This window comes from Scomber scombrus, chromosome 20 (assembly GCF_963691925.1).
Source record: "Scomber scombrus chromosome 20, fScoSco1.1, whole genome shotgun sequence".
Classification (NCBI taxonomy): Eukaryota; Metazoa; Chordata; class Actinopteri; order Scombriformes; family Scombridae; genus Scomber; species Scomber scombrus.
In genome coordinates, this window is record NC_084989.1 from 4,911,788 (window position 1) to 5,021,377 (window position 109,590).

Here is a 109,590-nt window from a genome sequence, read left to right on the forward strand (position 1 = left end):
TGCAGCATTATGAAAGAATCCCGCCTTCACTGCTGTGCCTCCCCCCCCCCCCCCCCTTAAGCAGGGTTTCCTTTAGCATTTCCCATCACACAGGGGTGTTGGTTACTTGGTGTGAGACATAATACCTCCTATCACTTTCAATGTTCTTGTTAACCTAAGGAAATGACTCATTGTTTCTGGCTTAGCATTAGCAGCAATGCTCTGCTGCTGAATGACACAAAGCAAAGCACAATTAGATGGTAGATAGCTGCGACTTTATTGCTTCCTATGGAAATGATAATAAATGAATGAGTGGACAGACAAGCACAAACACTATCTGACAGTCTTGAAACATATTGGTTGTATTTTTTAGCCTGTGATCACATTTTCCCAGCCATTACTGCTTTCTGTTGTCAACACAGCGCCTCATATTTCCTAAGTTGCTCTTTAGAGATAAAAGCATGAGGTCCACACTTTTATTGATTCACTCTGAGCTCCACATCCCCATTTCTCTCTAAGTATTTTCACAGTGCACTGATAATGAGCTGTACATACAATGCAGAGCTTCAACTTGCATACCCCCTCTATATAGTATGTGTGTGTGTGTGTGTGTGTGTGTGTGTGTGTGTGTGTGTGTGTGTGTGTGTGTGTGTGTGTGTGTGTGTGTGTGTGTGTGTGTGTGTGTGTGTGTGTGTGTGTGTGTGTGTGTGTGTGTGGGTGGGGGGCCAGTATGTCTTTTAAAATCAGCCCTGCCTTCTTCTGACTGTGCACATGGAGTCAAATAACACTGGATAGGAAATGAGGAAATGTATATGTGTGTGAGTGTGTGTGTGTGAAAACTTTCCTTAGTGGAGCAGCTCTGGACTTCCTCCTCTCTTTGAACAAAGGCTGACATTGCCGGCTTTTGTTTTTTTGTTTTTTTTTTGTGAGCTGGAGCCACATTTGTGTCCAGAGAATCTTCCCTCAGACACAGAAAGCACTGTGTGCATGCTCTCACACACTTATGAGCACACATGCATGTCATGTTTTGCTGCAAGTGTATGTGAGGGGGGTACTGCCCCTATTTGGGCGGGGCAGTCCCGCTCTTCCTTATTTGGATAGTTGGGAGGGGGGTAGGGGGGGGGACACAGGGGTGGGGTTGAAGGTCACATGGGTGTAGAGCAGTCTCCTAGCGATAGGAACAAAACCTCCAGTAAGTAAGACCCGACGTCTTGCCCAGGAAGAAAAAAGTACGCCGGGGCAACAAATCAACGAAAAAAACAAACAGCCAAAAGGACGAGAGCAACAGAGAAGATAAGAGAGAGTCAGCTGCTGGACGGAGAAAAAGAGAGAAGAGCCAGTAGAGCACACAGCGAGAGAGTGAGAGAGAGAGAGAGAGAGAGAGATAGAGAGAGAGAGGGAGGAGAGAGGAGAGAGCAGAGAGCGAGATAAGAGTTTTACAAACAGGAGACATTGAGAGGAAGCACATGGTGTAAAAATGCCCACCAACTTCACTGTGGTCCCCGTAAAGGACGGCACAAGAAAGGCAAAAGAGGGGGACGAGGAAGATGATGTGGATGACAACAACGCGCTGAAAGAGGAGGAGGAAGACGCCACAGGTGAGATCAGACGTTGTGGGGCTCTTTTAGCTACGTCAGGTGGGCGATTAGCACCATTGAGATATGCCAAGTTTTATTTTTCTTTACTTATTCTTTTCCTTTATGACACCAGAGAAACCTTTACACCTTTTTAACCTTTGAAACACATATTTACTTTTCTATTGAGACACTAGTTTCAGACTTTACTTACAGCATCTAGGACAAGCTGATCATTTGGCAGTTTTCATCAGTTACTGTTGCCATTTTTGAAAGCAAACCTGTTTATGGGCTGTGCGTGGGTGCATAATGTGTAAGGAAGAGGAAGACAGTGAATTTCAGGGAAGGCTCGCTCCTGTTCCAGCCTAACTTGCGTGAGATGAGAGTTTCCCTCACACGCCGCTCAAGGGAGTTTGAAATGCCATGCCAGAGTTTTTCCCCTACTTAACCTCCTCCACACACACGCACACACACACACACCACCAGTTACCTGCTTTTTTCCCCTATTTTTTATTGTCTCCATATAGCACCAGGTTTCCTAGCGGTGCACTAACAAACACTGGATCCACACATAGGCTCTAATTGGGACACCAATGAGTTTCATATCTCCTAACATCTGTCTGTGTTGATTACCATTTACATGCCACCCCTTTTAATATGACTCAGCCACCGAGGACCTTGTGGTGAACCTCAAGGGTGTAACAAACAACAGGATATCAGAAGTTTTCACTCAATGCCTCGGCTCAGAAATAACCACATGTACCAAGACGAATATACATATATGAACACAAATACTTCAAGGTGTATTATATGTGAAGTTCTGCAAATATTTCCCAGGTACAAATGAGAAAAGTAGGATTGTGGTTAGTAAAGGCTGAATTTATTGAGCTGACGTTTGCCCTATTAATCTGAATATTTTATTTCTGGTCCCCATGAAATATTTAGCAGGCTGTCCATCTTGCAAGATTCATTCTAAATGGACATGCATATGGATTTGACATGATGGATAAATGTTGCAACAAAGCGTTCTTCCTCTGGCTCCTGCTATCAGTATCAATCTGGTACCAGCCTGTGTGAAGGCGTAATGTCAGGGCAATATTTTGAAACCTCTGTTTTTGTTAGAATATCCAGCATAGTGGGGGGGTGAGGGTTGGGGGTTACGGAGTGCATGTTTAACAAACTCCTCTCTAACACTCCTGTGTTTTTCCAGACCGTTGTTAGTTGAAGTTGCTGCTTTTACAGCGCTTCACGTGGCGCTGAGCGAATCAAATAATTCCTGCCGCGGAGCTACAATTACGGCTGCACGCTGGGTAAGATTTTACAGACTACGGGAGAGAGAAAGAGAGAATGGCATTTTATTATGATGCTGGTGAAGGATACGATACGGCGGTGCGCTTCGGTTTCCGCTGTGTGTGTTTGCCTGCGTGCAAGCGTCGCTCTCTGACAAAGAATGTAGCGACAACAATAACGTGGGAGCAGGGAGGGGACGGATCAGAAGCCACAAAATGATGTGCTGTAACATCAGGACCACACACTTTATTTTGTTTGCACTGACGCTGTTTTAAAGATGACAGCTCTATTGTCTGCATGAATCCAGATAATAACTGGACTTCAGGCCTTCTGCTGTGGATCCAAGCTTATGCCCAGACCAGAGGACTCAATGTGTAATCTTTGTCTAAAGTGTCTGTTTGAGAGGATCTGCTCTGTATGATTTATGACGGAGGGGTCCGTTATAGCTTAAATGCTCGTTGGCTCATGAGCATGTTGTGCAGAGAGGACTGAGTCAAATAGCAGTCACTGTTATTGATTATCCTGCTGGCTCGCTTCCCGTTGGCTGAGTGGGGGGAGGTGAGATCCCACCCCCATGCTGTAATGTAATGGACTCCAGTTCCTCTCATTCGCAATGAGTTCCCTCTTTGTCCCACTCTCCCTCTCTCCGCTTCTAGGTTCTGTTTCTTTTGCCATCGCTTGTTTTCTTCGAAAAAACAGATAACATCTATTCTCTTTTGTGTGTTTTCTGTGAGTCATTACTTTCTATTTCACACAGGTAGCTATTTTTTTAAAAGTAGATATATGATAGTGAAGCTACTTTACTCGTCATGTCATCCAAACAAATGCAAATCTAACCAAATGTCAGCAGCTCAAGCTTCCTGGCTTGAACCCTGCCTTTTTTTTCATTAGCCGTGACCTACTCTTTCTCTTTCCTCACCTCTTTTTATAGACAAGCCACAACATTTTTAGGAAACTACTGGTCGCTTCGGTGTGTTGACATGTAATGAAACTGTTTGTGGCGAGCCCATCCCCTTTTTTTGTCCTTTTCAAACAGCACAGAATTAATTAAACAAATAAATGATTCATGTAGCTGTGGTGTGAAAAGGAAGTAACAGCACAAAAGCAATACTGAACAGACAGCATGATGTCTCAGAGAATTCCGCACTGTTTGTTTTCATTTTCTATGTGTATCTACATTGAAACACATTGAAACAAATGGGAAGAGCTTCAGAGTTTCATCGTGATTTTTGACCCCTGCTGCACTAAAACATTTGAAACCCTGTTCAGTGTTACAGCACACTGTAGGTTTCACTGTTTGCAACCACATCATGTACTGCTGAGTGCTGTAACGAATCTGTTACAATTAATTTTTTTCCCCTATTTACACTTCCAAAATGTTAAAGCAAAAAAAAAAAAGAGTGTGAAAATGTCAAGTAACATACATTTGAAATATGGTTTATACTCTAGAGTAGGCAGCATCATACATTTTAGAAATAAAGTTTAAAAAAAAATGTAAATACAGCAAACTTGTGTGTAACTCTCAGTGGACTTTACCTCTCTGTCACCCTACTTAAAAAGCTAGCTGAGCCTATGTGCCCCCACCCTCCCCTCAACATTAGAAATGTCCATCCCTAATCTAATCTGATCTAATCTTTCAGCAGTAACAGCAGCATCCCCGCTTCTCTGAAGTCTGACATTCCAGCATCTGTTGTTGCCATGGGAAATGACATAACCTCCCATATTGGAGAAAATAATTTAATAAGAAGTACTTACAGTTCATCAGTAGCTGCATTAGCAGTTTGGTTCAGATCAAATGAAAGGAGCCACATGTGTCTTATTTTCCCTGCTGGATCGGGTGGATGCATTTTTTTAACAGAAAGCTGTGTTTGCTGGAGGGTGTGATGTGCATCTACACAGGAGTGGGAAGAGTGGGATGGTTTAAATCTAACTTTGACCATGCTAGTGCACTATTAGAACTTTTCTAACCCACTGAACTAACACAGAGCTCGGACTATGACTTCATGACATGATTAAAGTTTACCAATATTTTTTTTTACATGCTATGGCAAACATCGACCTTATTTCAGTAAGCAAAAACTAAGCAGGTGATCATGCCAACTGCCTCAGTCTGTCTGTGCGTGTGCGTGTGCATGCGTGTGCGTGCGTGCGTGCATGCGTGTGTGTGTGCGTTGGCCCATCTGTCCTAGGCATGTGTTTCCTGTTTATTTCCCAGGCAGGTCTGGTTCTGTTTAAAGCTGTTATGTGTCTTGTCTGTCTGTTTCTCTTTCTCTCTCTCATATGTTGTTAACCTCTGAGCCCCCTTTGCATTCTCTTAATGTCTTTTATTTTTGCTTTGTTTTGCAAGTAGCATATATCACACAAACACAAACACAAAAACTAGTATAAAACACAAAAACTAGTATAAAAATTTTTATACCAGTTTTCCCACCATGTAGCTATAATAACACGTGTCACTTTTCACTTGCACCAATCAAAACACAAAGTCAGCTTCTCCAGAAGGTTGCAGTGAGACTTTTCTTTTTAAAACTTGTGCTAAATCCTTGTACAAATATAACTCATATACAGTGCATTAGCCCACCAAGCCACCTTCAGTAATGGATGAAATGAAGCAAACATCTGCCAAAGGGGAGCTTTCTTTTGAAAAGCCCCAGTGATTCAGGAGCAGCTCGTTCAGTGTGGGAACATTACGACACGTGATCAGGCCTCCACATAATTCAGCTTTTGAACTGTAAACTTCAACCGGAGAATAAGTTGTGAGTTTAGCAACCGCCTTCATCAATTTTTCAATCTTTTTATTGAACTTTTTCTACTTATAGATTTACTCACATCACACAACTCAAACTAAAACACCATAGCTTCAATAAAAATACTATAACATAGACTAAATGCACACAAAAATAAGATATAAAGCCGATAAATACACAGAGGTTGGTGGTGATTCAGTGTATTCAGATTTATTGTTTAAATTAGGATAGGAAAGGCCTTTAGACAAAAAAAAACCATTTCCTCTTATGGGGTACTTCATATTTTTTTTAACTTGAGGTGTGCCATAACATAGGAACATGGAACACATTCCACCCTAATACAGTTTATTATGAGATATACGGTAAGAGGAAGACTTACTGGCTGTTGTAATCTACTCGTGCCTTATTCTGTATGTGTCTTACATTTATTATTGTCTTTGAAAATGGAATGCCTAAATTACAACATTGGTTTCAGTCAAGTTGGTTCTTTAATTTGTTGGTATGATTGTGTCCAGTCCATACCTGCGTCTCGGCTTCTGTTGTCAGTTTTCTGCTCTCACAGATGTGTATTGTACAGGGCCTTGACAAAGGAGTGGTTTGGAAACTGTAGTTTAGGTTATTTATACTGCGGTGAGCGTCCAGCCTGACCCTGCAGTGTTGCTTCACTCTCAACAGTGTGTTTGTGTTGGCCACATTACTTAGTTCTACTTATTCTACTTGATCCAGCTATTATTCAATGTCAGTCGGTGCTTGCACCATGAACTTGGGTCATGAAAGAACATACATACAATACATCCCCCCATACAAAGTAGTATTCTAAATTATTGCTGTGCCTGTGCCCACGGTTGCTTGAAAGTATAGTCACTGATATTATGATATGCTGATGTGTGTGAAGAATGGATGTAGGGAATAGAAAAGGGAGTGACTGAATGAATGGGACATGACATAATATCAAAGTTTATCGGGGCAAGCACTAGGAAATGTATATTTGTATGTGATTGATAGAAAAAACACACACACATTTTATAGACATTTGTAGCCATTATAGTCCCATGTCTCTTTTCAGATCTTCACATGTGTGTAGAATAGAGCTGAAAAGTAGTTGACAGTTTTGACCAATTGAGCTCAATTGGACATTTTTATTGCAGTTGATTGGATGGTTTAGTCAGTAATACCTTCTGTGACTGCTGCTTCCTGTTTCCTGTACAGCTATGTCCTCCTCCCCACATGTCCCTCAATGTGTTGTGTCTGATAAGCTCTCAGCCACTAAACTCACGCACATTTTTGTAGCTTTTTCTCTTTTCCCTCTATCTTTTTCTGTCTCGAGTCAGTTGTAGTTTAAGGCCCTCAAGCTCACATGTCTTCTTTTTCTTTTTAAATAGTACAAAATAGAATGGTACAAACATAGTACACTGCTCCACTTCATTTTCTTTTGGCCATGTATGCAAGCATAAGAATTCAAATATTTCTCACAGAGATGTTAAACAAAAAAAAAATCCAGTCCAGTCCAGCGTTGACTGGTGTTTTGGTCTTATTTATCCAGTAATTCACTTTGGGGCTTGTTGACTGTTTAAGCATATTTTAGCAGTTAAATTCTGCTCATTGTGGGCGTGACATTGCTGATGGATTTCAGACATGGTGTGCCTCTTTCTGTTGCAATCATAAGCAAAACCAGTAAACATCATTAAAGTAGCCCTTTGGTAAAAGTCTGGTTTTTATTGCTATGAAATGTCCCCACCCTTGGATGTGGATCACCACCAATAGCTATTAGCAGTCTAACTCTCCACCACTAATTGTTTGATCAATGCTATTGATGTGCCTACATTTCCATTATCTGATGCAACACACACACGCACACACATGTACATAGTGGTGGGTTTGGACATTAAACAGCTGTGTATGTATTCTTGGCATTTATGTTCAAAGTGTATCTGTTTAGAGTAAAACAGTATTTTCTTTATTCTTTATTAGGATCCCCATTAGATTCTGCAAAGTGGCAGCTAGTCTTCCTGGAGTTCACTCAAAAACAACAACAATAAACAGTAAATAAAATCAGTGTTAGTTAAATAGAAAGGTGAAAGAAGCCAAATAAAAAGATCAAAGAAACTTACAAATAAAAATAAAAAAATTCAATAACAAAAAGAGAAAGAGGAACTTTCAAATTACTTGTAAATAATAGTTTGTTTTCTTCTTGTTTACCAGCTCCATTACTGCTGAGCAGTAAAGAAATACAGTATGTAATGTGGGAAGTGCACATTATTATTATTTCAACATTATTCAAATTATAGTGGAGCCGAAAAGTATAGATATAAAATCTAAATTGAAATGAGTGAGTGTGACATTGACTTAGTAACTTAGAGGTGCTATCACATAGGGCTGACCTCAGAGGACTGTGCTGGTTGTTGTAGTCCTCAGAATGTTTTGGCTGCGTAAAGAAAATGATTTGGGACATGTTACGTTTATAACATCAGTAAGTGGTTGGATATTCCATCTCCACCATCACTTCCATTAAGTGCAGCTAATGTCTGTTCTCTGGAGTCAATCACAAACATCCTCTAAATACATCCATCCAAATAGTCTTGGCTGCATTCAAAGTGGACTGAGCGTTATTATAAAGGGCTAAAGATCTCGATGTGATTCAGGATGAAATCCCGGAATAGGCTCACCAACAACAGCTGCATTTCCAAGTAAATTTGGGGGGGGGGGGGGTGTACATTTATGTGCACTCTGTTTCCTTCAAATAGTGAAACGGTGACACCATCTGGAGAAGTCCGGACCTCTGTGTGCGTGTGTGTGTGTGTGTGAGAGAGAGAGAGAGAGACAGACAGAGAGAGATTTCTGCCCCAGCTCATAAAAAAATGACATTGTTTCACTTTGGGTGGAGACTGCTCAGTTTTAGGGAAGAGGGTTTGGTCACCACTGCACTGCCTGCGGCGAGTCATGTGCGTTCTTTGTTATCCTCACATGACCATGATTCATCTTCACTTGTAGTCAGAACAAATGTGAAGGACTAATGTAGTGTCACTGTGTTTGCCTGATGGCATCTGGCTGGCTTTCTGCTCAATGGTCCCTGGATTGCCCGAATGGTACATCCGGCCATGCCTGTTGAGTCCTGAATTACTAAGGAAATGATTTATTATTTTAAATTACTTAAGAAGTGTAGAACATGATTCCTCTTGTGCAAAGTATTAGTTTGGTGGTGGCAGTTGATAAAAGCACTATTGTTTTCTCACGCATTTCATGCTTAATGTTTACACATGGCAGCAAGGATTTAGGTGTAAGCAGCAGTAAGTAACATTGATCCCACTAGCCTTGGCTGACCCCTGTTCTCTCTTTTCTCTCTCTCTCGCTGAAACACTCCCACACCTTCTCCTCCACCCATTCCACATGCATTACCATTTTTTATTTTTTATATACTTTAAATACAGATCTGCAATTACATTTTTTTTTTTAATTCATTATGCAAATTGATGCATATTTAAACCTTGATGTTCCTCATGTCGTCATAGTGTGCAAGTTTTAATAAAGCCTCAAACCTTAGACACTAGTGCACACTGTCAGCAGCCCTCATCCCTCTGTCCTTTCTCTCCCGCCCATGCTGTGTGTTGCATAATAGACAGTGTTGTTTACCTGAAGGGTTTAAAGGCTTAGGACATCATTAAGTGCAACACACAGACACTTATATATACACACACACACTCACAGAGACACACACACAAAATAACTAACAGCAGCCATCTGACATCAAACCAAGTAGAGCTTGATACTAGTAAATCCTTCTTACTGTGTGATTTGATAGCCCCTCTTTAAGCTCTGCCTTGGCACATCTGTCAGTTTAATGATGGCTGCAGCGGATGTTCAGTTTATCTTCACACTGGCTGCTGATGCCTCAGTGGACAACATTTGTTCATTCAAGTCAGCAACAAGTTTTTATTAAAGCATTAAAAATTGCTCCTACGACATCCTAGGTTATTGTGAATGCTTTTGAGTCCCTGTTGAGTCTGTGATAGGTGACGCTGGGGGTGTGGCTTAACATGTCTGAATAACCAACAGCTGATTTGTCGCAGCCTGCTGAAGGACACTCACTTGACTGATAGGCGTCCAGCAACCAGAAGACAGCAGCAGAAATTGAGCCGCTGTGTGTGTGTGCGTGTGTGCGTGTGCGCCTCTAAAGCCGTATCTTCCTCAAGCCCAGAGCCTCAACGTGTCTTCAGGGTTTTATAAAAAGTTCAGGATTAGCCTAATCTGGTTAAGTGATTAGTGCCCACTTCATATGTTCTTAGACAGACAGATTAATGGGCAAGACAAGACAAAGGTAGGCTCAGACAGCAGAGTGGTGGGTTCACTGATGCAGTGGGGTAATAGCTGGGGAAGAGCTCAGTCTGCCAGTGTCTGTGTTTGTTTGTGGGGCTTTGGCACATCTCTGTCTGACTGCCATGAGTTCAGATTCGCAGTGTATGAAGCAGACAGAGAGAGATGATGATTTGATAGCACTGATATACTGAAACTGATACTCAGTGGAATTTTTGGTACAAGATCACAATAGCAGGAACATAAAATGAAATAAACATATTTTTCTTAAACCCAATTTCCCAACACTCATCAGCCATGTGCACATATGTAAAAGAAACATGGTATCTGTTAAATGTTGAGTAATCTGTTACTTCAAGAGGGTTGCATTCTGGGTAAGGGGGTAGCCATGTTGGCTCAAATAATGAGTCAATCAATCATTGAACTTCATTTTTGATAATCAGTTCACATTTGAAGTCATTTATGAAGCAAAAATGTCAAGTATAGTCAGATTTCAGCTTCACAAATGTGAGGATTTGGGGGTTTTCTCAGGTTTAGCAGAATGCTGTAATAGCCTGTTCACATTAAAACAGTTTATATTCATGTTGCCTGTTTCCTGGAATCCTGTAAAATCCAGTACGTTGTTGTTGTAGCTCCCTGCTGTATTGTCCTGTGTCCTCACTGTGCTTTGCTGATCGATTGACCATCTCCACCTTGGAGGTCAGTGAAGAGGTCAGAGAGTAAATGAAACTGCTCACTCAGGCATCACCTGCACTTTAAAATAGTAAAAGACTATTGATTCTAAATAATATACTGCACTGCTTTTAATGTGTATAGCAAGCCACAAACTCACTGTGCTCTATGTGGAAAAGAAGCCAGTTGTTGCATTGACTTTTGTTATTTCAGCTTCTTCCTGCTGTCTCATCTCTGCCGTTTGTCGCGTGTGTATGTGTGTGTGCGTGTACATCCATCCATCCCTCTCCCTCTCCCTCCTGCCACTCTCCCCTAAGCTGTCCATCTTTGTTTTACTACTGCTTTCTGCTTCCCTCGCTTTCTTTGCTCCACCCACTTTGTGTGTGTGTGTGTGTGTGTGTGCGTGTTTGTGTGTGTGTGTGTGTGTGTGTGTGTGTGTGTGTGCGTGTGTGTGTAGCAGGGATCAGAAGATCAGGGAGGTTGAGGCAAGTGTGTGTGTGTGTTTGTTTGTGTGTGTGTGTGTGCGCATGCAGGTCTGTCAGCGGGAGGGTGAGGGCGCTTTGTGATGCATGGCTGATGTCGCTAGCATCGTCGTCACAGGCCACTTTACACACACACACACACACACACACACACACACACACACACACACACACAAGAGCGCTGTCACAGAAATAGCTGATCCTCACATTATCCACACAGCACAGGCAGCATTCATGACTTCTGCACCTCACTAGCAATATCTCTATACTTTGGACTCCCTTTTACTGGAGTTCCCTAGGGAGCACTGCTAGGACCCCCTCCCTCCCACCCCCCTCTTCAGCCCTGCTCCTCACAATGGAGCAAAAGGGAGGCTCTCGACGGAAGGGTAAGTTTTTCTGAACTAAAGTACTCCTTGAGCTGCCCTTCACTAGCACCATTATATTTGAGCTTAGCCGTGTAATGTGCACGCTCTCCTCTACAGCTTTTTCTTTTTTATATGATTGCTTTGTAGGGACAGTTGTTTTATTGATGGAGTTTTTATAGCACACCTGGATTACAGTTAGTTGTCTATGAATTCTCATTTAGATCAATTATTCCACTAAAATCAAATGTTGCTTTTAAAGGAGATGTGTTGTTTCTCTGTAGTAGATTTGAAATGAATAGTGGAAGTGATGGAGGAGTTTTAATCAGTAAAGTGCTTCTGTAGTTAATGACACACAGTCAGAAGTCATGGTATTTGAGTGAATCATGGTGTTGTGGACATTGGGAATACAGGGATAGATCCCTGTGGACAGGTTGAGCGTCAAAAAATGTCATCAAGTTTTTAGCGGCCCTCTCATTCTGTGTGCCCATCATTCAGGGTGTGTATGAGGGAGTGCCGCGTGTGTGTTTTGGGACCGGGCTCACCAGCCAATCACAAGCAAGTTATACACTGCATATGTAATCAAGTCTTACCCACCCAGCCCGGCTAAAATGTTATACTAGAGTGTATAAGTGCATATCATTTTTTGTTTCTGCTGTTTCTTAATCTTGAAGCTGGTAATCGTATTTTCTTATTTTATTTTATTTTTTTAATGTTAAACTTGACTTTTAGAAATTGATTTTTGACTCGCACTGCTGGAAGTGTCTACAGTCTTTTCCCCTTCCTCTCTCCCTTTTTTTCCCCTTTTTTTTTCTCTAGGTACAATGAGCCATGGGCTAACTCTGGCAGCGTTAGGCAGCTTACAGCGTCGTCCCAGTGTGCAGCTTAGCAGTTATAAATAGCATGCATGGTCATTTATTACCATAGTGACCAGAGAGGCTGAGCCTAACAATTAGCACAAACTTTAATGTACCTGTACCAATCATTAAATAATAAGATAATAAGATGATCAATTCTTACTTTAGCTCAAGCGTCTTCAGCCAGGGAAGTGACCACCACACACAAAACTGAGAGGATTATACATAGAGATTCACAGCTGACACTATATGACAGTCACTCTCTCCCACTGGTGACATACTGCTGACTGACAGCTGTCTGGACTAATAAGCACACTGTACTGTGCAGTGCTGTGGCAAGGTCAGGGAATCCCACTCCCTTATGTAACCCCACCGACTGTGATGTCAAAGAATGCTCTTTAAGTCTCAGATGTTGGGGCAGTCTAGCATGAACATGCTCACAGCTGCTTTATCCTGTGTCGGTACCCTGACTGTGACTCAAAACCAAACCGTACTGTAACCTAGTACATTATACTTTGTAAAATCATTAACCGTACTGTAAAATGTAGGTGAATTGTTTAAATGTAGCCAGTATAGTACAATAATAGTCATTTAAAATAACACAAGTATAATAAACTATGTCTTATACATTCAAGAAATTGTTTGATATAGTGCTGCAAAGCTTTTATTGTATTTAGTTTTAAAGCTAACAAGTATCTAAAATGTCTCCACGTGCACCGACTTACCAAAATAGCCATGTGCACTATTTGTGTTCATTTCCTCACAATGCTCAGAGCATAACAGTGTCTCTGCCAAACACTTAAGCTGTCTTTGGCAGCAGGCCCTTTTAATTAAGTAACTATTAAGAGTCCAGTCAATTATAGGTGGAGTCCTCAGATAGAAGAACATAATGAGTTTAATGAAATGCCACATTGTTAGTTCCTGTCATGCAGTCACACTGCTCATTGTTTCTCATGTTTCTGTCTCTGAAGGATGCTTTGGTGTTTTAGTTAAATGATGTTTTAATGCAAGGAATACATAACATAACTTATATTGGATTTTCTGTAGTGACATGATCTTATTTTGAAGTTGGTTTGTTTTATTTGTATTATTGTATGAAGGTGTTCTATGACTCTAGCTTCCAGAATGATGGGAGAACAGCGTGTTGATGTTCTAACCAGAGAGGTCATGTCTGAGGTTTTATTGGTGTCAGCTTACATGATGTCTCTTCTGTACACATTTTAGCAATGTCACATTTTTAGGGGTCACCTAATGCGCTATAGCACAAGGAGACTCTCCACACCACCTGCAGAAATGTAACATGCGCACACACACACACACACACACACACACACACACACACACACACACACACACACATGCACCTCTCACTATCAAATACACCTGCATTCATTCATCAACAATAACACAATAGGTTTCACCCTTTTCCTTTTTTTATTATATACAATCCAAGGCAAGGTTCTTGGATTGTGTATTTAGTCTGGCAAGCAATTTATGACAGAGCTGCACAAATAATCTCAAAGCAAACTTCATTAGCGGTTAGCTTTTGGCTTTCTTCAACAGCTGGTTGTTATCTTTGTTTGCAGTTTGGTGCCGGGCAGGTAGTATACATTTGCTTTATCAAAGCTTGTTGTGTTGGAAACAGCTGCCTGCTGCAGCTGGAAACAGGTTTGATGTGAGGGTAAACACTGCAGTAAATTAGCAGGCCATAAAACAAAACAAAACAGAGCTGAAAGAGCCTTAGAAGTTCTGTAGAGATGTAGACACACCAATGGAAAAAACACAGGAACAGGAATTCAGTGACTGAAATATTCAGCTGCAGAGTTACACTATCAAGTTTACTTTTTACAATGGAGGGATCAGGATCCTGTGTGCTCCTTATTGTAATATATTATTATACATTAGTTTCTTCTTCTTCGTATTTGTATTCTTTGAACTCGTATTCTTCATATTCTTTGGATTCGTATTATTTGTATTAATATCTTCATATTTGCATTTTTTGCATTCTTCCTATTTGTATTTTTCGTATTTTTGATATTCTCCGTATTCGTATACTTGATATTCTCCGTATTTGTATTCTTATTCATATTCTTTGTATTCGTATTCTTTCTTCGTATTCTTCATGTTGTTGTTGTTATTATTATTAGTAGTAGTGGGAGTAAATAGGTAGTAACCACTGTCAAAATATGATCTATTGCTATTTAAAAGAGAACTGAGTTTACTGTTTTAGGCTGTATTGTATTTAGAATAGGCCACTTGTTTTGGTTGGTGCATTGGCTTGAATACAGGCAAGTCTTTAAACCACAAAATGTTGCTAACTGGTTGCTAAAAAGTCCCATTTTGTTGCAGGATAATAGGGAAATGTATGAGGCAAAGTGCACACCTTCATCAACTGATAAAACAACACAATATAAATGTTTGTTGGGTGACTTTTATGGACCACAGTGATATCATGTGTGGCTGCATGTTTGCTGTTCAGGCACCATTCTGTTTACATACATGCAAATTAAGAAGGGGAAAGGTTGAGGAGAGGCTAGCGTAACCCAGGTACGCACTCCAGCTGCGAGAAAGGATTCAGTTTTTAAAAAGAAGGAGATCGTGGTTTTATGTAAGGTGATTCTGAGTAGAAATAAAACACTGTCCACCAACAATCAGCTTCACTGTGTACGTGTAGTTTTGGGTGTGGTGCAGTGTAATATTTGTAGCTGTTGACATTGTGATGGAGTCTTATTTACAATGTAGCTCCACTTATTTATGTGTCTGTGTCATAAATAGATTCAGTATAGATTCAGTATGTACACTATGGTGTAACTATAATAGAAACAAGCACAGCATAGGTTTGATGAGATGGAGATCACTTTAGTTGGAGACATTGTTGGGTTTCAAGGGTTTTACTAATGTCAATAGATCTGGCATTTGTTTACATCGTAACACACACTCTCTGCAGCTTCTATCTTCAGCTGTGCTTTCCTCCTTCTTTCATCATTTTCTCCCTCACGTTTATATGTGCAGTGCATCCTCAGCATTCCAGAACTGATATGAGAACAGCTGATGTTACGACTTCGCGCAATCCAGGATGGGTAGTAATGTCAACAGAGCAGGCTGACATCTTTACAGTTTGCACCTGGTCAGTCATCATAACGGAGCTAGGTTACCCTGCCCCCCTCCCCAAAAAATTCAAACCCAATCCAAACTTTTTGTTTTTTGTCAGTTTACAACAAACTACAGTTGATTCAGATATGTTTTGGTAATGCTCAACAACCCAGCTTGCTCATTTTAAGGTCATTTTGTAGAGATGCGCGGACACTGATATTGGATATTAGTCCAATACTGACTCAAGTAGCTTATCATATATCATCATTTTAATTCTTAACAATATAGTAAATTTGTTACATTTAGTTTTACAAAGTTAGGAAAGCCACATTTAAGTCCAGCCTAATAATTGCCTTACACGTAAAAGAATGATCCCAGTCTCTTCCACACAGTGAGGCATACAGCTTAGTAAACACGGCTATCAGATCAGTACTGGGATACTCTGCATTACTTGAGGTCCATTTAGTGAGAAACTGCAGTCCAGGTGCAGCTGATCATGTTTTTACATAACCATGAAACATTCCAGTAAGCTGATATAATTATTCAAGGTAAATGGCAACATGTGTAATGTGCACAGAGGCCAACATCTCTTAACTAGGCCAGCATCTTGTCAAAGCTACTGTACATGAAACTGGACCATGTCCCCCAGGACCATTCACTACAGCACACCAAAGCACTCATACACATGCATGTTGACATTTACACACCAATAGTCATGATTATATATGATTATAGAGACATACAGAGATACAGTAAGCTTTTCATCTTCCATAGCTGTCCACTGTGTTAATTGTTCTTGTGCTTTTTCTTTAGTTCATAATCTACAACAACTACTTATAACTGTAGTAACTGCTGTATTTGTCATCTACTGTCGGAGGATTTGTGACAGATGGCAGCTTTGAGTTGTTGGTGATATGTAAGTGCAACTTGAGGTCAGTGGAAGATTTAATGAAAGTGGTGGGACAAATGTGTTGCCACATGTCATTTTAGGTATCTCTAACTTAAAGGGACAAAAGGTCACAGCTACTATGAAGAACACTACTATGGGACAGATGAACATTTTTATTCCATAATTGGTAAATAATTAAGATCCAAATAATGAAGCAGAGGAAAATATAAAAACATAGCACCAGTGTATTATTTTAAAGGCCATTAATTCCTATGAGAAGTCTGTTTCCTATAAGTGGCATGCTCCCAATCTGAAAAGTGATTATTTTTAATGGCCAATAGGGGGCCAACAAGAAGTCTGATTGCATAGAAGTCTATGAAAAAATAACCCTACTTCTCACTTGATGTATTACCTCAGTAAACATGTACTTGATGTCTTTATGGGTTTTATAGGTAGTTTTAAGTCTTCATCAATACAGCATGATGTTCATTTAATAAATGATGTTTCCATTTACAATAAAATAGATGATAGAGCAGGGTAGGTTTTGAGGGGAGGCTACGTTGTGATTGACAAGTCCCTTCTATGTAATGTATCGTAACACCAGATTAGATTAGCAGTATAGGAAAGCTGTAGCTATTTTAGTGTTACCAGTTCATTAAAGTTAATTGTAACATTTTGGTCACCTAAAAACGTCTTGTTTAAAAGTCTCATACCCTCTAATGAGTTTGCTGTACTGTTTTTCCAGTAAGAACATTTTATTTTAAGCCTGCTTCTTGTCAGCTAAAATTAGCAATAGCATTAGCATTATCACAGTTAATCATAGAACTTAAATGCACCGTACTAACCTAGCTTGGAGTAAGTGTTCAGCTCCACCCTCTCGATTTTTATTTTTTACAGTGTATGGTTTGCTACTGTAATTGCAACAGTCAGAAACTACTACTATTTTCTATTGCTTGTATGACATATGTGTTGTTTTATTTTATTGTGGCTAAAAAAATGTGTAGCCCCCCCATGTAGAAGTAGCCTCCCATCCTGTCTGTTATTCCATAGCACACTCTAAACATAACAACACAAACAGTGGGTGCTTTTGAGGTCAGGAGACAGACCTCTGCTACACTGAAATATGTCATTTAATTAATATTTCACAAATAGTTTTGAAAGTTGAACAGTGTGAAGTTGATTCTAGACCTTGGGAAATAGTTGTTTGACAAAATATCATTAAGTCAAGCTCCATTGAGACTGTAAAATGTGGTTGAAAGCTCCAGGAAAGGCTAGTTAGTGGGCCGTGACCTTATTTTTAATATCCTAATTATGTATGTGGGTCAATGACGTATAAGGATTTACAACAACTCAATTTTAGAATAATAAAAACAAGCATATCTAATTTAGTAGTTCAAACATTCAGAATGTTGTGTACCTGAAAATCCATATTACAAATTTGAAATTAAGTGATTTTAGTGGGTTTTTCAAGATTAATTGGCACTGGCCTTAAAAAAAGTCATGTGGTGCGACCATGATTCATCTTGAAATAAATTAATTTACTTAAAACGCTTCACATCTTTTTTACAAGTTTTCAGTAATATAAAGTGTTTGGAAACAAAGTATTTGCATTTTTTTTTATTTTTGTAAATGATGATCTTTTATTTATATGAGATATTTCAAGATGAATCATGGTCGCACCACATTACTTTTTTTTCAGGCCAGTGCCAATTAATCTTGAAAAACCCACTAAAATCACTTTCACATTGTAATATGAATTGTCAGGTACACAACATTCTGAATGTTTGAACTACTGCATTAGATATGCTTGTTTTTATTATTCTAAAATTGAGTTGTTGAAAATCCTTATACGTCATTGACCCATGTACTGCAGTAGTAGTAAATGTTCTGTACACTCTCTCCTGGTTGATGTCTAAAGCACCTCCCACGTGGCCATGTTATAAAAGCAGAAACCTCACCTGAATTGGAAACAGAACTGCCAGTTTTAGCCTGCCTCCAGGCCTCAAAGAGGATTTGCTAGTTTCATTTAAGATAATGATTACCTACCGCGTAGTGGAGCATCCTACCAGGCTAAGCAGTGGCTGACAGGTTGCTTCACCCTTGGCTGAATCCTTGCAATACAATTCGGAAAGTCATTATGGTAAATTTATTCCCTGTTATCCTAGCTTATTGATACAATGTGTTCCTCACCTAATGTGTTACACTATCCCACTCAGACTGTGTTTTAAAGAGCTGCACAGTACAAGGACATAGTGACATTCCCTGTGATTACCACCAAGCTAAGCCACGCTGCAAGCCTCTTATTCCCCCTGCAGCTGGATCAAGCAGTAAAAGTTACCCATGAAATCCTCACTGCAGCCAGAGAACACCAAAGGCAGCTCCACTGATGAATGAATAGCCGGCAGAGAGCTGTGGTTGAGAGTGGCTTAACATCACAGTATTTTATTTATTAGAAGTGTAGAAGTCCAACATGAACACACAAGTTCTACCACAGCTGAAACTTCACTCAGAGATTATCGTCTCGGCTCCATTCAGGGGTTTGAACTAGGCGGTATTTCACATACCTCATTACACCAATCAGGATTTAGTGATATTTGCATTCAGCTATATGTGACGACAGCTGTGGGTTTGCTTGCTCATGTTGTCAGACTGCTGTCAATCAAATTTGATGAAATCACACCCATCAAACCAGTTCTGAAGAAGCAGATCATATAAATAATAACTAATGATGAAGTTTCCAGTGACTTTATATCAATCAATTGATAGTTTATTGACCAAAAGCTGTTTGATAATCAGTTAATCATTGGAGCCATTTTCCAAGCAGTAAAGCCACATAATTATTAGTTCCAGCTTCTCAAATATGACAATTTACTGCTTTTCATTTGGTTCTATGTTAGTAAACTTAATATCTTTTCATTTTGATGTTAAACAAAACAAACTATTTGAATATGTCTTGTTGGACCCTGGGAGATTGTGAATTAAATATATATATAATATTGCTATGTATATATTTCCATGCATCTAGAGCTTGCAGACCACTGGAATTGGACCTTTTATGTAGCTTTCCTGCCAGCTCTGTAAGGTTTGGTTTCAGTAAAAGTAGTGAATGCTGTTTCAAATTCAGGGAGCATGTCTGTAATGAATGGAATGTCTGCCTTTGCTGTGTGTGGATGATACTGATGTGTTGTTGTCAATTTGATTTGATCCGATCTGATGATTCTCAACCAGCATCATATCATTACAGCGTGGGTATCATATGCAAATGATTGATGTTTAATTTCCCTCCATGTTGCCTGCATCCAGAGCTCCTTGCTCTTTTACTGGCAGAAGTTTTTTGGAGATCTGCTTCAGATTATAAACTAAATCTCCACATTTTCTACAGTGGTACCTTCAAGGATGTTACAAAAACTCTCCCACCTTTTTATTTTTTAAGAGCTTTATAGTCAATACTTCCAGTTTGTTAGTGTATTTTTCCACTTGGATTCCTTTTGCGCTTCATGTTTATAGTTCTATTGTTTGTCTTATTGGCTTTTATTTCTAGTGTTTTATTGTCTATAAAGCACAATGTAACAATTCTTTTTTTTGTAAAGGCTCACGCCAGCACAGTTTTATTATTACTCTTGTTGCGTGGCAGATCTGGGATCTACATAAACTGCTGACACTTCACCTCCCTCTCCTCCCTCCTCTTAGCCTGCCTCCTGTGCTATTTCTTTTTTTCTTCCCTTAAACAAACCTAATAAATTAGCATCATGCTTATTATGTGGTTATGTTTAGCAACAGCACAGTTTTTCCTTTGATGTAAAAGCAGATGATTAGATATGAATCAAACCAAGCTCACATGTTCAAAGAGATATTTGTGTGGAAATCAGATGCCTGGCTGTTTACACTTGGTGTTGACTGCAGCATGTTGGGTATGTTAGCAGCAACGCTCTAAGCTGTCTGTCCATTCAGGACATTTGCTCAGTGCGTTGTTGTGCAGGTCGTCGGCCCCGGCAGCAAAGACACAGCGCGGTCCACAGTTTGGTGCTAGAATGTTCTCTGTGAAGACGGCTGTGTGACTGTCTGACGGCAGATTGTTTACATCTTAAAGTGACTATTTGCTCATGCTGTTGGTGTGGCGGTGTTCTGTTCAAGCTATTAATCATGCTTTTTCAAACGTAGTAGTATAAATCCATAAAAAAAGTGATAAACACAGGATTCAGAATAAACTCAACCACAGTCAGATCTCACATCTTAAAATACTAGTTTATATTCCTCAAATTTATGTATGTATGTATTTGGAAGTTAGAGCTTCCAAATACATTAAATCATCTTTATTATGTGAAAGTGTTTGGGTTCTTAATTGGAGAGAGAGAATCTCTTCAAGTGGTTATTCACACAGTGTCTTTCACAGCATACACTGGAAATATGGCATCCACACACCGCTATAATAATGATCATTTACATTATTTGTGTTTAGTGTTATAATGTGTTGAATCCACTTCAGTTTAGTATGTTGTTGCTTTCTTCTGCTCAAATGTTGCTTTCTCAATTGCTTCTTTTGCTTTGTGACTGTCTCTCATTGAGAATATTCATTGTATCCATCAGACTGCTCACTTATCCTCAATATTTGTTTGGTTCTTTTGTATTTTTGTTACTACCCCACTTGTAGGTTTGACATTATTGCTTTTAGCACACTAACTCAATGCGTTAGTTTAATTGTACATTTCATAGTTGTTGTGTTTCTATCTAAATGTGCCTTGTAAAAATTAAAAAGATTAAAAAGACACTAAAATGCACACACATACTCCACAGACAAGAAAATACTGTCACATTATCACAGTTTGTTATTGTTGGCAGCAATTTCTTGCTTTTTTTGTTCTCTGTGCAAAAATCTTGTGGGTAACAAATACTAACCGGGTACTTTGTGAGCCAAACCAGACATTTTCTAAAGACTTCAGTGGCTATAAAGTGTGATCCACTTTAGATCAATTGTTGTTTGTTTGTACTGTGGCCGAAGAGAGGCTGTCAAAATCCTGTCCAAACTTTAGCCTGAGCAAATCCACACTGACATTTCTCTCAGCCTCAGACTCCACAACACTTGAGAACATTTGGTGTAGGTAATGATCAACTGAAAATATCACTTCAAAATGATTTGATAAGACCTGGTTCATCGGTAGTGTGTGGACCCGGGACAGTTTTGTAACAGTTGAGCCACAACCCATATTTTGCTTTGGTTGCCATGGGTGACATGTTAAAGTGATTTCCTCTGTTTTGTGTTTCCACAGGTGATGGCGTCCCAAAGGAAAACAGTCCATTCATCAACAACACAGACAACGACAAGGGAAACAGCTACGATGGCACTAACATGGCACTTTTTGAGGTAACACAAGGCAACATATAGAGCATGAAAGACCATTCCTAAAGCTCCCTAGAACAGCACATAACATCAATATCCTCTTTAATTAAACATCAACTGCCAGAACTATGTCCACAACTTAAATTTGAACTCGCCCATGAAGCTCAAACCCAGCCCATCTCCAACCATTCATTAATGCGCCGAATGCTGAGGCATCAACATAAAGCTCGCGGGCGAACTAAATAAATAGCACGCGAGGAGGTGAAAGTACCAATTTCCTCTTAGTTCAACAATGTGTCAATCAAAGCGCTTATTTGCCATAAAAGCCGGTGCGCTCTCTTCAAGTTTATTCAGCTGAATCTTGGCCAGGTGCTTCGCCCCGCCAAGTTGGCAGACTTCGCCTTTCCCTGTGGTCACCGGCCCTTTATATAGAATCAATTAGGCAGCGCGGCCTCTGCTTTCACCACTGATCCAGCTAAGCTATTCTAAGATGTTTTGAACAGTTAAAAACTAAAATTTGCACCATTCATTTTGACTTCGGAAGAGTTTGTCCTTCTAAACATACACTGGCCGACCACACAAAAGCCTTATGAAAATTCAAATAAAAGCAGTATTTAAAAAAGGAGCTTTATTTGATTTGATTTAAAGGAATATTCCAACCAAATCTAATAATTAATTTAAAACATTTGTAGACGTCTGCATTACATGATTGTAATTTAGGGATAGGGAGAAGATTAAACCAAGCAAACCGTGACTGTTAAAGAAAAGCTTGTTCAAACATGTGTATTTGTCTCGTATTACAGGAGGAGATGGACAGCAACCCCATGGTGTCATCTCTCCTCAATAAACTGGCAAACTACACCAATCTCACCCAGGGAGCCCAGGAGCACGAGGAGGCCGACGATGATGAAGGACCCAAGAAGAAAGCTGTCAAGGTACAGCAGGGATACTTTACAGTTGCATATTAACTGTTGTTCTTTAAAACCTGCTGAGCTGTCATTACATAACAGGACTGATGTGGCCCTGCTGTTTGTTTTTTTGTTCGAAAATCCTCCTGATAGCACGTACACCCCAGCACCTTATTTTCCTCTCTGCTACATTGTGTATCTTTCCTCACCTCATCCAGGGACTCAGCAGGATACAACAGAATAATGTGTATAAGCCTTCAGGGCATCAGTCTTAATTTACAGACTGTATCGTGTAAAGATTGTAGTGTTTATTTAATTCTACAGACCTGTAAGAGCTGTGACTCTGTTTCCTGGGTCAAAGGAAAGAGGTAAAAGTCTGTCACACAGATGAAATAAGACCTCAAATCCTGTCTCCTCCTCATGAGTCAGCACAAGCCTCAGTCTCTTCCAGCTTATTCCCCCTCAGGATCCTTCAATGCTTTTGCTTCTTGGAGAATAAAAATATTAGAAGTAGCCGCAGTGCTGCCATGCGGCACATGGATGCTTTTGTAACCACAGCTCCAGTCCCATGCCAGTTGCCCCATCCTGTCCCCTGCATGGAAATAGGCCCCGGGCCCCTCCCCATTGGCTCGCAGGGACATCTTGGTAAAAGAATTGAGCGGATGAAGCCGACACCATTGTCGCCCCTCTTTGTCCGGATCACTGGGACAAGTAACGCACATTGGGAAATAAATGGCTAAAAAGGTAGCTGCTTGTCAGTTTGAGTTGATCGATTTTTCTTTTTGTCAGAACAGTTTTATTCTTGTTGCCTTTTTTTTTTTTTTTTTTTTTTTACTACACGCTGTTGCGAAACTATAGCTTCTCACAGTGAATTCTGTCAGTTCTGTTGGAATGGAAGCATTTTCTTCAGCGTTTCCAACTTATGTTTCTGCATGATGTCTGTATATATCATTTCTGCCTGTGTCACTGAGATGTAAGTCTTGAATTCCTTTCAAATATGCATCAACCATCTTATGCTTTGAAGAGATTTTACACAGTCCTCGCATTGCTAACAGTCGGAAATGCTGCTCTATTGGAGAAATGATCTGAAGAAGATTTTTGTGGGAGAAACCACTACTAGTAAGCCATTATTAACTGGAGGAAAGAGGATACTGTATATTAAGATCAGATGTAGTGTTGATGTAAGTTATTAACTGAGTTGTGTTTAGTGATATTTTGATTGCCAGTGTATTAATTTAACTGTATAGGCATGCTTTGCACAGATGTCTGATTTCATGAGTTTGTATGAAGAGATTTGACTAAGTTGACTCATAAGATAAAACACTGTGTACACATTGTTTTTCTTCCTTTCACTTCCTCTTTAAGTGTACCTCCATGTCCACACCCTTCTTTGCCCTCTCCCATGGTTTACATCTGAATTTCTTTTCGTTGTTGCTCAGAGTTCATTGCTGTAATTCTTACCATGTGTTCCACTTACTGTCCATAATCACCCCTCTCTCACACAAACACTCACATTTTAACTCTGTCTTTTCTTTCTCACCCCTCCTCCTCCTCCACCTCTTCACCCTACTACAGAGCCCTCAGATGGGGACCTTCATGGGTGTCTACCTCCCCTGCCTGCAGAACATTCTGGGGGTCATCCTGTTTCTTCGTCTTACCTGGATCGTCGGCACCGCCGGCATCTTGGAGTCCCTGGCTATCGTCGGCTTGTGCTGCTCTTGTGTGAGTACTGAACTCTAATCACCTACATGACTTCCTTTTTCTCTTTAACTGCCTATTTCAAATGAAAACTGTGTTCATGTTGTGTTCAATGACAGAAAAGTACAAACCGAGAGAAGCTGCTTACTCTTGGCATGATGTTATCTTTTATCAAGGGATTTAGAATCATTAAAGCATTGATGTGCAAGGTTATGTAAGAATTAATGCAATGTACATATCGAGCCCTTTAATGTGTTGTGAATGCATTATCACATGAGAGATAATACATGTGCGTGTGCTTGAGTGTTTTGATGACACCGTGGGATGATGCGGCTATAACTTTTAACAGCAGGCAGGGTGTAAATGTTGTATCGACACCAGTGCTGAATGACCAGCAAGTTTAGTCGCTGGCCACTGATCCCTCCTATATTTAGCCACGGTGACGCTCCATTTCCCATACGGACCCAGCTTCTAATGGTACCTGGCAGCTCCAAGTGTAATCCCTCCATCTGCAAAGTGTCAGAAACATAGCGACATGCACACCCACACAGTGGCTATATTTGCCAATCCCACCAGCAGACAATGGATTACTTTAGTTTAATCACGGAAAGTACAAATAAATAAAAAAACCTCAAGATGCTTTTTGCCTCATAATGGAATACTATAATGGCCTAACATTATCAGTTGTACTTATATTGGCCAAGAGAGGGTGATCACATTCATACTGAAAGAAGCAAGCAAAGCCATGACTGTTAGACATTTACTTATATTTAAAATTCTTGAAATTCCTCAATTTTATATACATACTGTGATCAGAAAATATAAAATGATGTCTGTGATGCTGTGAATGAGTATCAGATTTTAATAACTGTTTGCAGAGAAAGGTGCGAACTCCCATTTCATATATTACAATCTAGTTTAAGTGCATGGGGAAGGTTTACCCGCCACTGCATCACTGCTGTTACATAACAAGAGAAGACCAGCTTAGTCAAACAGATTAATGTTCATTTTCACTGCTTAGACTTCGTCTGACTTTGCACTGATTGTTCCACATCAGCCACCTGCTCATAGGTCACATTTTGTGTGCGCTAGTCAAACCTGACCCCACAAATATCTAAAAATAACCTGAAGGGAGTTCAGGCAACTTCAGTTTAGGACAGTTAGAATTTACTCCGTTCAGTTCTAACAGATAAATGCATTTGTCTTCATTCTACTGCTCTCATGATTTATCACTTTCCTTCTTTTGCTCTTTATAAAATGGAGAGTTTCTGTTTTATTGCTTCCTAAAGAGCTGCAAATGGAGTGACACAGATTTGTTTTTTTAAGATAAAAAACAAAGAGGCTCAGTGAGTCAGAGTGGATCAGATGAAACCTGGTCTCACAAAAACATAGTGAGAGTACAAACGGACTTGCAAACACACACACACACACACACTTATAAACACATGCATTTTGTGAGTCACTAGCTCTTTCATTAGCCCCATACACAGCACAGCACGCAGAATATTTTCCATCATGTCATGATTTGTGCGTTCTTTGGGTCGAGTTTTGCTCAACAGCATATATTCACTGGGTGCATTGTGTTTATAGGTCACTGCAGCACCTGCTTTTCTTAAATCAGTGCTATAGTCACTGTGTAACACACAAATAAGAAATGCTTTAAATTACTACAGGTAGGGATCAGATTATTTGTTTGTTTGATTATCAAGATCATGATTTAATTCAAAATTGATAATCAATTCTCAATCAGTGCTGCTAGTTTTATCCCTGCAAGTGTTTTATGTTTTGTATAAAGAAATGTCATTCACATTATTGAAGAAGTTACATGTTACAAGTGCAGTTGCTGTACTATCCGTTTTTTTCTATATCACTTTACTGAAATGTTTATACTGTAAAGACTAGAAACTGTGAGGGATTCTAGTCTCAAAGCTGCATTATTTCTTTTAAAAATACTAACAAAAAAACAACAACACTTTTTTGCCCTACATAAGATATTGAAGTAGGTCTATTCAAATGTGACTCTTAACTTTGACATTGACTCTTGAATTTGACTCTTAACATGCTCCATTAAAAACCCAATGTAATGAAATACATTACATTTTCCCAGTTTTATTCTAGTATCTTTGTGTTAATTGTTCATTTATCTCTTGTTATAAGCCACATATATGTAAAAAAAAAAAAAAAAAAAATCATTACCAGAGTATGTTTACATCAAAATCTGTCTTTTCTCTTTCTCTTCTTGTTAAATGTTTTCACATGTTTGATGACTCATCCTGCACTCAGGGGTGTTTACAAAAGTTCATCCAATCACATGTGACTTTGGGCGAGTTGCCACAGTAACCACATCAGTCATATAAAACCACATTTCATAGTTTGTGGATGGCAGTAGCTAAAAGAGTAATATGGAGAGACAGAGAAGAGATGTGTGCTTGGTTATCACAGTTTTAGACATCCTGATCTAACAACAGATGAGGGAGGTGAGTGTAGAGCCAACAGTTCTCTGTAGCTCTGTGTCTCTCTGCAGCTCCATAGCACACTCAACTCTAAGACCTGCTCACTTTTAACAGTCCAATCACATGCTAAGGATTTTATTTAAATCCCTCCTGACAGTACTTAACAGTACACCACTCAAATATTGTGTTTGTACAGTACAGACTAAAGACACTCTGAACATCCATTTGACTGGGATCATTTGACATTAACACTGGGATCATCAATCATTTAACACCAAAGGCAAAATAAATGTTGTGTTTTGATGATGTTATACTGTCAGTGAGGTAATACTTTGTAGTTAATGCAGATCTTTAGCAAATGTTACAGCCTGTTAGTTCCTAACTGGATCTTCAGGACTTCTTGGAATTGTGAGGTTCATACAGTAGTTGAGGACATGTCTCAACTACTTTCTTGTGCTGTAAAGTCCTTCATTCATTAGTGGTGAAGACCAAGCCAGTGTGTAGCTGCTTAGGGTTTCAGTAGAAGTTGGAGGTAAAATTGTCAGCTAATTGGCTTTACTCCAGCTTGTCTGTCACTTTAAAACTGGACACCCAGCAAAGGGCAGAAGGTTTATCTTTGTCATAAACCTTGTTCACACCTAGTATTAACACGCTGATCACAAGTACGTCAGTACACACTTGGCTTTAGAATGCGTCTCTACATGTGATCAGATCTCACTTCCCCACTCTGTATGTAAATAAACACTTTTTCTCAAATTGAAATGGTTTGGGCCTCACTCAGAAGAGACTCGGCACAAGACGTGTATCCGTTATCTGATTATTTGAGGCTGAGATCGTTGCTAAATGAGAATATCCGGTCTACCTTAAAGGTCAGTTCACTTAAAGGTGGGAGCGAGCATGTGTGTGACAGTGAAGCTGGTGACCTTAAGGTGGATTGACCTTTAGGTTTGGACCAGCTTTTCTCATTTAATGACAGTCTCAGAGAGAAGAAATGTTGACCTCTGAGTCTCTCTCAAGATTTGCTCAACTTCCAATCATATGAGGCCCAGACCACCTGAGTAATCAGATCTCAATGCATCCTCAATGCATCCCTGTTGCATTCACACCTTTACTTGGAGCTGTCCACTTGTGATCACATCACCCAAGACATGTTTTAATATCAGGTGTAAACCGTTCCTAGAAAGTCACGGTCGGTCCCTGCTCTGCTCCTCCCTACTTCCTCCTCTTTCCTTTGTCCTCTATTCTCTCACCTTCACGCTTCCACCTCTCCCTTCTTCAGTCGCCCTTCAAGTTTTAACTTTCACGTCTCTCTCCGCTCTTTTCTTTGCCCCCTTATCTCGTGTCTTTCTGCCCTTCTCCCCGCTCTGTCCTTCCTTTCATCCGGAAGCTGTTAGGTAACAGCTGATGTAAATATCCTCAGCTACAATGACTGATTTCACGGATAAGCTCCTATCCATTACCAATCCGAAAGATTTAGAGCATTAAGCCCGTAAGAACTCTTTTAAAAGGCTAAACGCTAGATTAACCCTTTCAAGGAAATACAGAATTGTTTTATGTCAAGGTTTGTGTTAAATGTTGTACTTGACTTGATTTTGAATGGTTATAACTACATCAGAAGTTCCACTATTACAGTACAGAAGTCTTCTATCTGTGTTTGATAAGTTGTTCAAGATGGATGGATGTTCTTTATCGTCCTCTCTCCACAGACCATGCTCACAGCCATATCCATGAGTGCAATCGCTACTAATGGAGTTGTGCCAGGTAAGACACTTTAGTACTCAGACATAAACATTAACATTAACAGGGGATCTATTATTAATGGGGAAGAAATTATGCCAGTTTTCCATTTTTCTTATGGTGATAACATGAAATAATCCAACTTCATTAGCTGATGTGCCCTAGCTCTTACTGTTTGTTTCTTGATTCTATGGTAATGGATCACACATATTATTATATGAGAATTTCCAGCATGTGTATAATATTGTGGGCTCCATAGATAAACCAAAATTATAAAAAATTTTCTTGTTGAGTATATTCATGAGTGGTCCTCAGTTCCTTTTTATAAACATTTTTTAAAAAGAGAGAGAAGTTTCTGATAAGCTCAGTCCTGCTGTGTTTTGCTCTGCAGCTGGAGGTTCCTACTACATGATTTCCAGATCTTTGGGTCCAGAGTTTGGTGGAGCTGTCGGTCTCTGTTTCTACCTGGGCACAACCTTCGCTGGCTCCATGTACATCCTGGGTACTATAGAGATTCTACTGGTGAGAGAACACTCCTTCCGTTCTGTGTAGCAATTAAACTTGAAATGTTAAAAGAGATCAACTTTATATAACATGTGTTGTCTTTCCCTTCTCCCTTTCAGACCTACATCGTGCCTAAGGCAGCCATCTTCATAGCAGAGAAAAAAGAGGATGAGGTGGACGCCCTGCTGAATAACATGCGTGTTTACGGCACATGCTGCCTAGCACTGATGTCCATCGTTGTCTTTGTTGGCGTCAAATACGTCAACAAGCTAGCTCTAGTCTTCCTGGCCTGTGTCATTCTCTCCATCCTCTCCATCTACGCTGGGGTCATCAAGACCATCTTTGAGCCTCCTGACTTTCCGTGAGTCCAGTGCACAATCACCTCCAATTTCTGAGCTGCAATACATTATAAAGTAACGAGTGTGTCATTTTAAGATGCCTAACTGTCAGTCTCTCCTCTTTTATTCTGCTTAGTGTTTGCATGTTGGGGAATCGCACTCTGCAGAACAATAACTTTGACACGTGTTCTAAGTTGGAGGTGATAGGAAACCTGACAGTCACTTCCAAGCTGTGGCAGCTGTTCTGTGATGGACCTGAGCTCAACGCCACCTGCAACGAGTATTTTGTAAACAACAATGTGACCGAGGTGCAGGGCATCCCCGGACTGACCAGTGGAGTCATTTCAGGTTGGAACACACTGTTTTTTTTTCTGGAGGTTTTGGTAGCAGTGTGCAAATGTCCTGCTTAATATACAACACACTTAATGCTTAAAATATCTATAATTTGTTTTTGTTTGACTTAACCTCCACTCAGTATACTGAACCTGCCAAAATACACTTAGAAAAGACCACAAAAACATACATTTCTCTAAAAGGAATTTACACAGTCATGAACTGCGCTTTTTTACTGAATACTGTACAAACTCCCAACATTCCTCATGTTATGCAACCGCTGGCCATGACAAACTGGAACCTCAGTGCTTGTTAAGCATCTGGGGCAGGGGTGTGCAGGTGCTGAGGGTTTTTATATGTGATTGTTTTACACTCCTTTTTTTTTCCTATTTTCTCTTTCATTCCTCACCAGTCCTCCTCAAATTTCTTCACTTTGACCGTATCTTCTTTGTCATAAATATGATTCCCCCCTTTCATAAGTCTCTAGATTTCTGCTGTTTAGTAGTGAAAACATCAGCTTTAATCAGTTTTCCTCTCTGTTCCATCGTTCCTACAGTTATATGCAGTGTTTACTCAGCCCCAGCCATTTATTTGCAGGATCTCTTTGCTCCAGTGCTATGGACACAAGGATTATGATGGTGACTTGTGACTTATAAAAGGGATTTACTTTCATTTTATACAGTGTTTTAGTCATGCTGGTCTACTCGAATCACTTCTATGTTTATATAAATATTATACAATACAGGTATCCTTTGCTACAGGAATAGTGCCATGTTAGCTTTTTCTTCTCTTTATTTCTCTCTATTATGACAAGCCTGTATGCGGGTTGTCACTTAGTTTCTACCATCCTGTGTTACTACATTAAAGGAAAAAAACAGGCACAAACATACTATTGACTACGAATCCATAGTCAGATTAACAGCCAGTGACTAGGCATTAAGGGAAGTTATTGCAATGCTGTAGAGAGGGAGCAACCCACTTATTTATCTCTTTCTGTGAGTTTGTCTCACAGTACATCTTCATATACATGTGTAGCTTTGATCCTTTCTAAACACAGCAGACGATTGATTGATTGATTGATTGATTGAGTGATTGATTGATTGATTGAATTACATACTGCTTTGTACAGTGTATGACCTTAGTTGCTTACAGTTAAGAATGACTCTGCTCCTGTCTTTCCTATGTTCTTGTAGAGAATATGTGGTCAGAATACGGCCCTCTGGCTATGTTGGTAGAAAACAAGAAGTTGTCATCTGTTGGAGGAAGTGACCCAGCCACGGATATCTACTTGCCCTATGTTGTGAACGATATCACTACGTTTTTCACACTGCTGGTCGGCATCTACTTCCCCTCTGTCACTGGTGAGACTATGAAACAAGCCCCACACACACACACACACACTATAAAGTGTTGTTTTGTGTACTTGTGAGTAGTAGTGTAGCTTGGTTTCATTTCTAAAGATTTAATGTTTGATTAATCTGTTGTGTCATCAGGTATCATGGCTGGTTCAAACCGGTCAGGTGACTTGAGGGATGCCCAGAAGTCCATCCCCGTCGGGACCATCCTGGCTATCGCAACCACCTCCTTCATCTGTATCCTTTAACGTTTCACTGTGACCCTGATGTAGTCACATGGAAAAAGCTGCTGCTTTAAAAATGTTCCCCATAGGTTGATCAGCTAGACCTTCTTAGTGCTGAGTTTAGAAAAACTAACATTGCCAGATGCTACTGCAAGGTCGTCTCTCAGTTGTCAACTTTATAGGTTGTTGGCAGGAGTACTCGGTTTTTGGAGCCCTTGGAACAAGAATTAGAGCAAAGGGAAGGCTCAGGACAACAGAGCTGCTTTGTTGTGTCTAAAAACTTTGTCTGCAGATTCATTTTATTCTCCTGAACAGATCTTTTCAGACGTTACCTGCGTGGTGCTGTTTGGTGGCTGCATTGAGGGCGTTTTACTTCGAGACAAGTAAGAGTTTGACACAGACACAGTACTTTAATATACTGTCCACATGTGGCAGAAAATATGCTGAATATGAAGTTTTTATGAGAGGAACCGAAAGAGAAACAGTGCACCTTTTGTATCTTTAAGGTTTTGGCCTTCAAGAACTCTCTTTTATGTTTTTAGTATCATCCCTTGAGGGTAGATGGATAAAACCCTTCATCACAAGAAGCTCAGATTCAGTGTTTTTCACATTTGGTCTCGTGTTCATGTGATACGAATGAGTCTAATTATATGACTTATTTTTTTTTTGCATTACAGGTTTGGTGACTCAGTGAAAGGGAACCTTGTTATTGGCACGCTGTCTTGGCCCTCACCCTGGGTTATTGTGATCGGTTCTTTCTTCTCCTGCTGCGGGGCCGGGCTGCAAAGTTTAACCGGGGCCCCGCGCCTCCTGCAGGCCATCGCACGAGACGGCATCGTACCTTTCCTACAGGTTAGACACATGCTCACCACAAACACAATAAAAAGCCGCCTTCATCCTCGTACACCGATCTTCGATTTCACACTCGACTGTGCGTGTTTAGGTGTTTGGTCATGGGAAAGCTAACGGGGAACCTACCTGGGCTCTACTGCTCACTGCTGGGATCTGCGAGATCGGCATCCTCATCGCCTCGCTGGACGCCGTGGCTCCTATCCTCTCCATGTCAGTATCTATTTGCGTAGTAATATTACATGCTTTCTCTCCATAAAAAGAGATCAGCAGATAAAACCTTTGATCCCTCAAGTATTTGGCTTCTTAAAACCACTTACAGTAGTTTATTAAGTGGGGATTTAGATAAGTTGATAAGATACCTTATTGTCTTCCTCTCTCAGGTTTTTCCTCATGTGCTACCTGTTCGTCAACCTGGCCTGTGCGCTTCAGACCCTGCTGCGAACACCCAACTGGAGACCACGCTTCAAATACTACCACTGGTGCGTGATGTGATGGACCTGAGGGTCTTGAAGCACTGCAGGTTTAACAGTTTGTCAGGCTTATTTAACCTATCAGAGATACTTCTATTCAAATGATGATGCTGTACTTTACTTAAGGACACAACGCACCCTCACAACCACAGGCACACCTATTTAGTCTGGTGTGTGCAATGATGGCCTTCACTCAGATTAATTCCACGACAGAAGCTGAGAACAATACAGCACAGCACTATTGTTAGCAGTGGATTTCATAATGTGACTTCTGTCTAAGCCTCTCAGCTATCCATTCTGCACTGGTTTCATTTCATTAAGACATTTTCATGAATATGCAGAAAACCTGAAACAGCTGCTCTGTAAATATCTAGTCAATGAACTGGAGTTGTAAAGTGTGTGTTCTCTCCTGCAGGGCCCTATCCTTCCTGGGAATGAGCTTGTGTCTCGCTCTCATGTTCATCTGCTCCTGGTATTATGCTATCGTGGCCATGGCCATCGCCACCTGCATCTACAAATACATTGAATACAGAGGGTAGGCATGAATTTGTGTGCAGTAATGTCTTTGGTTTAAATGTGTTCAGCTATACAGTAAATCTTTGATGTGTAAAAATCTAAACATGCAGAAAATAAGTGAGAAAAGAATTGGAAAGGAACATTGACTCAAAAGGGAATAAAGGGAAATGTATAAATGACTACTAGATACTTGCATTTTAGTCTGGCATCTTGACATTTAATGCTATACCTGGAAAATGTAAACTCATGAAAGCCAAAAAAAACTGTTTAAATGCAGAAAGTGCAAAAATGGAATATCTGAGCCATGGATTCAAGAAAAAAACCTTTTATTATTAACCAGAAGAAAGGATTTTATGAGCTAGTGTTTGTGTCAAAGTGTTAAAATCTGTCCACCACTATTGTTTTTATCATTCTGTGTTTTCTCTTCAATTTATTTTCATTCACTCATGTGCATTACCAGGGCAGAGAAGGAGTGGGGCGACGGCATCCGCGGCCTGTCTCTTAATGCAGCTCGCTACGCTCTCATTCGCCTTGAGGAGGCTCCACCACACACCAAAAACTGGAGGTACAGTGCAGTGTGTGTGTGTGTGTGTGTCATATAGATGTGGTTAGAGTTGACACAATGCCACCTGTCACTGTCGAGGTGGACGCAAGCGAGAGACAGCGGGAGTGAATTTGATTAATCTCATTGTCCTCTACCTAATCTGACGGAAGGGGTTGATAAGCCTTCATACAGTACAGAGGACCGCTCTGGCTGACCTTGCAGACCGCCTGTCCAAAAAAAACAAACCACTAGTTCAGCTTCACTCACTACCTTCATGAAACTCTTTTAAGGGATGTGCTGTTTCTAATTATGCAGACATTAAACTCCACTTATGTTTCACTTCATAGTTGAGTGAGAAACAATAGGACTGAAATAATGACTCAGAGTATAACATGTGACATTACTTTTGTTTTAATTTGACAACAGGATAACCTTGCCACATTTCTTTGAATCTGCAATGAACCATTACTCTCCTCTGCTGCTTCTCTTGATATATACAGGCCTCAGTTGTTGGTGCTCCTGAACCTGGACTCGGATCAAGTAGTCAAACACTCTCGCCTGCTGTCCTTCACCACTCAGCTGAAGGCAGGGAAAGGCCTGACAATAGTGGGAAATGTTTTGGAAGGAACCTACCTCACCAAAGACGCAGAGGCAAAGAGGGCTGAGCAGGTAAAGTGGAAATGCACACACTTGGAAGCACGTACACACAAAATGTCAGAGGTGATGATTTTACCAACAACTCTTTGCACTCTATTCTACCAAAACTGTGCTTTAAAGGTCTTTTTACTACGACTACTACTGCTACATAATTTACTGTCTATTCTTGGCTCCAAAATCAACTAAATAATGTCTTTCTTTCCAAGCATTGTTTAAAGCAGATCTGTCAGCCAGGATACAGAGTTAGGACAAACTGGACAAACTCTGCCATCTAATGGCAAACTAGAGTTCATTTGTTACTTCTGTGCAACCTGATTTGACTTTGTTCTCAAAAGCATTTTTAATCAGTGGATTACTTTTTTATGACAGTAATCATGTGCTGAAGCTGAACTGCAGATTACACAGGCTGCTGTGTTCATGGGCATTGTTTAGACCCATCATTATGAACTGTCCTGGATCAATACTAATGAGAGTACAGTATGTTGATGGATGATCATATTTATACAGTGGGTCACTGAGGAGTCAGTTTCCTTCTTTCTTTTTTTGTCTTGAAAGATCAATAATGTATCACTTTTCTTCCCTTCTTCCTTAATTGCTCATTTTAAATCTCTCTGTTTCTCTCCAGAACATCAAGTCTGTGATGACAGCAGAGCGTACCAAAGGTTTCTGCCATGTTGTCGTGTCTTCCAATCTCCGAGATGGCTTCTCCCATCTCATCCAGTCTGCGGGGCTGGGAGGCATGAAGCACAACAGCGTCCTAATGGCCTGGCCTGGAAACTGGAAGCAGTCCAATGACCCACAGTCATGGAAGAATTTCATAGGTACGGAGCAGATAGAGACAGGTCAAAATAAACAGGAATGAATAAGAGAGTACAGAAATACAAAATAAGAAGAAAGAGTTAACAGACTACATTGGAATTGATCTAAAGATACAAAGAAAGAAATGATAATATCTTACTTTGCATTTTTTGCACATCTGCTTATAAATGAATTCCATCAAAGTGGCAATGATGTAATAACTCACAGAGAACACACTATAGAACATGTCTCTAACAAACCCTCTCTCTCCTTCTGTCCATCCAGAGACGGTAAGGGAGACCACAGCTGCCCATCAGGCCTTGCTCGTGGCTAAGAATGTGGACAGCTTCCCTACAAACCAGGACCGCCTCGGGGAGGGCACCATTGACGTGTGGTGGGTGGTTCATGACGGAGGCATGCTGATGCTGCTGCCCTTCCTGCTGAGACAGCACAAGGTTGGTTGATTGATGTGCGTGTTTATCTCTGAGACATCACGCACACATGTGGGGCCACAGGACCGATGGAACACACTGAAGGATGATTAACTAGTAATCATATATATGGCAGTATGTTAAGTCTCCATCTGTTTCTTGGTGAGGAGATGAAACATTTGAAAAAACTTGCATCTCATTATATCCTTATCTCTCATGCTGTATCCATCTTTCCATAGATGTCTTTCTTTTACCTCTCCCCTCCTTTTGGTCCTTCTCCCACTCACAAATCTATCTATCTACCCGTTTAACAGATGTAACAGTCTCCATAATATTGTTGTTCCCTCTTCCAGGTGTGGAGGAAATGCAAGATGCGCATCTTCACCGTGGCCCAGATGGACGACAACAGCATCCAAATGAAGAAAGATCTCCAGATGTTCCTTTACCACCTGCGACTGGATGCAGAAGTAGAAGTAGTGGAGATGGTGAGACTCTTAGTAACAGGCTGACAGTCCTTTAAAGCAATGGTTTGTCATGATTCTTGTTTCAAAATAAAAGCAACATAATTAGAGTGTCATATTAAAGCTGAGGAAACTTCATACTTTAAATATTTTCTAACCATCAACTCTAACCTGCCAGAACGTGTCATAAATCAGAGGTTCAATGAAATTCTTTGTATAGAACTCTACTGATTCAGATACTTATGTCCTTATTTGTCCTGTGCAGCATGATAATGACATCTCAGCTTTCACCTATGAGAAGACTCTGGTGATGGAGCAGAGGTCTCAGATGCTGAAACAGATGCAACTCTCCCGGACTGAGAGGGAGAGAGAGGTAAAGTTCACATGATTCACCTGAACACAGTCCTGCACTCAGCCCTTTTATTCTAGTAGTATTTCAATTCAACACAAGTTAGTTCTGTATTTTTATGATTGTATCTTTGATTAGCTCAGAAACATCCTCCAGAAGACAGAATTTATTGTAACTGAGTGTTGTTTGCAATTAAAATAGCTTTAATATCATACAGATAAGGTAATATAGAGTATAAAGCAAACCTCAATAAATGGTAGTCATGTAACAACTAGCCACCCGTTGCGCTAAATGACAATTGGCCCCTTTCCCTGTTCATCTGCTGCCGCCTATCTGGGCCACACCACACCACTCAGATTCAGAGTATCACTGACGAATCGCGTAGCTCAATCCGGAGGAAGAACCCGGGCGCCGGTCAGAGCTCGGGCCTAAGCCGGCAGTCCTCTCAGACGGAGGACACTCTGGAGGACGAGGTAGTCAATTTTGTCAAACCGTGCTGTCCCTCACTGTTAGACAACACAGGCCCGTCTTCACAAAGCTGGATCTTTGGCTACAGTGGTCACTTGATATTGAACACATTTTTAAAGACTTGATTTAAAGATCTGGACCCAAAAATTCTGATTGCACTCCCAGTCTTACTAGATGTACACACTGTCTGATCAATGCACAGATGGGAAGACAGGATGTAGAAGTAATAAGTAACATCATAGCAGATGCATTTTCAGTCTAAATATGGTCACTAGTATGAGTGAGAAGTGTAACATATCTAGAGACGAGGCGCTCATCAACAATCAGTTATGTTTTTATGATCATATTGTTGTCCTTATGTTTGTTGTTTATTTAAAATGATAATTTATTAGAATGATGAAAAGGTCTAATTTCAATTATGATCAAGTGTTATTGGCATGAGTGTAGCACTTTCTCTAAACAAGTCTGAAGAAGTGTTAGACATGAATATTCTTCAAACCAATGTCCGGAATATGCCTTTAGTGTTCTGTAGCAGTGTTATACATTCTACAGTCAGTGTGTAAATATAGGATAATGTTTTGTCCTCCAGATAATCCATTATACCGACTCACTGTGTGCATTTCCTTAGAATTAGCACAAGGCTGACTTACCATGTCTGTACTGTAGAACGCAGTGGTCTGTCAGAGGTCGACCCTGTTACATCAGAGCTTATACTGCGTAAGAGCAGATCAAGCTAGTCACATCCAGCTGATCTACTGTAGAATGCAGCAATGTAAAGCTTCCAGAGCACTTATTGTAGTTATTGTAGGGTTTGTATCTTTTAGCTTTTAGACAAACAGACCAGTGAGACTAAGCTGGCTCACGGTTCTTGATCGCATCCATCTTGTACATCTGACATTCAAGCCAAGTCCAGATTGGTCCAGTTGTGCTGCTACTTACTGTATAGTCACTGAGATCAGCTTTGTGAACACCAGCCCATCATACCCTGATACTGCAGCCCGACCCGCCATGACCTCCATCCCACTTCATCCACACTCCCCCACATACATCTGAGGTGAACGAGTGGACAGTGTTACTTCAAATTGAACACTATGAATAATTTTTACACAGTAGCGGTGTCACAATATTTTAAAGTTCCAGCATGTCATCTGAGACTTTATTTTCCTGCTATGTAATACACCTGACAGCCTCATAGGGTCGCTATTGTGTCTAGAAACAGCAAAAATGATTTGAAATGTACAATACTGTCCTCTCTTTCATTTCATTTCATCTTAACCATAGTCACCATATCCTACATGCACTTCTAATCATTGTGCATACAAATGGTCACAGCTAGTGGCCAACAAGCACAGACTGTGCATGTTATCAGCATCCACCCTGTTACTTACATAATTCAGTGTTTTTATCAGGATGTCATAAATATGTTAGATTGTTAGCCTGTTGACTCATGAGCACAGCTGTTTTATATTTCCTTTATTATGAAAATACTTGAAGCGTTAATCAAATATGAGCCGGCACCCATGACTAGAGAGACTATTATCTTTATCTTTATGATGACAAATGATTATAAACCCATAAATTACTCTTATCCCGTGTGAGTGACAGTGGTTATGTAACTGTGGACGTTGTACTCTGGAGCACGGACATAGACACAAGTGAAATAAACTGTTATCAAATGTGATGAAGTAAAATGAGTCCTACTCTGCTCTGCTCTGCTGTATTATTCCTGCACTTTCCTTGCTTTCTAAGCTCATAGACTCATAGCTCATGTTTAGTTTGCTTCATGCAGCATGTGTTAGAATATATAGTAGCTCTGTTTCCATTTTGAACTTCCTTCCCACTTTGGTTCATTTCACCGTCACTGCTGTTCTAATTTGTGTTTCAACCCCCTGCTGAGACCTGCAGCCTGACCAGATAACCTTTATCTATACTATAATGGTCCATGTGTGATGTTATGATTGTTGTGGTTGCTGAGCAGGTTTGTGTCACTCTTATTGTTCTATAGCGATGTTTCACCTGAGAACTTCCCTCCTCTGTCCTGTCTTTTAACTGTTCGTCTTTGTCATTGGTTGGAATTGATTCCTTACACACCTTCCACCTTCCTGTTTCTCTCCTTTTGTCACTCTCTCTTGCATTATCTTAGACTGATGTCTCATTTTGTCTCCTTTTCTTCATTCCTGAACATCCTCACTCTACTTTAAAACACCATCTCTTCTTCATTTCTGTCTTTCCTCTGTCCGACCCCAAATTTTACTTCATCTATTTTAAAACATCTCATGGCTCGTCCTCATCCCCTCTACCAACCCCATCTGGATTTCCTCACCCGTCTCTCTCTCCCTCGTTTTCAGGCCCAGCTCATCCACGACAGAAACACAGCGTCTCACGCCGCGATCAACGACAAGGCCGAAACCGGACCCGATCGGGTTCACATGACCTGGACCAAGGAAAAGCTTTTCACGGAGCGTAACCGCAACCGCGAGGCCAACGCCAACGTTGCCGTACGCGACCTGTTTAACATGAAACCGTAAGTTTCACTAATCCAAAGACTACCTAAACAACACCTGCACATTCATAGCTAATAAGGGTTCAAATCTAGTTAGAGTAACATCAGTCATCGTGTCTATAAGCAGCCAATCATTTAATGATATAACAGTGTGACTGCATGTGCCTTATAAGAGACGTTTGCACCATTTTGAATCGATTTGAATCAAACAGAAGAAGAATGAGAAGAGTTAATAGTGGACAAAAGTTCAGGATGGTGCCAAAGCCTCAGTGCAGGAGGACAGCATGTGTAGATGTAGCAGCAGCAGTAGGTGGTGTGTGTGTGTGTGCACTCAAGGCTGCATTTGGTGTGTGTGCGCGCGCATGTGTGTGTGTACACTTCCAGCCATTTAAGTATTAGTGCATGGCCAGACCACGAAGACCACACGCACACCTTTTTTTTTTTTTTTTTGGTGCCGTTTAGACTAACACCTACTCATCCTCATACTGTCCATCCAATCAGAGCATAGAGTTTATCAGGTGTGTCCCACGATGAGGCAGCACAGGTAACATTGGAGTTTAAAGTTCGCGATTCGAATCAGTCACCGAAAGTGTCACAGGACACCACCAAACACACACACACACACATCAAACGGCTCCGTCTCCTTAAGGTGTCACGCTGAGCCGTTTGGGACAGTTGGAAGCATTCTGTGTGGTGGAGAGAGCTGGAGTAGCGGGTGTAGAAGCATCTAAGCCTGTTTCTGTTGTTCTGTCCCATTTTCCTCCTTCTAGAGAGTGGGAGACTCTGTAAGTTGCATTCTCTTTGCTCTAGGCCGTATATGTGTACTGCTGTGGTTGACCGTAGCTTCTTGTTCAGTGTCCTCCAGCTCATGTGCTCGTACATCTATATGTGTGTGTGTGTGTGTGTGTGTTTGTGTGCGTGTGTGTGTGTCCTTGTTTGCTTGTATTATAATGTGCATGAACGTCCTGTTCCAGCATCATACAGCATGTCGGTGGATTATCCTCCATTTATTTAATCTGCATGGAATATGTATGATATTGTTTGTATCCCTGAGCAAATTTGTGCTTCCCATTCATTCTTTATGGAAATGTTTAATAGATACAAAAAATGGACTTTGACATTCAAATTTGGCCATTACATAAAATATCTATCTATCTTATCTTATTCATCAGAATGGAAAGCACAATTATTGTTTTTCTTATCTTAATGTAATTTGGCTTTTGGCAGTTCCAGCTTCATCGCCTTGTGATGTAACATTATATAAAAGTGATAAAGAAGAGGCAACATTTTAAGAAACAGCACACACAAACATGCCACACAGTTAATGGTACAGTCAGTGTGAAAGGCTACCGCATGTAGAATTGGCCAAAACAAACTAAACAGTAACACAGTGACATCATGTTTGAGCTGTGATACCGCATGTCTTACAATGCTGCCTCTTTTATTTTGAAATCCAAACGCTTCAGTCCGCTAACCCCGCTTCTGTTTTCTTATTTGTGTTTGAGGCTAACATACAGCACGCTAACTTATTGTAATGTGAAATGTCATTGATATATAATGTGTTGTACTGATAAAGGTGTATTAGTGATTTCATAAGCAAGTTAGTGAATGAGTTATGTTACATTAGTTTTTTCAGTGTATGTTTTTAATATTATTTTGAAATGTCACAGTAGCTCAGGTGTAAATTATAAATGAATGATGGTTGAATTCCATTTAGCTGCTTCAGGTTCAGTGTCATGACCTACTGGGATGCTTTAATAGAACAGCACCTTATTGTGTTAGTGTTAATGATTGGTTGATTAGTAACACCAGTGTTTTTCCTGCTATCACAAGTCCAATGATCTGTGACAAAGGCCTGTTGTAGTTTAAGAACAGGCTGGAATCTAGTTTAACATGTGATGAACATATAAAGCTACAGTTCACACAATGTAGGTCAAAGAATATGAGGACTCTTGTCCCTCTTACTGCTACTGTGCTGTAGGGTTTAGTTTAGTTAAGTTTAGTTTAGTGTGCTTCATGTTGTCTTTGGTGTGGTCCTTCTTCACTGTGAGCTTCCTGTCAAACTAGGAACCAGTCTAATGTCCGTCGGATGCACACAGCCATCAAGCTGAACGAGGTGGTGGTCAACAAGTCGCAGGGCGCCCACCTGGTGCTGCTCAACATGCCCGGACCACCGAAGAACAGAGGAGGAGATGAAAACTGTATCCTAATAATAATAATAACAAATCCTCACTGTGATTGGTGGGAGGGTGTCATGTGTTTTTTTGTGTGTGTGTGTGTGTGTGTCTATTTGCCTCCTTGACCGCCCTCTCCTCAGATATGGAGTTCCTGGAGGTTCTCCTCGAGGGTTTGAACCGGGTGTTGCTGGTCCGAGGCGGCGGCCGTGAAGTCATCACCATCTACTCTTAAAAAAAAAACTCTCACGCCCCACCCTGCACACATGGGCTATCGCCATGGATACCGGTCACCGGGCATTTTCGGGGAAGAAGCCTAATTGGGTTTTTTTATTTTAAATTGAGGGCGGGGGCTGTTGGAAGGCAGGACCACTTGTGATTGACAGATGGTCTGGGAAGGGGGGGGCCTCCAGAAGAAGGAGGCAGTTATATGTGGCTCAGTGAGTGAAAGAGAGAGAGAGAGAGAGAGAGAGAGAGAGAGAGAGTGAACACAGTGTGAGTCCATGCTGGGCCACAGTACCCCTGCAAACAGAAGATAGAGCATAGAGACACTTTATATTTTTCATTTAACTCTAAAAACGTTGTTATGTTACATTTTCATATTCTTTTCCTCTTGTGTCGATGTTGTCATTTGTTGACACTGTGTACAGATAAGCAAAGAAGTGAATGTGTGTTGATATGAACCTCGTAGTCTTTCATGTTGTCTGGTGTACTCTACTCTGGGAGGCGCAAAGACGTTTGCTGGACCTGAGAACAACATGCAGGGAGTTACTGAACGGATTACAACTCAAATACAGCCAACAATAGATCATCACCTTTGAAAAGCTCAACTGCACAACTTACCTAATATTACAAATACAGTTAGGTGATCTGTATGTTCTGCATCACCCTTTATTTTATGTCACTTTTCAGAATCTTGTTTTCAGTCTGAGCTGCACATGGGGCTCACAGTGTGTTTAGAAGCTGCTCAAAACATCCCGTATCCTCCTGTATGAGGTTTGCTGGGCTCGTGTGTGCAGCAGCAGCGTATGTAGTTGTAGTGTTGTCGCTCTCTGGTTGTTTGCCTTGTCAATGATTTAGTTGAAGGACTCGGCCGGGAGGTTGTTGAACGTGCACCAGGTGTCGGATCACCTTCTGTTAGGTTAGGTGGGAGCCTTTCAGATATCGGGTACTGATACTTAATCATCAGTCAATATTTCCCACATTCAATGAATGCTATTGTTTATTAGAGGAAAAATAGCCATAGTTCATATTCTAGAACCCTTTGTGAGCTTTATATTAAATGCACATGTGAACATATTTATGGTGTCTGAAGTATTGCTCAGTTGACTGTAGATTTTTTTTAATCAGTGTGCTGTTTGACAGCGTACAGTAGGTTCATACCTTTCTAGATGGGCTAGTTGGTTTACATATTAAATCTATAATCTGCCTTCAGAACTGTAGGCATTTAAAAAAGATTTACTTTCAAAACAAAAGCACAAATTGACTCGTGTGAATTAGCGTTTTTCTCTGATGTGGTTTCACATGTGTGTTGACGTAGCTCCAGCACTGTTGACTTTGCACTACGGAGCTCCTGCAGCACTTCAGACATCGTGTACTCACGCTCGGACACTTCCTGCGGGTCAACACGCTGTTTTTACGTAAGAGGAGCGGAGACACCGATACACGAGCGTGCTCTGGTCAGACGCTTATGAGGGGAAAAGAGACCCATTCTATGTTAATACTCATGTTTCAATGTTTTTATAATATTTTACCCAACAAAAAAAAGATGTAGGCTTTGAGTCCCAGACTGAGTAGATGAATTGTTCTGAGCATGTGTAGGAGGAAAAAGTGCCAAAATGACTACAAAAGAAACTGTGGAAGTATTATTAACACATCATAAAACATGTTACTGTTACACTGACAATCTTTACAAACCTTTTTTTTTTTTTAAAGAAAAAAGAAAAGCACAGAGATAAAACCCTGCCAGAACCCTTATTTTGAAAATTCTAATTCTAAATAATGAGAGGAAATGCAGCTATTTAGTGAAATTTCCAGGGCATTTCAATCTGGGCTAAAATGCTGCAAAGTAAAGAATGACTTTGAGGTCAGAGTAAAAGAAGGAGAAGCATTGAGCCCCGTCCTTGTGTGTACCTCCACAGTTTCTTTTCTAATTTAGCTGTGCAGTATTTTTTAAAGCAGTGAGTCGTGTCTCCCTGCAGCTCTGCAGAGAAACATGGACTCATGAGTCTTGATTGTCAGTTATGCAACATTTGTGTTTTATTGTCTGTGTTTCGTTCAGTCTGACGTATGCTTGTGTAACTCTATAGTCACGGTCTCTGTAGTGTTTGTTACATTATTACTATTGATCTTCTGTTACTTTAAGTGTTCATTTTCAGTGTGATTTTTCAGGCAGAGAGAGGCTGTGTGTGTGTGTGTGTGTGTGTGTGTGTGTGTGTGTGTGTGTGTGTGTGTGTGTGTGTGTGTGTGTGTGTGTGTGTGTGTGTGTGTGTGTGTGTGTGTGTGTGTGTGTGTGTGTGTGTGTGTGTGTGTGTGTGTGTGTGTGTAGACAGCAGCAGTTGTCCGATTCCTTTTTCTTTTTTTTTTTTTAGTTTCTGTTTTGTCTCAAATCCAGCAGAAAGGCAACATGCACAACACACAGGACTGAAGAGCCCTCACGATACACCCCTGGACTGAGAGGAAACCTGAGTGAAGCAACCAGGGAACAAACCAATAGTTCAAATAACCGTCACTCGATAAATGAAGTTCAAACTATTTCGCTTTTTCTTGTTCAGTGTTATATTTTAGCCACCAAACATGGCTCAGAATGAAATAAATCTAAAATTGTTTAGTTTTTAACAAGTTTAAAACATTGAAAGTTGTAAATTATTAAAGTTGTTTTTGTTTTTAATTTGGTTACTGAGCTCAATAGCAATAGCTGTGCATTAAAAGAAAATACAGAAGAACCTTGAACAACATGTTAAATAAATAAAAAAAATGTTTGTGAAGGTAAAATAGGATTGTCAGCAATGTGTGTGTTCACAGCTGTGTTTGTTTGAGGTGACTGGAGAATGTTATCTACCTCAAGGTGTCACTGAGGCTTGGCTGAAGAAATAAAAACTCGTTCAATCCCATCTCTTTTTCAGAACTGATGTTACATGTGGAATAATGAAGGAAGGAGGGGGAAAAAAGCCTCTTCTGTGGGAGCGGACCAGCAGAATTGTGTGTGTGTATGTGTATGTGTTTTCAAGGTACATCTTTGTGTGCACCATTGAGAGGTGAGGGTGTGTGTGTGTGTGTGTGCGTGTGTTTCTGCTGTTGTCTGGCTCAGCTAGCAGGCCTCACAGGCTGTAACAGGAAGTCATTTGTGGGAGCACATTTAGTGGAAGGTAGCCCTGTAAATTGTATTTGTGCCTCTCTGAGTAATTATTAAAAGTGCTGAAATACAACAAGCTGTCTGTGTGGTGATTCTGATCAGCTGTGAGATCTTTTACTTACAGTATAACAATAGAATAGATACTTTATTGTCATTGCACTGATAAAACAATACAACAAAACTAAGTTCAGCAGCATTCCATATAGCAGCTAAGTGTCCTGAAATAAATAATTACCTTTTATAATAAATAATAATTGTCATAAGTATGAAAATAAGTAAAAGTACACATGTATTATCAGCTAAATTTCCTCAAACTATTAAAAGTACTCATTGTGGAAAATGTTGCATTTTTAGAATGTTCTTTTTATCAAATATAATAGTGGAATATAGTTTGTGACACATTTACATATAAGCAGCAGTTAAATGTAATGTTGGAGTTAATTTAAATGACTACAGTTTGGGTTTTTGTATTGTTAGGTATAATTACAATACATCAGATTTCATAAACTGATTCATATGTTTACATGTAAAATCTGAAAGTTACTAGAGTTGAAGTTTTCCCTCTGAAATGTAGCGGAGTAGAAGTTGAAAAGACAAAAAATACTTCAAACCTTTTCCTAACTGCAGTATTTAAGAAAGTAGTTTACTTTAAATCCCGTTATATGCAACATTATGTGTTTATTAATCAATAATTACAACTGCCTAACTACTATAAGCACACATAGAAGTTACATCTATTGACAAATCCTGTACATGAATAATCTCTTAAACTGTTTATAACTACATTATATTGTGTTATAAAGCATGTATTAACTATTAGGTGTGTCAGAATTAGTTTTAAGTGGTAGCACACATTACCGTGTTTCTCACCATGAATAAAAAAGGAAGTGTCCAACTTGTCATATTGTCACAGGTTCTTATTCCTGTCACTACATTTAAAGCCTGAGTGGGTTCTGTGGTTTCTTGATGGTGTTGCTCCACCAACAGACACTTTTTGTTTGTATGTTTCATTTTCTGTAAATGTGTTGAAAGGGCCCAGAAGCTCAGAAACACCTCTTTTTAGTCAGATTAGACCCAAACAGCTGCAGACATACACTGGATTATTATAATGATTCTGCTGCTTTATAGGCTGAAATTCATGTTGAAGAAAACTGACTACAAATGTTTCACAAACACAGTTAGAACATGTGACATATTTTTGCACAGTGGAGAATGTGTAATCATATTGCAGTAACATCTCTCCTCCACTAGAGGGCAGCCTTGCTTTGAAATAAATGACAAATGGAGAAAAGAAAGAATCACTGAGCCAAATCAGGCATGTCCACATATTTGTATCAGATGACTTGCAGAGATATAGTTCCAATATATCATCATTATTATTATTAATAATAATAATGATAATGTCATGTGCTCACTGACCTTTGCTTATCCACCCACATTTCTCTCATGGCAGTCAGAGGACGTCGTGTCATCCTCCTCCTCTTCCTCCTGCCAGATCTACACCTCCCCTTCCAACTGGACGCTGACAGGCCTGACCCCGACTGGTCACATGATCCCTGTCTCACACAAACAAACCATACCAACATCTGATTCAATTAGAGCGTGACCATGACAGAGAAACAGAGAGGAAGAGCATACCAGAGACGCTGGTAGATCATGACTACGTGTTTACACGCTTTACAGTTGTTCCTTTATAAATCAGAGCAGCTGTTGGACATTCATTTGATTTACTAGTTATATTCTTGAATTTACACTCAGTATATATTGACTTGTTCCTCCTGATCTTCTTCGTTACATCAATTTAAAGAGGAAGTTATGTACAGCTAGTTGCAACAAAGGCCTGGATGTGAATCCTGTTAGCACACAATGCGGTGCTCTTTGATTTCAGTGAGGAACTAAGCTTTTTATACAGTTTAAATTCATGTGAAAAAGATTGTCTGGTAAGAAAACCCACTGAGCTTCGGCCTTGACTGACCTTTGACCTTTTACCACCAGTGTTTGCCTTTCACCACTTTCTCAACACACTCTTCTAGTCCAAAGTACTGTCTCTCTCTCTCTCTCTCTCTCTATCTTTCTCTCTTCTGTTTGCTCCAAATCGATAGGAGAGATGTTGACAGCGTGACCGGACGTTTGTGTTGAAACTGTGCAAATGTGTGTGAGAGAGAGAGAGAGGTTAAGATTGAAATGGAGAAAGAAATCGTCTCATTGGCTTCTCATTGCCGGTAGCAACACCACTTTGAACACGGATAGTAGTTCTGTGAATGGTGAATGGTTAACTCCACTCCAGTGTATTACAGTAAGCTCGGCCCGTATTGATTCAAACTATGACGTACGAAGCTTTTTCCATCCATTGAAATGTTGCTGATGAATGGCATCAGTGGCAGGTCAGCAGAGATACTGCTGGGTAAGAGGCTGTCAGCGGTGGATGATGAATGTTGCTGAGATTTCAGAAAAGTGGCTTTTACTTACTCAAAAGTGAAGACATACAAAACAAGAGTCAAAATGAACTCAAATCAACACAAAAAACATAAAAACTGAACTGAGACTAAACTGAACAACTGATATAGAATATATCTATATCTATAGAATATATACAGTAGAACTATTATGACACCTGAGGACAAAACACAATAACTACAACACTGTAAGTCACTCTGCTGGTTTAGGAATATAAGAGCTAAACCTGAATAATCAATTCAAACTCAGCTACTGTTCACTAACAAACACCATCCCAGCTTAGATATGAGTTTAAAGATTTGTTGCAACAAATGTAGAAGGGTTAGGGATAGAGAGATAAAAGGATGGGGGTGTAGGGCAAGGGATGAAGAGATGAGGTGAAAATCAGGGTGCCAGGTGGATGGGCACAGGTGTGGGATGCTGTACCAATCTCATGATGGGTATAGGGAGGGTAAGACTCTGGGGGGGGGGGGGGGGGGGGGGGGGCACAAAGTCAGGAACAAAAAAAAGAGAATGTTAGAAAGGATTTTGGAGAGAGGGATGTGAAAAGTGAGAGAAAAAGGGGAGAGGAGCAGATACGGTGTGACTTAACTTGTGTGGAAATAAAAGAAGGTATGAGGGTATGAGGCGTGAGCTTTGTTCCCCAACTTACATATAAAAATTCATTAATGCAAAACTAACTGAGGAAAGTTGAACTTGAGAAAACAGGTTAAAAAATGATAATAAAGGTGCAATGTGGAGTTTACAAGTAAACACAGATGTTAAGTATATGTGATTTAAAATATCTAAAAGTATGTTTTGAGGAAGGAAAATCATTCAACATGTTTGTTAGACCTCAAATATTCACAGCATGTATTTTGTACCATGTATACACACATGGGCATGTGCAATACTGCAATCATACTGTTACTGCTAGAATACTATTATGATTTATTACTGTAACATACCTATTGATTGACTAGGATTTTATAGATTGACTTTATTTACTTATGATTTTATTGATTGATTGTATTGACTTTGACTTTGGTTATACTGATTGATTGACTTGGCACTGCATTCATAGTTATTTATTTATTTCTATTGAGCTGCTGCTAATGGGTTAGGGTTAGGGTTCTTATGCAATGACAATAAACGTATCGATCTTATCTTGGTGCATTTTGGTGCATTTGGTGCATTTTTGATAAAACATCATAGTTTGGGTTTAAACTGTTTGGCTCAGGTGAGATCTTTGTTGTCATGGTTACAATAACAACCATGTAGGGGAGCAATGGTAGTCATGGCTAAAAGAAACATTGACTGTTGTTTGGATGTTTTTCAGCTGACTAGTTATCGCTGCAGCTGCAAAAAGGCGTTATGTCTTTAACATATGATGTTGCTGTTGGAATTGCTTTTAATATTTTCCTTATGGCTGCACCACTTTGTTTCTATATTAGTGAGGACAACACTGAGGGCTGATTTCAGTCACTTTGTTAAAGGTGTAAAGGGACCTCAGTTCTAACCTTCATCATGGTTATAATTGTAGTTTTCATCCTGCATGTCCTAACTACAAAAAAGAAGGCCTTTGGAGTGTTTTACCTCTTAAAAATGCATTAAGTTAATGAGAAAAGATGATACTCCTGTATGATGTATTACAATAAAAAAAAGCTGAACTTGCTTTAATATACAAAAATATAATATACAATAATATACAAAAGTGTTCTCTTCAGAAACCCCCCTGTGCAGGTGTTTGGTACAGTCCAAGCTGGAGCCATATAACACTTATCATGTCATCAGTGACATTTGTTGGCTGTAAAATGAAAGGAAAGTTACCTTTAATTTAAGCATCAATGAGACAGAAGGTGATATTAAATCACAATGTAAGGGTTGGAGGAATATGATATTACCAGTTTGTAGTTTTTGACAGTGTCTGACAGCTGCTCAGGTAGAAGGTCAGTACTTACATCACCTGCTTTGAAAGGATCCTGAGTGATTCCACAGTGTGTGAGGCGTCTGCTCTGATAAACTCTACAGAAGCAGATGATGTGTGGAGCAGTGCGGCACACAGCGGACTCACAGATGATGAAATTCAAATCCTTTCTTCACTTCAAAGGCTCCTTATCCCCGCTGCACAATCCACAGCAGCTGAACTCTATCATATCTTAAACCCGGCAAATGAAGTCTTCCCCTGTCTTGTTGGATCCTATCAGATTGTGTTACGTGACTCTATGAAGCATGCAGGGTGCAGTATGAGGTTGTGGGGGTTCACTTCTCTGTGCAGCAGAGTGAGTGAAGCTGGACAGGTTTGTAGGCTGTAGTGAAAGTGGATTCTTAATGAGCCGCGTCTGCTGGAAATACAGGCAACATTCTATACCCAGAAGAGAGGAGAGAACCGCACGTATCACAGCTGCTCAGAAGGTGACTGAATAACTGCATGAGAAGTAGGAGAATAGCAGAGTGCAATATTTTTGATCATTCACAAGTATGTAGAAATATCACCTCTGAAAACAGCTCAGAAACAGCACATAATATAGAGCAGCAGTCATATGTTTAGACATGCTTTCTCATTCAAGGTAATGGGAATATGTGTTGAACCTGTATAATATAATGATAATGAACACACACTATGAGTCCCTAATAGGAATATTACAGGGATTTGTAATAGTGTTGTTTATTTCTGCCTATCAGCTGTGTGCATTGTTATTTATGTTGTTTTTTGTGTGCTTTAAACATTTGACTTGACACTTTCTTTGTTGCCCATGAATATTCAGACATTAGTTGGAATGTGTTGTTGTTGTTTTTGTTGTTGTTGTTGTTGTTGTTGCAGTAGTATCATCCCCTCACTGCTCAGTGGGCCAGTCTGCTTTATTCTGTCCAGAACCTGAAGGGTTAAACATGGGAGGAGAGAGGAGTGAGAAGCTGCGTCAAGTGACAGGAAAAGACAGGAAGTTGCCCAAGATTTCCATTAAAATAAAAGTAGATGGTTTTTTCCTCTTCCAACTCCTCCTCCTCCTCCTCCTCCTACTACTACTACTACTACTACTAATAATAATAATCATGATATCAATTAGAAAAAATAACACACGTACACATACAAATAAGTATAACTGGATCTAAGCACCACAATACATTTCACAAGTGAAAACCCACCAACACAGTGTTCAGAGAGTACATCGCTGATTAGTATGAAGGACAAAAAAGTAGCTTACTCATCAATAAATAAATAGTGAAGTACATCATAATGAAACTAACATGACATACTGGGGCCCCTGGGGTCCAAAAAGAACAAACTAGTGAGAGGAACATCATAGCAGAGATACATGAAATGAAAACTTTTTCATCTCAAAAATATTAGTTATAGTTAAAGGCGCTTATTTAAACAGAAACATGACGTCATCAGGAATAAATGAATTTAAAAATTGCAACCTAAGGGATTTCTATAGTAACATCAGATAATGATATCCGGTGTCAATGCAGCTTTTATTTTGAAAACTATATGCATTTGTCACTTCCGGTGAGTGATTCTAACTTACCAGCAGGTCTGAGCTGTAACATCAATAGCAGCCTTCTTCAGCATAATAGCGCTGCAGCCGCTGCGGGATCCTCCGGGGAGCAGACAGTAAGGTGACGGCTGAGTCTCTATCAACCTGCCGTCACATGCAGCTCATCTCTGCCTCTCTTTTATTCCTCCTCGCTTTATTTGGAAGAGAAGGGCCTGTTTTAAAAGAGGAGAGAAAACCAAACCCTGCAGGAGGTGACATGCCCTTCACTGGTTTGCGCAGTCAGTGCGCTGATCGCTGTCAGACGGTGGACGAGGTAAAGATCGGAATGGTGTATTTGAATTTGTCTTAACACACAGGAAGCTTGGTTGTGTTTTATATCTGTGTTTTTGGATTATTCACCGGGAGGAAATAACGATTTTAAAAGCGGGATCGCAGAGCCGGATGACGGGGGGAATGCAGCACAGCGGGTGTTTGGCTGCAGGTGGATGGCCAACCTGACGGGCAGCGCTGGCTTCATCCGGACCTCTGAAAACAAACTGAAAACCAAACAATAACAACATTAACAATAAGAGACCAAATTAAACTAATCAACCCGAGCCATGCTTCCAGGGGTCGGTGTGTTCGGCACCAGCCTGACCGCCAGGGTGATCATCCCTCTGCTGAAGAATGAGGGCTTCGCTGTCAAAGCTCTGTGGGGCCGGACGCAGGAGGAGGCGGAGGAGTTGGCCAAGGAGATGAATGTACCGTTTTACACCAACCGGATCGACGATGTGCTGCTGCATCAGGACGTAGATCTAGTGTGCATCAACCTGCCTCCGCCTCTAACGCGGCAGATAGCAGTCAAAACACTGGGTGAGTCCTGCTGCTGCTGCTGCTGATGATGATGGGTGGGTGGGATGGATGGATGCTGCGGCCCTGGTATATGTGTGTGTGTGTGTGTGTGTGTGTGTGTGTGTGTGTGTGTGTGTGTGTGTGTGTGTGTGCGTGCGTGCGTGCGTGCGTGCGTGCGTGTGTGTGTGTGGCTGCTGCTGCTGACAGACAAGCCACTGACACCTTTACTTGTTAACTTTGTGGGTTTGTTGCAGCAGCAGTGGAGCACACAGGAGTTTAGTGTATAGGTGAGGTTAGGGAGAAGGGTTTATTCATGCCATGAGCAGCTCCATTCAGCTCTCCTTTATGAATCTGACCTCTTGTCTGACCTCTGTGAGGCCGCTGCTGTCGGACCTTTCTTTCTTCTCTGTGCAGTAGTTGTGAAGCTCATTGTATAATCTTTCAAATCTTACAGGATGTCTGGGTGTGTGGTAAACCTAAGCGAGGGGACTCCCCACCTTTAACAAAGCACCTGGTCAAATACTAAACTGAACCTGCGTTAGTGAAAGTGACAGACTCAGGAGCCCAGAGAGAGGTAACACAAAGAGAGGCTGTTCTAGTTTTGAAATCTGGAGCAATGCAGCTTATTTTAGAGATCACATTCAGGAGGTTGCGGAGCGGCTGTGAAAGAATGGCGGAGAGGGTGCTGAGCTGTACCCCACACTGGCTTTATTTACCCCCGGTGTTTGGCAGCAGGGCTCAGCTCAGCTGGCAGGAAGCTCTAATAGGTCAGGTTTGTGAGTGAGAAACTAATGGATCCAAAGATGCTTAACAGCCAGGGAGGAGCTGCATCTCAGCTTCAAAACTAGACAATACAGTAAGGCTGCAATTATCATATCAGTCTTTTAGTGTTATTAGTCTATAAAACACAACACGCAGAGGCTAAGATGATGTCTTGATGTTTGATTATCTGCCAGAACAGCCGGAAACTGAACTATTAGATTGACAGATCTAACCTCAGGGTCCATTCAGTAGCTGTCATCACATGGCAGGTGGAGTTTGGCCCGTTGCCATGGAAATTGTAGGTGTTCAAATTTCCATCTTTTAAAGGACGTGTCGGCTGTTGACAATGCAACGTCACCACAAGGTCCACGCGGTAGCTGTTCCGAAGCTTTTGAACACATTACATGATCTTCATCAGTGCTGAAGAAGATCATCGTCAGTCCACTTGTGAAAATTTGAGGGGGGGGTGGGGGGCTGTTTCTCTAATGTCAATGTCAATCACCTTCACGTCACTCGTCACGCTGCCGGGGAGCTGAGCGACCTGACAGCAACAGGAGCGACTGCATTATCACTGGCTCTGAGTGTGTGTGTGTGTGTGTGTGTGTGTGTGTGTGTGTGTGTGTGTGTGTGTGTGTGTGTGTGTGTCATACAGAGATGAAGGGATGGAGGGAAGAGCAGTTTGAGATGAGGGGGGCGTGGGATTGGTAGGGGGGAGGACATGGAATACGTCCTGTGATTGGACTGGACTGCTGAGCTGCTTTTGACTTTGGCTGAATGTCATGGTATGTTTTTTGATCTTAGGTGTCACCTTCATGTTGGAGGGTTAAAGGGATGGAGAGTCAAGCCTCTAAGAGCATGTGATCTTTAATTGACACCAGTTCCTCATAATTAGCCAGTTAAGTTTGAATTGGAAGGGTCAGATATGGCGTCGGGCCGTGACCTGCAGGATTCAGGTGTGAGTCTCAGGGGGCCCACCCTCACATCGCCGTGGTCGAGAGCGTCCATAAAGCAACGTGACTCCCAGTGTAAACATGTAACTTCTGCCTCGGCATCCCAGCGCGGAGAGATAAGGCCACTGTGGCTCCATTCATTCCCACACTGCTGCCTTGTTTGCTCGCTCGCTGGCTTCAGTGAATTCTGTGGAGTGGCAGCGTGAGCTAACAAGAGGGATAGGCCAGACGTACAGTGGACAGTGTTTGTTTATACCGTGTCTACACTAATGTAAATACATACTGTACATGCACATGCTTTAAATCATGGATTAACATGTGCATACCTTCTCTGTTGGTTAGTGGATTAACTCAAATGTATGGAACTTCCCTTTCCACATGTTACAGTGTTACAGTATGAAGTTTGCACAAGACTGCTGATCCCGAGCCATAATCTCTAATCGTGTCCCAGTGAACTTGACTCAACGTGCTTACACACAGCCAGCGCGTCTTGTCAATGGCCATTCTTTCTCTTTTCCTCTGGGCTCATTTCCTTGCAGCCGGATCCTTTCCACCCACTTCTCTCTCTCTCTCTCTCTCTCTCTCTCTCTCTCTCTTCTCAAGCCTGCCTTCACCCAGCCAAGTCTGGGCCCGATCCTATTAGCATGTTTGTTGGATAACAAACAGAAAACGGTGTTTGCAAATGGTGCGAAACCCACGGCTTGGATGATCAAACCGTGTCAGGATACAGTATGTGCTTACGAGAACTGCACCTAGAGTAGTGAGGGATATACAGTAGCACTTAGGTCATTTAAATGGAGGTAAATCTATATGTTAATGTATCCATGACTATATCAGTATCATGTACTCTGTTGTTCTGATAGTTCATCTTCTCCATTGGTGAATTTGCTAATTATTTAGTCATTAAATGATTCATGATTTAGTCCAAAAAATGTCATAAAATGCCCACTTAAGACCTAAAAGTGACATCTTCTAATTGCTTGTTTTGTCCGAACCATTAATCCAAACCCCCAAAGATAAACTCCACATGTAGACAGTAGACACAGGGTTGTGTTGCTGTGAATTTTTAAAAATATATCTGTGTGATTATCTGAAGTTACTTGTAATTTCAGCGTCTTGCATCATTACAATGCATGACATCTCTAAGGAAATTCTTGCGCAGCCCTCATGGCCCGCTCTGTGTGTGTGTGTGTGTGTGTGTCTGTGTGTGTGTGTGTGTGTGTGTAAGGCAGCAAACTAACTTCCTCTTCTGCCCGGGTGTGTGAGCTGATAGTGATCTCCCTGTCACCCTGCGGCTGGCTTATTGCTTACCTCACGAGCTAAGTTCATAAGTGTGATCAGACTCCTTCAATGTGTGAAGACCATTGTTTTTTTTGTCTTTACATATTTATATATACAGTTTTAGTCCATTTTAATTTGAGATTGACCTTTTCTCTTCCAAAGAACACCAAGAAAAAAAAAGTCGTTGGACGAAGAGAATTTAACGCTAACCATAGGAACAATGGAAAATGGAAAAACACTGGTACAACATGCTCCACGTGTGGTTCAGGTTTAACCCGAGTAGGTTTGTCCCCTCAATCCAGTAAAGTCACTGTCATTACAGCAAACCAGTCCATCTTGTTTAGCAGCATCTCTCCTTCCACAGGGATTTCTTTCACTGTTTTTTTCCTCTCTTTTCTCTCTTTCTCTCACTACTATGGCATTCCTGAGGCGTCTGATGTCACTCAGGCTCCTTCGGTGTGTATTGGGAAGCTGCAGGAGAGGGAACGTCACAACTTTTCCTTTCTACGCGCACACAAACACCGGCCCGCTTTTCTAAGATGGACAGGCGCGCGAGCTTCAAGCATTTCTCGGCCATCGGCTTGTGAAAGTGCGATTACTTAAGCAGCAAGGAGCGGCTGAATCCGTCTGTTTATTCAGATCCATTGGAATACATTAGCATTTTTCAGCAGGAGGAATTCAGACAGGCTGCTGTGTATATCAAAACCTCATATAAGATGCATTTTAGTGTGGTAGATGGCAAGTTTCTCAGTAATTAAGTTCTGTTGTAGAATTAGTCATGATGTTTTTTTAGAGTGGCTTTAAACAGCATCTCTTTAATGTTTTAACAGCTGTAGGCTTATCTTAGGATCAAGGCTTGTGGAAATATGCAAAAAATATGGAAGATGGACATTCAGATGTATGTGGAATAATTTGATTTCTCAAGCATCCCCTTATAAATATTAAAACATGTATCCAGCTTCAGTGAGGATGAGAGTGACACATTTCCCTCAGTAGAAAATATGCTTAATGCTGCTTTAATCAATATTTTTATATTAACAATGGATCAAATGACTGTGTGTAATGTGATAGGTCGCTCACAGTGATGAATCCGCATCAGATTATCACACAGTTCTGCCCTGTGTCTTTAAACTCATTGTTTTGGTTTTACAGCTTGCAAATGTACTGTTTTAATAGTTGGTGGAAACCAAAACAGAGCTAAAAGGAGAGTAAGAGTTGGACTTACATTCTCCATATGGCCAGATATTTGACTCTAAATGAATGCTAATGTTTCATACTTGTCTGCTGTATGTGTAAATAGGCTGTTAGTTAACACATCCGCCATGTTAACTTGTTTACAGTTCCTCGTCTTGCCTTCAAATGACCACAGGCTAAATTAATGCAGGTTTAAGAATAGCTTAAATGTTTATTCCTGGCCTTTGAAAGAGTAGCTTGAAAAAACATATTACCTCAAGGTCCACTTACTAGCTTTTTCTGGAGCTTCCAACTTTACACAGTCTTCCTTATTAGATGGAGTTTGCTCAGTTGTCATGGAGATAGTACAGTTGTCATCAAGGGATTCAACTATGGAAGTTACTAACTCAGTTATCATGAGCAGTCTCCATGACAACTGGGCTGAGGAACATTGAGATGTGGTTGAAAGCTCCGGAATAATCTATGATGTGAACGTCGGTAAAGAATATATTAGAATGTAAAGTGTATTTTTGGATGTCCAAAAATGATGTTGGATGCTCTTACTCATTGCAATTTCCTAAAAGCCCTAGATTATGTCATCAAACAACACTCCCAAACCAAAAGTTCAATTTAGTATCATAAAAAGACAATGAAAAGTAGTCAATTCTAACCCTTACTGTGGATCTGTAACTCATATAATATCATACATCAACTTACAGGTCATTTTTGTGCTGCTGTGTTGTGTGCATGTGTGCAGATGCTGAGAGGGAATCTGAGAGCTGTAACACGAGCAAGAGTTTCAGGTGCTTTCTGTCCCTTTGTGTAGTTCTGGTTTGAGGGTGGGAGGAGGAAGTGGTGAGATACTGTAGAAGGCCTTCAGCTCAACTCTGTACCAACCGTTATAGTAGTAGCAGCGGTGAATGTAGCGGTGAATGTAGCAGTGAATGTAGCAGTGAATGGCCCTTTATGACGTCTGTGTAAAATCCCCTTTTCTTGTTGCTTATGTATATATTTGTGAAATTCAACAAATTCTGTCACAACATTGAGTAAAAGTGGAATCTTCATCAAAGCCACAAGGAAGTTAAAAAGGTCAAGCAGGACTGCATACTGCAATAACGACTACTGAAGAGGAAACTGACTACATCTTAGTGTTTAGTCTACAAAACAATAGCAGTCTGATTACTCATAATGAAAGTACGTCAGGATCAGTTCATACTGTTTAAACCAGATGCATTTCTCAGTGTGTGTCATACAGAAATCAAACAGCAGCTGAAAGGCTTCCTCAAACTTTTTATAAACTATATCCAGAATGAGTCTGATCTCTCTCATGCTGGTGATAGAAGCTATCAGGTATCAGGTCAGCGTGTGCAGAGCCGCACACCAGACGCTTGCTCATCCCTGCTGACTGGACCAGACTGCGCGATCTAAGAATAGCATCTAACGCTCATCATACTCCAACAATATTTTGAAGCACAGTAGCCGTTTGGGTAATTACCCATCCCCCCATCGACTCATAGACTTTTGTAACCCTCAAGCTGCACTAAGCAACCTACTTACATGAACAAAGAGTCAAATGACTATGTTTAATGTGAAAGGGGTTGGCTATGTGTGAAAACGCCCTAGGGCTTTATCACCACCTCTGCTCTTCTTTTCAGCGTTTTTTATCCTTTTTTTTGCCTTGGCTTTACTGTTTTGATTGAGTCTCACTGCTCTCATCACTTATCAACCTAATATCTCGACCCGCCAGACAGCTGTTTTCATCAAAACGTTTTGATAAACTGACATGCACATTATTTGTCTAGTACCAAACTGCAAAAACAATTAGTGGTTAGCCGGTGAACATAGTGGAGCATTTAGCAGCCAAGGAGCCAGTTATTTCCTTCAGTGGTTGGTGGAGACCAAAGGAGGAGAGTTAATGTTGGACTTCTGGCTACATTCACCAGGTGATCAGAAACATGACTTATATATGAATTGCTGTATGTGTAAATAAACAAGACTCTCACCATAATAACTTAATAAGGTAGTTGTATGTTGTTTTCTGCTTGTTGTGCTGCCCCCAAGTGACCAAAAAGGCTTAAAGATACTTGCGCGTCAGATGGTTTGTTACACAGTCGTCCTTGGAAACTGTTAAGACAAGGGCAGGCAAAAAATACTTATACGGTGGATGAATCATCTGTCTATCATCGTCTGTTCTCGCTGTCGTTAAACATAAACCACGCTCAAAGCTGCCAGTAGTTCCTCACAAGATTTTGATTGGTCTGAACCACTGTTGGTGCGGCCACGAGCACGTAACTTTAAGTTAGACAAGATGGATTCTGGCGTGATCTTGTGATTTCACGAATCCAGCTGCCTTCCAAGGTAAAAAAGATACTACCTAATTTTTATTACAGTGTAATGCCCCAGAATTCCTAACCAGCTCCCTTTTGGTGTTTTGAAACTCAGCTTGAACACTGTTGGGAGCTGTAACAAAATCAGAAAGGGTGTCTTTAATTTGCCTCAGGCCTGACTATGATGTTGCCTGGCCTAACGAAATTAAATGGCACTTTTAATTAGCTCGGCTAGGTTGGCATACGAGGCTGGCTTCCTTGAGATGAGTGTATCTTGACAGCCTGGCCGTCGTGGAATCTTTAAATTAGGTTATGAAACTCTGTATTTTAACCTCTACCCTAATGAGAAACCTCCTGTGATTAGCTGTCATGTGTTCACATAGGAAAGCAGCCCTGGAACACTGATTCAAGACCTGTCGGCAGTCATTAAATAAATATTTTTATTATTAAGTGCAGAAGGTTCACAGTAGAGTCTAATGCTGTTAATGTGTTATTTATATGTCTTTTACATGTCCTTCAACAGCAACTGTGTATACATGACTAACTGAGAGAAAGCTGACAGGTTGTAATACCCAGCAGTGAGCAGAATAAGATGTTTTCAGTGACTTCATAACCTGATTAAAATACCACGTTTATGATTTATTTCAGTGTCTTATAATCAAGATGAGAGCTTGTCTGGGACAGAGTGAACAGCACATGACGTCTGCATGAGTTGTTCTTTTTATGTTGACGTGTATTATAGTAAAAGTACACGAGCACACTGATGAGCTCTCAGACACCTGCTCTGAAGGGTCACCCAAAGGCATAGGGCTATTTATAACCTGACTGCAAAGGGCAAGCAGGCGTCGTCATAAATGCACGTTCTCACCACTGATGCTGTTACGCAACTGCACTTCCGACCAGTGATGAGTTTTTTGGCAGCCCACTGAACTTTTTTTTAAAGAGGTAGTGACCCCAAAATGTACAAACTGTTTTACAGTGACCCTAGAAGGTTCAGAAAGTTATAATTAATCTCTTGCTAATGTTTTCACTGATTCCCACGAGACGTTACTTTTTGTTAACGTTCTTCTGACCTCTGTTTGTTTGTCCTGCATTATAGAAAAGAGGGAGTAGCTAGTGTTAGCTGTCTCTATTTCATGGGTCCAGTTGTAGTGATATTGTGACTGTCAAACTCACAGTTCTGTAACCTGAGCACTTCAAATCACAACACGGAGCAACGTAGGGACCGTCCAAATCACTGATTCAACAAAGCAGTGGCTAAAATCGTCAGTCCCCAAGATCTTAAGTGCCAGTATACTGCCACACATATATTACACCAATAGAAGTTAAAGGTGTAGTGTGTACGATTTAGTGGCATCTAGTGATTAGGTTGCATATTACAATCAACTGAATAACCATCCCCTCACACTCCCCTTCCAAGCACGTAGGAGAACCTAGGATGGCCGTGAAAGTCACGAAAAAAGTGATAGTCCCTCTCTAGAGCCAGTGTTTGGTCTGTTCATTGTAAGGTAACAAAAACACAATGATTCTTTAGATGATTTTTAGGTGATTATACACTAATTGAAACATACTTATGAATATTATACTCCATTTCTTCCAAGTCCGTTAAGCTAGATGCCACTCAATTCTACACAGTGCACCTTTTTAACTCCAGTTCAACTTTAATAAGGAATACATACATAGCAACATTTCACTATGACATTACATTAGCGAGATGAGGCAAGAAACTGCAAGGCTATCTATGCTCTTTAAACCTTTAATTTAACGATGACTCACCCAACTTAAAGTAAACAAGCTTAACAAGACTTTTCAAGCAGCCTGAAAAGCCGCATCACCTTTCTTTCAGTGTGACTTCTCTTGCATTCATCAGTTTGATGGATTTGGGCCTTTGGGTTGAGTGGCTTTGGTCCAGCCGAATGAACAAACCTCTTAGACGGAGTCAACCAGGAGAATGTCACAGATAGAGAGGTACGCTGCCATTCCCAGGCTTTCTTTCTCGGTGTCAGAGCTTGTTTTTCTTTTTCACCATGAGTTTCCCACTGGTTCACGTTCATGTTCTCCTGGACGTTCCATTAACATGCTAATGACGGCCTGAGAGTGTGTGTGTGTGTGTGTGAATGAGTGTACGAGAGAGAGGAAGAGACGACGAGGAGCGCCGATGAAGAATAGGGCAGAGAAAGCTCGTCTTCCTGTGAAATTGCCTTTGTGTGTCAGATGAATGGCTGAACGGGGGAGGCTCTTTCAGGCCGCCGCCACGCTGCGCTGACAAGTGAGCATTCCTGAAGAAAACAGGGAAAGTAGAAGATCTCGCCATCCCCGCCCCCTCAAAGTCCAGATTTTCTTCTTCTGCATGGACCTATAAGGAACTGTTGTGTGGTAACCTTTGGGTGCAGGCTTTGGTTGAGGAATCACATTGTATTAATAAATCCAAGGGTGAGAGAGAGGGCGAGCTTTTGATATGGAATTATTTCCATTACATTTAAAGGATGGGATTGGAGGCAGGCTTTGAATGTTGAATAATTCTGCATTATTTAACTGGAGTCTTCTTTTTTAGCAGTGGAATGGAAGGAAGGCTTTCAGCAGTTATCTGCTCTGTGTGAAGTGCTTAAAGCCGACAAGAATTACAACATTTCCACAACTTCTGAACCTCATGACAAAAAACTGCTTGGAAATGATGACTGTGAAGTTTCACCAACTGAGATTAGAGTTATGACCAGATAATAGAGCAGGCTTATATGGTTGAGATCAGAATCATAATATCAATGTGGATATATTCCGATGTCGATATAAAGATGGGTGGAAAATGAAGAGAAAAATCAACTTTTGCCTGAGGCGTTGGGTGAACGAGTCTTCAGAATATTCATCTGGTGTTTGGATGGTTGTGCACAGAGATAATGCTGAATTCAAGCGACACAATAACAGCCCATTAAAGGCCTAAATTGTGTCAGAAAATTAGTTCTTTCATAGAAAAAGACAACCAACACAGAATTTGTGATGTGTACAGACAAAAAGGACCAATAGAAGCCCAGAGCACCACATGGTGAATAATGGAATTCTTTTCCAGTTGATTACAGTGAACCTGTAATCATTTGACCATCACCTTTGATCAGGACTATTTCACTAAATTGATCCCATCTGTGAATGTGACTTCAAACTCTACACACATATGTATGCTGCCTACCTCACCCTGTTTCTAGCATCTGGGACATCTCAAAAGGCAGAAATATCACGTAGTTAGATCCGGTTGTAACAAATCCCATACTGTTGGTGTTCAGTTGGGTTTGAGATCTGGTGACTGTGAAGGTTGTAGAATATGACCGACATTCATCAAATTCATCAAGCCACTCAATGAGTATCTGTACTATATATCTCCAGTCAATCCAATCACTTATTTGGTTTGCTCCCTTTATTTGTCACCCATCCTATCATCTTGACAAGTTCAATGTATAACGGTATGTCAAAAGTGATGTTTAAAGCGATGGCCTGTGCTCATCTGTTGTGTTTTACATGAGACCAACTCTTCATACTGTACATCTGTGTGACAATAGCATGAAATCACATGATAGTAACACGACTCAGCTGTAATTCATTCAAGTTAAAAATTTGTTTTAGCATATAAGGAAGTTTTCCAGGGTTTTCAGCCACATCAGAAGTTGGAATTTGTTGTTGTCATGGTGATGATTTAGTTATCATGTGACCTATCTGGTAGTGTAACTTTTAGCGATAGATGACTGCTGTGTTATCGCATGACTTAAATTCCATACTTAGATCACATGATGAAGAAGTATCACCATGGTAACTTGTGGCTGAAAGCTAGAGGAAATTTTCCAGGAAGTTGACCTTGTGGTTTTTTTTGTTTGTTTTTTTGTCAAACAGCTATTTCCAAAATAAATGATGAATGGAATATTAAAATAATGCCAAACCCTACCAGTACCAATAACTTACTCTCATAGTTTTGCTTGTATTTTTGCTGTTCTTCATCAGTGTAGTTATTACAGAGCATCATGTTACAGCACGCAGAGTATTAACTCACATACTTGATGATTTTCCACCCTAAAATATTTCACTGTTGAGACCATTGAAACACACCCATTTACTGAGCTACCATGAAAAACAGCTGGCATTGAAACAGAGGAGAGATACCTGCATGATCAGCTGTGGTGCAATATTTTCATCCTGCACAAACACATCAAGTAGTGTGCTTCTACTGACATGTTGTGTATTTTCCATTGCTGTCAGGCTCCTCTCATCATTTTATACATTGTGTTGATGACCGGTGTGTCACGAACCTTAACTGGCTCTTTATATTCTGTCCTCTGCGTATACTGTGTATTCCCAAGATGAAGCTGTTCCATAATAGGGTTGCTCAGATGTCCTTTATGTGCCAGTGTTCACGAATAGGCCTGTCTGTGTTGCTTAATTGGTCATAAGGGACTGAGGACAAGAGGCAGCAGCACATATGAGAGCAGGGAAGCGGACGTACTGTCAGTCAGAGCTTCTGATGGAGAGGCGCGTGGCTTTGTACTTCCTCTGGGACCGACAGTGTTACTACAGTGTGTTCTGAGCGTAGGTTTCAGGTATTGGGGCTTTTTCAGGTTAGATTTCAATGATCTGAGAGGTAATCTAACATTCATTGACAAAGTTTTAAACAGCAGAGTGAAGGGTTATATAGCTTTAAAAGCAGCTGCGACAGGAAGTGATATTTTGGTGAACCGCAGTGAAGTGTGTCTCGCTTCCTGTTGTGTGTGTGTGCAGAGGAGGAAAATAGCATGTGTTTGTGTGCAATTGAGGAGTCTTCTCAATCACGTCCTGCTAAGGAGATGCAGAAATATAACCCTCTACCGTTACCCTCATGTGCGAGCGAATATAATCTACTCTCCAAGAGGGAGATGAATGAAATGCTGAGCAGGTTTTGCCTCTAAAGAAAGATGCAGCCACCCTTCTCGCTATCTCTCCATTTCTAGAATTTCCACTTGGTTTCATGTTACTAAACAGTTTATATCTCTTTCCGTCCTTCTTATTTTGGACACAAAGAGCTTCCAGCCTGTTCTCATTCATGACTCAGTCATACTGGAGTATAGGGATAAGAATATTCCCTCCACTGACTCAACGCACCAGTCAGTTAGTCAGCCACAGGGATATGATGAGGCACAGGCCTATCCCCCAGTAGAAATGAATAATGCTTGTTTGAAATAGAACCAATATCCTGGAAAAGAAAAAAAAGGACATTTCTGCAGGTACATGTTTCAATACTTTTGGAAATACTTTCAGTATGATTATGGGCTGTGAAACCAAAACAATGAGCTGAAAAACACTAAAATACTCCATAGAGTTAGGTGATAATTCTCTATGGATTCAACACAACCAGTGACCTCTCTCATATTACACAAAGTCATCAGATCAATAGTAATGATTCAAATATTGATTAGTGCAGCTTTTGGTACAGAGCTGGAGTGGTTAAGTTGAGCATAAAGATAGGAGCGAGTTGAAATACCTACCAACATCTCCTAACCTCACTAGGTAATATTTATCTTGCTTTTTAAAATCTATACACAAAAATAAATGTTATGAGTTCAATGTGTTGTCATTCTAAGCATACAGCAGCTGGGTGCAGTGACTGTGTTCTCATAGTGAAATCAGCAGGTTTGAAACAGGGACCGATCCCTAAACGTATTGCTCACTAAGCATATTTAGCAACTTCAGCTACAGCCAGAGACACCACACAGGAGCATTAAGTGGAAGGATAAACAGTTATTTGTTAAGAAAATAGTTCCAAGCACGGTAACGCAACCTAAAACCACAAATTGCTGTTGTTGCGTTTTGGTTCTGATTCACCCAAACAAGACACAACATGTTAATCAGTGATCTTTAAGTTTGGGGAGGGCCAAGATTCCAGCTTTACTGTATGTTCAGATATGAGAGTGGTATCCATGTTCTCATCCTCTTCATTTTGCAGAGAATCCAACATACAACTTAAGATGCATATGTAAAACGTAAAATGACTCTCCATAAATAAACAGTGCATAAGTTACAAAGCTGATGTTAGTCCATATGGCAGGTGTTGGGTGTCCGCTGTCACAGTATGTTAATGAGAGTCCATATCAGATTATCTTGGAAACATGCAAATGTGTGATTCTGCATACAGTAGAGGACGAGGTTTATCTACTCAGCTATTCAAATCCACAAAGGCCGCTATAAACCTGAGTGGATTTCTTAGAATGACAGATGTGTCACGGTTGTGTGCGTCAGCGATGATACATATCTGAGTCTCTGAGGAGACTGGCTGGTGGTACACTCCACCGCTCCACTGATATCGCAGCATTGTTGTAATATGTGTCTGAGTTAAGCCTCACAGTGACTCTGCTGTCTAAAGGGAGTGTGGATATATTTTTCTGCTACATTTGTTTGTTTGTTATCCGCGCAGTCTTTGCAGAAACGCTTTGCATTTTCCACTTTGTTTATCTCACACCCCAGAGGAGCCTCACATAAATGAATCATTGTATCCGTGCCCTGTCTGCTGTTACCCAGCCAAGGAGAGTTATATCCTCCAAAGCGGTTACGAGACAGCCGGCCAAATCTAATTGTGGCAAAAACAAATGGCCAAAAAAAGGTATGAAAGGCGGTATTTCAACTCGTCGTGTCGTCTCAAAGGGGAGGAATGTGTTGGTAGTTAAGAGGTCATCGCAGTTGATTTATGTAACGTCATTGTTGATCTCACTCTCATCGCGTTAGTGATTCACAGCCTCGGACTGCAAACCCTTTAGACTATTGTGTCATGTCCCAGTAGTCACATTGTGATTGTGCTGATTGTCCAGCAAAGATTGTTTACAGAGGGAGGAAACGCTGTTTCCCCTTAACTATGATATAACTGACCCTAAACAGTACATGTGATATTAATCAGGTTCATGGGTGTTACATGCTGCACTTGATCTTCATAGGTCCACTTAGCTTAGCACAACTTCCTTAGTTATGCTTACTTATGACGTTAGGTGTTTGCTAAATAGAGATTTATACATCACTAATTAAAGTGTGTCACGCCATAAACCCTACTTCTTATGTAGAAACGAGCTGTTACTAAATATTTAGCTGCCACGTGTATCTGTAAATAGTTGACTGAACCCACTGTCAAAAATAATGTCAGTCTGCTAATATATGGCCTGTTTAGATCATTATATGGTCAACACATCTGACCTGACATTTGATCAAGATGTTTTATGATGTATACAAATGAATCTGTAGTTTAATTTATTGCATTTGTATTCGGCTGTTACGTTAGCTTATGATGCTAAAGTAACTCCAATTGCTCTTGATAAAATGGCATTACAGATGATTCATAGACTGTAGGGTTAAGTATATGCTACTATGTTTCTCGCTAAGACATTCTAAGATGTTTTAATGGTGCAACCTTCACTAGTTTGAAACAATCTGTAGTTAAGTTTAGATTACTGTCTACGTCTTTGGCTGTTACGTTGGACATTACGGATGTTTCATAGCAACAAATGTACACATTACTGTTATATATTGATATGTGCTACTGTGTTTCTTTCGAAGACATTCCAAGATGTTTTAACGGTGTACCGTGTTCACCAATTTGAAACTAAATATAGTCTTTGGCTGTTACGTTAGCTTACGATGCTACAGTGACAGTACAGCTGCTTTTGATAGAATGGCATTACAGATGTTTCATAGCAACCAGTTTACACGTTACTGTTGTATATTAATATGCTACTATGTTTCTTGTAAAGATAATCCAAGATGTTTTAATTGAGCAACCTGTTCACCAGTTTGAAACTATCTGTAGTTAAGTTTAAAATACTGTCTATGTCTTTGGCTGTAGCGTTAGCTTATGAAGCTATAGTGACTGTAAGATTGCTTTTGATAGAATAGCATTATTTCATAGCAATCAATTTACACATGACTGTTATATACTAATATATGCTGTTATGTTTCTTGCTAAAACATTCTAAGAGGTTTTAATGGTGTAATCTGTTCACCAGTTTGAATTTAGCTTGTTATTACTTAGAACATCTGAAGGATTTCCGCACACTGTCACAAACTGGCTCCAAATTCAATCTGTCCTCCATTTCCCTCTTCTCCTTCCCGCTCGCTCCTCTTTTCCTCTCTTGACCTAGGTGTCAGGCAGAGAGAGACAGAGAAAGAGAGAGAGAGAGGGGTGTCAGGGGGCGTCATCACCATGACAACAATCCAGATTCAACCAAGCATCAGTGTGTATTCTCTCCTCCCCTCCTCCCCTCTTTTCACTGAATTAAAGAGGGAAGTTCATCTGTCGCTCTTTAGATCTGCAGCGGCCCTGACAGAGAGGCAGATAATCGTGGAGCCTCCGTGGCACACAGCTGTTGAGGAGGAGCGTCTTTTTCCCCCGTGGTGAACGCGATTCACTGAAGATGTCTCCATCCATTAGTTTGTGCCCCAAGTCACCCTGCTGCCCGTGTGCCTCAGGACATTAATGGTTATTAATGTGCGCTTGCTGTCTTTTATTACCGCGTCGGCTCATGGTACAAGTGTTTTTCCTTCCCCTGTATCGTGTCAGCGGTGGTTCTGAGGTATCGTCTATGCATGCTAAATCTTCTAGCTGCAGGCTGTAAACGTCGCCCTCGACATTGTTAGATTAAATTCAAAAGGCAGAATTTCCTCTTTATTCTTCTCCTTGTGCTCTCTGTCAGAGTATGGAGGTAATAAGCTTAAGAGTCAACTGAATAACTGCCAAGTGCAGTGAGTCATGTGCTCCGTACAAGACCTGTTTGTGTCGATGTATAGCACTCATGGCTGTGTGTATGGATCAACTATACAAGTAGCTTGAAGTCATCTGTAACTGTTTGCTCCCTGCCGCTCATTAGCATTCTGAGCTCCCGCCCGTCACCTCTTTCTTTCACTCCTCTGCGGCCTCGTCCGACACAAAGATGCCCTTTATGGCCCCCGACAGAAGCCGCCAGAAAAGAGGGGTCGAGACCACCTCACGTTTTCCCAACTGGCATCTCCTCACCCAAGTCCTCACCTCTTACTGAGTTCAACTACGGCTGAAACAGGGGCCTATTTTCCTTTTGTGGCCTCTGCATTCTTGTTTAGTTTGTTCTGATCCACAAAGGATTATGGGGAAGATGCTGGAAGATGAAAGTGGCTTGCTTAAATGTTTCATATGTGAATATGCTTTATAGTGCTCGACCGATACTGGATTATTGGTGCTGATGCCGATACTGATATAAGGGTGTAAAAAAATACCATTATCGATATTTGCTGATAACCTTATACATACAGAATTGACAAAGGACATGTACATATATGTTAAACTTTAATCAAGAAAAAGGATCACATATACATTAAATCTTGCCTATATAACTTTAAAAATATATCGGTGCATATCAGATAACATATTCACAACATACCGATATATCTATGATAAGCCAATATCGGCTGACCGATATATCGGTCTGGCTCTAAAACTTTATGCATTGTCCACACAAATAGCATTTTGTTCCTCTTACAAATGAAAGGTTAAACTCATAAGCACACTTGCTGAGTCATAGATTTTGCTGCTACAGCATTACTTGGTTTGGTATGATCAGTAGCTTATGATGGCCAGTGTGAGCAAACTCTCTAGAAATTGCTGGTTTACTGACATTACTGAGTTATTTTGCTGACTTTATGACTCTCTGCTTTTGCTACTGTTATATTATGTTTTGGTACAGAGCAACAGTAACAAAAGTGAACACAGTGTATCTCACCAAAATACATTTCCTACTTATTCCATTCACTCACTCAGCACTATGATGTCTTTAAAACAGCTGACTCGAGAGAATCTTTAGAAATGAAGGGCTTCTGTCCTGTAGTTGCTACTTGAGGCCAAAATGGTAGCTGTAAAGAAACAATCACACTTCAAGTGATAAAATACCAACATATATTCCTTTTATAAATTACGTATAGTAGTATCAATTAATAAGAATGGGCTTTAAATCTGAAAAACCACTTGAAATGCTGCTTTCCTCTAAGTCATCAAATGAACTTTAATATCCATCATCCATGTGATATTCTTTTATCTATCATTTCCATCCCTGCTGATATACAATATAGTGCCAAACTCTGTTACCAGAACATCAGGAGCAGTCTCGGCTTTGCCTCTACAGGACACGGAATCACTTACACATGTATTATTGATGACAGCTGGCAGTCTCACTCGTTGTTGTTCAATGTAGTTTTCCTCAGACGTGCCAGCAGTCTTGTGGTGGATTGCTCACACTTTGCTTTCTAGCCTATAATAAACAGTCTGACATTCATCCTATCATCCTAATTAATGAATTGGGACTCATACACTGAACCGTGGGTCCGTTTTTGCAAAGCAATAAGCGCTTACTCCGACTGTTTGTTAGTATGTAAATGAGCTGAATTGCTCTTTGAGTCACCTTAATTTACCAATTACAGGAAGAGAAACAAGAAGCTTGTGTGGACAGTCGTTTCAGCTCGACCTTTACCTGACAAAGACACACAAAGGCTGGTAGTAAAATGCAAATGGAACAGGGAGGGTCTGAGAAGATTCTTGGTGGGGAGGCAGACAGTCTTTTGGCAGCCATGTTTCATTTGTCTCAGTTATGTGTTACCATCAGGGCTGTGAGGCGAAGTGTGCTGATTAGGGTGCTGTGTTTGTGTGTGTGTGTGTGTGTGTGTGTGTGTGTGTGTGTGTGTGTGTGTGTGTGTGTGTGTGTGTGTGTGTGTTAGAGTGATTAGAAAGGAGGGGTAGCAGTTCAACTCAGCAGTTAATTAGACCCTGGAGGACCACAGTGGGTGCAGGTGGAAGCCTGATTACCCACAGACACACACACACACACACACTTTTGCCTTTATATTAGGCGTGTTTACTAAGCAGTAGCGGGTCATTTTTCGCTCAGACACAATAAGCTGTTGTACTTTTTACAGTTCAGGGTGCTTGATGCAGTGTGTTACATGTTGATAAATGCTCATCAGTCCAGCATATGATTACTATTAACCATTACTCTCACTCAGATTACAAAAATGTGCAATATTTGATCACTTAATCTTAGTGTCATATAGTCGTGATGCTCAAAACACTCTAATAGCCACATTTGAAAAACTCATCAGTGTCCCCATTGGTCTAGATAATCCATAGACCTGTATTTATTCATTTATCATTATGTATACAATATGCACCATGAACACAACACTCACCTCCATCGTAGAGGAGACTGACACTACCAGATACAGATATCTCAAAGCCTGGACAGAGCAGAAGTGGGACACTTGGCCAGAAACACTTCCACTTTCACTTTCATTTTCACTGAAACGTGACATTATCCTTCAACAGAAAAGGTTAGAAGCACATTTTCACACGGCCAGCTAAATTATATATGTGAGACTTCATTAACCAAAATAACCATGAGGCAACGTTCAAGGTGGAAACAAAACCATCATGACTAGATAGCGCTTTAGGTGCAAGGTTTTTTTGCAATCTTAGTGAATTGATCCTTTAAAAATACTTACTGTAGCCTCATTAGCACAATATTTCAGGAGCTGTTATTATTGAATCATTCATGAAATTAATATAATTTACTCAAATCTAACAGTTTGTGTTGAGAAGGGATCTGTCATAAAGGCATAAATAAATATTGTGACAGCTTCAGCCTGAATGTAATACAGTGCTCTAATTGCAGTGTGAAATGCTGATGTAGCAGCCTGCTGAGTGCACGGACATCATTAAAATGTGCTTTTAGTGCACACATTAGGAAGCATGTGGCCAGACGCTACTCCTTTGATTACTATTCTTCTCTATAGTAGCCAGCGAACAGCTCTGGTGCAGGGGTTAATGGCAGCACTTTAAGGAATGTTAAACTCCTTGCAATTGGCTGGACATTAGCAGCGGGGGAAAAAGCCAGCTGAGTGAGACTAATGCCCTTCATCATTCGTACATGCTGGTTCTGCTGAGCACTAATGGACCTGGAACTGCCATACAGATAATAAACCCTAAATGCAACCTGCTGTTGTTTTTTTATTATTCTTATCAATAGATGTAATCCATCCGGTTGCTTTTTTGTCAGTCTAAAGGCTATATTGCGTGATTAATGCTATATTTCAACATAAGTAAAACACTCAAGCTTAGTGGGGTTGAATGATTTGAGTAAAATATCCAAATGCAATTTTTATTTTACCAATATCTCAATTGTTTTTACATGAATAGAATCAGTTTGGGTCCACCGGGATTTTATTAAGCTAGTCAGAGAGACGTTAGCTTCTATGCTAACCTGACTGACCACTTTATCCCATGTTTCTCAGGATATTACAGCAATGTTCTACTCAATGTCAATCAAGAGTGTTGTTATATGTATTTATAACATCTTTTATCCATTTAAAGTAATAACAAACTGCTTGTAAGCCATATCTGACAGTGTTTTGATATCAAGCTTAACACCTGTAATGTTAATGATAAGCTAATGTTGGTAGATTAAGTTTAATTAAACAGTTACATTAGCTGCCTGCTTGACTACACCCAAATCCTGGCTGGTCCACATTCAGAGCTTTACGTATAAGTATAAGTATGAAACTATAATAATTATGTGCCTTAAAGATTAAGTGGGAGATTCCAGCAATTTTGCACATAAGTACCATGCTAACGCTACTTGACATAAAGCTGAAAAAAAACTAGAGAGCCTTCTAAGCTAGTTTGAACAGCAAAAATGACACACTGTACTTTTTATTCTTTCAAACACCAACATTATATAGAGTTGTGTTTCTTTTTTGATAAAGTACATCTTTGGCTGAGTGAAAATAGTGCTTTAGCATTCAGAGAGTTAGTGCTTACAGCTAATCTTTACTTGCTAGCTTAAAACACTGTTAAGTATGTAAATTAGAATCAAATTCATGGATCTTCCAAATAGAAAATTGCAGTCTTTCAAATCATAGTTTTGGTATAAAAACAATGAATCAGTCAGCCTGGCTGTTTGTTTGTAATGTATCATAGTGAATGAAATAGCTCCTTCAATCCAAGTCTAATAAAAAAAAAGATGGGTCAATGGCTTAATTCATCTGTCTTAACGAATTATTGATATCCTGTGCATGGCCATTCCACAATACTGTCACCAACTTGTATCTGCATGACAGACCGACCAGACCGACTGTCCACCCCAAAACCTCATTAAATCTCAAATAAAAACCCCATTAAATCCCAGTAAACCTTCCCAGACTTGTACACTGAGTGTGTATTCCTGCATAACAGCAGAGGGTTTGGCTGGTCATCACTGGTCATCCATCAGTGCTATTAAGGTTGCTTTTTAAATGCTAATTTAAGAGTGGGAACACATGCCAGTCACACAAAAAGGGCAAATTAGTAGCTTGTTTGCTCTGATTTACATCCAACAAGAGAGCTGGAGCTATACACTGAAAAACACATATAGTCGTCCATGTCTGTGTTTCTGTTCCACCCCCTCCTCACTACTCCTCACTAATTGCTTTAAGCTAAATTTAATTTGGGATAATCATCAGAAAGATGAGCCTGGTCTGTCTCTGAGAGCCTACTCTGTATTGAAGCCAATGCGTGCACATCTTTGTTTTTAGGTTATAGTAAACCATGTTTTCTACTGTAAGACTTCATTCATGAGAAACTATGTGGAAATCACTTGAAAAACAGAACATATAATCCATCCCAATGTTAGATGTGTTTTTCAGTTGGTCAAGCCTTGAGAATATTTTATCTTCAGTTATAGTTTCTGTTATCAGGCGGACCACACGACGCAGGGATGAGTCAGTAGTCCTTCTTTGAACATTTGCAAATGCCTCGCTTGATTACTACGTGTGTGTGTGTTTGTGTGTGTCTGTGTGATTTTTCAGAGCTTTTCCACCTCCACTGGCTTAGTAGACAAAGCTAATTACTTTTCCAGTGCTTCAATGATGGAGGGTGCTTTGTGATATTTCAGGCCCACTCGCTTCCCTTTGTCTGGTCACAGCACTGCCACATATAGTGTTATACACTTGTGTATTCATGCACACATCTCAGTATACACACATACTCACGAGAGAGCAACAATATTTTCCAAAGCAGATGGTTGAGCTGAATTGCACTATTTTGCTTTTTCCATCCATCCACTGCCCATCATACTGTAAACCTTTGTGGTCAAAATGTTCAATACATATAGTAGCCCATAGTTAGATGACAGCTAATTTAAAAGTATGCATACAGATATATACATTTACATGCATTTACATGACTCATTCAATCCATTGTTAATATAAACATATCTAATTAGTCCTCATGCATGCTAAACTCTGCGTATCAAAGCTGCCTGACTAATTCTTTGTTAATTAATTAATCAACACATTTTTAGCTATAAATTCCACAATACTACTTTAATTTAATAATGTTGTGAGCCTAAAAAAACAACATTGACAAGTGTACTTAAATGCAACCCGACACTGTTGAATTGCCATACAGCGTGTGAAACATGTATGAAGTGTTGACAGCGACAGCATGACGTACCGCAAATCGTTTTCATCGGTATGTACAGTAGGAATCTTAAAAAAGCTCCTCCCCGACATGTCTCTTCCTCCTGACCCCTGCCCCTGCTGGAGCACGTGCACGCCGCAGTTTGGCAGATGGCTATGACTCCAGACCGGTTCCCCTGGCTTTTTTCTATTTCTGGCATCCTCATGCGGAGGGCCTATTGTTGTGGGCTGTCATGGTAAAACATTCAGCATCTTTCTTAATCCACCTGGCTTTTCCTCTGCGGTGATTTCCAGCTGTTGCCATTGGGCTGCGTTACAGATGGCTTTCTCGTCACTGTAAAAATTACATTTTTTTTGCCAAAGAAAAAAATAACTGGAGAGGTGTTCGACTGTATATTCTTATAAAACACTGTAGATTCATTGCTATAAGGTCATAAGAAGAACTGCTGTTTCCTCAATCTATGAGTCAAGTGAATTGTATCACTGTTGTCACAAGCCTACCAGATGACAAATTGCACACATTTAAACAATTAGTAATTACTTGCTACATAACTCACCTCGCCCTCACTTACACCCAACCTCACCTTCCTGCACAGTCACCACTTCCAGCCCTTCCTTCCTCAGAATTACCACTCTGGCGCACAATCACTGGAGTAGTGAGCTCAAACTCTAAAGAAATGATGGCGTTTGTGTGTTAGTCATCAACATTTCAATACTCAAAGCCTTATCTCGCTCCTTTCAAGGCTGTGTCCTGTGTGTGTGTTTATGTGTGTGTGGTGGCGTGAATAATGGTGTTGAGAAGAAAACACTGAAGCAACGAGGCCCAGATGATGTGTGTGTGTGTGTGTGTGTGTGGCAGTGAGCCGAGAGGACCGCTGGACTGGAGAGAGCTGGCCTTCACTGGTAATGATGCAGCTGCTCTCTCTCTCTCTCTCTCTCTCTCTCTCTCTCTCTCTCTCTCTCTCTCTCTCTCTCTCTCTCTCGTGGCCTTTTTCTTTGTCTCTGCGTGTTCTCTCGCTCGCCCTGTCCTTGTTCTTTTCTTTGTAACTTTCTCTGTTTTCCAAAAAAAAAAAGAAGTGGAACCAGTTCCTCCTGCTATTGACTTAGCAGGAAGCTAATTGTGTGAATATTATAGGCCCTGAAGCAGTTTAAACATACGACTTGTTCATTTAAGCTCAGTTCAAAATATACATATCGGTAATTATACACTATAGATAAAGGCACTCTGTGTAGTTTTCATCAATATATCAAATAAGAAGGAATGGTGGAGATAGATATTGTTGATGTCATGCTATCATCAGTTCTGTTCCTCCAGATGCCTTCCAAAACTGTTGAAAAATTAATAAGTTTCATGATGTGACAACACTACAGTTTAGTAGGTTTTATTAGGCTTGGGCACAAAATCCTCTTGGTTAGGTTTAGGGAAATTTGTGGTTTTGGTTCAACTCTATTTCCTTAAGGTCATGGTTATAATAATAATAATAATCTTGTGGTTAAGGTCATGGTTATGGTTTTATAAAAAAAGAAATTATGTTGACTCATTGAAGCAAACAGCTGTGTCCTGTCCTAAAGTTTGATATTTTGACTGCTTATTTCTTAACTTTCCTCTCATCAAAATTCTTATAACCACCAGAGGGGGTTTGTTGTTTAAACGGAAACATATGTTGTTTTGGGGCACTTTGCTGAAAAGGTTCAGTTTGTCATTTATGTTGATGACTAACACTCTACAGAAAGTGCTGAAATGTGCATGTGCATTCTTCTCATCAGATCTACATCTAGATGTTCAGATTTGAATTGTGATGCTTCCAAAATTGAAAGATTACATAAAAAATTAAACAGCTATTTGTATGTCCAGAGGTGGTTCTTGACATTTACAAGTGTGTAGTTTGTCCAGAGTAACCAGAACATGGATTGAGTCATTCATCTCAATAGTTTTCATGATAACTGTCTTCGTGCTGTAAACCATCCAGCAGATTTCTGACCTTGTTGTTCCACTACACTCCAGAATCTACTCACGCTGGCAGCGATCTCATTTTTTTATAAGTTATTATACAACGGCTGCAATCATGTTGAGACTCTGCACGTGACACATTCAATAAAGATTGAGTGAATCGTCTTCCATTCCGTCCAATTAATTATAATGCCTCTCTGCCTCTCGTTTTCCTCTCTCTTTAATGAGATTAAGGAATTCATTTTTTGTTTCTCAGTAGGTGATCACGAGCAGAATTTGTGTTGGCAAGTGATCAAACAGTAGTCATGTGTAATGAGAAAACAACTGTTCCCCTGCTACTGAGTATGAGTGCGCGCTTCTCTGTCTGTCTCCCTCGTCCGCACTTCATCTGTTGTAAGGAAACGGCTCTTCTGGTGGTGACAACACTTCTCCATGTTAACCACTTGGACCTGGATTTGTTTGAGGGGTGTCGGGCCTCGAGTCTGTGAGACGACAGGATGTGATTTCAACATGTGAGGTTAGCTGATTCCCTCTGACGGGATGTCACTGCTTGGCACATCAAGAGCACCTGAAGGCATGGCGAGCAGACTGCCGCCGTTCACCGCTGCTGAGGAAAGCACTTCTTCTCCTTTTAGAAAGCAGAGAGTGATGTTTATGAGCAGTGGTCTGATACCACCTGCTCCGTAAAATGACCGCAATGTCCGTCATGTTATTTTCTAATAACATACAACAATATTTCTACAATACCTCTCCTTCAATAATGAGTCTATTGTGACATTTTTTTGTAATTACTACATACCAGACTAGGCTAAGCTTAGAGTGACCTGATTCATTTTTTAATTTATAATTATGCAACCGTCATAGTTTTGCTGGAACACCTGCATAATATGTGTAGGGTTGCAGTTGTTCTTTGTACTTCTTCTTCTGCAAGGACTCTCAAGCTCTCTCTCTCTCTCTCTCTCTCTCTCTCTCTCTCTCTCTCTCTCTCTCTCTCTCTCTCTCTCTCTCTCTCTTTCCATCTTTCAAGTAGTCTCTTGGTTAGATATGTCCTGTACATGAATTATTGATGTTGAGGGACTGAGCTACAGCGCTGGAGGCTTTTTCTGCTCCATTACTGCTCTCCCACCGGGCCGCAAGCTTTACCTGAGAGTTGAGCTCCACTTCGCCCTGGCTATGACAGGACCAAGAACTAGTTTTTACGATGTGATGTCTGATCTCTCAATCAAAACTGTTTATAGCCGCTCTGCACCCTTGACGGGGGAGTGAAAAGCCGTTTATCATAGAGGCATGATATCGTTTAATTAGGGGAATAATGGTGCACATTTTCTGACAGTGGTACACATGGTTGTACATGTGAAAAATGAAATGGTAGGTCTAAGTGTTGGTTTCAGAAAATTACAAAAAGTGTCAGGTGTAACCCCCAATTCTGCCATCAGACTAGGGGAAGGGGATTTCATAAGCTATTGAACCATCCATTGAGTTCTACAGTTGAAGTAAGGGTAAGCCCAGCCACCCTGCAAAGGAATCTCATTTCGGCAACTTTCAGAGTCTCATTCTTTCCGTCACTCCCCAAAATTCATGATGATCGGTGAAGGTTTGAACATGTTGTAGTGGTCGACTGGTCTGGTCCTTCAGCAGACAGTCCACAATGCTGCTGATGCCACACCATTTCATTTTTAGATTGACATATAGTCCTGCTACCTTTCACAGTCTCATTTTCCGTCTCTTTCTTTTCCTTTCACGATCTCTACTCTTTTTTTCGCCCTTGTCTCTCTGTTCATGCCGCCCTTATCCTGTTTTCTGTTTTTCTTCTGCTGTACCCACCTCTTACTCTTCTATTCTCTGCTCTGTTCTACCAAATGTCACTTTGTTCCAATGTTATTTCACTGTTACTTTCCATCATTCTCATCCGTCTTCCATTGGACGCCCAACATAACTTCTCACTCAACACTGAAGGAGGCTATGGCTGAGTAGCTCTCTGATGACTCAACAGGCTGACCTGTCTAAGCCAGCCTCAACCTTTCAGAGTTTTGGGGGGGAGTGAAAGGTCATTGTTGATCCGAAGAGAAGCTGTATTTATCTCTGTAAAGGTCACACTCAAAGCCTGAGATGACACCTAAGTACAATCATGAGTTGGAATGACACTGCATAAAAAGCCTCAAGTTCAATTATCCCTGGCTTTAATGTTTATGTAGCTTGAATAATTGTGACCTTGCTGAAGAGCTTAAGATATAATTTGGTCAAATTGTATAAAAAAGAATAGCTGTGGACAAGGGAAATCTGCCTTTGGGCATTTTAGTATCTAGCCAAGCTATTGTTCTGTAAACATTGAGCTCAATATGAGTGCCAAAAAAATCAGTTAAGTTCATTTAGCATTTGCCCAGAGGGGCTTTACCCAGGGCAATGCATCTTCCCAGTATCTGTTTGACTGTATTTCTGCCAGAAAGTAGGAGACGGGGGTGTTCTGTTGTTGCTTGGCTTTGTGTGTCTACAGTGGTTGGGTGGTGGGTGGGGGCTCTCAGAGCGCTCCTTTAGAACTGGGTCAGAGGGATTAATTTCCTTGCCTGGCCTATTGGAGCTAATGGCAGATTAGCATGGGAAGTTTCACTTCCATAACAGCCCTCCACCCACAACCCTCAGCCAGGACTGGAAGCAAAGCAGAATGTTACTGCTCACACTGCAGGGGCTCGAAGAATGTATGTGTAAAGTAGTGCCACTATACACATATAGTACTTTCTGTCTCACTGCCTGCTGACCATGTGTGACTATGGCATTGAGAGGACATTGTGGGCTTTCAGCACAACAGCAAAACTAGCCAGAAGAACATCTAGATGTCACATTGGTCAAAATAAATCCATAAACAGTAAATACTTGAAGGTTTAACCAACCCGTTTTCTCCTTTTCAGATTAAAATCCAGTTCTCTTGTCAATGTGAAGCTATTATATCAACCAACACATATTTGCATATTCTACTCCTTCTCTGTGGGGGTTCTAAGTGCTGAACTGAATAATGAATGGATTGATAAAAATTTTAAGCCAGTTATCAAATAGAAATGGCAAAGATTAGTTAGTTTTGGCTAAAATGCAAGAATTTGCTCCTCAGTTTCATATTATTGTGAATTTGAATTTCTGTGGGTGTTCAATGGGTCCAACAAACATTTGAAGGTGTCAGATTGTTAAGGGCATTTTTTTGTATTTTGTGGCAATGTAGAGACTGAGCGATTCATGAATGGTTAAAAACATGATCAACAGATAATGACAATAGCCATGAGTTGCCTAATCCTAAGGAACAAACTGTGTACCTGTGACAAGACATTGCAGGGTCAGGTTCAAATCCAGATAGAGATCCAGTCTGCATGTCATCCATTTGTTGGCTCCAGTCTGTCTCCTTCCAGTTGACTGTCCACCAAAAAAAAGGGAATGCCATAACAGAAAGGTTTCTGTCTGTCTCTCTTCGCATTGCTGCCCAACCCTTTCTCTGTGCTGTGTTGGGGTGTTGTTGGCACCACTGGGCATTTTAATGTACTGGAAGTGATTTTAATTAGCTGTCCTGTATTGCCTCTGGCCTCCTTTTCTCTTCATTAGTCCTTCACTTCTACATTGTGTTTTTTTATCAACCTTCCATCAGGCCTCCGGTAATACCAGTGAAGCCTGTCTGAAAATCTCTCAGCTATGCATTCTTACCTCATAGCAGGACATTTATGACTTGCAACACCTTGCATGCTTGCCAACACTAAACCCTTCTAAATTGCATTTAAAATTCAGATTTAACAAGATTTAGCATCCCGGTTATTTTTTTGCAGTTATATTCTAATTGTGGAAATGGAATGTCAACATTAATCTTCTTATAGTTGCAGAGGTAACAATGTCATCAAATCTTTTTGCAAGAGCAGAAAGCCCCAAACGTTAAGGAATTCTTGAGTCAGCTATTCTGGGAGTTGCCACAATTTGTAGCAGTGCATTGTTTCTTTGGGGGATGTTTTTATGCTCCAGAGGATATTATGTCTGAGAGTGTTGTTAGTGTGTTGACCACATTATATTTCTCTCTCTTCTCCTCTTGTTCTCTACGCCCTCTCTTCATCTTGACATTGCCATGATGAGGTAAACAGTAGATTCCTTAGCAAACCAAAAAATGCTTATTCCCAATTGTCTTTCTTCCTTTTTAGGTATTGGCAAGAACGTGATATGTGACCGGACAGCCACGCCACTGGATGCCTTCCGAATGATGTCAGCAGCCCAGTACTACCCCAAGTTGCTGAGCATCATGGGAAATGTGCTACGATTCTTGCCAGCGTTTGTGCGGATGAAGGAGCTGTTAGAGGAAGGGTACATAGGGGAGCTCCTGGTTTGTGAAGCTCAGGTATGACAAAATCATTCAATCTCTTACTCACCATTGATGAAAATGACAACAATGTGGGTGTTAATCAACATGATCTTGTCACGTTGTCTCCTTTTTGCTCTAAAGGTCCACAGTGGCAGTCTACTGGGGAAGAAATACAACTGGAGTTGCGATGACCTGATGGGAGGAGGGGGCCTGCACTCCGTAGGCAGTTACATCATCGACCTTCTGACTTTTCTGACAGGCCAGCGTGCAGCAAAAGTCCACGGCTTTCTCAAGACCTTCGTCAAACAGACAGACCACATCCGGGGCATCCGTCAGATCACCAGTGACGACTTCTGCACGTTCCAGATGGTTCTAGAGGGAGGCGCCTGTTGTACCGTCACGCTCAACTTCAACGTTCCAGGAGAGTTTCGGCAGGAGGTGATCGTCGTTGGGACGGTTGGGAGGTTAACAGTCACAGGGACAGACCTGTATGGACAAAAGAACAGTGGTGGCGGGGAAAGCGGGGGAGGCCCTGAACTCCTGCTCAAAGACAACACGCCTCTTGAGAAGGCTTCATTACCAGAGAAGGCCTTTATTGATATTCCGTCCCCATATCTCACCGGGACGATCCGCATGATCCAGGCTGTTCGGCAGGCCTTTGAGGACCAGGATGACCGGCGGACGTGGGACGGGAGGCCTCTGACGATGGCCGCCACTTTTGAGGATTGTCTTTATGCCCTTTGCGTTGTGGATACCATCAAGAAATCCAACCAGTGTGGAGAGTGGCAGAACATTGTGGTTATGACTGAAGAACCGGAGATTAGCCCTGCCTACCTGATCAGTGAGGCCATGCGGCGGAGTCGGATGTCACTCTACTGTTAGCCTCCTACCAGTTACCTTAAAGACTGGGGATTGGCCTTGGTATTGTTGGAACCTTTTTTTGATACAACTACCAGTTTCAGTTCTTAAATTTGTCACTGGTTGGTTTTAAAAATCTGTATTGATGCTGTTACAGAAAGAGGTTATACCACTTTGATAAAGATGTGGTTTCCTGATACCTTGCCTCAGCAAGGTAGAGGAAAAGCAATGTGATTAATAATTAAACCTTTATTTATAAGGAATCATCTCCTGTTTTTTTCCCTTTTGAGAGAGAACTTGAGCCCTTCCAGGGAGATGCACTTCTAAATCAAACTGATTCATGCAACAGAAAGACAAGATACAATCCTACGGTGGAGGGAGATCAGGGAATAAAACTATTGCTACTTTTTTCTGCTTGACTGTAAGGGTATTGCACCGCTCATCTCTGCTCCTCTTCTATACGACTGGGTCTGGAAGATAACACCTTACACTGTGGGTCCAAATGAGGACAGCCAAGGAAGAACGATAGTCCTCTCAGTTAAAACTGTGCCGCTGTATTGTTGCTATAAATCTGAAGTACTTGCTAGTTTTACCAAGTGAATGTTTCAAAAATCAGTGTGCTTGATAGCTTCAGTCTCTGTATGCTTTTTTCTGTATGTGTGAAACAAGAGAGAAAAAACTCAATAGTTTGGCTGGTGGGTTTTCAGAGGGTTTTACCTTCTGCTTTATGTATGCAATATATCCAGGCTGTAGTCTGCAGCAAAAATACTTCTTATTCCAGTCTGGAGTAAAGGGTTAAGATACGCTGCATCAGTTACAGTAGCCTGTGCATCAGTTTATGAGTCCTGCAAGTCACATTGTGTTGACTGTACGACTGGGCAATCTAGTAAAACTTTGATGTTCTTATTAATCTCGTGCTTTTTTTATCAACATGCAACAGAGGCATGAAATACATTGAATTCTTTGTAGTGTGTTCGTGCAAATCTGTACTGAGCCTTAAGAGTGGACATTAATACAGTCTTGCACTAAGTTGCAAATGAATGCTAAGCTATATGGGGGTTTTAGCCTCCTTTTGCAATGCAGTGGGTCATCCCTACTGCAAGTAAATGTCATTTAGCATTTAGCATGCTTTATAAAGCCCCTTTAACATGCACAATAAAATGCAGGCTTGTCAGTAAGCATTGCGTGAGAGTTCAGTTTGACCTAGAGTAAGATTTGAAACCAATGGCACACAGTTACACTCAAGTAACTGTGCAGCATAGTAGGGTAGACAGAGGAGTATATAGCATTAGCAATTCATTCAGCCTTTGTCAGAGGTGTTACATGAAAAGTGTGATGTTAATCTATGTTTTACTGGTCGATTAACCTGTGAAAAGGAAAAATCATCAATGAATGTCTGTTGTTTATAACTTCCATAGCCTGACTATGGCACTCAGCTCCAATCCCATTGGTTCCTTAAAAACTTAAATCTTAAAGCTGCCCTTATCCATTTTTTATGAACCCTGGGTCAAAAGAAAGGGTCACTCGTAGTGACCATCACTTCAGTTCTCAGCACTTCTCAGCTCTACAGTGCATCTTAGCATCTTTCGGCTCATTGTTTTGGTTTTACAACCTGCATTTTTAATGTTTTGGTCCAGTCCAACACCTGCATCATCCTTGATTTCAGCTGTAGCAGGCAGTGGTTTATAGAAAAAGTGAATATAGAAAAAGAGGACTCCAAAATGCAAATGTTGAATAGACATTTTTAAACTGTTTTATGTCAATATTGCATTTACAGCTTGTTCTACTGTCACCAAATGACCAAAAATGATCAGTTATCACACATTTAAAAGCTCACAAATGTATAATTTCATTTTCAATTTTTTTAAAGGTTAGTATTATCCTAAAACAGCTGAGCACTGTAGTTTTTAACAAACATCAATGGTTGACTTACACGATGGAGCTTTGTGGCACAGAGTTTGATATATCAGACAATTCTTGTCAATATATCAGTTCATTGATGGTTTTGGTCTTTTCATTCGATTGGATTATACAATACGAATATGAAAAATATAGAATAGCACCAGACATGAGTGCAGCTTTTATTAAGAACTTCAGTGAAAAAAGAGTATATAAATAAAGAGAGCCATTGAAGAACAAGAGAGAGAGAGAGGTTTTTAATCCAAACTGTGATTGAAGGGATGTGTAGCATAGATATACTGAGGAAAAAGCTCATCTGTGATGCAATATCCTGCCTGAGTCTCACAGTTTTTTTAATATAATTTCTGCATCATTGTGACATAGAGAAAAATCAAATCAAGTTGTTTATCAGCAGCAGAAACATTAACCACTCATTGTATTTTACTAAGCACCTAAGGAAGCTAAAGCAAACCTTCAGATAGTATTTGCAATCCCAGTTTGACCCAGGTTTGTTCCGACAGGTGAAAGAACAACAATGACCCTCGAGCCAAAAAATTGATTTTTTTTTTAATGCATCTCTGTTCCCCCTGTGTGGTTTCAACTTCTGAAACTGTGCTGAAATACTATCTATGTAACGACTACTGAAAATGTACATATGGAAATATTATAAAACAACAATATGTGTTGGTCTAAAGAAATAAACAAGTACTGTATGTATTTTATTTGTAAAAAAAAAACAAAAAAACAACAACAACAAAAAACCAAGGAACTGGAACATGTTTCAATGAGTGTTAAGGTATTTATTATTTGTTTTTTTTGTTTGTTGTTGAAGCTTTGTGGCCTCACCTGCAGTGTATTTGGGAGATTAACAGCAGGCTGAGACTTTGGAGCATTCTTATAGTTAACATCTATGAAATATTGACCAAAACAGTCTTCTTTTAAACACACTGTTGTGTAAAGCTTTATGATTGCTCTTATGGATGCATCATAAATCACACATATATTAAAAACTGTTATTATTTCTCTTTAAGACCTCAATCATAATCTGACATTATTACACACATCATCCAGTATGAGCTCAGATAGGAAAAATCACCCGTTTTAACCACTCACAGCTGTTTCTAACGTAATGTCTCATCCCTTTTATGGTTTTGATGTAATGTGTCGTCGTGCTTTGTTGAGAGTTCAGGACGCAAAGCTCATGCTGTGGTGCGATCAGCTAACCGCAACTGTAGTTAGAAATTTTAGGAAAAGAAAAACAAGCCCAATAACCAACCTGCCGTAAAAAGATCTGAGTCCAACACTGATAAGCTATCACTCTGTCAGATTACTCATGTCATATACAGTATATTGCCCCTTGTGTCACAAGCGCCTTATCAAATATGCATATTGACTTTCCCATTTTTGTTCCACAAGAGTTCTCAAAGTATAAAAATTAGGATTTGATGTGGAATTCTCTGTTCAGGGTTAAATTTGTGTTTATAATGTTTAATTCATGGCTTAGCTTATTTCTTGATAAGATGCATAATCAGGAGGCCTAGATTTTGAAACATAAACTTGCTCAGTTATAGAAAACACTGGATAAGCAGGTGTTTATAGGACAAATTCCACATTCCACATATTCTCATTCATAATTCTCACATCAGTCCCGAAAGCATGCTTTATGACTTTATGATATATGGCTGGGTACTAGTGTAGCCTTGGCCCTGTTGAATCTGATTTGGATGTGAATGATTTAACTTTGGCGCCAGTGAGAAACCAGAGATTAAACCTGCATCAAAGGTCAAAGGTCAGATGGGCAAACAGTTGATGACTCAGCTCATTTTTAATGCAAGCCAATGTGAAAGTTCTAAATGAATCAACTTGCTTAGATCATTAGTAAGTATATTGCTTTATGATTAGAAATTAAAGTGAATAGATATCAGTGATGGTAGAAAGTAAATGAGGCTGACTGGAAATCCCTGATAATGAGAAAGCCTGTGGCTTGTTCCCCCCTTCATCCTTCAAATGGTTTGATCCATTGGTCCCGTACTTTGCTTTCCACAAAAGAAATGCCAAACCATTGTCATTTAAAAGGTTAAACAAATCAATTTGAAAGTGAATCATTTGTTTTCTGCAGCTTCACCACCAGAATCTATTTCATGCTAAAGTTATTGGTAACACTTAATTTTCAGGTCTGTTATGTCCTCATAATTTCCTAATAATCTCTTGAAAGTTTCCTGGAAAGAAGCAAGTGATCTGAGCAAAATACAGACAATAAGTTATTGTTTTGGTTACTTATAATCAGCTGTGTTGAGTTTATTATTGATTTTCAGAAGAAAAAAAAACCTTGAAAGATCTCTGCTCAAGTAAATATATTGTTTAGATTAGTTATATGTATCATTCAATTGGAAGATGTGTATTCTTCATATATGTTGAGATGTATGTATGTAAGTTTGTCTGTGGACATATTTTACATTTTACACTCAAACTTAGAATTTGGATTTATCTAGGAGTGTTCCAACCAATCACGTTCTCTAGAATTAAATCACATGTTCCTTCCAGTTTCAGTTCCAGGAAACTTGTTGGACAATTGGAAATTATTAGAAATGTACTGACCCATAAAATAAAGTGTCACCTAGGGTTCTGCACACTCGCACTAGTGCTGCTATCATATGCTCCTTGAGGAATGATATGGAAAATGCTGCAGGGCAAATTCAGAATTGATGGTCTCAAAAGGTTTTCCAGTGATAGGACTGTTAATGCTCACTAAACTGTAGAAATTGACCCCACAAAGAAACTTAAATATTTAGTGGAACTACTCAGGTTAGATTGCCTGCTTCTATTTCTTTCCCTTTTGTCTTCTGATCCATCACCTGTTTTTGGAACTTGGCTTCACATTGTTAAGTTACCTAGAACTGGTGTGTGCTGTCTATCTTTGAGCATTCGCACACAATAGACCCAGTATGTTAAAATCAGCTCAGGTCTCATGCTGAGATTAAATCAACTATATTTAGTGTCCCTGTGGTTGAAAAGATTTTAAGTGCCCACAGTGATTCCTAACATTAGCTTCATTAGACCTTTTTGAGTGAAAAATACATTAACTCCCAGGTTTCACGCTGACAACGGCATACAAATTTAGAGCATCACAAGGCAGAAAGGTCTTTAATTTAATTCAGGCCTTTTCTGGTGATGCTGATGCAGGGAGGAAAGTATTCTCACTTCACAGGAGTCATACTTCAAATAACCTTTTACTGCTCATGAGTGAAGAATCGGCAGAGAGTTTGTAGTGACCTAGCTATGCACAGACTCACATTGCTGCCTCTGAAACAGATGAGGCAATATCTGGGTTGGCTGCTTAAATATTTAATGAGTGGAATTTTAATGAGCTGATACAGTACGAGAATGTCATGTGTTTTAAAGGTGTTAACTTCTTTTTTTTTTTTATATTTCTTGACTGATTTTTTTTTTTTTATATGTTGAATCACTGAATATTTTATTTTTTTATGCTTATTGAAAGGTTGTAACGTGGCTGTGTTTAAACCTTAGCTGGTGTTCATAGCTGATGTTCTAAACACATCAAGTTGATGTTGAAATGATGATGACCATTGACTCATGTTTCACATAATGCAGATGTTATTTAGAGACTCGCTGGTCTGAATTTTTGTTGCCAAGAACCATTTTTTGTTGTTGTTTGCGGCTAGTGTCCAATTAAGGACGGTAAAAAGCAGAAAAAGACATTGCAGAAAAATGAAAGAGGAGTTCCAACTTCAGCGTCTGCACTTTGACTGCTTTGTTTGCTGACTGTCGTGACTATGAATTGCTTGTTCCTGCTTTGCCAGCATTCACAAACTGCTCAGAAGAGAGAGTTAGAGAAGGGTTGAGGTGGAGGAGGGTGGAGGAGGTGGGATTTAGGGGGGGGGGGGAAATTGTTCGTTTTAGAGATGAACATCCTCAAAGAGGCGCTTCTTCAGCCCCCGGAGACCGTTACTTAGCAACCTGATGCCACGTTGCCAAAACTAGGTCCTGTCTTAGATTTTTTTTTTTCTTCCTCTCTTTTATTTTCACTCACTCATGGGGTAACACACCACCCTCACTTCTTGTTTGTCTACCCACCTTTCTCTTTCACATTCTTTTTTTTTCTCCATCTCTCTCTCCCCCTCTTTCTCTGACTCAACTCCCAACAGGGGTTTTACAGTTCTCAGAAAGGCAACGGTTTTTTGATCTGTCGTTTCCCATTTTTCACAGGGTGAATCTCTGCCCTCTTCTCTCCCTCTCTCTATCTCTCTTTCTGTTTATTGTGAGTCAGGTTGAGGCCTGGAGAACAAGCTCACTGGTGCTTCTGCAGATCCCCCCCCCCCCCCCCCAAATATTTCCTCATCTCTCTTCTCTTCTCTTCTCTTCTCTTCTCTTCTCTTCTCTTCTCTTCTCTTCTCTTCTCTTCTCTTCTCTCCTCTTCGAGGTCATCTTACATGTTTTTGGAGCCAGGACTGAAGTTACCACGGCAACCCCTTTAATAAAAACTTTAATAACAGACAGATAGAGGTCCTGAATACCTCTCTTTAGCTGCTTTGTGAATGCTGACTCTGCTGTCTTGCTGTGCCCTTCACCTGCTCAAAGAAAAACAAATATCCATCTTGATGCTGTATTGTGACTATATCCGATATTTATTGTTATGTATGTATATCGTTGATGCATGGACCTCTGTGCATACTGTAATTTGAGCTCTCAAACACATATTTATGGGTCTTAATCTAGAGAATGTACTTACTGTAGGAATAATTTATATTTTCTATCCGTTAAGGACAATATGCCATTTTTAGGAAGTCAGTCGGTGTCGCAGAAATAAAAGCTCCTCTGAGTTCTCTCCGTGCTGTAAAGCGTGATGGTGCACTTCTGTTAAATGACTCCCTCTCCCTCTCCTCTCCCCTCCCCTCTTTCTTTTTTTTTTTTGATTGACTGTGTGAAGCCTGTGTCAGTGTTTTACAGTTCCATTCCCCCTGCATCAGTGCTCGGCACTGATTGAATGTGTGTGTGTGTGTGTGTGTGTGTGTGAGGGTGGGAGTGAGAGTATGGTTTTGTTTGTGTGTGTGTGTGTGTCTGCAACATGGTTTACGGCTTCAGCACTTGTTTGATGCTGCAGTTTCTATGGAATAAAAAAAAAGTGTACATCCATAATGACTCTAATTTCATTTTTTTAAAATAACAATTATCTTTTGGTGATATCGCAAATGAATCATTTTAAATGTCTACTCCTCTCTGCATGGATCTGATTTTGCCTGTATTCAAAGTATATTAGCTGAAACTAATGTATCCCATGCATAATACACTCCTGTTGCTCAGTTTTATGTTATCACAGTAATATTGTTTGATACATAAGTGCATGAGTGCCAAGACTCCTCCATTTCTGCACACGGCATTTGAAAGTTTCTGCTGCCCCCTGATGGCTGCATTAAGATACTGCACACAAAATCCTTCTGCTGTATGCTGTAGCCCAGAAAGTTTTTTCTATCTATCTATCACGCATTTATCACACATATTTCACATTTATTCACCTCATTACTGTTTTTGACAGTTTTGCAACATGCGTCACATGTTTTAGAGACAGTGTATAAAACAGGACTCAAGCAGAGACAGTCTTAATATGGCACAGACAGAATGAGTCCACTCAGACACAACCAAAAATAACAAAACAGTGCTGTCAATGCTGTCTGATGATTAGGCACTTTTTATGCGGTGCACTTAAATACAGCATTATGTAGTCACTATATAAAACTCCAGAAAGAGAGACAACCAGGACGACTACAGAGACTCGAGTGACAAGACGAGCAGAGACATCTAAACCAAGCGGAAGCAAAACAACAACAACAACAATTCACACTCATTTTCATTGTTCAACTCGATGAGTCATGCTATGTTGTTCTGAAAGTATTTCTAGGGGTGAGAGCTTGGTTCTGGATGCTCTCTGAACCTCACTTTAGACTCACTCAGACAGAAAGCTTACAAGGAACTTTCATACAGATTAGCATCCATGATTGGTCAAATGTAGATATTGTTACATGTAGTATGAACAAATATAATCTATTAATGCAGATAGCTTGAAGTTGTTGTCACAGATATTATTGTAGTTTTTGAAGTAGCCTATAGGAACAAAAAGAGCACAGTGGCATGTGTTTTCTTTTTTATTTGACCAGAATGGATCAAAATGTGTTTATGTCACATTTTATATAATGCGTATAAAACATTTAGCTCAAATTCAATTTCAAATTAATGAAAAATGATCATGTAAAATATAACTGTGCACTCCCACACGTATACAGTTTTAAAATGTATTTCTTCGTGTTTAGAAGAAATAGGAAATCTTTAGAATTTTGTTCTAATAGCAAGTACTTCAGTTTTTCTTTGTAGTTTTTCTATCCTCATTAATCCAGAGTACACTGTATTGACTAACATTGCGTCAGAAATGTATTAGTGCACTAATAAAATCTCTATAAAATCCACACGATCCTTATATTATGTAATATTATTTTATTTACATTTACGCAATTGTCACAAAAGATCTTGGCATATAGGAGGAGTAGAAGTGTCCATTAATGTTAAGTTGAGTAAAAAAAAGAACTCTTTACATTTCACCAGCATATTGGCATTGTAGTTAGCATACAGGACAGCGTTCACTAATACTGATTACCATTTGCTACAGCATTTATAAACCCCAGCTGGCATATAAAACTGTATTAAATCATCAAATGGCAGCGAAAATGAGAAGAATAATGACCTCATCGCCTCTCCATAGACATGGTTTGTCAATCAGTGAAAAGAAACAAACACACACACACACACACACACACACACAAACACACACACACACACACACAAACCAATCTAATATACCTTAGAATTCCACATGACATGATTTACATTCATTGCCATTTTTCAGTGCCAATGGAGGAACTGCAGCCAACATACATAATAGAAGAATAACAGGTCAATTTGTGAGATGACACTAACATGAAAATTGAACCTCAGTGCAGGAATCATAATGCTAATGTAGGATTATTGATATAAATGAACATGCTTGTTTGAACTCCTATGATAAAATATAGAAAGATAAAAACTAGTGCAGAGGCGAGTGGGTGATCAGTCCACAGGGTAGCGCCACAGACAGTGTAACTAGAGCAAGAAGAGTCATTTCTGTTATTTTCAGTTCTCAGTGACACATCACATAATCCTCTCTTGTCTTATTCTATTAAGTGTAACATTTTTTAACTAGGATCCAGTTTTTCCTCATCACCAGTCATATTAAACAGGTGTCAGCTGTCTGTCTCATTTCTGCTGGGCCACTAGATACACCACCCAAAGACACCCTCTGCATGCCCTCAACACACCACTGCTCACTCTACCATGAAACATGTGTTTCAAACTGTTTATAATGATTAAGGTTTATTACATTATGAAGTGAAAGCATAGACTGTATATATAATGGACGTAACATCCGTGACGTCACCCATTGGTTTGTGGACTGCTGCTCGGAAGCCAATAGTTTCGGATATGGGCAGCGCCATCTTGAAAATTTCAGGTGCTTGCCGGGAAAAATAAAAACACGGATTCTACTTATATGGGCATCAGGAGGGGCATGGGGCGCCCTCCTGAACCTGTGAACCAATCAACCTGTCAATCACGACGTAGCCACGCCCTAATGCATACCCTGCTTTATCGTCAAATATAAAATCAGGGAGGCCAAAATTTCACAAATGAACATCATACTGCATTGAAGAAGGCTTTAAACTAGCGATTGAGACCATAAACACATTTTGAAAACGTTTACTGAGTTTAGAAATCAAGTGAGAAGTTGGTGAATTCTCCATTGACTTGTATAGAGACGGTAGTCCTTTTGACACCAAAACGGTCGCCCCCTGGTGGCCTTTTGATAGAATGCAGTTTTAAGTTACTTCCGCGTTGGCATCATTTCAGGGGACCAGAACTCCCCGCCTGAGTGAAAGCCAAGTAAAACTCTGTATTTTTCCTATCAGGTAAATGGAAGAAAGACAGGTGGGATTAGTTGATACAATAGAAAACCATTAACATTTAAAATCTTTCCTCTTCCACCATCTCATTTACAGAGGGTCCAGGAACACATGATGATTTCCGTTAAACTGAGCAACCACGTTTATCCGGGTGAAACTCTCCATGCAAGCAGCTGTTCCATCTGGAGCTGACTTTGACCTCTGACCTCCAGGGACAGGACAGCAGAAAAAACACTTTGCACACACTGATCAATAGTTTCTCAGATCATGAAGTCCCATGTGACTGTTCTTATGACATGTGCTCCAAACCATCATATAGTCCCGCCCCCTGCTCACAGCAGGCTTTTTATTCATTCAGTGCACCAAAGTGAACGCCTTGCAACTATCTTGAGTTTTATGCTTTTTATGCTTTTTGTGAGGCTGTACCTCATTTTTTATTTATTGCGCACCTTTTTATTAACAAACTAGATGCATTTATATTGAAACTATGGGATGTTTTTGTAACAAGGCCTGACAGCTGTTCTCATGAGGCGATCAGTTTAGTCATTTAATCATTTTTGTAGATATGATTTGTATTTGTATCGGTGAAAATAGTTTTGAGGACTACTCCAACGCAGTCTCCTAGTCACCTGAAGTATCAGCTGTGTCAGGGGCCTTCCCTTTGGCTCCCTGCTGGTTTGGTGTCTGTGGTTGTAACAGGAGGACGGGGCTCTCCATCCATCCACAGCGGCAGAGATGACTGATGCGGCGGCGGAGACCACTATCAAGGTGGTGTGCCGTTTCAGGCCGCTGAACAGCTCGGAGTTGGCCCGGGGAGACAAGTACATCCCGAAATTTCAAGGGGAAGACTGTGTGGTGATTGCGGTGAGTGTGTGGAACTATTTAGACATCTTAATGAATGATGTGAGCCAGAGTAGTGAACGCAAAGACCAACTTTTCATTCAGTGAAAAACATAATTGCCGAAAATGACCAATAAGTGTGCTTCTCTGTATTATACAGAATATTTCTCCTCGAATTACAAAAACCAAAGAAACACATTAAGTTTGCTGGAGCTGGCGCAGTGAAGTGTTGTGTAAGACTATGTGAAACACTGGAACAAACATAATGAAACAATCTGATAATTTAACCTTAAAAATGTCAACAAATCAATCATCAGAAATCCAATGAGTTCTTGGAAGAGAAAATGCTTCAATCATCACTCTTTCTCTACAGTGCTCTCACGTTTAATCCTATTAGTGACACTCTATTGTAGAACTTATATGCCTTCAGTGAGGTGTAACTAATGTTAATTAGCTTCTCCATGGGTTTGTAAAGCTGTGCGTAATGGAGAGCCTCTGGATGGATTCTGCGCTTTTAAGCACGGACTGATGTCAGTCTAAACTAGTAAACTAGTCCAGATCAGCTTTACATTGTCAGACCTGGCTCAACTTTAATCAGTTAGCTGTACTTTGTCAGTTTTGGCTCAGCTTAATCAGTCTCAGCCTAAATTTATCATTCTCAACCTCACCTACACTTCATAAGCCCGTGCTGTACTTTGAGCCTAGTTCCAGCTTTAGCTAGTTATGTGTTTGCATGGGGTTATTATAATGCCAACATGCTAACATGTTAGTGTGCTGTGTAAGCTGACATAATACAGTTCGGGCTTATGGATATTGAGCTAAACATTAAAAAGTTAGGCTTATAAAGTGAACCTGGAAAACAGAATCTGAGCTGTTCTAAAATGTCTTGTGAGTCAGTGAGTTAGTGAAGGAGGGAGGGAGGAGGGACGAAAGCTTGTAAAAATGAACATTTGAATTACTGAGAAGAGAAACATGACAAATACTAATGCTTCTGTCAAGGCTCAATGGCTCACTGAATAGTCTAATGACTATAAAAAAGGATGTGAATCATGTTATATGTGTTACACCAAATAAGGGAATACATTCTGGAAAAAAACTGTTCATCCCTGAAGCTGTCCTGGAGGCTTGTTGTAGCACACACCTTATTAACTTCACTTCATGCCGGTTTTCCCCATTGACTGTATATAAATATGGACAACATGACAATACCCCAAAAGTGAACCCAAAAAATCAAAGTACACGTCATATACATTTTCCCTAAAGATGGTTTCTGTCATTTTATGTAGTCTAAGTGCTCCTTTTTCTGATAAATGTGTTTTTAATTAGTTATCTAAGGATATAAAAAGGGGGTGTGACATCACGATTGACATCTGTGACAGCCGCTCTAAAACCTCTGTCAGATGGCAGGCCGGCTGAGGGGGCGTGACCTGCAGGCCTACTGTACTGTGTAGAGTCTGGCTGCAGATGATGTCATACAAGTAAGATGGCAGTTCCTGGAAAGCAGATATTTTGGCTTCACTTTTGCATAGCAGTAGGAAGTGGACACATGTTGACCAAATGTATATGCAGTCAATGGTTTTCACTTTCATTTGTTACTCATCTGTATTCTGAAGTTCATTTATATATAGTATTGAGCAGCAATCTTTTCCGGGTTGTTATGGTTGTATAACAGTAGCATCTTACTGAAAAATATCCCTCTCCTTGATGAACCCCTGATGTCTATGACCAAAGAAAATCTCAAGAATAATAGGCTACTTTGTTCATAGGTTTTGACTCTCAGTCACAGGACGACTGATATTCAGTCCCTTCAAGTGGAAAAGTTTGGATGTAGTGGTGCTCTGTTCAGTCATTGTAGATCATATCAAAGACTATATCAGGCTTGGCCAAAGATACATTATATGCAGATTTTTTTCCCCCGACCCACAAAGCAACACAATAAACAGCCAAAGCCAACAGAATCAGATATCAAAATATTTTTGAGCTTTTTTCAGACCTCACTGCCAAAGAGAAAATTATATTGGTTCAAAACTAGTCCCAGCTTATTAAGTGTTTGTGGCCAGCTCATCTGCTAAGGCCCCCATATTTCAGCTGTAGTGACACAGCTTTCAAGAGACTGGTGGCTTAGTTTTAGTACATTGGTTTTTATAAGGCTAATGAAGGTGGTATTGAAGGAGAAAAGCCCCCCCCCCCCACACACACACACACACACACACACACACACACACACTCACACACACACACTCACACACTCACACACACACACACACACACACACACACACACACACCGTAATCATCACCATCACAAGACTGGTCAACTGGAAACTATTTTCAAGACATTTGTTATTTTCCTCACAACATCACAGTACAAATCTTGGCAACAGGACTAAAGGCAGGATGCTCCAAGAGCTTAGAACAGTGGTACAATGCAAGCCTTAAGGAGTAAGGAAGCACAGGTGCTCCCCATTGCTTACTTTGGTCTGATAATTTACAGACACTGACGATCATGTCATGTCATATCCAGACTGAATCCATGTACTTTGAGGAGAAAAGTGAAATTCACATTGCATAAATACATCGTTCATGTGTTCATTTTAGTCTTATAACAGCTGTATTTTTTACATAGTTACATTTGCTCACATGTGGATTGAAAGCACACTCATTTTAAATGTTCTTTGTGTTTTTACTTGGATTTCATATGTGCTCTTCCACTCTTCCAGGTCACAGGTTAAAGCCAGGTGCAAACTGTGTTCAAGAATGCCCTGAACAGTACTGTGCCAGTAAGCAGCTGCAGTAACATTGACTGAAAGTCTGAAATTTAGAGATGATAATCTAATCTAGCATTTCTGTGTCTGCCTGATTAAACATTTCAGCCATAAGCAAAACAAGAAACAGCTGCCAGACACATGCATACTACTTTATCATATCAAAAATGAGAATTGTGTGTCGTGCATAGCTGATGAAATATTTTTTAAAGTATTTTTGATGGTATTTTTCAGTTTTCACCACTGTCTTGTGTAATGTAATGCAGTTATGTCATCAGGTTTTACAGCTGCTGCACATTGGTCCTCATGCAAGAAGCCACATACAAACACATTTCCTCTTCTTTTCGTTCATATCTACGATTTGCTCTTGTTTTGTTAGTTCCCATTGATTTCTGGGATTCACCAATGTTTTCTTCAATCAAAGTTAGAGTTATTATAATAATTGGATTATTAAAATTGTGGGCTAAAGAAATACCATTGGTAGGGTTAGGGTTAGGGTTAGGGTTGGGGTTGGGGTTAGGGTTAGGGTTAGAATCAGAAAGCACTTTGCATTTTACATTCAAAAAGAGTTGGACACAAATACAGAGCAGTCAGAAAAAGCAAGGCAGTTATTGAATCTCTACTTTAAACACATTGGGTGTAAAAGTAGAGAATTCTAATCATATTAAAAATCAATATATATAATTCCTCATTAACTGTTAAAGCCTAATTAACCTAATAGATCTTGCACAATGTTGCATTTATACACAGGTCTGCCTAAGTGGTGATCACGCTATAGTGTTTTTCTGGCTGGTTATTAATCCCTGCTTTCTTTCAGTGGGTATAAATGACAAATTACATCACATTCACACTATCCAACACCCCATGAAGATCACAAGTCCATACTGGAAGTCATATCATTCCCATGAATGCATCCTGACTGAGCCCTCTCCCCTATAAATCTGTGTGCATAGATTCGGCAAGCTGACGGGGCAAAAACTGAATAGCCCACCTGTCAAACTGAGTCAGTGAGATGCAGGCAATTTACAGTATGTGGGCCTAATGTTGTGTATCAGTATGTAAATTCTCTGTTATCTCTTCTTCTTCTCCACAGGGTAAACCATACAACTTTGACAGGGTCTTCGGGTCCAGTACGACTCAGGTGCAGTTCTACAATGCTGTGGCTCAGAAGATTGTCAGAGGTAATCTGTACAGTGTGAAACATTTGTAGTGTGCTGCACAGACCGCACCCCTGGAAATACCTGTCTCATTAACCAAATGTGTAATGTCATTGTCTTGATGTGCACAGATGTTCTTGAGGGCTACAACGGCACTATATTTGCCTACGGGCAGACATCTTCAGGCAAAACGCACACAATGGAGGTAATATAACTGTGTTAGCTCCTTTGCTGCAAAATACTGCAAATATGTTGTCCCATTTATACTTTATTTAATCATTATTGTCTCCTTAAGGGGAAACTCCATGATGCTGACATGATGGGAATCACCCCCAGAATTGTTGAAGACATTTTCAACTACATTTATTCCATGGATGAGAACCTGGAGTTTCATATTAAAGTATGTTTTCCCATTTTAATCTGCTGCTCAGATTTGGTTAAATGTCAGCAAAGCATGGTTGAAGGTTTTTTTTAATTACAGGTTTCCTATTTTGAAGTCTATTTGGACAAAATCAGGGACCTGTTGGATGGTATGTATCGCTTATTATTGAGACGCTGCTGCAAACGGCATTATGATTAATTCAGATATGCTTTCTTTTATTTTCCTTTGCTCTTCACAGTCAAAAAGAACAACCTTTCTGTGCACGAGGACAAAAACAGGGTGCCCTATGTCAAGGTGGGGGTTTCAGTTTTATTATGTTGAATTTATTTAAAGTGCAATATTGTTTCTGATTAACTTCCACTGACTTCCACAGTCACATGTTTGTCTCGGCTAATGCATTATTTATGAATGACATGACATGGGACAATATGATTGAAAACAATGTGATACCGTGATGTATAGGATTTGATGAGGTTACACATTACACAGCCTGCTCAGTGCAAACATCTACAAGCACTGTATTTAATGCGATGTCTTTTTTTTAAAGTCATATTACACTCAACTATAAGTTTTAACATATATCATTAGATCCAGTGATAAAGAGTGACATTCAAAATCATAAGAAAATGAAGTAATAAGATGTCTTGTCCTCATAGTTCCCTTAAAAAGTTCTCCATGAAGGCATCAGCATGATACTGCATGTCATGGTTCCCTCTGCTTATAATTGTGTCTCTGTAAAGCGGGCCTGCCGCTGGGGTTGTGGAACAAAGTGTCTCTCTTGTGATGTGTGTGCGTGCGTCCTCAGGGGTGTACCGAGCGTTTTGTGTGCAGTCCTGATGAGGTCTTGGACGCCATAGACGAGGGCAAAAACAACAGAATCGTGGCTGTCACAAGTGAGTTCATACACTGCTGCCTCTCATGGGTTCAACCTCACCGAGTCTCCTGACTCCATCGAGACTCCCTCCAGCCAAGGAGCTGTCTGAGCTTAACACATAAGCAGGGCAGAAATAAAACTGAGGTAAAAATAGGAAAAAGTCAATGCAAATCCTGGACACTTAAACTATAATAACACAGAGCTTTAATCATATCATTTGGCCAATGTCAATTTTTTTCATGCATTTTGAATTAATCCACCAAGAAAGAGTCCAGGATCTTCACCATCTTATTAAATAGGATAGTCACCAATAGTTATTACAGGTTTAGGTAATATGTGCTCAGTAGCCTAGAGCCTAAGTCCTGTACTTAAAGCTCATGATCAAGTGTTTGGTTGTTATGATGATTATACAACTGATAAGTGTAGCACACAGATCTACCTCTGACTTTTCACAAGCTGATTACAGTGAGTTTTTATCCTGTGGAAATAGGTTTTTAGAACACATAATAATGTAGATGTAACTTCCATTTAAGATAAAGCAATGATCAGTGGTTGATGTAGCAGAGGCAGAGCAGTGCTGACTGAATCATACACATCCCATAATGAAACTAATGTCTTTTTCTTAGAGCCTCTCTGCTTAGTATATACCAGTTGTGTTGGTCTTACTGTGTGTGGGTTTGTATGAAATTTGGCTTAAGAAAACATATTCTTACATATGAATGATTGTAAGGATGCTGTCTGGAGGTAAATGCTTTGTGATGCAGTGATGCTGAGCCCAAACACAATCACCTTCAGGGGGAATAAAGTGTATCTTATCTTCTTTTTTCTCTTATCTGCCAAAAATGTATACTCCTGAAACTCAAGCTGAGATACCCACGTGATGTGAACTGAATCATTTTATCAGACTTGAAAATTGGCAAAGTGCTCCTTTAAAACTATACATATCCTACAGTGATATCTTTGCATTAACTGATATCCCATTGCATGATGATGTATGTGTTTTATACACAAAAAAACCCCATAATATTTAATACGGTTTGCTTTACTGTGTTTCTTTGTGTGTGTCAGACATGAACGAGCACAGTTCCAGGAGTCACAGCATCTTCCTCATCAACATCAAGCAGGAGAACACTCAGACCGAACAGAAACTTACCGGCAAGCTCTACCTCGTTGACCTGGCTGGAAGTGAAAAAGTACAACTATATTTTGAGTAGTTTTTTCTTATAGTAGTTTTTGATTGTCAGAGTGGGAATTAAAATCTTTAACTTGGTTATTTTCATAGTCTACTCATACATGTGAATTGCCCTATTACTCTCATCTTTTTTGCTTTATTTCTATTGTACCTAGAGGCACACTTTACCTTTATGTGTTGCAATCATGTAATAAAACTTTAATGACACGCTCCAGCTGCCACTTCCTCTCAGCAGGGGGACACCACAGTAATCTGTCCATCGGTATAAAATGTTAATAAGCCAAGGATAGCACTACTGCATTGTTTGACTCTGAGAATCGTGGCAATAATACCGGTTGTGCAGAGTAATCCTGTCAAATGAAACATCATCATGTGTTATATGTGTTCTTTGTGTTTCAAAGGTGGGTAAAACTGGAGCAGAGGGCACAGTGCTGGATGAAGCCAAGATGATCAACAAGTCACTGTCTGCACTTGGAAATGTGATTTCAGCTCTGGCAGAGGGCTCGGTGAGACAGTCATCAGCCCTCCTGGGTGCAACTGGAACAAATCAATATGATCAACTGATGTACTTTGATATGTAAAACAGTGAGTGATAAACAGTGTGTTATGTAAAAGCTATTGTAGGCCCTGTGGATCGTAATTTATGTTCTTTTCCTGTGTCAGACCTACGTGCCGTACAGAGACAGTAAGATGACCAGGATCCTGCAGGACTCCCTGGGAGGCAACTGTCGGACCACCATGGTCATCTGCTGCTCGCCGTCTGCTTTCAACGATGCTGAGACCAGGTCAACGCTGCTGTTTGGACAGAGGTACACGCACACATAAAATCCTTATCTCCTCTGGTCAGCTTATAACTATGACTTTTTAGAAAAAAACGATAAATTACATTGAGTTTAACAGCTCATATGTGATATGCAAATCCATAAAAAAATGATTTACCACACTGTTTAAGTACAAATGTTATCTATAATCCATGTCAGATATCCTACCTTTAAATCTATAGTGTCTTCAATAATAATCAAAAATGAAGTTGAGAATGTGAGATGACAATTGTGGAAGTTGTGTGAAATTTTAAAGGTAAAATGAACCAATAGTAACACAGCAAAAACGAACCAGCAAACAAAAGATACATTCCTAGAAACTTCAGAGGTCCAGGTTTCCCCTATTATGGGAATCCAGTGAGGTATTTTGCTGTCCTAGTACCATAAAAGCATATCCACACAGTCCTCAGTAACATTCCTTTCAAATAAGGAATGATGTGGGTTAGGGTTAGGGTTAGGGTTAGGGTTAGGCTGAACCCTTAGCTGAATGATCCTCTGTAATGATGAAAGGCACCAGATTGACGATTTACAACATCTCTGAAACCTTTCAGCAGGTTCTGCATTGAAACCAACCTAAAAGTGTCTGCTGTTGATATTCTAAACAGGTCGCTATGCTTTTCTCACCTTTCTGTCCCACCAAGGGCAAAAACCATCAAGAATTCAGTGTCTCTGAACATGGAGCTGACCGCAGAGCAGTGGAAGAGCAAGTGGGAGAAAGAGAAGGAGAAGAACAAGACGCTAAGGAACACCGTCACCTGGCTGGAGAACGAGCTCAATCGCTGGAGGCAAGGTGAGAACCACAGCCTCGTATATCGTATCTTCGGTGTGAAACAATTATGACTTTTAACCATAGCAGAGCAGTCATTGGTGTTACCTACTTGTTCATATAAGCCATATCTCAGGTTTTTCAGCTTCTTTCAACATTCAAATGTATTCTGAAATGAAGAAGGAATATGGAGCCTGGTTTCAAACTTTTCCTTTCTACAGATGATCTGAACTGGTTGACGATGGTTCAGATGAAGATTTGAAGTTTTACTGTTCATCACCTTCAGTCATGATTTCTTGTCTTAGTTTAATAGAGCTGAATCACACACTGATTCTATTTTGAGCTAATGCAGAACATGGTTCAAGAAAGAGACCTTTGTTTCCATGTTAGCCTTGTCATAAAGAATATCGCCATAGTTTTCCCTAAAATGTGTCTTATTCATTTTAGACATGGGAGTTTATAATTTTTCCTCATTATGTCTATTATTAAACATGTGATGCTGACACCCGAAAGACAAACATGATATGGAGTCTCGACTGTCCCAGGTCTTCCTCTTAAAACTAAATGTGTGACCGAGGGAGCAGCAGAGAGAATGAGAGAACAGATATCAAGCACCCGCCACCACCTCTTCTCTGTCGCCCCCTGCAGGAGAGAGCGTGCCAGTGACTGAACAGTTTGACAAGGAAAAGGCCAAAGCAGAGGTGCAGGCGCTGGAGACCGCTACGAACAATGACAAGACACCACCACCCAAACCAGCCCTGACCACCGTACCCGGGGTCCAACTCACAGACGCTGAGAAAGCGAAGTACGAGGCAGAAATGGCCAAGCTCTACAAAGAGCTGGATGACAAGGTGAACAAGGTTCCAGTTCGGTTTACCAATATTGTCCCTGTCACATTTTCTAAGTGTTCACACCTTTTGAACCCACTGGTGTGTATTGACCCACTGCAGTATTTCAAGCCTGTGGTGTGGTTTTATTGCTCAGCTCAGAACAATGTCATTGATCTTGGCTGGTAGCAACTAATCACGCTAAGAAAATGTGAAAATGAGAATTGGACAATACATCAATGTCAAGTACAGTAAAGCATTAATACATAAACACTACAGAACTCCTATAAATATTTGATATAACAGAACAAATCAGGCTCATGCCATTCATAAACCAATCACATACTGTGTAACATCAACATATGATAGTAGTCATATATTAGTATATTGTACAAGACATGCATTGATCCATTGTATTTACTGATATGTTTTGATTTCCCAAGTGATTAATGATTGTATGTGATATGGTAAATACTCATACATGACTTACTAGACATGATGTGCTAATATTACAATAATAACCATTTTCATTTAGATCAAGTAGCCTTACAGAGCCGCTAGCTTAGCTGTAGACTCTTAATCATGTTATTGCATCATAACAATGCCCCAGGAAACAGTAGCATTATCATCATAGAGAGATATGAAAGGCAGAGAAGAAAGCTAAGACTGAATAATTAATGCCTTGCACAGTAAAAAAATCTTAAGGACATGTTTTACACAACAAGTCTTCTTATGATATATACTGCATAGAAATGTCAGGGACAGTCAATCAGTCAGTGCCGGTCCCTTGAGCCCCCCCCCCCCTCATTGGATTAGGTCTCTTAGGGCACTGGGTGTGTGATTTATCAGAGACAACCACAGCTCCATAAAGCTGCTGTCATTATATTTTATTTCAGCACTGAGCCTTTCTATTGGAAAAACCAGAGTAGGAGGTTTTTCATGGAGCCGGTTAAATAGTATGCATTGTCTTAGAAAAGACCCGCAGCTTAGATCTATGTCAGGTCAAGGTTGACCCAGTAAAAGCTTCACTACATTTACTTTAAAAGTATTGTGCTTCAAAATCTCTTTGTCTTTATGTGGCCATAGCTTTAAATGTCAATGGTTATTATGAAAAACCCAAAGTATTGATTTAACACATCATTTATAGCCTTTAACATGTATTTCATCTTCAGTCTTGACTAAATCTTATAACAAACATGATCTTTCCTTTTCTCTCATGTTTGGTCCAATTCTGCTTTATAAACTGTAAATATCTTCACTACGAGAAAATGTATTCATACTTAGACTTACAACGACTGTCCTCGTTCGTGCACAGGGAGCAATTTACTCTGGATTCCACAAATATGACCTTATAACCTGAAAAAGAGTCATACAAGAATAAAAAGCAAAACAATTTCACCTCATTAATCCAGAAATATCCATGAAAATGAAAATGTAATTAATTCATTAAATGTAATTAAAAATCTTTTCCAAAGCCAGATCATTTCACATGTATTACGACACCCATTGATAATGTTAATAATTGATGGTTATTAATGGTAATATAAATCATATTATAGTTTCTTTAAAGTGATAAAATATGATTATATAGCATTATTATGCATATTATTTTTACTAACATAAATCTAATATTGAAAGTGTCTACATTTCTAACACTCATACCTTCTTAATTGTAGTACTTCTTTTTAGTCACCAGATGGCATAGTTGGATGCTTTTCATTGTCGCTTTTATTTGCTGATGAAATGAATGAGTGATTTATTACATTTCTCTTTTCCTCTCTGTCCTTCGCTCCCTCCAGGACGAAGAGATCAACCAGCAGTCTCAGATGGTGGAGAAGCTGAACGAACAGATTTTGGACCAGGAGGAGGTGACAAAATCCCCCACTTCTCTTCCCTTCCCCTCCCTAACACTCCCCCACTGAGCCTCTGTCCTGTTAGCACAAACCCAGTCTGAGGGCTGATGGCAGACCATTAGTAGCCCTGCAGGAGAGGTCAGATTGTTATTCACCCTTAGCAAACACAGGCGCCTTACCAGATTGAACACACAAGGTCAGTTTTTGTACAGAAATGTATGTTGTAAATCAAACATTTAAGACTTTCCTCTGATAAAAAGGGAACACACACCAAAAAAAACATTTTCCCCTCTTTCAAATTTGAAAGCATTTCTTTAAACGTCACTGTCTTATCTTCTGTGCTCGCTGTCCTCGCTTGCAGCTCCTAGCCTCTACGCAGCAGGGCCATAACACCCTGCAGACGGAGCTGAAGCGACTGCTGGCAGAGAATGAAGCCTCCAAAGAAGAGGTGAAGGAGGTGTTGCAGGCGCTGGAGGAGCTGGCCGTCAACTACGACCAGAAGAGTCAGGAGGTCGAGGACAAAGCGCAGGAGTTCGAGGCCCTCAGCGAGGAGCTGAACCAGAAATCTGTAAGCGGGTTCAAATTTGGACATCGTGAGACACCGATGGTCACCTGGTGATGCGTTAACTCGGTTATTTTATAATCCCATACCAGAACTGCTTGACCTCCATTGACTCCGAACTGCAGAAACTGAAGGAGATGACCAACCACCAGAAGAAGAGGGTCACTGAGATGATGTCATCATTACTCAAAGACCTGGCTGAGATAGGCATCGCTGTGGGACGCAACGACATTAAGGTTACGAGTCCCAGCTATCACAGATTGTTAGAACATGACTGCAATTTAAATATACTAGGAACTGACAATAAAGAGACATTTGTTGATATGGACCATGGTTGTATTACAAGCCTCCTTTGGGCCACAAGCCTCCATGTTCCTCTAATGTGAAACTTATTTATCTATTCTGCACATTTTCAATCCATTTAGTCGAGACTTACTAATATTGTTGATGGATGTGTCAATTAAGTGAAGGGATAGTCTATAAAAATTGCCCATAAAATTGTTTATGTTCAACCAACAGTCTAAAACATAAAAATATTCAATTTATAATGATATGTTACAGAGAATTCCTTCAAATCCCAGCATCTGTTCAGCTTTTCTCTGATTCAATTAAACTATCTATCAATCCACTAATTCATTATTTGTAGAAATATGATCATGTGAGTAAAGACTATGACTGTCTGCTTTTATCCAGAAATCAATCCATCTACTTTTGTCCAAGTCAGCCTGACATTAATTTGCAGCTCTGTGCTAAACAGCAGCATGCCGCAACACCAGCTGTGGAGGGGTTCAAGTGAAGGAAATGAATGCCCGATTTGATCTTCCTGACCAGAATACAGCAGATGGCTTAATTATGAAAATGAAGTAACGTTCTGTCGTTGTGTAATGGGTAATTGCCTCACGATATTGAAGTTCCAAGTGGGATCTTATTAAATCTAGAAGGCGAGTCGCTCGATGTCCCTTCCACTTCTTATTTATTATGTCAAGAGATTTCAAGACGTTTTATTGTCACATGCAAAGCAACACAGCAGATGGCGACAGTGAAGGAGGTGAAATTTAGCTTCCTCGAGCTCTAGTTCAAATTAGAATGTAAATAAAAGGGAATAGAAAGGGAAAGGGAACTATAATGATGATATAAAGATTACCTTGTCAAATAAATTAGCTCATCAACAGAAAATGCTTTGCTCAATCATTGTTCATCTTGAATTTTTACCTTTTGGTTGAATAAAATGACTGTTTTAAAGATGTCATGATTAATTTCTTAAATTATTAAAAATAATATTTTTTTTCAATGTTTTGTTTATTGAAATTTTAAATTGAAAACAAACACAACATGTAGCATCCCCCTATAATAGTCTCAGTAATAAGAAGAGAGTGTATCCATTATAATTCTATATCATAAGTGTTAGCTGCAACCATATCTGCCATTCCTCTCTGTTGTATATCAGTTTGTGTAGATGGGACTATTATTGTTCATGTGATTATTGATGAGTGATGAGTAATAATTGGTAAATATTCTGTATATAAAACATGCGTTCAAATTCATGCAAAATGTTACTAAAGGACCACTCTGTTTTCTGGACCCCTCAGCAACAGGAGAGCACCGGCCTCATCGACGAGGAGTTCACCGTGGCTCGTCTCTACATCAGCAAGATGAAGTCAGAGGTGAAGACGATGGTGAAGCGCAGCAAGCAGCTGGAGAGCTCCCAGGCCGAGAGCAGCCAGAAGATGGAGGGGACCGAGAGGGATCTGACTGCCTGCCAGCTGCGCATCTCCCAGGTCACTGCAGCTTTCCTCTGCTGCCTCTGCCATCATGGATACTGTCACCATAGTGACAAACATGGTGGTTAATTAAAATGGCGGAGGCGGTCATCAGTCAAATGGCAGCTTTATAACACGCTGATGGCTTTCTGCACATCACGACACCGTCCATTGGTTTAAAGAGAGCTTACGTGGAGATGTGTGAGCTTTAGATTTACACTTCTTTCTATGCTTTTTTTTTTCTAGCATGAAGCTAAAATCAAGTCCCTGACAGAGAGCCTCCAGAATGTGGAGCAGAAGAAAAGACACCTGGAGGAAAATGTGGACTTTCTCAATACAGAGATAGTGAGAATCAAAGCCCAAGGTGACCACAACGCTCCATGAGAAATGCTTGTAATTAACCCTTTAATGGTCTTCCCCACAATTTGGTAGAGCACATTTTTAAGTTGAGCTCTCTTCAGCAATCCCCAGAGAGTTTTCACAACCTTTTCAGGCTGCTCTCTTCCAGCAAGTTTTCATACTTCATGTTTTTGTAGTATTGTTTCAGGGGGGCTTACGCAGTGATACAGTGATGTGAATGAATCCCTCTACCAAAAAAAGCCAGTAAAACACATTCAAACCACATTAAAAGTCCATTACTGGTAAAGTTTGGATTGGTTGAACATCTTAATGGTCATCTTAACCATCTGTTATAAGTTCAAACTTTTAAAAATTGTGTATGTATGTGTAAATAATGATGTTTTGTGCTTGAAAGAACTCAAATAAAAAATGCATTGCTTCTGCAGCAGGATTCACAGAATGCAAGCGAAACCTCTTCACTGTCATCTATTTGATTTCTGTCTCCCTCCAGAGAATGTGAACGCCATGGAGATGGAGAATGAGATCCAGTCTGCCAATGAAGTCAAGGTAATGTACTAGTGGTGCGGTACAGTCGGAGTATCATCTTATATGCCAACTTGAAATTATGACCAGATGTGTTTGTCTTTTCTTCAGGAAGCTGTGGAGAAGCAGATCCAGACTCACCGAGAGGCCCATCAGAAACAGATCAGCAGCCTGAGAGACGACCTGGACAGCAAGGAGAAAGTCATCACCGAGCTGCAGGAGTAAGACGCCATGCGGAACCCGAACGCTTATCTCTCTGTGTGAGCTTTTTATGATGCGGTGCTGATACTGTCACTGATATATCTGTGCAGTCAGAACCAGGAGATCATGCTGGAGCAGGAGAGGCTGAAAGTGGAGCACGACAAGCTCAAGGCTGCCGACCAGGAGAAGAGCCGTCAGCTGCAGGAGCTCACGTAATGCCTCTACCTTTCGGTCGATGGGAAAAAATGACAGGTTTATGGTAACAAATGCTATCATTAACTTTCATTTCACATGCTGCAGGGTGATGCAGGACAGGCGGGAGCAAGCCAAACAGGATTTGAAAGGACTGGAGGAGACTGTGGTCAGTTATGGACATGTGCATTTAGATTTGAATCAGAAATTCTCCATTTTCTTTCATTTAGTACTAAAATTTGTTTTTTCCCCCCCTCCAGTTGTATCAACCCATGTATATAGTTTTGTTTTTATTTCCACATGTCTTGATATATTGATGTCTGAGATTTCTGTCTGTAGAGATCAATGGAATTTCATTTAAAGTGAGCGTATTGGTTTTAAAGAAAGGGTTGGTACATAGAAAACCAGTAAATGTTTGCATCCTTTCAGGATCAATCAAGTAGGTAAAATAAAATGCAGAAATGTGTAGCGCATACAAGAGTCCATAATGAACTGAAAAGACAACCTGTCACAATCACAAGAGTCTCTGTCTATATTTCAATTGCACTATTTCTATTTCTTAATCTACCTTTTAGTCTACAAAGCATAAACTCATAGGATGCTGTTTGATTGGCTGACTTATGTTTACTGCTGTGAGCTGTGAATCCCACAAATGATATTCTATTCGCTGCTATTGTACGTAGATGGCAGTGATCCAAGAGGTGGATAATCACAACCCTGAACAAATAAGTTGTGGGTGTAATTTGGGTGACCCTTTAATGTCTGCAACCTGTTTTTTTTGCTTTGTTGTTGTCTGAGCCGGGCTTCCTTCCTTGCATTCACACAGGCCCGGGAGCTGCAGACACTCCACAACCTCAGGAGGCTTTTTGTCCAAGACTTGTCTGCCAGACTCAAAAAGGTAATAAGAGTCGCCATGGTAAATCATTACCTTAATCGCCATCCTGTAATCTGGTTCCGTTTGTGATTTAATCTCCCGTCCGATGTGATATCACATGAGCTCTTGTCGACTACGACCGTATCCTTTACCTGGAATGAAGCGAGCGAGCCCCATATTTCTCTCGTGCGCCGCCTGTACTCCATTTAATTTGCACTGTGATGAAATTTTAATGAATCCAGGGAACACAACAGAAAGTGTCTGCAATAAGTAGGCCATCTGATTCTTCAATGGTAGCAGCTGTAAATTAGGGACTCGGGGCCCTCGTCGTGGCACTCGTCTCCAGCCCTCGGGCTCTTGGGCTGGATGAGATAAACAAAAGCAGAGAGCAAAGCCGGCTTTCCTGGAAGACAGAGGGAATATTCCATGGTGTCGTAACCATCCAAAATCTGCTACTTATCATCTCATTTAGACACGAATAGGACTTCTTTCAACAGATCTTCCTTTTTAGACTCTTGATATTCTCATAGATAGTAACTGAGTGCAGCAAATGATTAACACTCAGGGAATTGGGTGAATAAATGAATGCGGGAGTAAAACATGGATTGATGTAGGCGTATAAATAATCTGTGTTTTTGTGTCTGAGCAGAATGCTAAAATGGATTCAGAAGACTCAGACGTCACCGCAGCCCAGAAACAGAAGATTGTCTTCCTGGAGAACAACCTGGAGCAGCTCACCAAAGTCCATAAGCAGGTAAATATACTGTATGTATGTGCTGTAACTTTTTCCTACAAGTGACTTTCAGCAGCTTTTTTAATTGTCAAGGCTGCATGCTCTCGCTCTCCTCTCACTCTCTCTGTTATCTGTTTCCCGCTGTGTAGCTGGTGCGGGACAATGCCGACCTACAAAGTGAGATTCCTAAAATGGAGAAGCGCCTGAGGGCCACTGCTGAGAGGGTGAAAGCCATGGAGGGAGCTCTGAAGGAGGCCAAAGAGAGCGCGGCGCGGGAACGCAAACGCCACCAAGAAGAGGTGGAACGCATTAGAGAAGCCTCCAAGCCCAAGAACATGGGCAGGAGAGCCTCAATAGGTGGGTGACAAACAAACATATAAAAGTATTTTCTGTCTCATTTCTGAAAAGTTGGGTACAAAGAAACAGTGAGCCCAATTGTTTTATAATTAAGAAAGTCAATATTCTGTATTCTGAGCCGACGGTTGAGTATGCAATCCTAAAATCAAGTTCAAACTGAGTCAAAAAACGATATAAATACACTGAATAACAAGACCAAATAGTGATATCTTAATCTTTACTTTGTGCTTAACCCATGCTATCTCTCGACACCCAACCCCAGCCAAGCCCATCAGGCCAGGCCAGCTGCTGGGTGCCTCCCCCTTGCTCTCCGGCAGGTCCAACCTCATTAACAACCAGTCTGCGGGCATATCGGAATGAGGAAACAACAGGCAAGAGAAGAATACACGCTTCTATTTCATTGCCATCACTCTTTCAATAATCTAACAATAGTAATAATAATAATAATTTGGGACTCTTATCATGAGGGGAGTTGTCGTTTCATTTATTTTATCCTCTGTTTCCTCCCACAGCTAATGAGGATGGCACATACCCACACAAGAAGCCAAAGCCCTATGCCCAGAGATGTTTCCAATCCAAAAAAACACTAGGCTTTGACCTGGAACCGCTGCGCCACTCTTGCAACATCAAAGTGTGTATATACTGTATATAAGTACAGCCTGAGTACTGCAATTACTCCCTCAAGCTTCTGGCTTTTGCAAAGAAAACACATTAGCGCCCCTGCAAAAATCCTCTTGTTTTCTTTCCACATGCACACTTCTCCATGTGAGATATTAGCCTGCACTGTGCCAACGTGAATGCACACATATAAGACCTTGATGGCCTCCAGGATGTGAAACGAAACGACCGTCTTGCTATGCAGTTAAAAGTTGGCCTTGTTTGACTTATCTTTGTGTTGAATAGTTCTCAGGGGATTCCTTTGGTTGTGGCACAGATTGTGGATTGTGCACTCGGTTACATTATGGTAAAAATATAATAGGATGCAGATCATTTTTAAAAATTGCTTGCAGCAGCTGCAAATAACACAGATTATACTATAGTGATGAACTATAATAGGAAATATCCAGTAACAGAGTACAGAGATCTCTTTGTGACACTCTTCTGCCTATGCACTTGTATTAAACCACTGTATTCATGATGTTTTAAGGGCTTCGCTAGGCGAGTTAAGAGCTGAGAGAGACACTATTTTGCAGAATATCTCACTTCAAATCACCTGTAGAACAAGAGCAAGATTTTCCATTGTCTGCACACTCTGCCTTTTTTTTTTCTTTCTCTTCCTGGGTGATTTTTACTCTGATCTCATTAGCGTTCAATTTTCTAAGTTTGCAACTAATTCCCCAGTTTCCCAGAGACTATTTGACTCAAGAAGCGCACTCTTGTCTATGGCTCTTTGGCAAATGGTGCACTGGGAATAGGTAGATAGGAAATGTTATTTATGGCTGATAGCTGCAGGCAGGTTTAACGTCTGTCAGCTCTGTTATAGTCACCTTTTTTGCACTCCTGTCTCACCCTGTTATGTTATATTGTCATCTTATGTTATTCACTTTAATAAAAAGAAACACACCGAAGGTTATTATTGACGACGTATGTTACAAAACACCCTTAGCAAAGCAGATACACTGCTGTCTGTTTCAATAAGGGGTTCTCTGCAGCTTCTGTAGAGGAAATAAATTGAAACTGGAAACTTTGCTGTGGTGTGTGCTTTTATTTTGTATCATAAGAGCAAACTGTATGAATGGAGTCAGGTAGATGTTCGTTCATGTGTATGTAGGGTTTTAAATGATTGTTAATTTGTGGATATATTTTTTTAAAGAGCAGAAGGCCTTAAAACTACTAAATAAGAAACAGCTGTTCTTTCAAAAGAAAAATAATGAATTCATAAATAATAAGCTCTTTATGGTGTCTAATATGATTATCGTCATACCCCAAAACATGCACATTTTTAGCCCTTGAATTTCAATGCAAGTCATTAAAATCACAAAGCTTACACCTGTCACTTTCCTCCATGCACCAACAGGGTGCGCCTTCACACAAACAGCCTGTGATGCAAATAGACAACACAGAAGTAATGTGATTCAATTACTGTGCATAAGTTCACAGAATATTCCGAAATAATGTAAACTTGCATTTTTATGCTCGAGGCTCATTTCAGTGCTCTTGTAGTCTGGGTGTTTTCTTTGGAAGGCTTGCAGTGTTCCTGGATCATCAGACCCATAAATCATTCATGAACCTGCCTGGATGGTGAAACTCCTGCTGTGATTGTCTGATTGAGCTCGGCTCACAAGAGGAGGTGGAGCATCTTTATACCATGATTATCCTACTAAATGTGATTATGTTACTTGAATAAAATATGAAAAATAAAATAAGAAGAAATAGTCCAGCACTGATGGTGTGCAATATATAAAATATACTACTTGCACATTTTAGGGAGTTATTTAACCAAAAGTAAAATTAACTGTTACAGATCTTGCAGGGGATCCCCTAGAACTCCGTCAAAGACCCGTAGGTGTCCGCGGACTCTAGGTTGAGGAGCAATGTACCGCGAGGTGTTGAACCGGGAGGGGGCCGGCGGGGCTCTGGACGCCGTCTGTCAGCTCCTGCAGACGGGTGAGGTGGGAGCGACAGACCAGCGTCTGCTGGGTTAAAGACCACATCTACGCCAAGCTCAATGAAAATACACCGATTAAAACCGGAACTCAATTCACTCAGCCTTCACAATAAAACACCCAAAGACTTGACAACATGGATTAAAGCTTTTATGTGTATTCAAATGATATTTTAATTTAGTCACTTGATAACATCTAGAGACAATAACTTCAAAACGAGGATTTATTATACTCAGTGACACTGGAACTTTAACAGTTATAGGGGATAGAGAGTTTGAAAATGTCTTCTCATCTAAGTTGTAAACACATTTTAAATCACTGTAAATGTGTGTATTAACTCACATATGTCAACTAACTATGTGCTGTAAAGTGCTTTTGGACATTGCAACCCACCGAGCATGTATAAAGTGGTAGTTTGGGAAGTTTATAACGGAAACAAAGGATATCAATATTATTGGTGAGATATA

The 109,590-nt window shown here is 40.3% G+C and overlaps 3 protein-coding genes across 6 annotated transcripts; all 3 read left to right on the plus strand.

Annotated features, from left to right (window-relative positions):
• The first annotated feature begins 1,147 nt into the window (after positions 1–1,147).
• On the plus strand, positions 1,148–43,976 carry slc12a7b (solute carrier family 12 member 7b). Of its 4 annotated transcripts, none has more exons than XM_062441122.1 (26): positions 1,148–1,577; positions 21,524–21,618; positions 22,398–22,529; positions 24,078–24,224; positions 28,360–28,414; positions 28,782–28,912; positions 29,014–29,255; positions 29,369–29,580; positions 30,759–30,926; positions 31,059–31,157; positions 31,470–31,527; positions 31,822–31,996; positions 32,088–32,206; positions 32,377–32,475; positions 32,882–33,001; positions 33,443–33,547; positions 34,027–34,195; positions 34,809–35,004; positions 35,267–35,436; positions 35,766–35,897; positions 36,139–36,246; positions 36,579–36,695; positions 39,039–39,214; positions 39,964–39,978; positions 41,261–41,394; positions 41,511–43,976. In XM_062441122.1, the coding sequence occupies exons 1-26, from the start codon at positions 1,457–1,459 to the stop codon at positions 41,600–41,602; spliced, it is 3,387 nt and encodes a 1,128-aa protein (XP_062297106.1). In that variant the 5' UTR covers positions 1,148–1,456; the 3' UTR covers positions 41,603–43,976. The 4 variants fall into 4 exon arrangements, 2 of the variants coding, with proteins under 2 accessions (XP_062297106.1, XP_062297105.1); XR_009927568.1 differs by lacking the exon at positions 36,579–36,695 and having other exon boundaries at positions 1,149–1,577; positions 41,511–43,851; positions 43,916–43,976; XR_009927569.1 differs by lacking the exon at positions 36,579–36,695 and having other exon boundaries at positions 1,149–1,577; positions 41,511–43,847; positions 43,916–43,976.
• A 6,672-nt stretch (positions 43,977–50,648) lies between these two features.
• gfod1 (glucose-fructose oxidoreductase domain containing 1) lies at positions 50,649–79,602 on the plus strand. Its single transcript, XM_062441135.1, has 3 exons — positions 50,649–51,510; positions 78,563–78,756; positions 78,862–79,602. Exons 1-3 carry the CDS (start codon positions 51,258–51,260, stop codon positions 79,600–79,602), a joined length of 1,188 nt encoding a protein of 395 aa, XP_062297119.1. The 5' UTR covers positions 50,649–51,257.
• Positions 79,603–90,215: 10,613 nt separating this feature from the next.
• On the plus strand, positions 90,216–106,877 carry LOC134002609 (kinesin-1 heavy chain-like). The gene is made up of 25 exons (XM_062441956.1): positions 90,216–90,344; positions 94,178–94,265; positions 94,373–94,446; positions 94,537–94,641; positions 94,723–94,771; positions 94,862–94,917; positions 95,429–95,516; positions 96,566–96,690; positions 97,091–97,195; positions 97,353–97,498; positions 98,152–98,300; positions 98,925–99,127; positions 100,903–100,971; positions 101,318–101,524; positions 101,611–101,754; positions 103,108–103,296; positions 103,525–103,642; positions 104,129–104,184; positions 104,272–104,381; positions 104,472–104,573; positions 104,662–104,722; positions 105,380–105,451; positions 106,077–106,181; positions 106,310–106,517; positions 106,780–106,877. The coding sequence occupies exons 1-25, from the start codon at positions 90,216–90,218 to the stop codon at positions 106,875–106,877; spliced, it is 2,856 nt and encodes a 951-aa protein (XP_062297940.1).
• Positions 106,878–109,590: the final 2,713 nt, after the last annotated feature.

What these genes read in the sequence shown, in the direction of transcription:
- slc12a7b (XM_062441122.1), top strand. Translation starts at nt 1,457, where the DNA reads ATGCCCACCAACTTCACTGTGGTCCCCGTAAAGGACGGCACAAGAAAG. An exon ending in CTACTTCCCCTCTGTCACTG is followed by an intron (nt 30,927 to 31,058) that starts GTGAGACTATGA and finishes TTGTGTCATCAG; the next exon opens with GTATCATGGCTGGTTCAAAC. An exon ending in AGGCAAAGAGGGCTGAGCAG is followed by an intron (nt 34,196 to 34,808) that starts GTAAAGTGGAAA and finishes GTTTCTCTCCAG; the next exon opens with AACATCAAGTCTGTGATGAC.
- gfod1 (XM_062441135.1), top strand. Translation starts at nt 51,258, where the DNA reads ATGCTTCCAGGGGTCGGTGTGTTCGGCACCAGCCTGACCGCCAGGGTG. An exon ending in GATAGCAGTCAAAACACTGG is followed by an intron (nt 51,511 to 78,562) that starts GTGAGTCCTGCT and finishes CTTCCTTTTTAG; the next exon opens with GTATTGGCAAGAACGTGATA. An exon ending in TCCTGGTTTGTGAAGCTCAG is followed by an intron (nt 78,757 to 78,861) that starts GTATGACAAAAT and finishes TTTGCTCTAAAG; the next exon opens with GTCCACAGTGGCAGTCTACT.
- LOC134002609 (XM_062441956.1), top strand. Translation starts at nt 90,216, where the DNA reads ATGACTGATGCGGCGGCGGAGACCACTATCAAGGTGGTGTGCCGTTTC. An exon ending in CGTCAGCTGCAGGAGCTCAC is followed by an intron (nt 104,574 to 104,661) that starts GTAATGCCTCTA and finishes CACATGCTGCAG; the next exon opens with GGTGATGCAGGACAGGCGGG. An exon ending in AAGGACTGGAGGAGACTGTG is followed by an intron (nt 104,723 to 105,379) that starts GTCAGTTATGGA and finishes GCATTCACACAG; the next exon opens with GCCCGGGAGCTGCAGACACT.